The 122,549-nt window shown below is 45.1% G+C and overlaps 2 protein-coding genes across 3 annotated transcripts; both read left to right on the top strand.

Annotated features, from left to right (window-relative positions):
• Positions 1–836: 836 nt before the first annotated feature.
• On the top strand, positions 837–14,046 carry bap1 (BRCA1 associated protein-1 (ubiquitin carboxy-terminal hydrolase)). 2 transcript variants are annotated; one of them, XM_010900643.4, is made up of 17 exons: positions 837–1,071; positions 1,364–1,393; positions 1,509–1,563; positions 1,779–1,911; positions 3,976–4,095; positions 4,222–4,283; positions 4,491–4,633; positions 4,818–4,896; positions 5,004–5,127; positions 6,308–6,455; positions 9,249–9,433; positions 9,630–9,769; positions 10,539–11,011; positions 11,990–12,228; positions 12,395–12,487; positions 12,717–12,789; positions 12,903–14,046. In XM_010900643.4, exons 1-17 carry the CDS (start codon positions 1,035–1,037, stop codon positions 13,034–13,036), a joined length of 2,268 nt encoding a protein of 755 aa, XP_010898945.2. In that variant the 5' UTR covers positions 837–1,034; the 3' UTR covers positions 13,037–14,046. The 2 variants fall into 2 exon arrangements, with proteins under 2 accessions (XP_010898945.2, XP_010898944.2); XM_010900642.4 differs by having other exon boundaries at positions 10,539–11,023.
• Positions 14,047–17,040: 2,994 nt separating this feature from the next.
• bsnb (bassoon (presynaptic cytomatrix protein) b) lies at positions 17,041–119,901 on the top strand. Its single transcript, XM_034287431.1, has 13 exons — positions 17,041–17,320; positions 27,097–27,487; positions 49,281–50,189; positions 93,506–94,306; positions 99,106–105,627; positions 107,031–109,155; positions 109,570–110,516; positions 110,654–110,765; positions 110,973–111,128; positions 112,975–113,030; positions 113,174–113,288; positions 113,855–114,096; positions 116,168–119,901. The coding sequence occupies exons 1-10, from the start codon at positions 17,142–17,144 to the stop codon at positions 113,013–113,015; spliced, it is 12,183 nt and encodes a 4,060-aa protein (XP_034143322.1). The 5' UTR covers positions 17,041–17,141; the 3' UTR covers positions 113,016–113,030; positions 113,174–113,288; positions 113,855–114,096; positions 116,168–119,901.
• The last annotated feature ends 2,648 nt before the right edge of the window (positions 119,902–122,549 follow it).

Raw genomic sequence — 122,549 nt, 5'->3', positions numbered from 1 at the left:
AGGGATATTTCAAAGTCTTTAGCAATAGTTTGTTTCTTCTGAATAAAAATGTAGACGTCAATTATGCTGTAAATGTATGGTAAAAATCACTACAATCACGGTGCTTTAGCTGTCATCGACTTGGAACGCCTTGTATTTGGAAGAACTTGTCCCCTTGGTGTTCTTAAATCATTGATGACAGATTTTTTAGACTGATTCCTTGACCTGCCCATGTTTTAATTTTCTCTTTTTATGATTTTAATTTAATCATGCAATTTTATGTTTTTTGTAAAAATTTGATTATGTATATTAGTTTACTGTTGTCTACAATTTTGAAATGACTTTCTGCTGTCCATCTTGGCTCGCTCTTGAAAAAGAGGTCATCTCAATTAGATAAAACCCTTCATAGAAGACTGCCCAATGATGATCAAATTGCTGTCCAGTTTCCACAGGCACACACTATAATCACACATGTTGTTGCTACTATTTATTATAATTCTGCTGCTACCCTTGTCTATATGTACAGAACCCTAACTGACCAGTACGCCCCATCACACAAACGGTCTCGGAAAATAGCCATGTTATTGTTATTCATGTCATTTTGTGTAAATGTTATGGTCCCGCAACTATCTAAAGATGAATGCATAAAATATTGTACGTTTCTCTAGATAAGAGTATCTGCTAAACGACTAGAAGGTAAATGTAGATTGGTCTTGTTGGAAAAGGGGTCTGGAAGTAATGATTTGGACAGGTGTGGTATAACAACTATCTCGCTTTCGACTTGGAAGTCTGAGTGAGAGTTTGACGTCACTTCGACATTAGTTGCATCCCTTCTAGTCATTACCACCTTACCGAAGTCGCATCTAAATTACGTAAAATTAGAGCGTTCAGACTGTCGTTCTTTTGTGCATCTGTCCATATAGCTGGCTACGGTACTTTAAAAATGGGATTTCTTCGTTCCTTTTGCTAATTGGAGCCAAAGTATGTGATGATTCTGTGAATATGGATTGGCGGAGTACTTAGCCAGATGCAGATAGACTGTGTGTACATGCAAAATGAACAAAGGGTGGCTGGAACTCGAGAGTGACCCGGGTAAGAAGCTGAAGCTAAAGCTAACTGCTACTGTATCATATTCGTTTTCAAATTAATGAATCCCTAATCGGAGTGTTTGATGACATCAATATGCAGTTTTACTTTCAGTACACATAGTACGTTTTATAACAATTGACGCTATAGTTTTATGTCAGTCCAAGTCACAGTTTATGGTGGGGCACCTAGCTAGTTGCGCCAGGACTCCAGATGCCTAACGGTATCTGTTTTTATGATCAATGCTCCAAAAGTGTTGCACGCTACATTAACCTGTGGGTTTCTATTGTGTTTGCAGGGCTGTTCACGCTCTTGGTGGAGGATTTTGGTGAGTTGATTTGACCGATTCGCTGCTAAAGAAGTAACCTACACTAGATACCTTTGAACAACAGATCTAGTGTGAGAATGTTTATTTCAAATGTTTTGTTTAAAATGTTCTGTAGGTGTGAAGGGGGTCCAGGTAGAAGAGATATACGACCTACAAAGCAAGTGTCCAAGGTACGGGACAATGCTGGATCTCAAATGGCATCATATTCACTACAAAGTGCAACAGTAGTGAACTATGCAGGGAATAAGGTGCTTTTTGGAATGGGTACACTATGACAGCGTACTTGCAAGCCTCAGATTCAGACCTCTATTCATGTGAGACGGACACTTGTGGACCGCTGTCAGGTATTGTTAATTTCTCCTCTCTTTGTTGACACCTGCCACAGTCCAGTCTATGGCTTCATCTTCCTGTTCAAGTGGATTGAGGAGCGAAGGTCTAGGAGGAAAGTCTCAACCTTGGTGGATGAGACGTCTGTCATCGATGACGACATCGTTAATGACATGTTCTTTGCTCACCAGGTGAGTCTGTTTAATCCTTGACTATATGGTCTTCCACCACCGTAGGTCTTGGTTATATTGTGCCAGTAACCAAAGGTCGCTGGTTCTAATCCCAAAGCCACCAAGGTGAAACAAAAATCTGTCATTGTGCATTTAACCCTAATTTCTCGTTAAATTGCACTGGATTAGAACATCTGCGCAGTAACTAAAATCTGAAGAGTAACGCAGTATATATATGGAATATGGAGAGACAGAAAATATAATTCTCATGATGTGTTGCATTCTATAATTCCCTTGGATGTGTCAAAAATCTCTTGGTTTGGGCTCCTGTGAGATGCAGTGGGCTATGCACCACCAGGTCCAGTCTAGGTTTGAGCCTTGAATTTGCCTCCTGCTGGGTGTGGCTGCGTGTCCCACGTGGTGGTGGATGCTGGCCACTAAGCCAGAGGTGGGGGCGTGGCTTTGTGAACAGGGATTTCTTTGAATCATCACACTAGCAATTCCTTCAGGCGGGTCGGGCGTACTAAATGTAGGTTGTTAGTCGGGGGACAATGACCTAACAGTGATTATGCTAGCTTCCTGGTTGAGTGAGCACCCTGAAAACAAGCAGAATGACTTGGTGCTAGATATCCCGGAGGAAGCATGTCCTGATCATCTCTTTTTTTAGGGGGGGTGGGTTTCTGCTATGAGACAAAGGTTGCTAATATAATTGGCAGGGATTTTCCTGCATATAAAACGCAAAGGTGGCCGCCTTCCCAAGGTCTCACACTGCCTCTTTGTATCAATATGGCAAAACATACGCTAATTAGCCTACCAGCAATATACTGCAGCGAATGTGACCATAGGATATTTTTTTTTTTTATATTGGCAGTGTTACCAGATGGGTAGGTTTGCTCCACAATTGAGCCATTTTTAATGGGCTTTGGCGGGTCAATTTAGGGTTGTATAGAAGATATAACGTTTGCGCAGATTTCACGGTTTACTGTCAATGATCTGGCAACCTTGCATACAGGACCTCCCTGGTGTTTTATTTTACACCCGAGCATGTAAAAATATCTACATAAAACTTAACGCCTAAACTACACCCATTTTAACGTTTCAGATGACGTCTATTAGAATCACAGATTTAGTTTCAACAGAGTTTGCGAGACAGACAAAGATGACTGGTGAAAAGACGATTAGATTAGGGAATGTAGGCTAATGTCCCCCACAACATTTTATATGCAATATACAGTGTAAATATATATAATTAACATATTTAAGTAACTAACAATATAAATATGAACGTTAAGACTCTGGATGAGTGCAAGCAGTGTAGCCAAGTAGACTACAGCTGAAGGAAGTTGAGAGAGGGGGAGAAATGATGTGGCGTCAAGGCAAGGAAGGAGGAAAAAACAACACAGCAAGGCTGTAATATATAGGCCTACAGCTCTGATGTGTTTTTAATGCAAGTCAAATGAATAAGCACAGTATAACAACGAAAATAGACAGCAATAATATTGACTGTGATCAATTATGAGGCTTGATGAGTGATTTCATATTTTTTTGTGATTCCTAGATCTTCTAATAAACATAGTGTTGATGCTCAATGGCAAAATGTTTTGGGGTGGCTCAAAAATAATGAAGAGGGAATGATATGCTCTGTATGCTAGAAGCATTTTGGAGCCAATGTGTTTGGGGGCTTAGGAAAACAGAAAGGGGGGCCAAGCAGAAACTATAGGCTGGATGCACTTAAATCCAATAAAATGTCTACTAGTCCTACATACGCACAAAAGGAACAAGTATGTAACATGTTAATATGTAAAGAATAGATTTACTGCTTGTTTTTTTGGCTGCTTTTGGATTAAGGAGGACATTGTAGTGTGCATTAGCTGCTCAAGTGGACATGAACAACAGGGCAAATGTAACACTTTGACAGTGTTCTTTTTCAAGTGGCCAGATGATATATAAAGTATATCATAGAGGGGTGTCCGGTAGAACGCGAGGTCCATGGGGTACCATGAAGTTGTCAAGCGGAGGTGTTGTTAAGATATGTATTTTATCTCTTAATGTCCTTGTGTTCCTGTTATTTATCTCTGTGCCCAGCTCATCCCCAACTCCTGTGCCACCCATGCCCTTCTGAGTGTGCTTCTGAATTGTAGTGGGGTTGAGTTGGGCACCACTCTCAGCCGCATGAAGACCTTCACTAAAGGCTTTGGTCCCGAGGTGAGGCACGCTCACACACACACACACACACACACACACAAATTTCCCCCACGCACACAAACTACACACCTCTCTACATTTTCTATTACGGTGTGTCATGATTCATTTACATTTTGTTTTTTTTAGAGTAAAGGCTACGCCATTGGAAATGCCCCAGAGCTGGCTAAAGCACACAACAGCCATGCCAGGTAGGAGGGCTTGTTAGATTTTTCTACCACTGGCTTTTATTCGCGTAGAAAACGTACTTATTTGTTGCAGTAGGTTGTTGCTACTGTGTGCAGTAATGAATGTTACCCAGATATACGGCCGTGGCTCTGCCACCTTGTGACCGACCGTCTGGAAAGGGTGAACGCTCTGCGTTATCTGACTGTCACGCCTCTTTTGTTCCCATGGAGACCGGAGCCCCGGCACCTGCCGGAAAAGCAGAACGGGATCAGCGCCGTGCGGACCATGGAGGCTTTCCACTTCGTCAGCTACGTGCCCATTAAAGAGCGTCTGTTTGAGCTGGACGGCCTCAAGGCCTACCCCATCGACCACGGTGAGAACGGGCGCGGGGTGGAGGCTCGGCGGGGCCGTATTCATCCACACTGCCTGTCCCACGACCCTTGACCTGTAGGGCTCTGGTCTGTAGTGTACCGGTGCAATACCACTGGCCTGGGTGAAAGGGTGTTGGTGGGCCGTCAGTTGTAAACACGAGCGGCCTGTTTCTGGCTGTCTCTCAGGGCCGTGGGGAGAGGAGGAGGAGTGGACGGACAAGGCACGACGAGTCATCATGGAGAGGATCGGCTTGGCCACGGCTGGGTGAGGGCCTCTTCTGGCTCCGTCTCAATGAATGGCAGTGACACATGCGCACGTACAGGCGGGGCCTAGCACGCACTCACACACACGTACTTCTCTTCGCTTCCCAGAGAGCCCTACCATGATATCCGCTTCAACCTGATGGCAGTGGTCCCTGACCGCCGGGTGAAGTATGAGGCCAAACTGGATATCCTGAAGAGAAACCGACAGACAGTTCTCGAGGGGCTACAGCAGGTCAGCAAACACAGCTGTGGGGGGGTGTGTGTGGGTGAGTGTGTGTGTGTGTGTGGGTGAGTGTGTGTGTGTGTGTGGGTGGGTGGGTGGGTGTGTGTGTGTGGGGGTGTGTGTGTGTGTGTTTTAGGTCTTACTAAACTCATGGGGACCAAATGTCCCAATGAGTATAGTAAAACCAGACTCTTTGGGACCTTTTGCCAGTCCGCGTGAGGCAAAAGTCAATTTCCGGTTTAGGGTCAAACTTACCATTTATTTTGTAGTTAGAATTGAGGTTTCTTTAAGGTCCAGGCGTTGTTGGTTAAGTTTAGGGTTAAGGTTAGGCATTACATCTAGGTAAAGTTTAGGCATAAATGTTACTTTATTTGAGGTTAGGGTTATATTAGGGTTAGAATAAGGTTAGGGTTAGGGTAAGGGTTATGGTTAGGTTTAGGTTTAAGATTATGGCAAGGGAGCATGCAATTTCTATTTTCTGGTCCCCATGAGGGTAGCTGTACAGACGTGTGTGATTCTGAACATGCTGCAGTTTGTCTGGATACTTAGACACTAATACACCCCAATGAGAATGTACATGTGTATCTTTTAGACTTCTTATGTAAGGTTATCTAAGCTTACCTGGTGTCTATGACATTCTATGACAGATCTAAGCCAAGGAATGGGCTGGAAAGCCAGAGCACCTGTTTAGCAAATTCTTCTTTCACTTTTTCATTTGCCCTTTATTCATACAGGGAAATCAAGCTAAGACCAAGGTCTCGTTAACAGTTGCATGATAGAATCCAGAGGTTTCAATAAAGAACTGGAAGCGTGCATATATGTCACATCACCATAATCTTATACTGACATTAAAGTGGCTTGCACAACTTAATTTTTATCCTGAGATGATAGAGATGATTTGTTTCTATACAATAAACACATTTTAACAGTTCAGAAATCTGTTTTAAAAGACAGCTTGTCATCTAACCAAATTCCAAAGGAATACGTTCTATTACCAAACTGTCCAGGGTAGTCATCTTGAGATCATCCAACCCTTTTTTTGGGACCTAGATAATAGCATCTACTTTGTTTTATGTGAGTTATGGTAGGAATTGGAAATCAGACTGTATAAAATGAACATAAAAATGAAAAGCTCCTATGAGTGTTTTTGTCCAGTTGACTTGAGACTTGAGTGTGACCGGTTCTCCAGCTGATCCGGGTCACCCAGCCAGAGCTTGTTCAGGACAGGAAGCAGCAGGACTCCTCCCCCTCAGAGAACACTACCCCTGCTATCAAGAGAGAAGAACCAGATCCCGCCCCTGTTACATCACAGAGGGCTGAGCAGACTCCTCCCACAGGTATTCAGTTCCACTCAACATCCCCACTGTAGTTCCTTACAGTAAGTCCTGGATACATGTTAAGAAATGGCAGAGTTGGATGCTGATGCGTGCATACATTTGATCTTGGTGGCTGTACGGTAATGTGCTGTCAGCAACGATTGGTGGCGAATTGTGACAGGCCTTCTGTTGGCGGTAAATTCATCCAAAACGTTGTATCTTGCCCTATAATCTGGAACAGAATCCTAGCATCACTCATTCCCTGTGTGGCGACATGTTTTTGCTGAACACACCTCTAAGTCTAATGTTAGAGCATCAGTGACATTTGACGATATCATAAATAAATCGAACTGGGCTTAACTCTGGCCAACCTGTTGCCTAGAGACCATAGTATTGGTACAGTAGGAACAACCCGCTTATCCACCAAACCGATGATGGCCTAACACCAGCAGTCACGACAGTCAAGGTCACATTAAAGGAGGGGAACGCTAGTGTCCGTGTGGGAAAGTGTTCATTTTATAAAACTGAGCTAGCATGGCCTAGAAATCATTCAGTAAAAAAAAAAAACGTTTCCAAATTGAATTGTACTTCCCATTACAAGCATATGTTATCGATTCCAACGAAGTAACTAGTACCTTAATTTTAAGTGCAACAATGCATTTCAGTCAACCAACAGTGTTTCAGACAACCTGCATCACATTTTCACCGCTGGTAAGCGAGCTGGAAAGACAAGAGTGGCACTTACCAGACGATGGTGATTTGATACGTGACGGCTTGTTGAATGTCAATCCTGAAAGGGAGGATGTTAAATAATAGCCATGATGTCCTCCTTGATAATGTCAGCTACAGTCACATACTGTCACATGTTTTACACAGTAAAAGTTAGCTAATGAGTTTGGGAAAGAAAACATTTTATGGGTTTTGACTGACTGCCATTCTGAACCACATACAAGCAAATATTGGGGCTTTGGTAAATGGTATGCTGTCAAAGTGCTCTAATTTAAGAAGACTTTTTTTAATAAGATTGAACATTTAGGATTATAATTCATACCACATTGATGTCATTTTCAGTTTCCAAATAATATTTTTTACTGCTGTCTTTAGTATTGTATGAGGTAACTGGCAAGTACACATTTTATTAAATTGGCCACATTTTATAACTTCAGGGATGTCAGTCCAGTTAGGAAGCATAAGCGATTAGAGAGGCAACTTGAGATGCAACAGCAAGACAACCCCCAAACATTGAATGCTTTTGCAGGTGATGCTCTCCTTATCCTTCCTGACTGATTCTTCTCCAGTTTTGCATTTTGCTAGTGTCCTTGTCACTATTGGTAATATGAGGCGGTACCTGCAGCCCATTCAGGTTGCACAGGTAGTCCAGCTCCTCTAGATAGGCACATCCATATGTGCCATCGCAAGAAGGTTTGCTGTGTCTCCCAGTACAGTCTTAAGAGCACGGAGGGGATACCAGGAGAAGGGCCGTAACACGAGGTGAGCTGGACAGGGCCGTAGAAGGGCATCAACCCAGCAGCAGGACCGGTATCTGCTCCTTTGTGTGATGAGGAACAGGAGGAGCCCGGCCAGAGCCCTACAAAATGACCTCCGGCGGGCTACTGGTGTGCATGTTTCTGAAAAAACTGTCTCCATGAGGACCTGATGTCTTCTTGTGAGACCTCTGCTCACAGCCCAGCACTGTGCAGCTTGATTGGCATTCACCAGAGAACATCAGAATTGGCAGGTCCGCCATTGGCGCCCCGTTCTCTTCAAAGATGAGAGCAGGTTCACACTGAGCATATGTCACAGACATGAGAGAGTCTGGAGACGGCGTGCTGAACGTTATGCTGCCTGCAACATCATCCAGCATGACCGGTTTGGCAGTGGGTCAGTGATGGTCTGGGGAAGCATATCCTTGGTGGGTCGTACAGACCTCCACGTGCTAGACAACGGTACCCTGACTGCTGTTAGGTACCGGGATGAAATCCTCAGACCCATCGTCAGACCTTACGCTGGTGCAGTGGACCCTGGGTTCCTCCTGGTGCAGGACAATGCCCGGCCTCATGTGGCCAGTGTGTGTAGGCAGTTCCTGAATGACGAAGGCATTGATGCCATTGACTGGCCCTCACGTTCCCCAGACCTGAATCCCATTGAGAACCTCTGTGACGTTATGTATCGGTGCATCCGCCAAGTAGCGCTAGAAACTGTCCAGGAGCTCACTGATGTCCTGATCCAGGTCTAGGAGATCCCCCAGGACACCATCCGCCGTCTCATCAGGAGCATGCCCAGACGTTGTCGGGAGTGCATACAGGCATGTGGGGGCCAGACACACTACTGAGTCACACTATGAGTTACCGTGATGAAATTCACACTAGTTGAAACAGCCTGTGATTTCAACTGTTTACTTTGATTTTAAGTTTGAATCCAGCCCTCAATCCATTGACTGTCATTTTGTTCTCAAGAAATTGCACAATGTACAGTAAACATTTTGATCTGTAATAGATTTCGTTCATCGAGACCCGATGTGTGATTTTAGGTGTTCATCTTAATTTTTTTGAGCAGTGTATTTCCATAGTATGAAATGAATGTCAAGTACTGTCTCTGTATTTTTGTTTTTACTGTTTGGTTAACAGTTGAAAGATGACAAAGAGCCATAATGTAGGTTGTTCACAACAGAATTGTGCAGGTCTGCGCTGTTGTCAAGGAAACTGGCAGAGAACACGTACCGGAACGTAATTAATGCAGTAAAGCAGTAAGGTCAGACTCTGTAGTGGGGTGTGATGTGTGTTTAACTGTGACGCCCATCGGCCTGTTCTTCAGACGCTGCGGAGGGTGTGGGGCCCCAGTCTCACTCGGCCCCCAGCCCCTCGGGCAAAGCCAAACCCATGAGCAAACCAGACGCCCCGCCGGGGGGGCTCTCACAGCCCGTCACCAGCTCCGCGACAATCGTTCCGCGCCTGCCGGCCTTCCTGGACAACCACAACTATGCCAAGTCCCCTATGCAGGTAAGGAGGGGGGGTTGTGGTGTGACACGCTAACAGGAACCTGTTTCGAACCTGAGCTCACAACAGCTTCCACACACGTCCCCAACTGACATAAATTCTTGCTTGAACAGCCTTCAATTATCACCGGTGTGTTAAATTAGGATTCTTATGTTTTCCGTGGCAAGCTAGCCGATTGGTTGTTCTTGGTGATTGACAGGAGCAGGAGGACCTTGCGGCCGGGGTGACTGGTGTGGGTCGCCCCCGGGTGCCCGGCGCTGCCAAACCCACGTACTCCGATGATGAGGACTACGAGGATGACGAGGAAGAGACTGGTACAGCAGCAGGGACTCCCGGCAGGTCAGCTCCTCTGCACATTCTGACCAAAGTTTTTTTCTTCCAGGGAACTCGAGTTCCTTAAGGGTGTGTGGTGTGTGGTGTGTGGTGTGTGGTGTGTGGTGTGTGGTGTGTGGTGTGTGTGTGTGTGTGTGTGTGAGATTTAGTTCTAACATTTGGCCCCCATGAGTATAGTAAAACCAGAAAAGATTGGTCAAAAGTCAATTTCCGGCTCAGGGTTTGGGTTTAGGGTCAAACTTACAATTAAATTTAGAGTTAGAATTAGGGTTTCTTTAAGGTCCAAGCATTGTTGGTTAAGGTTAGGCATTACATCTAGGTAAAGTTTAGGCATAAATGTTACTTTATTGAGGTTAGGTTTAGATTAGGGTTAGGGTTAAGATTAGAGCAAGGGAGCATGCAATTTTCTATTTTCTGGTCTCCATGAGGATAGCCATACAAACGTGTGGGTGGGTGTGTGTAGGTGGGTGTGGTTAGGTCTTACTGAACTCATGGGGACTAAATGTCCCGATGAGTACAGTAAAACCAGAAAAATGTAGGTTTAGGGTCAAACTTACAATTGATTTTATAGTTAGAATTGGGGTTCCTTTAAGGTCCAGGCGTTGTTGGTTAAGTTTATGGGTTAAGATTAGCATTACATCTAGGTAAAGTTTAGGCATAAATGTTACTTTATTGAGGTTAAGGTTAGGGTTATGATTAGGGCAAGGGAGCATGCAATTTCTATTTTGTGGTCCCCATGAAGGGTAGCTGTACAAACTTGTTTGTGTGTGGGTAGGTTCAGGCGTAAAGCAGGGCTGCGGTCCCGTACGAGCCGTGTTCCAGCCTGCGGCAGCATGGAGAGTCAGCTTGCGCTCAGTGTCCTGGCCGAGAAGCTCAAGAAGGAAGTCCAGAGGAAGGATGTGCTCGCCACGCCCCTCTCCGTCCGTACCGAGGGACGCACAGGGGGCATCGTGATCACCGCTGCCTCGCAGCCCTCGCCCACGCCCAGCAATGAGAGCACCGACACGGCCTCGGAGATTGGCAGCGCCTTCAACTCGCCACTGCGCTCCCCGGCCCGCTCCCAGGTAACCACACGGCCCTCCAGCCCTGTGGCGTCCCACCTGTCCCGAGTGCTGTTCGGCGAGGACGAGGGCCTGCTGAGGCTGGACGCCAGACACAACCGGGCTGTCCGAGAGCTGGGTCCCTCCGTCAGCACCGCCCTGCTGCACCTCCGGGACGATGGGGTTATATATGCCGTACCACCACCCGGTGAGGAAGGAGGTGTGTGTGTGTGTGTGTGTGTGTGTGTGTGTTAGGTCTTACTGAACGAATGGGGACCAAATGTCCCAATGAGTATAGTAAAACCAGAAAACATTTACCTCATTGGGACCTTTTGCCGGTCCCCGTGAGGCAAAAGTCAATTTCCGGCTCAGGGTTTAGGGTCAAACCTACAATTGATTTTATAGTTAGAATTGGGGTTTCTTTAAGGTCCAGGCGTTGTTGGTTAAGTTTAGGGTTAAGGTTAGGCATTACATCTAGGTAAAGTTTAGGCATAAATGTTACTTTATTGAGGTTAGGTTAGGTTTAGGGTTAAGTGTAGGGCAAGGGAGCATGCAATTTCTATTTTCTGGTCCCCATGATGGTAGCTGTACAAACTTGTGTGTGTGCGCGCGCCTGCCAGTGAATGCATAACAATAAACGAGTGAGTTTGATATAAGATTGAGGTTTTGCACCTGTGGGGAAGACAACTTGAACACAAAGTTCAGATCATCATAAATAATCAGCTTCCTTTCAAATCTAACTGCACAAACCATATAAATACTTGGATTATCCTATTTATCTATTTCTACCAGTCACACAGCACTTGAGAACCAAGAGCTACATGGCACAGTCGCCAGAAGTCTATGACAGATGGTACTAATAGTTCAGAGGTGTTTTCAAATCACTTCACATACTTTATCTGTGGTTGACTGACCTTGGCTTTTGAATCGTACAGAAACGTTCCAGCAGTTCAAATCCCACCCACCTGAACAGGTTCCCGACTCTAATCTCTGTTGCTCCAAACCAACCTTATGTTCTAACTTCTGTTGCTCCGACTCTGCCTTCGGTTCTAACTCCCTCGGTGGGCGGATGTCCTCCAACGAAGCGGTGTCAAGCGAGCCTGCAGGATTGGAGTGATTACAGGGTACTGAACCCACGTCTGGTGGCTAAATGGTAAATGGGTTTCTCGGTTTCTTGCCTGCGCAGCTGATGCACTTCCCGAGGGGTTGAAGCAGGAGAAGGCCGGGGTGTCGGAGAAGCTCAGAGAACAGGGGGCCGGCCCGGCGGTAGAGGGGGACGTGGTGAAGGAGGAAGGGAAGGAGGGACCGTCACTGGTGAAAGAGGAGGAGCGCAAAGACTCCACAGAGTCCAAACCCAGCAAAGAAAAGCTTAGTACGGATTCTGTTGGAACCAACAAGCCCTCAGGGGAGAAGTACTCTCCTAAAGTAAGTACTATTTCCCCTTTTCTTTGTCACTTTCAGCTGCCTTGTTTCTTTTTCTGATTGTATTGTGCGCCTGATGGCTCGTTGGACGAGGTGGTTGGTTTTCTGTTTGACGTCACAAAGAATAGTCAAGTACCGATGTTGACGTTGTTATTCTTGTACACTGAAGGAGCTGCTTGCTCTGCTCAAGTGCGTGGAGGCCGACATTGCAAACTACGAAGTGTTTCTGAAGGAGGAGGTGGAGAAAAGGAAAAAATACAAGGTAAGGGTTAAGTTTATCACAATCATGAGGTTTTCCAGGTTTATTCATGTACTGCAGTGCAGTGCTGGCTCTAGCCTTTTGGGGGCCCTAAGCAGAATTAGATTTGGGGCCCCCTAGCGGTCAGGGGCCCTAAGTGGCCCCTCATGTTTCTTTTCCCTGGAGCCGGCTCTGCTGCAAGTGTGTCCTGTCGGCGTGTTAATTTTAAATTGCTGATTCGTGTTTTGACTAGATCGATGACCAGAGGAGAACCCATAATTATGATGACTTCATCTGCACCTTCATTTCCATGCTGGCCCAGGAGGGTGAGGACTTCCACCCCCTCCTCTAGCTTTCCAATGGATATATTCAATTAGGCCCCTCCTCGTCTTGGCCTGGTGTCACATGACACCCCTTAACGCTGTTCTCCTCTCTGCAGGCATGCTGGCCAGTCTGGTGGAGCAGAACATCTCTGTGCGCCGTCGTCAGGGCGTGAGCATCGGCCGTCTGCACAAACAGAGGAAACCAGACCGCAGGAAACGCTCGCGGCCCTACAAAGCCAAGCGCCAGTGACACCCAGGGGGTCCTCGCTTGGGGCCACTGAGCACCGATCACAGCTGAGAGAAGGCGAAAAACCCTTTGCTGGACTCACGAGGCTGACCTGTGACATCAGGGAAAGAAGGACTTATTCATGTTGTGGTGTTTTTAGTATCGGTATCAGCCCGACGTTTCATGCAAGCGGACCAGTTGATTAGTTTAACCAAATCATGTATGTGAGAGGAAAGTAAATGTTTTTAGTCAGATGTATGTTAGAATGCGCCCCAAATTTAGGGACCCATTTGTTGTTTAAAGGACCTCTGTCTGTGCCATCACGTTGCGTACGGGTCCTGTTCATCTTGGCACCCGTCGTCAGGAAATGTTTTGTAACCGAAGACAGAAGTGAGTGTTGGCAGTTTTGTTTTGATGCCTAATGAACACAACTTCGATGTGGCTCAACTGCTCGAATGGGAATTGATCCAGATTTGATGTACCGTGTTTTTCCATTGAGCAAGGCTGGTTCACCGCCATTTGCTTGTTTGTATCATGCTTCGACAGTACTGTGAGTGTCTCAGACGAGGCCGGTTTCCTACTTGGTGCGCAAATTTTAGGGCCCATAACGGTCTGGTCTGTTTGGGGAGTAAGGCGTGTTCTGGAAGTTTCTGTTCCATTTGGGATTTGGCCTGTATCTCGTTTTGAGTTCCTGTAAATGTATGGATGAAAATGTACTCATCTTTTTATTTCTATTTGTAAATGATCGCTAAATGGAGATTCTAACTGTTGAAGATCATCGTGTGTGTGTGTGTGTGTGTGTGTGTGTGTGTGTGTGTGTGTGTGTGTGTGTGTGTGTGTGTGTGTGTGTGTGTGTGTGTGTGTGTGTGTTTTGTACATATCTGTTTGTCTGCTCAGGATTAGTGTTGTTTTTTTTAATCCTAGTTACATGAATACTACAATAATTGCATTATTGACCTCACTATTCACCATGTCTTGAGGTGAATATTCCGTGGCACAAATTTAGTAATAATAAAAAAATATTGGGCCTGGCTTTCATTGTGTGTTTGATTCATTCATTGATTAGCTTTATGCATGTTGAAATGCAGAACACTGGTCTGGGAAATGTTCTAAGAACCAATACAGAATCCATTCTGAGAATACCTGTTGTTTTTTGGACTACTGCAAGCTGGTGTTTTCAATTAAATCTTCCGTGAATTGGACTATTGGACAGGATTAAATGCATAGAAATTGTGATAAGCAAAAACCTTGTAGATCACTCCGAAAAGAACAGCGCTAGAAGACAGGCTGAAGGGGGGCTAACACACCGTGGAGGGGAACTGTTCACCAGAGCAGGGCCGTAGTGGAGGGACCTGCATGCAAGCTTGAATGACAAGGATGTGTGAGCAACTATTAGTCTGGTCCTGGGTAAACCTGGTCTATGACTCATCACCTCATTTGGCAAAAGCTGTTAGGCAGTTTTAATTTCACGTGTCACATATTTTAGTCTTGTGATAAATGCTTTCTGATTCTGCACATGATAGGAAGTAAGAAGTAGTTTAAATAAGCATTATTTCAAAGAAAATATTAAAATACTTAAATGTGACTGAATGTCTATAATTTATGTCATTACTTTTTTCCATGAAATTATGAATATTTATCTCTTCATGTGCTCAACCAAATAGCCTTATTACAGTGGAGCTGTCCAGAGTTATAAAAGACTGATAACAATGAAAGTAACTCAAATGAATTTGAAGATTTGAAAATGCACACTGCTGTGAGGGAGGCTCTTCTCACATATATGTTATCGGTGCTGCTCTGTCATTTTGTCAAGGCGGCGGGGTTCAGAAACATACCGAACCCAATACATTTTCTATAACATGGCTGACATGTTTAATTAGGTAGACAGATGTTTATAAAATATTTTTCAATATTGTGAAAACCCTAAATCATATTCACCGCTCCAGCACTCCACGTGTTGATTACAGGACTTTCGACTGCCTGTCTTCCAGACGTGGGTCATAGGACCGGTTCCAAACCAGATGTCATCAATGTTGCCTTGGTGCGTAACATACCTACAGCGGGTGACGAGGCCGGAACAGATGAAGCCAGTAACAAGTCTGACACTGGGGCAACTGTCTGGGGGCAGTGAACAAGGGATTGGCCCTGCCCTGGAATGTTGAGGCCAGGATATCTCCTTTCTGCAAGTGCAGGTAATTGCGTTGCTGGAGTCTACAATGAGCAGTGGGTGAATGTGCCGCGACTCCCTGATGTGTGTACAGTGTTATGTATATTGTTGCTTTATTTTATGATTATTCTCTGTCTAGCTATATTTTTGCTAATATATTCTTCTTTTTAACTCTCACTACGTAGTTGTCGGGTGCCATGTCTCACGAATTTCATTGTGCAGGATGACGCTGTGTTGTTCGGTGCATTTGACAAATAAATCTCTAAACTTGTTGTTTGTGGAGACAATTGCCATTTTGTGCAGCTTTTGCTTCTGTCCACTAGGTGTCGCATAGACCACAGGAGCCGTGTTGCTGAACCCCTTCAGGTACACACGTAACTGGTCTCCTTTTGTCACCAGGCCCTCTAACCACATGGTTTAAAATACCATACACGTCACGTTAAACATGTTTGGGCCGATTTCTATGTGCACATAGTGGTCAGAATGGTCTCCCGTGTCCTCCGGACGGATTAGCATTCAAAACTGTCTGGGCGCGTTCATGCATGTTAGATGCATTTTTGTATGTTGGTTATGTTAATCAAAATGTTATACCATGTTTTGTCAAGATAAATGAACGGTGGTGTAACAACATCTGGACCGTCATATCCATGCTGGCCACACCTCAACTACACACCTTTTTTTTTTTTTACTAGGCTCGCGTTAAATAGGCTAAACCAAAATAATTGGTACGTTACACAAAACTAACTGTAAGGGCATTTTCACACCCGGGATGTCCTTACAGGCTAAGAAATTACATAGCCTATTTGATCAATGATTTTTCTTTCATTATGACTCACGTGCACATGCTCACTGGGTTCCCCTATCAACCGTGTCCTCGGTTGGAACACACGACACACACCCACTTCCCTCCGCAACCATTCACACTTTAATCTACATTTCACCTTTCAGTCATCTAGCAGGCGTTCCCGAGCGAGTTAGTTCGTAACCACGTATCCATTGGTGTCTCTCAGTCAATGGACCCCGCCTTCTGCTACCGTCTCTCATCCCGCTTGGTCAGAAATTACTGCTCACTGTCTGGGTTTTTAACAGGAAAATGAAGGAATTATCGTGCTGCTGAGGTTATAGATCGTAGACAACCTTATGATGAAGTATCCTGGGCTGGGGAGGAAATTAGATCCGTTGGATCCTGCAGAGCGCAGCGCCTGGAGCTGATCAATAGTCTGATCAGGTGTGGTGCCCGCCGCGGCTCCACAATCCTCTTAGACACACGATGGCCAGAGAAGACTGGCCCAAATAACACACTGTCGGGCACTATGGTTTAGAGCTGAGCCGTTTGAGACCTAGTCAAGGTAGGGCACGAAATAGGGAATAGGATGAAATGTACAATCCTTTCTCCGCCTAGTGCCCTTTTGAGAATATGCACGCTTCCTCGAAGACTTAGTTTCTACTATTTACTAGCCACTCATTTTCACTCAGGGCTTGAGAGCAAAAGACACACCCTGGGGAATAGCGCTGACACTGGTCCAGAATTCAAAAGACAGACAGTCGTCTCCATGGGGCATATGCTCGGCCTATTACTAAGACTAAACCCCTACTTAAAAGTACATTAGAAATCGGAGATGCATGATTTTGTACATGGATCAAACTGTCTCTACTGAAACCTCTCTTTTCCATAGTGATTATGTCGTTTCAAGTTCTCTGAAATCCCCATCTAGGCCTATAGTAGGACCTGCAAGGCGACGCGAATAAGGATTTAGGGCACGCGCCCGTACGCGCCCCCTCCCTTTTGCGTCAGCGCGCGATCTGTCACCCTTTCAGCCAGTGCGCGTGCTCTGTTCAGGAAACTGAATTGTAGGTGATGATGGCGGAAGGGGAGCAGAGTTGAGTTTTCTCTGAGTTTTTATTCCAACTGTAGAACCCTCTACAACATCGTTTCCCTCTTCCGAATCAACTCCCGCGACTATGGGGAACGAAGGCAGCATCGAAGGAGAGGGCCAGCCGGGGCAGGCCGGCTCCGCTGTTCCTTGTGCCGGGGCTCCGACTTCCATTTCAGCACCAACGGGCTCTGGACAGCTCATCAAGCCCAGCAATGGTGCGCCAACCGGAGGAACTGGGGCCGGACCCGGCCCGGGGATTAACAGGTAGGCTACTATCCAGGACAGTTCCCTGCAGAACTATTGCGATAAAACACAACTGTTTTAGTTTCCAGGGTATTTATTTATCAAGACGGATGTCATGTAGACTAGCGTTTAGCGGGAGGATCAGCAGTAGTGGCCGTTTTTCAGTGTGGAGAAAATACAGCTGGGTTTTCAATTATTCATTTACAATATCGTTGTCAACACTTTTTGTCCATATAGATGATTCATTGCCATATGGTGAATATGCTACATCTACAAATGTAACGCATGCATAAATGGCTAAAACCTCACGTTAACAGGCGGGTAAGCTAAATGAAGGCAGTAGGCTACTAAGCTTTAAAGGAATGGTAGACATTTTAAATCGTGAATGGTCACAGCTCCAAAGTGTGTAATTTGCAGCGTGCGTAAGAATATTGTAGTCACCAAACTGAACATTTTCATTGAAGATTCCACGCCTGCCCTGGCATTGTGCGTGTTAGAGTGGGGCATTAGATTGTAGCTAGACTAGAGGGGACATCGCTTTTACTATAGAGCGAAACAGCCCGTTCATACAATTTACGTTATCGCTGCATGTAGTAGTACCTATAACAGCTCCTTTCCTTGTGTTGTGTTCAGCCGACTACCACGACGGGCGATTCGTGTGAGGATAAGCGGCTGCATTGAATGTAGTGATCTATTCACGTGACGTAGACCAAATCATAGAAATATCATATCGATAATCGTACGTTCCCGACAATGACCAGAACACCTGCTAAATAGCGGCCTAATAGGCGTTCGTTAGTGTCTCGAGTTGAAAACAACCGACCAACCATCCTATAGCCAATTCCATAGAAAATATTGCGATAGTAAAATAAAATAGGATCTATTTAATATTCCACAGAGGCGGGGTGATGGGATGAAAGCGTAGTGAGCCGGTGTGTGTTCCCATTGTAGCCTCTGAATCGTTTGTATCGCCACGCCTTTTGACCGTTTTTTGAAGCGCGATATACTATCCAGAGTAAAATACTAAAATGTTTCCTCATAGGAGACAATAGAATGAATCGTCTACGCTTGAGTCGACGTGGTACTTGATTATTGTTACAACAGCAGACGTGAATTATGTTCGTCACGTGATGAAGATCGTTCCTCTCCCTCCCCATATGGTGTTTAGTAAATTATACAGTGTAGCCTTTTTGTCATGTGCTATCCATCCAATAAACCTTATATTTTAGTGCTGAATAATGTTATTTCTTGTCTATTGTGAATGTATGTCTATGTTGTGTATTACCCAGTCCATGTATACCAGTTTTTGTCTATTGGGTATTGCCATGAAGGAATATAGTTCTGCATGTGATTTTAGCATGTGGATTAATCAGGAAATGTGGTTTCCTTGCATGTCAGTTTCATTCCCGTCTTGTTGGATTGGGATGGTGGCATTACCTCACAAAGCACCCGTGGCATGCACATAAGGGGTTGGTGGTTGATGCAGTTCACTCTGCAATTTCGGTGGCTATGTTTATGATATCTTGGCCAATAGCCCATGCAAACCAATCGGGGCGAGACCGCAACATAGATGTGTGTCGCCATCTCTCTGGTGAGAGCGGGAGAGAGTGGGAGAGAGAGAAAAACCTATTGCAATGTCTCATTTAAAAACCCAGTAGGTGGTTTAAAGGCTCACTGCTGCTACCTTAGTCTCACATCCCTGACAAACTTAAAGAGGGGGACGAATCCAGACGGGATAAATAGATGATGCATCGTGTTCCCAATGGCACCCTTCATTCCCTATCTAGTACGCTATTTGGCCAGGTAATAGAGGAAAGACGCTGCCATTTTGGACACTGCTCATGCCGTTGACTCACTACGGTATCTTTGGTTCCAAACTTTATTGAGGTTTTCACCCGCTAGGTTTTAGTCAAACATGACGTGTCGTTTACCTCTACATCAAATAGCGTCACCTTCCTAGCCTCATGGGAGGTGGCCTAATTGATAGAGCTTTACAATGGCAGCAGTTGAAAGGAAACAGTTTGGCGATGACGCCCCGGTGCTGAAGGGGTGGACACACCCATTCCCGGCACTTAAGACTGCATAGACACTAATGATATGCGTCTTAAATGTACTGTACTTTTTAAACCTTTGCTGAAGATGAATCAGTCATTTCCCTGAATACATTCAGTAACACCATAAGGATATTAGCGGAAAAGGGGAAAAAAATAACAAATTTTTTTCAGACATTGTTTATGCTTTATTTTACTGCTAATTGTGGAAAGATCTTTTTTTAGGGGGGCTGAAAGCAGTACATATGTACTGAAGGCAACAGCCAAGGCTGCCTAATTACCCCAGGCCACAAGGACATAATATTTCATATGCATTTTTCATCACTTGAAGAAGAGCCTTCAACTATTTTCTGTGGTTGCTGGAGCCGTGCTGTCGAGCTGATCGAGCAAGCACACAGAGTTTCTGGGTTTTGAACGCAATTCTGTGTACATATATCACACCATTACTGTTATGGTTCAAGCAATCAAAAAAGCCCATTATCAATGGCAGACTGGGTTGCAATTATGTGTTTATGTTTTTAAAGCTTGTTCTATTAAAATCCAGTCATTCAGTATTGTCGTGCATTCGCAAGGCAATTCAGAAAAAAATATTCTTAATCCAGTGCTCATAGGAAGGTATGCATTGTGGTGTGGGATTTGTGGTAGACTGGTTTTCACAATATACAATATACATAAATCTGTTCAGAACAACAGGGTATGATACCAGCATTTTATTCAGGAACACTGTGATCCTAGACTCACAGGTGTTTGTTTTTCTTGTATGACATCAATGCAGTTTTTAGTCATAATCCTCAATGTCTCCTCCTTAAAAACATACTGAGTCCTCCTAACTTAGCGCATTATCCTGGCGCGGACAACAAAACATTTGCAAAAGTTACCCGATTAGTGAGAATGACTGGGACACCTTGTTGCGCCCGGCTCAAATTCAGAACAGCTGTCATGCCAATCCATGCTGCGCTGCGAGGCGCAGAGCCCCGAGCTCTGATCTTAAGTATCCAAGCTTCTTCCCGGGTCCACAGATGTCCACGGGATCCACACAGTCCTTGGGATGACAAACACAAGTGCTCCAAGTGTTACCACACAATCAAGTGTCTCAAGGCCCACTCAAATAACCCCCCATTAGACTCAAGGATGGGGAGCCTCGGTTGCTTATCAGCGCTAGGTCCCAAAAGGCCCCCTATTTCCTATGTAGTGGGACTCCTGACTGGAACCCGCTAGTAACATGGTGTCACCCGGGCTTCACAACTCGTCTAATGGGACTCCTCCGGGGTCGCTTAGTGTTCCCCTCTACTAACCTGGTACTCAGTGGTCCCCCTTTCCCTGTGTGGTGTAGTATTGTTGACCAGAGTGATTGGATAGGGAGGCTGTGTAAGGCAGTGGATGCAGGAAGCGTCGTGGACATTGGATTTTCCGGTGTGTAAGATTGTTTATTGACGAAGATGGGTAACAGGTGGAAAGCATTTTGCGGCAATCACCGGCGCATGCCAAAGAACATATTGTTTTATACCCCGAAATTACCTCATGATTGGTTTTACGGCGTTTTGGCTTTCACAAAAGGATTATACGTACGTATGCTACGAGTCCCCTGGGCCAGCATTTTGGAATGTACTGTTACGGGACGATGTGTGGTACCACAAACAACCAGTGAGGTCAGAAATGACTCAGGCCTCCCTCATCAGACTGCTTGGGCCTAAAGAACTCTAACGGAGGCTCCGGGGGGTACTTGTGTGTGTAAGCAGTGGTTGCGCAAAAGGTGCTTGTGTGTGTGTGTGTGTGTGTGTGTGTATATGAGAAAGGCGTTACATTCAAAGTGACTTTTGACGCCTTCTGAGAGGTACGCAACACTACCCCATGTGAGGTCCAACCATTCTGACCTCAGCTATAACAAAAAGAGAGATGATGCGTTGACTTGCCTTTATGTAATCTCACATACCAACACACACACACACACACACACACACACACAAACACATCCAAACACACACACTTCCCACTCTTTCCGCCTGCCACCAATTTCCCCTACAGTGGAAGATAGGGGGATTGGTGTAAATCTATGAGAGAACTAATCTCTGGGGTGGGAGATTTCCTCCAGACTATTACCTCTATGAGGGCAGGACAGTCAGAGAAATCCAACTGTGTCCCAAATGGCCTTCCTCATGGTCTTCCTGTGGCCTTCCCTAAGGGGACCCGGTCAAAAGTAGGGCCCCTATGAAATAAATCGGATGCCGTTTGGGACTCAGTCCCAGTATTATCTATCTGCTGCTGCTGAAATATCGAATTCAACCGCCGCTGATCATGTTTAAAAGGGAAACGGTAATTGCCTGTCCAGTTATTTAACTATATATCTAGAATAGATTAGAATAATTCGCAGTTAAAAGGCCCCACATGAAGCATCGTTAGCGATCATGAACTGCCCCTGTCCTTGGGTTAGTCCATCTCTGGAGGTCTCTGTGCTGCACACCATTCCCTGTTTAGTGCAGTACTTTTGAGAAGGGCCCGCGTGTCTATGGTCCAGTTTCCCCTGTGGAATAGTTACAAGCCTTTATCTGCATAGAAACTCTCTCTGTCTGTGAGTTTAGAGGCCTTGCGTTTGGCTCAGTGTTTGTTGTGCACATTTACATTCAGCCAATCTAAGCAGAAGCTCTTATCTGGAGCAAATCAAAGACGCGTTCCAGGATTTATGGCCACTGTTTGTAAAAGTAATTGTGTTGTTTGTCCTGCATGTGTCCGATCTCATCTAAGTTGTATAGTTTGTCCTGCACATGTCCAGTCTCATCTTAGTTGTATAGTTTGTCCTGCATATGTCCAGTCTCATCTAAGTTGTATAGTTTTTCCTGCATATGTATGATCTCATCTAAGTTGTGTAGTTTGTCCTGCATATGTCCAGTCTCATATAAGTTGTGTTGTTTGTCCTGCATGTGTATGATCTCATCTAAGTTGTGTACTTTGTCCTGCATGTGTCCGATCTCATCTTGATTGTGTCCTTTGTCCTGCATGTGCCCGATCTCATCTAAACCACTCGCTTTCAAACTTGACCTTAAATTGCCAACACGATTATGAAGGTGATTCTGCTTGTAGACTATGCACATACAAACAACATAGTACCAATACAGCTCATGGGATGGTAACGCATTGCTGATTGGACATACAATGATTTCTAGTGACTGATGAGCTAGATAGGCTTGTGCGTTTCGGTTATGGACAGTAGACTGTTAATGGCTGTACATGGGCCTACTATACACAGTGTACCTGCTGCACAAGCCCCGTTGACCTGTGTAGGTGAGCCAGCGCTGTTCTCTTGATCCTCACTGACATTTGGTATATGTAAGTGTAGTGATTCAGAGCCTAGCTCCCTGTCTCACTCTAGCTCCCTGTCTCTCTTTCTGCCTGCTTTCAAACAAACACACATACACGTGCATGTGAGCGCACACACACACACACACAGAAAGAGTTTGCTTGCTACTCACTCCACTAGCATTAGACTCAGGGCAACACTCACTGGAGAGGAGAGTACAGCGAATGGCTCCCTCCCTCCGCCTCCCTTAACCTCCCTTGGGAAATGTTTGCCTTTCCTACCTACAACCTACGCACAACCTTTCCACAACATTTCCTACGCACAGTTCTCCATGTGCACCAATCAGGAGTTGTTATTCAGACGGACCAGGCTATATTCAGATGGACCTGGCTATATTCAGACGGCCCAGGCTATATTCAGATGGACCAGGCAATATACAGATGGACCAGGCTATATACAGATGGGTACATACTGCAGTTCCCAGAGCTGTGGTGGTACTTGGCTGTGCTCACCAGATGAGTGAAGTTCTTAATTAAGACCTCAATAACCAGGTAAAGGGACTTAATTTACGTTTTAATTAGGAACGTCCCTCACCTGGTGAACACAGCCAAGTACTGGTGGACTTTTACTCTTTATTTTGTATTTTTAGTACACCTCTGGTAATTATTTTGCACACATAACGTATCTGATAACCCTCCTAATTGGTGCCCAACAGCTGATATTCTAGTGGTGTTTTATTCAACAAGGTTTCCAGTGCATTCATCTAAAGCCAACTCTTTACATTTGGTATACCTTTCATTTAAATTAGCATGACAGACTCCCACAGAACATATGGTTAAAAAAGGCTCAGATTGTTGGGGGTGAATTAACAAAAGGCCATCTAAATATACGCATTTGTCTCCTTTTCAGCAGCCGTTGATTGACTTAAAAACATGTTGTATACTCTTGAGGGCTGGAAAAGCACATAGAAATAACCAGAACAATAGTTTTGGAGAGCCTAACACACAAAACACATTGGCGAGCTGAAATTACATGTTGATTAATCCAGTTGCCATATTCAACTGTGCCATCAATCGATGGAAGTGGATAGAAGGTGCAACAGGGTTTCCTATGATCCGCCCATCTTCACGTATCATGTAACTGTGAACTGTGCACCAGACTCCACTTTTAACCGCTATGTGTGGTCAGCGTTCTCTAATGATTCACATTGGCGACAATTATTGCACAAAGTGCTTTGTTGCCTAGAAGTTTGTGGACACACCCCTACCACATCTTTATTTCTTCGATCTCCACAAAGGGAACCAGTCTGTCGCTGGCCTCTCACCACTCTGACGTTTCAGCAGAAGGGAATTCAGTTCCATTTAACTGCTTGCAGCTTTTAACAGACTGGCAGATGAAAGCATCTGAAAAGTTTATTTTTATTTATTTATAAACACTAAAGTGTTGCTGAGATCTTACTTTGACCTTTGCTACCCTACTTGTATCTTCTGGTTGTTTGGTTGAATATCTTTGGCAGGGGTTGTCCAGGTGGTCTAATATGTTTTTAATATCTTTATTTTTATATTTTTACTAAATTCAGTATTAGTTTTATCTATACATAAAGTCTGGTCAGCTCTTAATCAGTCTTCCTGTCTATCCATCTCACCTGACAACCATATTTTCCATCAACATGTGCCTGTCACATAATGACTGTGGGTCCTTCTTCGGACATCATACTTCGGGGTCCTAGACATAAAAGCCGTTGCCTTGAAAGCTGTGTCGGAGTGTGTGTTGTTTTATTTAATGCCTGACATTTGGGGTTAGTAAGGACCAAAGGGGTTTCCTCTCTAAAACAAACAGTTGTGAGAAGCATAACATTCTTTTTACTGTGAAATTGTTATTCATTGCCATCGTATCCCATTTCCACCCCAGTCGTCTATGATATTATACCCTTTTCCAAAATAGCTGCTGTTAGTTTGGATTTCATAGATATGTATTTGATGGGTCCAGAAGCCTAGCTCAGCTTAATTCATTTGGCTCATTATTACAGATTCTATTGCGGAAACGGCACAGCGCCAGGAAGACTTTGTCAAAGCGAGTTTTTGTCAAGCCTTTGTAGTGAACAGGTCTTAGGTGAACAGAATACATTGTGGAGAAAAGGGAGAGAGAGAGCAAGAGAGAGAGAGCGAGCAAACCATACAGAGAGTGAGAGAGACAGAGAAAGAGAGAAACTGGGTGATTTGAGCTGCTTTACAACCAGCTGCTCTGCTTAGCTTTTCCTCTGTCTTCTGTGACTCACTGTCACAAACAGTTCTATTTTAATTCTGTGTTCCCTCATTTCCATCTCTCTTTCCTTCCCTGGAAGTAATGGGTCGGCTGACAGTGGGCTGACTACTGACTGGGTCTCCGGATCCTTTGAAAGAAGACTGGAGCACCAAAACAAGGCCCGCGCAGCATTGTTGTTGTGGCAGAAAGCACAAAGCCAGGATCTATAATTGCTGTGGCTAATCCATGAGCCGACATCTGCAGGGCAGAATGGACAGAATTTTGAAGGAGAAATTAGTTTATTAGTGCTGCTGACGTCTGATAAATAAAACTTCTCATCTTTTCATTCCATTTCTTTCTCTGTTATTTTCTCTCTCTCTTCTCCTTTCCCCATCAACATTATTAGTCCACTGAGACAATTAACCAGAAAGGAATTATAGGAGCGTAGCAGACTTAATGGAGTTTACTACCCTGATGACATGCAGTAATGTGTACATGTATATTTGAACTAAAATCAAACCAAAACATGAACTGCAGTGAACTGCGAGTTTGACGAGGTGGGTGTTTGTGTTTGTGTGAGATGTTGTATAATGTAAGTTGTGTATGATATAGGTGGGTGTTTGTGTGTACTTGTGTGATGCAAAGGGTGTGTGAGGTATGTGGTGTGTGATGGAGAGGGTGTGTGATGTATGGGGTTTGTGATATAGTTGGTGTACTTGTGTGATGGAGAGTGTTTGTGATCTGGGTGGGTGTTTATGTGTACATGTGTGATGTAGGTTGTATTTGATGTAGGTTGTGTGTGATGGAGAGGGTATGTAATGTATGGGGTGGGTGATGTAGTTGGTGTGTGATGGACAGGATGTGTGATGGAAATGGTGTTTGATGTAAGTGGTGGGTGATGTAGGTGGGTGTTTGTGCATACTTGTGTGATAGACAGGCTGTGTGATGGAAATGGTGTGTGATGTAGGTGGAGGGTGATGTAGGTGGGTGTTTATGTGTACATGTGTGGAGGAAAGGGGGTATGTGATGTAGGTTGTGTGTGATGTAGAGGGTGTGTCATGTAGGTTGTGTGTGATGTAGGCTGTGTGTGATGTAGAGGGTGTGTCATGTAGGTTGTGTGGGATGTAGAGGGTGTGTGATGTAGGTTGTGTGTGATGTAGAGGGTGTGTCACATAGGTTGTGTGTGATGTAGAGGGTGTGTCACGTAGGTTGTGTGTGATGTAGAGGGTGTGTCATGTAGGTTGTGTGGGATGTAGAGGGTGTGTGATGTAGGTTGTGTGTGATGTAGAGGGTGTGTCACTTAGGTTGTGTGGGATGTAGAGGGTGTGTCACGTATGTTGTGTGTGATGTAGGCTGTGTGTGATGTAGAGGGTGTGTCATGTAGGTTGTGTGGGATGTAGAGGGTGTGTCACGTAGGTTGTGTGGGATGAAGAGGCTGTGTGATGTAGGTTGTGTGTGATGTAGAAGGTGTGTCACGTAGGTTGTGTGGGATTTAGAGGGTGTGTCACATATGTTGTGTGGGATGTAGAGGGTGTTTCATGTAGGTTGTGTGGGGTGTAGAGGGTGTGTGATGTATTTTTTCAGTTGTCTTCTGCTTCCTTCCATCTCCAGAACTCTTGGGAGACTGTGACTGTTGTGGCTCAAATGTCACTCTATTCCCTATAGAGTACACTACTGGCCATATTCAAGTAGTGCAATAAATAGGGAATAGGCTGACATTTCTGACACAGCAGCTTTTCTTTTACACAGCCATTGGGTCAGTAGGCTGAAATTGTGGAGGAGGCAGAGGAAGAAGTGAGGCAGAAAGGAAGAAAAAGTCACGCCTCTTTGTTTTTGAAGAGTGAAACACTGTTCTGTTCTGATATCACCAGCATGAAAGAGTGAAACTGTTCTGTTCTTATCTACCAACATGAACAATTTTAAACACTCATCCAGTGTTTCTGTTTTCAGGTGACCATATGAAATTGGGTACAGCAAGGCAAATGTTGTGCTTTGTGAAGCCTGTCATTCAAGATCGTTGGCCATATATGCTCATGTATTTGTGCATTAGACTGGTACAATGATCTGCAAGGCTGGTGTTGTGTGGCCAGGTTTCAGCTGGACATTAGACTACTTGGACAGCTTTTATTTGAAAGTGCAATGTCATTTGAAAGGTGTCAGTAAAGCTCCAGCCTCTCACCAGAGTCTAATGTGTCTGTCCTCCACAGCGTCTCTGGAAGACCCCCCCAGACAGACCCTGGTTCGGGCCCCAAGGCGGGGGTCCAGACTGGACCGGGGACAGGGGACCGTCTGGCCTCCCAGGGAGAGCAGCAGGGCCAGGGCCACATGGCCCGGAAGAACCTCCAGGTGGACGTGGGCAGCAGCAGGGCGGGGCGGTCCCCCTCAGCTTCTCCCGACCGGGGAGGCGTCACCCCCACTTCGCCCTACTCTGTGCCCCAGATCGCCCCCATGCCCAGCAGCAAGCTGTGCCCCGTGTGTAAGACGGCCGACCTGACAGGCACCACGGATGACAACCAACCCAACGCAAACACCTGCACCCAGTGCCGTTCCACGGTGTGCAACCAGTGTGGCTTTAACCCCAACCCACATCTCACTGAGGTAGGCTTCTCACTATGTGGGACAGGTATATAAAACACCATCGTACGCTGCTAGACAACATAGGCTACAAAACAGACTCAAGGAAAACTACGTTTGTATATTTTAATTATGGCTATATTATTTTCATGGATTTTATTTATTAGAATGTATGAATAGCTTGAACTTGTTAGGACCTCAAGAAATGGACCAGGGCATGTTGGGAGGACCAGGGGAGGACCAGGGCATTTTGGGAGGACCAGGGCATGTTGGGAGGACCGGGGGGAGGACTAGGGCATGTTGGGAGGACTGGGGGAGGACCAGGGAATGTTGGGAGGACCAGGGCATGTTGGGAGGACCAGGGGAGGACAAGGGGAGGACAAGGGGAGGATCAGAGGAGGACAAGGGTAAATTACCCAAAGCAGGATAATTAATCCATTCTGTTACTGGCCTCCTACCTGGGAATGCTCAGACTTTCAACCACACTTTGACTGGAGGGAGAGGGAGAGGAGATGGTTGGAAGGAGGTTCAGGTCAGGTTAGGGTAAGGTAAGGATTTGAGGTGTGGGTAAATAGTTATAAAAACATGGTGTTTGTGTGTGGTTGTATACGTGTCCGTGCGAGTGTGTGTGATTGAAGTGAGTAAGAGTGTATTGTATACAGTATGAGATGAGACTTGTTCTGAGACTGTTGGAGAGTACTTGAAAATATATTAAGTGAGAGTGGGTGTGTGCAGATATGTGTGTATAAGAGAGATGAGATGCCTGAGGCTTGAAATAAGACAGTGAAAAAGAGAGAGAGGCTAGAGAGAGAGAGTGGGATAGAGGGATAGAGAAAGAGGGATAGAGAGAGGGCTGGATAAAGAAAGGGATGGAGAGAGCTTAATAAAGACAGGGATAGAGAGAATGGAAGGAGTGCACGCACGGGAGGATCAAATGGATCGGGAGGAAAGAATAGTAATGAGAGAAATAGAATAGTGAGGGTAATAATAAAATGTTATTTGTCATATGCTTGGTTAACAACAGGTATAGACTGAGAGTGAAATTACTACTTACAGGCTTGTCCAAAAACACAGACTGAACTAAATAAGAAATTCAAGATAGAAAATAGTAACACAAGTAAAATATATACAGTGATGTGAATAACAGTAACAAGCAGAAAAGGCTTACTGATTTGAATTACAATGCACTCCAGTTGCTTCGTTAGGAGAGGGTTGGGATTGCAATACTGGGTTAAATTTCATGACAAAATGGTTGGTAGCTGTAAAAGAGTAAAATGTGTGGGGGCACTGGGTTTGTGTGTGGGGGCACTGGATTGGTGTGTGGGGGTACTAGGTTGGTGTGTGGGGGTACTGGGTTGGTGTGTGAGGGTACTGGTGGAGCGACTATCGCAGAGAGGTTCTTACGGAAACTACGTTAGTAGCCAACCATTCCTAAGAAACGGCGTAGCTCTCGTCTGGTAGTAGGTGCAGGGAAGTTAGTAATAGCTGAGACCTTGGCATCAAGTAGGCCACCAGGTCATCAATGTAGGCACTACAGTTAGGGACTCCATCTAACACCATGTTAACCAGCCTTTGGAAGATGGCTGGTGCGTTTCACATCCCAAAAGCCATGACAGGGTATTGCAGGAAGTTGCCTTGGGTCACAAAGGCTGAGATGTCAGAGGCACGTGGGTTTAATGGCACCTGCCAGTAACCTTTTAGAAGATCTAGCGTGGTTACATGAGTAGCATCACCAACAGTGTCAATACATTCGTCCAGTCTGGGCAACGGGTACGAGTCAGGCACTGTGACAGCATTGACCTTTCCATAATCCGTACATAGCCAGAAAGCACAGAGAACTCCATGGACTTGAACTTGGCATAGCCAGGTCATTCTCCAGCAAGTAATTTACTTTGTCCTTCATTATCTTCCATTTGGAAGCGTTGACCCGATATGCATGTTGCTTGATAGGGGCAGCATTTCCAACGTTAATGTCATGCTCTAACACGTTGGTGCGTGTAGGAACATCACTAAAAAGACAAGGAAAACTGTGTAACAGCCTCTCAATGTCATCTGCCTGTTGTTAAATGACCCAGACTAGACAGGAGTTGGGCAACCTAGCGCACTGCTGCTGAGTATTGCGCAACTCTAAACCATCTTCACCAGCTTCATTAACATGCGCGCCCACTATACCAGCAGTAGCAGTAGAGGAGACGGCAGTGTTGACCGGCTTCTCTGGACTGTCTTTCTGGGTGATGGGTCTGGTGTGGTGTGTCTTTAACATGTTAATGTGGCACACACGGAATTGGCGTGGAGTTTGTATCACATAATCAGTTTCACTTATTTTCTTTCCAATCACATAAGGACCTGAGAAACGTGCTGACAATGATGCTCCTGGTACTGGCAACAACACAAGAACTTGGTCACCTGGCCACAGAGGACGAGAAGCAGCATGTTTATCATAATGACGTTTCACACGTCTCTACGAGGATCACAGGGCTTCCTTTGCCAGCGCACAGGCCCCATGTAGGCACTCACAAAATCAACTCACGTTGTCTAATACATTGTCCTTTGCACACAATCCTTCTGATAAAAACTGATCCTTAAGGACTTTCATAGGTCCTCTGACGGTGTGTCCAAACACTTGTTCAGCCGGGCTGAACCTTAGGGATTCCTGTACCGTCTCACGGACTGCAAACAAAAGTAGAGGAACTCCCTCATCCCAATCCTTCTCTGATTCCAAACAATATTTACGGAGCATAAACTTCAGTGTCTTATGCCACCGTTCAAGCGCACTCTGAGACTCTAGGTCAGAGGTGTCAAACCGGTTCCACGGAGGGCCGACTGTCTGCAGGTTTTTGCTCTCTCCTTGTACTTGATTGGTTAATTAGGTCACTGATTGGTTAGTTTCTACCCTCACCTGGTTGTGTAGGTATGAACTAGGAACCAATTAATAAGAAAAACCAAAAACCTGCAGACACTCGGCCCTTTGTGGAACCGGTTTGACACCTGTGCTCTAGGTGATATGCGCTTGACACACGATGCGTTATTGACAAGGTCTTTAACACCTGTTTGAAAAGCTTAGAAAGGAAATTTGTACCTTGATCAGTTTGTACCACCGTAGGTAACCCAGATGTTGAAAATAATTTATCAATGTCTTGCTCACCACCGGAGCAGAAATTCCTTGCAGAGGGATGGCCTCTGGGTATCGTGTGGCCACACATAATCGTCAACAGAAACCAGTTACCAGCTTTTATTTTCGGTAATGGTCCAACACAGTCAACAACTACATGTTAGAAGGGTTTGCCTATGGCGGGTATGGGACAAAGAGGAACGGGAGGAATAACCTGGTTTGGTTTTCCAGTTACCTGACAGGTGTGGCATGTCTGACAGTACTGAGTCACATCCTGTTTTAAACCGGGCCAAAAGAAAATGTCGCAGCATCCAAACATAAGTTGGTGACTCCCAAATGACTGGACCTCTGGTGATCATGAGCAATGGATAAAACAGTTTGTCGAAAGGCTGTAGGAACCTCCATTTGGTAAATAGCATTCCAATCTCCACCGGCGTCACCATGGGATGTCCATTTGCGCATGAGGAGATTACCATCAATGAAGTATGCCATGTTTTTCTTCTTAAGTTCCTCCAATGAGACAACACTGGAAAAACATTTCGCAAGGCTTTTGTCACCCTTTTGGTTAGCAACCAGCTGCTCACGAGTTACTGGTAACTGTATTGCATCAGCAACACGGTCCACATTCTTCTATCTGTTCCTGGGCTGTTTGTCAGACCCCACCAGTTTACCAGAGGTAGCACACAAGCCATCCTCTTGATCAAACTCTCTTTGACAATTCTATCACGTCACCCATACGTCGTGCCTGAGCACGTGTGACGGCCCAAGCGGGGAACACATGTGGATTACTCTGTGCCAGCTCCTCCGAAAGAGACTGGTCTCTTTTATCCAATATCTCCAATATGGGTATTAACTTTCTAACGGCAATATTGTTGCCCATTACAAACGTCACCCCTTTTACTGGGAACATAGGACGTACTCCAACTCTGAACAATCCATTGACTAGCTCAGAGTGTACGTTCACAAAGTGCAATGGCACTGGTACAGTTCCCATTTCAATTCCCTGGACTAACACACTGGATCCACAGTATGTATTTTCAGAGAAGGGCAATATGTCAGATAGATGAATGACTGCGCCTCACCAGTATCTCTAAGGATCCTAACCGGACACTGAGACACATCGTTACCTGATAGGGAAACAAATCTTTCAAATATAAATGGTTCATAACTGCGATCTGGGACTGGGAACTTCCACGGTTACCACTAGGCACCTATTGTTTTTCTGACCTGACAGTATGAATTAACCCAACACCTGTTGGCGGCGTGGCGTGCAGAGGCGTCCCTTGTTTGCGTTTTAACAGGAAGCACTCATTAACCATATGTCCAGGCTGATGACAATAAAAGCATTGATGTACATCTTTCGGCCGAGTCTGATGTACTGTTGGTCGACTAGGGCTAGGAGCCAGTGGCTCCACAGCCCTACTCTCTGTACGAGCCGAGAATACGCTCTTGTGCGTCAACACGAATTTGTCTGCCAATACAGAAGCTTCCGATAGTGAGTGCACTTTCTGTTTGTTTAGGTAAACAATGTGTTCAGGTAAGCAATTTTTAAACTCTTCCAACAAGAGTAACTCCCGAAGAGAATTAAAATCAGTCACCTTACTAGCAGTGAGACATTTTTCAAACAGATTTGCGTTGTCTCTAACAAACTCCACGTAAGTCTGTGTAGATGAATTTTATGAGACCTACATTTCTGTCGATATGCCTCAGGAACAAGCTCATAGGCACGAAGAACAGTTGCTTTGACCACGTCATAATTGAAACTGTCTTGAAGAGGTAGCGCTGACAAAACCTCTTGGGCTTTGCCCATCACTTTACACTGGAGCAGTAAGCACCATACCTCTACAGGCCATTTAAACACACTAAAATAAGAGTCAACCTCTGACTCTCTGAACACTGGTACCAAGGTGATCTGTCTCCTAATATCAGAAGTAGTAGAAGACCCGGCTGGTGAGGATGGCTCACTAGCAGGCACAGCACGAGCAGAGGCTGACCTCTGTCTCTGCCTCCAGTTCTATCTTACGCAACTCTTGGTTAAGCTTATGCATCTCCAGTTCTTGATCAAGTCTATGTGTCTCCTGTTCTAGTTTACGTGTCTCCTGCTCTGCCTCAAGTTTATGAGTCTCCTGTTCTAGCCTACGCATCTCCTGTTCAGCCTCGGGTCTGCGCAACTCGAGTCTTGTTTGAGTTTGCACATCTCCAACTGGACAGTTTCTCGTCTGATCTGTGCTCTCTCTTCCGCCTCCACTTGGAGCCGTGTCGAACAGACATCCCTTCTGGCGTCACTGGCTGACAGCGGGGGGGGGGGGGGGGGGGGTTAAAACGGGGCAGTGTGGCTGGAGCCTTGGCCTCGCCCTCATCTTCAGACATGGACGGGCTTACAGGAGCAGCAGCCACATCCCAAACAGGAGCAGCAGGCTCAGGCAGCGGCAACACAAGCACCTGCTCCTCCAACAAAACCTCCAACACAAGATCTGACCTCCGCTTTAACTAAACTCTTCGGTACGAGAATGGAAAAATGGGCAGCCAGAGACTGTAGATCCACTTTACGGCATCTATCAAAATCCTCCAACGTGGGGTTAGTAAAAAAGGCATCCAAATCAGAAGTAGCCATCGTAAGCCAGCAACACAGGCCAACAAATACCGAACACTACACCAGCCGATCACACAATCACAGCTGCACAGTTCAACACTGAACTAGACACTTAAACCAAGGTGCATGAGTGGCATGGGTATCAATGAGATATCCCGGACGAGCCCCCACGTTATGTTACGAAATCTGTGGCTTTAGCAGTCTAGAGTGGATGGTACAGAGACCCGTAGCATAAATCTCATGCAAATTAGTGTAGTGTACATGAACAGTGAGAACAAACGACACAGACAACCAAAGCTACCATCAAACATAAAAGTTTTTTATAAACACACGGTCAAGGGGTAGAGGGAAAAGGGGCTGAGCTGGACCTAAGAAATGAAATAATATAGTCCAAACACCCCTAAACTGAACTTTCCTCAAGAACCACTTAACTGACTTCTAACCAATACAAAAATACAGTGGGTGGTCCACTCATTTCTAACTAGTGTTTTAAGAAGTTTTCCTACAGGTTGTGTATGCCCAAGGGCGACTTGCTAAAAAACACCTTTTCCCAGGGACACAGGGACAAACAAAAACACACAGGTTGAACAAGGACTAAACAGCAAACAAATGACTAGACAAAACACCACAGCAATGCATACTCACATGAAACAGGACAAAATTTGATATATGTGCTAAACTAAGGGATGTATGAATGAACAAAGTGTCTGTCTATCAAAAAGGGTATGTATCTCAAGAGTGTCTATGTCCATGTGGGGTAAAGCAAAAGAGTCTCTAGGGGAGAACCAATTGACTGGGTTTTTAAACCAGGGATTTGTGATGTGATTGGGTAAAGGATAAAAGGAACAGGTGGTGCAATTAGGAGGAGTGTCCACTGATTGGTCCACCTCATGACTGCCAGGTGGGAAACACCAACAAGCACAATCAGGAACATTAAGGACACCGGAGGAAACGGCAGGAGGGGAAAAACACAAACGCACATACAGGGTACCTGCATGCGTAACAGTTGGTGTGTGTATGTATGTGATGTGTGTGTGTTTGTAGTGTGTATGTGTGCAGCGTAAGTGTTTGTGTTATGTATGAGTTTAAGTGTGTTAATTGGTAGATCCTAATGTGTGTTTGCGTATAATCAATTAGCTTTTCTTTAGGCTGTTGGGCACAGTGGATATTAGCCTGGAACACCTTCCACTGGAAGTCGGCCTTGTGGGAGGGACTACTAAGTAACCTTTTTTCCTTTTTTCATTCTAGCCAATAACAATCCACTGAGACGCGACTCCAAATGCAGGCGGGACTCTGGCAGGAAATGTTTGTACTAGCAAATCCTGTACATTCCAAGTGATGAGAAACAAATATGCCCTACTTTCCAACTACTTGATGACCAAATTACATATCTTAGCTAGCTAGCTCTCAGCAAGATGAAGATGATTAACTACTCCCTTAATAATGTGGTACCATGAATAGTTGTCACGCTTGTTGAGGAAACTATCCGAATAAGAGGTGCAAACACCATCTGTCACTCTATCTCTTTATTGGCAAGATGTTCGACAGATACAATTATACAAGGGCAATACACTGTAGTAGATTTGCTGGTCTCAAACCTGAGGGGGATGTTCAAGGTTGTCTTGGAGTTGATTTTAAGGGGGAAAAAATACTTTATTTCAATCAATCAATAACATTTATTTATAAAGCCCTTTTTACATCAGCAGATGTCACAAAGTGCTTTTACAAAACTCCTGACCCCAAGGAGCAAACAACAGTTGTGTTGAATGTCAACAGGGTGAATGGCCATATCATCCACTTTCACTTTTACAAATTCTGACTACTGTCAGACAACTTCTGACTACTGGCAGACAAATTCTGACTACTGACTGCTTAGAAGAATGCAAAAGATGACATTGGAACCGTTTAATTCCCCCTGTCGCTAACTGCTCTTATGCTAACATTGAACAAAATGTTGGCCAGGCCTGGTGGACTAGAACTTTAGCATGATGCTAAGGCAAGGAAGCAACTACGTCCCTACTTGGGCTGCATATTGCAGGGTTGTTGTCTGACTAAACATTCCACTCAGTGTATTTGGTATAAAGTGCATCACACGATGCCCTCTCTAAAGAAGGAATGTAGCTGAACCCTTTGACGTAATTTTACGATACGGTATAATGTTGGCCAACGGACACGACAGCGTTGCTGTTGTATCTGCTGAATTTGAGCTATGCAATGTTAGCATCATTAGCTATTTTGTACTGACTTTGCCAGCTAATTACAACACTGCCATCTGTGTAGATAATGTTGATGACATTAGGATGAAGGCCACATCATTTTCTACTGAGTATTTGTCCACTTCTGCAATGTCAGGTTATTTCCCAGCCCCTATAGTGTCATTTAGACTAAGCTAATTAGCCTGTTTAAGCCAGTCATAAGTTAAAAGCCCTGTTTAACTGTTGACCATCATGGCTACACGGCCAAGTGACAGAGGTGCAATGAATGAATAGGGGACTGGCTTTCTCAAACAAAATCACAGTTCCTTGGTTGCTTTGAACTGCACCCAGTTCACACACTTGTGCTAGAACTGCATTAAAAACGTCTCCTGGAATAAGTGTGATAATCTGTGAGCCACACGGGGGAATATAAACAGCGGTGAACCAGATACGAACAGGGGAGGGCCTTGTGGGAGGCTGGTTGTTCAAGTTTGCAGACAATTTCTGCCAATTATTGGCTATGAAGGCCACTTTTCACGTAGTGTTCCTGGTAGCCATTTAATTATCATTTGGCTTGATCGTTCAATTGTCTTAAGTTATGTAGGCAAGCTATGCAGTTTCCTGTTGGTTCGAGATTGGAGCGCTGGTCCCACGGTGCAGTTGCCAAACCAAGCTGTGATATAGCCTGTTGAGATGCTCTTGATAGGACAGCTGTGGATTGTTTTTGAGGATGTGAGGGTCAACGCCAAAACCTTTTCAGCCTCCGAAAGGGGGAAGAGGCTCTGACTTGCTTTCATGTGATAGGTCTCCAGAAAAGAGACAACTGTTTCGTATCTTTCTCATCCAGTGTCTATTCCGTCTCCCAGTGAGAAAGAGACAGAGAGAGTGTGAGAGAGACAGAAACTATTAGAGAGAAACAGAGACAGAGGATATTTGAGTGTGTCTGAGAGATAGAAGGGAATCGATAGAGGCAGAGAGAGAGAGGGGCGGGGGGGGGAATCAATGGAGACAGAGAGGGTAAGTGACACAGAACAGAAAGAAGGAGAGCGTCAGTGGGTGTTGGTGTTTTTCAGCTGAGCCCTGGGTGGTTCCGCTTGGCCTGCCCCGTGAGAAAGCACAGGGCCACAAGATGTACCCTCTAACCCACTTACCGGATCTTTCTGTGTGGCACGGCACAAATCTACTTAGATTACAATGACATAACGTTGTCCATTTCACTTTTTTATTGTGGGGTATGATGAGGAAGATGAAGATGATCACTGTGATTATGATGAGGATGATGAAGCAATGGAAAGGAAGAGCAGGTAGACGGTAAACTGTTAAGTGAGGGGATATATTGTAAAGCCCTGGATAATTCAGGGATGACAGTGTAATAACACAGGAATGCTAGGCCTTTATTTACAGTAGCTATTTCTTTCAGGGGATGAATTCATTAGTATTGCGTGTCCGACGCAACCTTCATCACAGTAGCAAAGCCCATTGTGGCCGCGGTCGCTGGCAAGGGATGCGTCCCAGACGGCACCAAAATTCCTTATGTAGTGTACTGTTTTTTCATTTTTTATACTGTGGCCCTGGTCATAAATAGTGCACTGTACCGGGATTAGAGTGCCATTTGAGACACTGGCCGAGTGTTCAGTACAGCAGCCCTGTCATTGGCTTCCTCTCTCAGTTGATTCATGATAGGCCAGTGTGCCACCCTGATGCTGCAAGAATGGAACTCACTGGATGCGGCCCAAATGGCGCCACATTCCCTAGGTAGGGTGCTATGTCTGACCGGAACCCAGGTCAAGTAGTTCACTTTGGGATGCAGCCATTGTTAGTGTGAGAGTGAAGCCAAGGCTGCATAATAACAACATAATGACAGCCGTGCAGTTACAGTGACATTAACAGGGACCAGCATATGGCCACGAATATGCCATTAACCAATTGCAGAACTGTCAATCATCCATGCTCATTAAGTCATCTGAATTGGAAGTGAGTGCAGAGATTGTGTGTGTGTGTGTGTGTGTGTGTGTGTGACCATGAGTACACAAGCCTACCAGCCGTGTTGTTGTATGCGCGTGTGACTGTGAGTACACACGTATGTATTGCATTAGCATCAGACAGAACAGAGAGCTGCTGTGACAGACAGATATGAAGTCTTTCTTTTAAGTGAATGTGATGATGACAAGCTGGTCCTGTGTGGGTGAGTCAGGTGTTCTAGTGATAACATCCTCTGCTGTCTACAGGCATATCTTTTCCTTAGGGAGAGAAGGGATGACGGGGGGTGGTGGAAAGACAGAAATATATGGAGGGAGAAATTGAACGAGAGGGAGACTGAGAGGTGGGGGAAGCGATTGAGAGAGAGGGAGAAAAAGGAGAAAAAGGAGGGAGAGATTGAGAGACAAAAAGAAAGGGAGAGAATGAGAGAGAGGGAGGGGGGAGAGAGATTGAAAAAGAGAGAGAGAGAGAGACTGAGGGAGACTGAGAGAAGACTTTAGAGCTATATGAAGTGAGGTGGGAGTAACATGTAGATGTACTATAGGTAGAATGATATGCAGAAAGGGAAAGAGAGGAAATGGTTAGATTGTAGGAGAGGAGAGAGACAGAGGAAAAGAGAGAAACGGGAGAGAGAAAGTGTCTCAGACTCTCCAGTGGTCTCCCAGAAGCCACCATGCAGGGGAGGATCTGCCGTTCCATTGCCTCCTTTCTATTTATAGATCTCCCCTCTCTCCTTCTCCACTCACTCACTCCTTCTCTCATTTTCTCTTTCTTTCTTTTGCATTATCTCTCTCTCTTACTGCACTGATTTTTCTAGTACAAGAGCGAGTGGAGGGGAGGGTTGAGGAGGAACTATATATAAAGAGTTGAAGGTGGGGTGGGGAAAGAGGGATGAGATGGAGGGATGGAGCAAGGGGGGGTATGAACAGAAGAATAGAGTGAACGGGGAGATGGGATGGACACTGGATGAGAAAGATACGAAGCCTATCACATTATATATTTTCCATCGATAACCATTTGTTTAGGGATATTCAAGTAATTTCAATTAAACTGAATTGAATTGAGGCACAGAATAGCCTGGGGAGAAGAAAAGAAACAAAGAAAGAGCAAGAGACAGAGCAGATAATAAGGTGTAAATTCAATTACAGAGTAAGTCGATCAGTAAAATCAGACAGGTTTTATGCATAGTGTAAAGGCGTGGAGGACTGTCTGACAGTCATGAACAAATTACACAATTAGTCATTCGTAATTTAAACAATCAAAACCAACTCCCAGGAAAACCTGTTGGCTTTTGGATGAAAACGCATTTGAAGACTGCCTGGTTTCCAGACTGCATGAGCTGCAGCAACACTGATATGGTCTAAATTTGTCTCTGTTCCCTTTGTAGTAATATGACAAATTGTAGTGCAAGCCTAAGAAAAAGGTGCAGTGGTCTTTCAATTTTTTTCTGGAGCTGTATGTAGTGGATATTATATAGTTTTTTTTTCTACCAAGGACTCCAAAAAACCTTCCTAAAATTCTCTAAATCCTTCCAGAAATATCATGACAGGAAGATTCTCAGAAACAGCCATGAATAAAGCAGCAAATGCAGTATCTCCTAAACAAGATTTGTGTCAAATCTAGATATTTGTGTTGTTGGAATTTTGCAACCCCACAACCAAAACAGAGTCAGATCAGACTACAGTCGAGTTGTGTTGAGGGAGTCTTCCCCAGTCAGCAAACTGGCCGTAAGTGGGTCGAGCATTCCACTGAGAGACAACACACAGACTGTTTCAGACTGAAGAACCAAAATACAACCACCAGATACAGCGTGTAAGGGGATGTTTTATGTTTGTTTGTTTATTTGTTTATTTCTCAAAACTTTCTGTGTACTATTTTGTACATTTCTAAACGAGACAACTTCTTTCTTCTCGGGCAGTGATAGGGTCCTCTCCTTTGAACAGTAGCGTTGTTGTACAGTGCTGGTGACAGGCATGTGTCTCTGACACGGTCGACTCTTTGAAAAGGACCGAAGATGTTTCCCGACCTCTTTGGCAGAGGGGGCACGAACCCCGTCAGATAACACCTGCCCCTTACTGTTACAAGCCATGGAGATGGAGTCTACACAATCCGGTGAGACTGGTGCAGCATAGAGCACCTACCCCCGAGATGGCTCTGCGAATCAGACATGTATGTATGTACGAAATGTCCTTTCAGGACACAGAGCGTGTCCTGACATTCAGGTAAATTAGAGCTACACATTCAGGTAAATCAGGGCTCTACATTCCAGTAAATGGCTTCAAATTTGGGTAAATCAGGGCTCAACATTCAGGTAAATCAGGGCTTAACATTCAGGTAAATCAGAGCTTGACGTTCAGGTAAATCAGGGCTCAATATTCAGGTAGATCAGAGTTTGATATTAAGATAAATCAGAGCTTAACATTCAGGTTAATCAGGGCTTGATGTTCAGGTAAATCAGGGCCCGACATTCAGGTAAATTGGACTTTGACATTCAGGTAAATCAGGGCTCAACATTCAGATAGATCAGGGCTTGACGTTCAGGTAGATCAGAGCTTGACATTAAGATAAATCAGAGCTTGACATTCAGGTAAATCAGGGCTTGATGTTCAGGTAGATCAGGGCTCGGCGTTTAGGTAAATCAGAGCTTGACATTAAGGTAAATCAGAGCTCGACATTCAGATAAACCAGGGCTTGACATTCAGGTAAATCAGAGCTCGACATTCAGATGAATCAGAGCTCGACGTTCAGATAAATCAGAGCTTGACGTTCAGATAAATCAGGGCTCGATTTTCAGGTAAATTTGCATCTGGTACGCTGGACTGGTGCCAATTAAAAGCTACAGGTCCAGATGAAAAATACTATCCTTACCAGGAAGCAAATTATGTGCACATTATTTGAATAGCTGGTTGTTTGATCTTTTCTTTTCTGCTGAGCAGGGATTGTACAAAATTTGGCAAGTAAAATGAAAGTACTATAAAGTGCTTTCCTCATTACTACTTTATAGTCTTTATAGTCTCCCTTTACAATGTATGCAAAAAGTTTTGCATGGGGATCTACACTCACAGATTTGACCTGGTTTTTGATCTTCCTCACTTAGAAATAAAGCAGAAATGACTGAATTGAAACTGAAGCTAGTGTCCGTTTGATCTGTTTGATGAGTGTTTGCTTCATGTAGGCTTGACAACAGTCGCCATGGCTGCGGGGCAGGGCAGACCTCAGTGTGTTGTCTCTGGCACGAATGACACAGTTTGACAAAATGGGGGTTTGAAGATATTATGTAATTGTGGTAGGTTTTTGGTGAGAGTTAGTCACTCCAGAATCACTGGAATGGATAAGAGAATCTGACAAATGATTTAAATGCAAATTACCAAAATGTATTCAGTTTTAACAATAGAATACAGTACATGTTTCTGACTCATATTGCACATCCCGTTCTCCATTTTAAAGCAGAGAAGCAGTATTCAGTTCAGTTTTACCTAGATCATTTTTATTCAGCCTTCCCAATGGACTTATGGTGTGTTTATTCTAATAAGGAACATATAACATGGTTCCAGAAGAAATCATTTTTCCTTATATTGGGGGCTTGTATTAAGAGTGTTTTCTGGTGAATGTTATGAATGTCACTTTAGTTTGTGCCATCCTGTAGTGCAACAAATCACCCTTAATGAACAACTGGTTTAGGCCACATCTGGAAGCATGTCATGATGTTAGGGCACATTCAATATTAAGTGTAACATAAAGTTATAGATGCTTTTATTGTGACACATGTATGCATATGTAGGCTCGATAAAAGCTTGATTACATAACAGATTGACTGTTTCTGTTGTCTTTATAATCAAACAGCATGTAGCTCAGACTCCCATAGATAGCCACAAGAGACGCCACCCTCGGTCTGCATGGGGATAGAGGAGGAATGTCCTGGGGCTAGCGTGGGATGAATGTATCTGAAGAAAAACTGATAAATGTTCAGTGTTTGAGGATACACTAAGGGGAGTGTATGAGTGTACACTATTGGTACTCCTAGTACCTTGTTTTTCGAACCACTGCTTTACAGGGATGGTATGAGAGTAGTCACTATAGGGAGTGTATGAGAGTACTCACAATAGAGAGTGTATGAGTATTCACTATAGGGAGTGTATGAGAGTACTCACAATAGAGAGTGTATGAGTATTCACTATAGGGAGTGTATGAGATTAGTCACTATAGGGAATGTGTGAGTATTCACTATAGGGAGTGTATGAGAGTAGTCACTATAGGGAGTGTATGAGTATTCAGTATAGGGAATGTACAGTATGAGTATTCACTATAGGGTGTGTATGAGTACTTACTACAGGGAGTGTATGAATATCAACTGTAGGGAGTGTATGAGTATTCACTGTAGGGAGTGTATGAATATTCACTGTAGGGAGTGTATGAATATCAACTGTAGGGAATGTATGAGTATTCACTGTAGGGAGTGTATGAGTATTCACTATAGGACGTGTATGAGTATTCACTATAGGGAGTGTATGAGTACTTACTGCAGGGAGTGTATGAATATTCACTAACGGTGGTTAGTCTTATATCCAACACATCGCTTGCTGAATGAAGTTCTGACACTGACTATATAGGAGTCATCCCAGGGGGTCGCCCCCCTTCCCACAGCCCTTGGGCAAAATCTCAGCAGAACAAACAACAAATAGATTAACAGAGCCCTCTGTCTCTCTGACCTGGCCCTCAGACCTGTTAATTACTTACTTGGTTGCCTCAGGACACAGCAAGATCCCTTTCATAGATTGTGGGCCATAAACAAAGGCCTGTTCATTGTTATTTTGTCATGTATCAAATGTAAGTTTCCACAGATGTCACTAAGGTTAGTCGATGAGTCATGTGTGATGTCTTTCTGCAGTAGTCTATAGATCTGCATGATGTGGCCCACTACACTCTAGTTACAGTGCTGGTGTTCAACTGCATATAGTTCTGTTAGTAAAGTAACGTTTATTAGGCCCATGAATCCTGGCGTAGGCAGCAGCTCTACTCTTCATGGGGTCTACTGGGCTCTATCCACTGGGCTCTATCCACTGGGCTCTATCCCCTGAGCTCTATACACTGGGCTCTACCCACTGAACTCTATCCACTGGGCTCTACCCACTGAACTCTATCCACTGGGCTCTATCCACTGAACTCTTTCCACCGGGCTCTATCCACTGGGTTCTGTACACTGGGTTCTGTACACTGTGCTCTATCCACTGGGTTCTGTACACTGGGCTCTGTACACTGGGCTCTATCCACTGGGTTCTGTACACTGGGTTCTGTACACTGGGCTCTATCCACTGGGTTCTGTACACTGGGCTCTATCCTCTGGGTTCTGTACACTGCGTTCTGTACACTGGGCTCTGTACACTGGGCTCTATCCACTGGGTTCTGTACACTGGGTTCTGTACACTGGGCTCTATCCACTGGGTTCTGTACACTGGGTTCTGTACACTGGGCTCTATCCACTGGGCTCTATACACCCCAACAGTAGTAAAGCCATCTGGGATTTGCCTCACTTGGTCCAGCAGTCTTTCCAGACTTTCCTATAAAATAAAGCATAACATTTTTAAAAAGAAAGGTAGCTGGTTTGAATACCATTGCAGCGGATGTTTAATATATGTCATCATAAGGCCTTAGCTCTAATTGCTCCTGTGCGTCACTCTGGGTAGGAACATCTGCTAAATTACTGAAATGTAAATCTAAAACATTTTCTGGCTGTCCTGAAAACTCCTCTCACTCAGCATGCTACAAACTCGCCTAGGGATACTCAACCTTTGTCCAAGCACTGACTTGTGCTCACCTAGGTCATCGGCTAGAAGGATAGTGCCATGTTGTCTGACTACAGCGCCGCGACTTGGGCTCATCCCAAAATGGAAGGGCCTGATGGAGAATTGCCCTGAGTGGCATTCAAACCTGTTGTGGTGCAGCACACAACAATAATAGTCTTGGGGCCACGATGGACAAGGGCAATGCGAGCATGACCCAATCCAAGACAAACCAGATAAAAGTTGTTTCACTTAAAGGTTGAATCTGCATACCATGGGGTACGTTTTGACTCAAAATACCCAGCTTAGCATTGCCTTTTGTGTGACAACCACCTCACAGGCAGAAGAGTAGTTAGCAGTATTAGAAAAAGAAGCGTTTTTCACTCAACACCCGTCAGAGAAAGTTCAGTAAGTGGACAATTAAGCAGTATCCAAGAAGCCAGTATCATCTTTTATCATGCTCGATTAAAGATGCGTGAATAGTTCTGCACTGTTTATCAGAATCACAGAAGTGATGGTTTGGACTGGTTTTTATTGCTCCTGGAAGGTAATTTGTTTTCCAGACGTGATTGTGTAGGTGGTTCAGTAGATGTGCCTAATGTGTTGTACTGAGTGATCAACCAAAGGGAAACATACAGGTTTTGAACAGGCTGCCAGCCACGGACAGATCGACAGCTCTGGACAGGGTAGGAGCAAAAGTGTGTGTGAGAATGTATCAGTGTGTTTAGGTGTCTATGTGTGTGTGTCTCTGTGTGTTTGGCAGTCTATGTGTGTATCTGTATGTGTGTGTGTGTGTTTGTGTGTGTGAGAGTTTGCTTCCTGGTGCTTACAGTACAGGCATTTGCCTTTGTGTGTAAGCTCTGTCTTTGATTCTGTGTCACCTTTGGGGAATGATCCGACACACAGAATCTGCCTGACTTCACATCCCGAGCCTCACCTTACACGAACTGAACATTCCTTGTCTTCCTTGACCTAGACAAACTGTCCATGGATCACTTTGAAGTTTCATATCTCACTTGAGGAGAATTTGCCCATTCCTCACCAAGCTTGAAGGCTCAATTTATTTAGAGCGCAGAGCTCTTCATACTTCAAATTAACAGTTCCACGGCCTCTAACTGGAACCTAACACTTGGTCCAATCCTGTGTAGCACAACTATTTAATTTTGTTTATACCAGGCACCAGACATGCATGATGTTTCCTCCTTAAGGGAATGCTTAGCACTTTACTCTCCAAATATGACTGTAGCACTGTAACTAAAAATGTTTTCCTCTCATGGGGGGTGGGGGGGTCAGTCCTTTCGTCCATCGCTCCATGTTTGTATCTGGGAGTGGTTACACAGTTTGAGAAACTTTGACATAGGGGAGGACAGCTCGTAGAGTACAGACGAGTTTGAGAGACTTTGACGTAGGGGAGGACAGCACGTAGTAACGGACGAGTTTGAGAGACTTTGACGTAGGGGAGGACAGCTCGTAGTAACGGACGAGTTTGAGAGATTTTGACGTAGGGGAGGACAGCTCGTAGTAACGGATGAGTTTGAGAGACTTTGACGTAGGGGAGGACAGCTCGTAGTAACGGACGAGTTTGAGAGACTTTGACGTAGTGGAGGACAGCTCGTAGTAACGGATGAGTTTGAGAGACTTTGACGTAGGGGAGGACAGCTCGTAGTAACAGACGAGTTTGAGAGACTTTGACGTAGTGGAGGACAGCTCGTAGTAACGGACGAGTTTGAGAGACTTTGACGTAGGGGAGGACAGCTCGTAGTAACAGACGAGTTTGAGAGACTTTAATGTAGGGGAGGACAGCTCGTAGTAACGGACGAGTATGGGAGACTTTAACGTAGGGGAGGACAGCTCAGTCTGCTGGGCATGGTTCCTCCATCTGGCTACTGCCTGCCCGTCTATGACTGCCTCTGTCTGCTCAGCTGTTCCAGAAAGTACCACTGCTTTTGCCCCTCCCAGCCGTGTTTGTCCGTCGCTGACCCGCTAAACCATTTCATCATGTGTCCGTTGCATCCCAAATCATACTGTACTCGCCACCAAGTGCACTGCGTTAGACTGAAGCCAGGTCAAAAGTAGTGTGCCTTGTAGGGAATAGGGTGTCCGTCTGTAAGCTGTGGTCATGATCGCTCTGTCAGGGGGTCAATGGGAACAAGCCAGTGTGTTTCTCAGTCAGCCAGTGTGGGTTGTGTGTGTGTGGGTGTGTGTGTGAGTGGCAGACTGAGACCTGATCGTGTTTTGGTTCAGTGTGGCGACCAGCGGAGTGATGGGAGTAAACAAAGGCAAAGGGAGTGGGGAGATGAAGGAAATCCTGGTTGAAACTTTATTAACATATTTGTTTTCCGCTGGTGTTAAGACAGTGTGTGTAGTATGACAGGAGGAGAGCCAGTAAGAGACTGTATAGATCCTCTCATCTACAGACTCCTCAGTGCTGTAGGATTCCAATTGTAAACCCACAAACATGCACTCTCTCTAGCTCTTTCTCTCTCCCGCATGCACACATACACACACTACACACACACACACACACACACACACACACATACACACACCACACTCGCAGACACACATACAAACATACACACACACACACACACACACACACAAACACATTCACACACATTGAAAAACACACACATTCTCTGCCTCCTTAAAGCATTGATGCCTGAAGCTCTGCTGTGTAATTTGTGTTTCAATCAATGGCAGGAGGTGACAGGATGTCGCACACACACATGCACACACACACACACACACAGTACCAGCAAATTCTTGAGTAAGCAAATGGATGGTGAGACAGTTTGACGAGAGAAAAATAAAGATTAAATTGGCAGACGAGGGAGGGATGAAGACAAGGATGAGTGGTGCAGACGTAAAGGAAGATCCAGCTAGAGGGCAGGGGAGAGGTTGACGGCCGACCGTTGCTGGTTTCTGCCTTATTCATAAAACAGATCAGATTTCAGAAAGATCCCCAGATTGAACAGGCTAAGGCAGAAAGAGAGAGAGTGTGTGTGTGAGAGAGAAAGAGAGGTTGGTAAACAGGCTCTGGCACTTCACGAGGTTTAACATTGTTTTCTTTAACAATGCTACGAACGGATGACAAGGGGGACCGAGAGAAACAATCAGGAAGATAGAGAGGCTCCTATCTGGGCGTGATTAAGACATGATTTGGTCCAGGCCCTGGCCTGTTCATTTCCTCTTTTCCCTGGAGTCCGAAGTGGTTCTGACAGCTCCCTGTATCCCAGCGGTTGACCCCGCCCCCTTGCGGTTCATTGACACTATATAATGGAAGGTTTTTGGAAAATGGGGAGGAGCTCTGCTGTCTTTTAGGAGAAGCCATTGGGTTGCCAGGATGGAGAAAAGATTTGCCTTGGCTCCTAGGGGTCTTCTCACACCCAGCACTGAGAAAGAGACGGAGCCCACACTCCCACACACACACACACACACACACCCCTCCACACACCTCAACACGCACAAACACACACCACACACACCCACAGTCCCACACACACACAAACCACATTGGCTGACTGAGAAACACACTGGCTTGTTCCCACTGACCCCCTGACAGAGTGATCATGACAACAGCTGTATACAGTGGAAAGGGAAACCTGTCCTCCTCAGTAACATGTGGAACATCCATTACAAGGAACCCCGCAAGAGCACAAGACCTCAGAACGTTCCCCTCCTCTCAGACCTCTCCGTGACTAACTCTGTTAAGCGCTACCTCGGGAACCTCAGGCCGTTTCAAATGGTAACTCACGCTGTTCGCCTACAAATGTAATATTCTCCTCGTTCCCCCGGGTGACATGATGAGGTCTGCCCAGGCATCCTTCACCGTTCATGCGGAGAGAGGGGTTCTACAGATCTGCTGCCGTTCTGCTACCAGCTGTCTGCGGGCATCTGTCGGGAGCTGGAATGTGTCCGACTTCTTTATGGCTGGCTGTCAAATGACCCCCAACGCTATGGAGCGCTAGTTCATCGGGGCCCTGGACAAAAGCAGTACAATACATTCATACATTTTTCCATGTTTGATTCATTACGCTGACGCATTAATGAAGCGTGCATCAGCCGTTGCATACGTTATCTGTCCACCCGCATTGTATGTAGCATGCAGGATGCATTGTCCGATGCATACATTTGATACCTGCAATACTTCACCGTTGTATGGGTTATATGTGGGAGGAGAGGGGATTAGTCCGCCAGTGGGAAGGTAGAGTTAATTAGGGTTAAGTTGGCCATGATTGACAATCCCCTGGGGTTAACACCCCTATGACCGCCAAGGGCCATGGGATCATTAGTGACCACATAGAGTCAGGACACCTGTTTAAAAGACAGCTCTATATGCAGGGCAATGTTCCCCTCACATGCCTTGGCGCATGGGGATCTTGTCTATAGAGCTGAGGGGAAGTGAGAGGGTGCCTCTTACTGGTCCTCAAGTAGCAGCAGGCTTCAAGACAGGGAAATAAATTCAGGATATTGCGCTAGTTTTTGAGCTGGTCCTTTCAGCCCCCTTGTCTTTAACAGCAGATGCACACCATGTTTGACAGGACGGTTAATCACTGTCCCACGTCCCATGACATCATCACTCACGCTGAGGCGTTTCCAGGGAGCCGTCAGGGCGGAGGGCCATCACGCCGTCTGATGGGGACAACAGATGTCAGATACGGAACAGATCAAGAGCGCTCTGGACGCAATGTCACAACACAGCCATGTCAGCCTGGCTTTAGTTGGACATGCTAGGTAACTTTGTTTGTGAGAGATACTCTGTATGCGGTTGTGTTGAAGGTCTCTACGATGAAAGATTTGTGCTTTTCAAGGTGGTAGAAGTATTTTGAAATACCTTCAGAGCAATAACACATGGGAAAAATAACTGAGTGCTTTTTGTGAGCAATGATCAATAGAGGCTGGTACAGAATGGCTGGATGGAAAAAAACATCAAGACAAGATTCATTACATCTCAGCACAAATGAGAAACTTAATGAAGTAAGGACAGACACATTTACTTGCAATCAATGGCACAGACAGCATACAGACAATAAATGAAATATTTAGTCCATAAATGATGTCCTCTGAAATCATGCTTTGGTGATGAAATGAAACCAGAATGTATGGGATGATAGTGCCTTTCTTTCCCAACACAGAGAGTGATGGATGTATGTGTGTAAGTGTGTGTATGTGTGTATATATGGATTTGTAGGTGCCTGTATACAGCATAGAATGAGTAAGCTTTATTAGTGAAACTGCTAAGGGCCACTTCCTCCCGCATGGCTTATTTCCAAAGGTCAGAGGTGAACACCTGCGTGTCCCTCGATCTTCTAATGCCATTCTTTCTTTTCTGTAATGTAAAAGCCATGACACTAATGTTGGCTTTGTTTGTGTGTGTGTGTGTGTGTGTGTGTGTGGCAACAGCAGCTGTCAAATCACCAGGATGGCAATTATCAATCAGGGATATGGGCTGGGCCTCCAAAGGATCATCGCTGTCACCTTACAATGTCTGCCTGACATAGAGGGAGGGAAAGACAAAGAGAGATTGAGAGAAGGTGAAAAAGAAAGAAGGGGCAGAGAGAGGGTACAGAGAGATGGCGACATGAAAGACAAAGGAAGAAAAACGAGGCGAGTGTGGGTGAGAATAAACAGCGTGAGAGCGGATGATGGATACAAAGGTAAAGGAGCAGAGATGGAGAAGGTGCTGGAGGCTCGTAAAGCAGGGATAATCAGGGGGAGGCATCGTGTTTTATTAAAGAAGCCCCAGGTTCAGTTAATCCCATACGTCTGCGAACTGCAAATATCATCATTTATCACAACTCCTGTTTACCAACAAGATGATGGTGGAGAGGCGACCATTCGTATGAAGCATTCCAGAGGCGAAAGGATGATAGAATCTGTTTGCCTTTAAGATCTCTCAATGAATAATATGTGACTGACAATGGAGGCCTGACCCTTCAACTGCTCTCTTTGAGACGTCCGATTAAGCCCCCAGTTGTCTTGCCCAGTATCAATCATACAGAGACAATATGTTCCCAACAAGTGTCTATTGATTATCTTTATGAAGTACACAGAATTGTATTTTTCCTAATTCATTCTGTTGCTGACATGGACTATAGTTTACGCAGTATGCGTCTTACTAACAGGGTTTACTTGCTCCATGTTGCTCCCGTAGGTCCAGGAGTGGCTCTGTCTGAACTGCCAGATGCAGAGAGCATTGGGAATGGACATGGAGACACCTCGCTCCAAGAGCCAGCAGCAGATCCACTCTCCGTCCCACCACGCTAAACCAGAGCCCACCTCAGAGCCCCACCCCCAGCCCCAAGCCCTGCCTCAGGCCCAACCCCAGCCCCAAGCCCCTCCTCAGGCCCAACCCCAGCCCCAAGCCCCACCGCAGGCACAGCCTTTAACCCAGCACCAGGCTCCGACACAGGCCCAACCACCACCGGGGGCTAACAGACAGACTAGTCCTGGCCCAGCCCAGACCCCTCAGCAGCAGAGAGGCCCAGGGGGTCCAGCTCCAGGCCAGGGTCAGGGTGGGGCTCGTCTCCCCCCAGGGGCCGTCCCTCTCCCAGGCATGGCCAAAGCCCCGTCCCAGCCAGACCTCCGTGGCTCCCCTGCCCACCAGCCCCTGCCGCTCCGTCAGGACCACACCCGCAGCGCGGGGAGCTCTCCGTCCCGCCAAGCCCCACCCCCGGCCGCCGCTCCCGAGCAGACCTTTGGGAAGCTCTTCGGAGGTTTCGGGGGCTTCGGCGCGTCCCTTCTCAACCAGGCCAGCACACTAATATCAGTGGACCCGGTACCGACCCCGCCCCAACAGCAACAGCAGCCACCCAAACCTGCCCCCAAGCCAGCCGGACCTCAGGGACCTACAGCCGGGGCGGGGAAACCTCCAGGGGCCACTCCGGGCCGGCAGGGACCCCAGGCACCACCTGGCAGACAGCAGCAGCAAGCCTGCTGTCCCCTGTGTAAGACCAGCCTGAACGTGGGCGTGGCCACCGAGACGCCCAACTACAACACCTGCACCCAGTGCCACGCCCAAGTGTGTAACCTGTGTGGCTTCAACCCCGCGCCGCACCTGGAGGTAAGACTGGTCAATTATCACGTATCTCTGGATCAGCCTTCTGATCTGTTGGTTTTGGTGTGTGTGTGTGTGTGTGTGTGTGTGTGTGTGTGTGAGAGAGATGGAGGGAGAGATGAGAAGAGACAGTGTTGTGGCTTTGTATGAGGTGTGTGGGCGGGTTCAATCTGGGTCTGAATAGGGGCCAAGTGCCCTTGGGTAGAAATTGGAAAAGTGCCTTGTGGTGAAATAGCTGATAGAATGGTTCATGTTTTTCTCTATAATTTCATGTGGACGTGCAATAGGATGTCTCACTCTGGCCGTCCTGTTCTTCGTCTCTTTCTCTTTTCCTTCGACTAAAGCCTTCCCATGGGTTTAGATCAGTGGCACAGACGGGAAAGGGAGCCGTAAAATTCATCTGGTTTGGTCGGCTTCCATGCAGGCTTGTTCTCAATTCACCTCCCCTATGTTCCTTGCTCCCTGTCTTTCTCTCCTTCTCAAAACACATTAGCGAAGGAGGCTGCAAGGACTAGAGGAAAGACATGGTGACGATGAGCCGTAGTCCCAGCCTGCTCTGGTCCAGGGGTTTGCTCTACACGCTGCCTTCTGCGTGTCCACAGTGAACAGCTGGGGTGGTGTGGCTGACGAAGTGGTGCTCTGTGACTCGCCAGTCAGCAGCCCAGCAGCGCCCCTGGTGGTGGAAAGAGGTTCAATCTGGGTCCCAAATGGCCCCTGTGTAGTGCACTCCATTTAGCCAGGGGCCATGTGGAGTAGAGTGCTATCGGCCCTACAGACGCGGCCAATAGAAACTGAATTGGATGTGATCCTTCCTGATTAACAGATGACTAATTGTTCAGCGTCAATGAGTCATAATGAAATATGTTTCCGTGTCGTCCCATTGTGTCAGAGTGACTCAGCCCACTTGAACCCCTTTTGAAGGTGCACAGAGCGATTCTCTCGCAATGGTATCAAAAACAGCCGCTCAGAGCTGAGACTTGTTAGGCTTTCAGGCCAATCAGCGGGCAGGCCAATCACCCAGCGTAATTATGCAAATCAGTCCCAATTGAATGATGGCGGTAATAACCGGGTGGGTGGCGTTGGGCTTGACGCATGCCTGCCTGGTCTTCTACATCTGGCCGTCAGCAGTACTGGAGCCCCGGAATCTCAGACACGGAGAGATAGATCACTATGGAAACACGCCACTGTCATTTGTCAGGTGTGTTCTGGTGCAGGTGTGTTCAGGTGTGTTGGATGTCCAAAGAGTGCAGAAGGTTTTAGAGGATGTAGTGGCAGGCTGCTTTGTTGTGTACAGGCTCTTAATTAGGAGAGCATCAAGCTCCGTTTCAATCTCAGAAGGAGACGCATGGTGGATTGACGATGGTGGCTGACAGACATTAAGGGATATACCGCATATTCTGTGACACATAAAGAGGGTAGTAAATGCAATAGAAAATACAAAACATTTTTCAATTGACAAATAGGACATATATATATAAGCTCCTGCCTTATTTCAGGGATTGAAAGACAGGAAGATTGTGGTGTGAAACATTAATATTGCCTGCAGTGAATTCATCAATATCTAATGATTCTTTGGTAGAAGACAGATACCTTTCCAGGAGGGTGTGGTGATCATGTTGCATTTATCTGAAGCCCTTCTCCACCGTAATCCACTTTCTCACCACAGTTATACAGCCTCACCCTCTTTCATGTCCTACCCAACCCTCGTGATTCCTCCCTCCCTCCCTCCCTCTCTCTCTCTCGCTCCCTTGGTGTGGTTGTGAGCTGCTCTAATTGGCTTGATGCATGGGGAGAAGAGAAGATGAGAGGGGGAGAGGGGGAGAAAATGAGAGGAGGCGAGGAGGTCCAATTTTTTTCCCTTTTCCATTTGTGGGTTATTTCTGAACGAGGGCCTGGGCCCCAGGTGTATCTGTCCTGCTCCCTCGCCTGGCAGGGCCAGGTTCTGACAATTCATTTTCCGGTGGCCCAGAGACCGACGAACTCCCGCATGCAGTTTGAAGGAAGTCGCTAACATAACTACCTTCAACTCCCTTCAAACAGAAATCCACAAGTTCATTTTACTCTGGCTGTAAGTAGCAAAGCGTCCTGTTTGCCACCACCTGGCGCTGTGTGCTGGGCTGCAGGTTGTTTAGTGGCGCCCCTGGCTCGCTACCCATCGCTAACAGTCCCCAGCTGTATGAACCAGTAGCATAGATAGCACGTAGTAATTGGTAGCGGTAGTTAAAGCTGTTTTTACGTGTAATGCATTTGATTAGGGATGCTTTGAGCATATCAGTGGGCTTGACATCCATACAAGCATTGGGCTGAGATATTACCCCTAAATAGTGTGAAATGAAACATTAACAATGGCCTGAATCCTGGGTATTTTTGACGATGGAGATCCTTAATCTTTCGCCCGCAGGGGCTGCATGTGACCGGACTTGCAACGCCATTTTCTAATGTTTTCAGTCGAGTTCTTTAGATCTCTTCACCGCGTCTACTGTCGACACGAATTCAGTGCCACACCACTGGACAGATCGCGCAGCCAATCTTCATTCAGCTCAGCCGGACAGATTCTTTATAGCCAACCCACATTCAGTGTTCCCCCCAAGTGGACAGCTCCGACGAGCAACAGCGGGGTCTGATTTGACTGTATACATAACAGTGCAGAAAGAAAAGCTCCGGCCAAGGCTACTGGAGAAATCTGCTGGGTACAAAGTGGGCTATTATTTATGGAATTACAATGCCCCTCAGCTCTATAAGAGATATAATGCATAATTAATTACCATGGAGACAGACCATATACTGTATTTAAAATGAGGGCTCAGCTTCCATTTTAATCCCGACTGTTTACCGAAGAGAGAGACAGCAGTTTGAACGAGAGAGTTGGAGAGATGGAAGTAGAGAGAGAGAAAGGGAGAGATGAAGATGGAGGGAGAGAGAGGGAAAGGGAGAGATGAAGATGGAGGGAGAGAGGGGGAAAGGGAGAGATGAAGACGGAGGGAGAGAGAAGGGAAAGGGAGAGATGAAGATGGAGGGAGGGAGAGGGAAAGGGAGAGATGAAGACGGAGGGAGAGAGAAGGGAAGCGAGAGAGAAGTAATGAGTGTGAGGTACAGAGGAAGGGATAATGGAAAAAGAGACATGGATACAGAGCGAGGGAGTAACGGAGATGGAGGGAGGGAGAAAGAAAGTGAGAGACAGAGACACAGAGGGAGTGAGAGTGAAGTGAGAGATGGAGATAATGAGTGTGAAGGGTGGAGGGATGGCCTGTTACAGCAGCCATTTGGGTTCATGTCAGTCAGAGCTGTGGGTTTCCTGTGGGGCTCGAGTGAATAAAATGTCCTGGTGTGTCTCTGGGTGTGTTACTTCCCGTCTCTAGTCTTAAGAGGACATGTCTTCTTGTTCTTCCGGTTGTTAATTGAATAACTAGCTGGCGTTTTCCTGCCGGGCGTGTGAGCAGACTGGTCTCGTTCGCATACGGGCCAACAGAGGAAGTTGTGTGTTTAAATTTCTGTGTGTGCTGGTGAGTCTTTGCATGTGTTTGTGTGGAGGCTGCGTCAAAGGGCTTGCAGTCCTACGTGATTGTCTGACATTTGAAAACATTTAAAATGCCACAGTGAACATATCTACAAAAGACAGACCCTCTGATAGAAAATGTACTTCTTTATGTATGTGTGTCTGCCTGTGTGTGGGCACTTGTGTGTCTGTGTGAATAGAAATTTGAAGCTGGCTCTTTCTGCATCTTAGGCAGTGGCCCGATGTTTGTGTACATATTGGACCAAGAAGCATGTAGGGAATAGGGTGTCATTTGGAACACATAGCAGAAGGACCTACTGTGTGGGTCGTTAGTGAAGGGACTGAATCCTTCATAGAACAGAACAGTACACAAAGTGCAGGGAGGAATAGAAAATATATCTCATTAATAATTTAGCCAGAGAACATTATAAATAGTATATGAAATGTGGAACGGGTGGGAGTGCAGTGTTTGATCTTTGGTGTCATACAAGGTCGGAGAGTGTGTGTGTGTGTGTCTGTGCGTGCGTGCAGGTGTGTGAGGGAAGCGGGATGCTGTTCGCCGGGATGCTGTGGGGTTCCGGTGGGTAACAGCGATCATTGTACATACAACGTTCTTCATCCGAGAGCGCTGGGGGACTTGGAGAACTGCTACACCACTTAGTCTAAATACGTGTGATGACACTCCCTCCAGGCCAGTGTCTCTGTGTCGGTCCCTTTCAGGCCATCAGATGGACCGTTTTCAAGCCGGCCTACAGGCTTGGGCTCACACTGTTAAACGCTGATGATATCAACATTGTTGATATCATCAGGGGCTGGTGGGCAGAGATGTTGGCTCGTCATGATGGCTGAAAGGGAACCAATGGAATGTTGTCGGACGAATGCAAAGGAAGTGGCTGATGCCTGTCTTTTCACGTGATTCCAGCCAATACGGTTAGGACGTCTTTGTTTATATGACCGTCTACAACCATCAGGCAATGAAATCTAGGTACGGTAAATCAAGACCACAGAAAGTAACTCAGGCTTATGGTGTATCAGCTCCACTGTCTGGCCTCCTATCTGGGTCTCTAATAGGCAGTTGTCTTTTTAACCCGCTTGTACATTCATGCTTTTCAATCAGTCAGTCAAATGTATTTATAAAGCCCTTTTTATATCAGCAGATGTCACAAAGTGATTTTACAAAACACCTGCCCTTAAACCCCAAGGAGCAGTGTTGAATTTGTTGTGTTACGCTGTGTCCCACTTTTTGGGTGGACCCCAGGAAGGGAAGCTACTACTTCTGACAGTAATAAGTAATGGGGATCCTAATAAAATCCTCAATTCTTTCGGCCTCTCCATGACCCCCTTTTATATCCGGGGAAGGGACGGTTTCCAGAGTGGCTGAAGACAGTGGGTATAATCCAATATCCTGGCATCCTACATTGAATTAAACAATATAACGGGCAATTGTAGGTCTAGGCGTACTAGTAAGTCTGCTAGTATGGTCACTGGACCGTAATGAGTGAGTGGCTGCAGGCTGACTGACCTGCGGATTACTGTCCCTCCGCCCGGCGGATTGATTTGCCTCTTGTAGTCCAGGGATTACGGCTGTGTAAAAGGGTCTGGAATTGCCAGCAAGCCACGGTCAATATCCTTCTGCTCACACAGATGCAGGCACACACACACACACACACACACACATGCGCACATATATATAGGCGCATGCATAATGTGACACACGCACTCTCTCACATTCTATTTTTGTTTCCCATGGACAGAGTCACATGTATCTCTCAGTCTCTCTCTCAGTCTCTCTCTCAGTCTCTCTCTCAGCCCCTGTTTCTATCTCCTTCGCTCGCCCTCTCTCTACCTCTCTCTCCAAAATGCATAGTGGCTTTTTCCCCCATAACGTATCCACCTGTGTATTCGATATTGAATAGGATTAAATGCATAGAAATCGAATGAATAGAATAAGAGTCCCCATTAAAGTGAATTACTTGTTTGTTCTTTTATTTATATTTATATGCTCCATGTGTTACCACATTTGTTAGAGATAAAGGTTAATTTCCCACACCTGTGGCTTTTTAAATTGCAATTCGTTTCTGTGTATAAATAGTCATTGAGTTTGTTAGCTCTCACATGGATGCACTGAGCAGGCTAGATACTGAGCCATGGGGAGCAGAAAAGAACTGTCAAAAGACCTGCGTAACAAGCTAATGGAACTTCATAAAGATGGAAAAGGATATAAAAAGATATCCAAAGCCTTGCAAATGCCAGTCAGTACTGTTCAATCACTTATTAAGAAGTGGAAAATTTGTGGATCTCTTGATACCAAGCCAAGGTCAGGTAGACCAAGAAAGATTTAAGCCAAAACTGCTAGAAGAATTGTTCAGGATACAAAGAAAAACCCACAGGTAACCTCAGGAGAAATACAAGCTGCTCTGGAAAAAGACGGTGTGTTTGTTACAAGGATCACAATACAAGGATACTTCTGTAATTTGGAGTGATGAGCTTTATTGGTCACAACCATAAGCACTATGTGTGGAGAGGGGTCAACAAGGCCGATAGTGAACAGAATACCATCCCCACTGTGAAGCATGGTGGTGGCTCACTGGTGGCTCACTACCATGGTAGAGTTCACACATTGGGGGTGTGTGAGCTCTAAAGGCACGGGGAGTATTGTGAGAATTCGATGGCAAGATGAATGCAGCATGTTATCAGAAAACACCAGCAGACAATTTGCATTCTTCTACATGAAAGCTGCGCATGGGATGCTCTTGGACTTTCCAGCACGACAATGAGCCTAAGCACAAGGCCAAGTTGACCTTCCAGTGGCTATAGCAGAAAAAGGTGAAGGTTCTGGAGTGGCCATCACAGTCTCCTGACCTTAATATCATATGGCCACACTGGGGAGATCTCAAATCTGCTGATAGGTTACAGGTTCTCCTGCAGTATTGCTCTGTGTTTTTCTCCATAGGCCCAGTTCCTCCTGATTAGAAGCAAACTTCCCTGGAGGGATGGTGTGTGTTGAGACATGCGTAGTGTTAGGTTTGTGCCACACACAGCACTTTGAATTATGGCCAGAAAGCTCAGTCTTTGCCTCACCTGAGCATAAAACCCTTATCCACATGGCAGCTGGGTCACTATGCTTTCAGATGGTACTTTTTGAGTAATGGCTTCTTTGTTGCCACCCTTCCAAACCGTCCGGTTTTATTTCCGAGCTCGTAATATGGTTGACCAATGCACCATTTGGCCACCGCCAGCATTTAACTCTTTAGCCCCTTCAAATTGATTGGCGCTTCTCTGCGGCTTCTCTAATAAGTCTCCTTGTTCGCAGTACTGAGTTTTGAGGGACGGCATTTTCTTGGAAGTGCCTAGTAAGTGTCATGCAGCTTCCACTTTCTGATTATTGATACAGCTGGGATATCCAAACAATTGGATATGAATTTGTACCCGTTTCCTAATGTATGTATTTGTTTTATCTATCTCTAACATCTGTAGAATGCTCTCTGTTCTTAATTTTCTGCCTGCTTCACAGCCAGGAACAATGTACCTAAATATAGACTAGTAAATTAGTCAGGGGTTTGAAAACATTTGTAAAGCACTATATACAGTCATATACAGTCAAGTAAGTAGCCCTCTGGAAAGTCATTTTTTTCCATTACAAATGAGGACTTATGGATATGTAATCATCACACTGAAAGATTGTACTTTACAATAATGTATTTATCAAAAACTACAGAAATGCAATTTCATAGTGCGGCAAAAGTACATACAACCTTAGCTAAAATAGGTGGTGTTGCCCTTCCTTTGGCTGAAATAACTACAGGTGCTGGTCATGAAATTAGAATATCATCAAAAAGTTGATTTATTTCAGTAATTCCATTCAAAAAGAGAATATTGTATAATGTATACATTCATTCCACACAGACTGATATATTTCAAGTGTTTATTTCATTTAATTGTGATGATTATAACTGACAACTAATGAAAACCCCAAATTCAGTATCTCAGAAAGGTTCAATATTGAAGACACCTGGTGCCACACTCTAATGAGCTAATTAACCCAAAACACCTGCTAAGGCCTTTAAATGGTCTCTCAGTCTAGTTCTGTAGGCAACACAATCATGGGGAAGACTGCTGACTTGACAGCTGTCCAAAAGACGACCATTGACACCTTGCACAAGGAGGGCAAGACACAAAATGTCATAGCTAAAGAGGCTGGCTGTTCACAGAGCTCTGTGTCCAAGTACATTAATAGAGAGGCGAAGGGAAGGAAAAGATGTGGTAGAAAAAAGTGTACAAGCAATAGAGATAACTGCACCCTGGAGAGGATTGTGAACCAAACCCATTCAAAAATGTTGGGGAGATCCACAAAGAGTGGACTGCAGCTGGAGTCAGTGCTTCAAGAACCACCACGCACAGACGTATGCAAGACATGGGTTTCAGCTGTCGCATTCCTTGTGTCAAGCTACTCTTGAACAAGACACAGCATCAGAAGTGTCTCACCTGGGCTAAAGACAAAAAGGACTGGACTGCTGCTGAGTTATGTTCTCTGATGATAGTACATTTTGCATTTCCTTTGGAAATCAAGGTCCCAGAGTCTGGAGGAAGAGGAGAGGCACATAATCCACGTTGCTTGAAGTCCAGTGTAAAGTTTCCACACTCAATGATGGTTTGGGGTGCCATGTCATCTGCTGGTGTTGGTCCACTGTGTTTTCTGAGGTCCAAGGTCAACACAGCTTTCTACCAGGAAGTTTTAGAACACTTCATGCTTCCTGCTGCTGACCAACTTTATGGAGATGCAGATTTCATTTTCCAACAGGACTTGGCACCGGCACACAGTGCCAAAGCTACCAGTACCTGGTTTAAGGACCACGGTATCCCTGTTCTTAATTGGCCAGCAAACTCGCCTGACCTTAACCCTATAGAAAATCTATGGGGTATTGTGAAGAGGAAAATGCGATACGCCAGACCCAACAATGCAGAAGAGCTGAAGGCCACTATCAGAGCAACCTGGGCTCTCGTAACACCTGAGCAGTGCCACAGACTGATCGACTCCATGTCACGCCACATTGCTGCAGTAATTCAGGCAAAAGGAGCCCCAACTAAGTATTGAGCGCTGTACATGCTCATACTTTTCATGTTCGTACCTTTCAGTTGGCCAACATTTCTAAAAATAATTTTATTTGTATTGGTCTTAAGTAATATTCAAATTTTCTGAGATACTGAATTTGGGATTTTCATTAGTTGTCAGTTATAATCATCACAATTAAAAGAAAAAAACATTTGAAATATATCAGCCTGTCTGTAATGAATGAATATAATATACAAGTTTCACTTTTTGAATGGAATTAGTGAATTAAATCAACTTTTTGATGATATTAAAATTTTATGACCAGCACCTGTAAATGTAGCCATTTCCTTTAAATGTCTATCTTGTAATCTCTTACTTTAAAGCTGAGAGGAATTTTTCCCCACATCTTTTACAGTGTTACTTCAACTGTGTCATGTTCAAGGCTTTCTTGCATGCATGACATGCTTCATGTCGCCCACAGCATTTTGATTGGATTGAGATCTGGGCTTTGACTCAACAATGCCATAACCCTCTATTTCTTCTTTTTGAGCCAATCTGTAGCTTTGCTTGTGTGTTTTGGATCATTGTTCCCTTGCAAGATTCATTTATGTTCATCTTCAGCTTTTTGACAGATGGCCTCACATTCTCTTCGTGTACAACACTGAATTCATGGTTGACTCAATAATGACAAGTTGGCCAGGCCATGATGCAACAAAACAGCCTCAAACTGTAATGCCACCGCCTCCATTCTTTATAGTTGGTATGAGGTTATTCAGTTCAAATGCAGTGTTTTCCCCCCACCAGACATGGTGTCTGACATTGTTGCCAAACAACCTTTAACCTAACCCTAACCAAACTATGTCTCATCTGTACAGCCCACATAGTTCCAGTAGTTTTGGTCTTTACCAAGGTCTGGCAAACATCAATCCTGTCTTGATATTCGTTTATGAGAGAATTATTCATTCCTAACCTTTCATATTGGCAATGTTTGTGCTGTCTTTTTATGGCAGTTGACTCATGCACTTCTACATTGATCATGGCAACAAAGGCCTTGTAGATCCATTGATTTTACCTGGGGGTTACTTCGATCATCTCTTGGACTGAATTTGGTTGTCGACTTATGTCCTATGTAGATTGCCTGTGGTATGAAATTTTGTCAGATAGGCATTTTGGTCTTGGTTACCACGGACCCTTATGGTTAAGACCAAAACAAAGTTTATAATCTTTATGGAAGGCTAGATCCTCCCATGTTTCTCTTTAATGAGTTTCTAATAATTGTTCTAACTTTTTCAGCATAAGAAAAAGTTTATTTTAATTGCATAGTTATTTACACGTTTTAAAGATTTGTTTATCTGGGTTAACTTTTATTAATGGATGTGATTGAAATAGCTCAGAGATCCATCTGTCCAGATATATGTAAAAAAAATCTGCTGGAGTACTTATAATTCAGGGGATGTATGTTTTCACATGACTGTATTTGTCGTAAAATACGCAGATATATGAATATGACCTACAACATTTCTATTTTTATGAACAGCATTCTGAGCAGCATTGAATGCACATTCGGCCACATCTCCTCGTCCTAACTAGGCCACAACATTGACTAAGGCTTAAGACTCACAGTCGCCCACAGCTGTGCTGCTTTGCTGCCTCCTCATACTGCTCCAGTTTAAGCTTCCTCTTCATCACGACTAGCGTGCCAAGACCTTGTTAAGACAACACGACACCAGCCACACTCCTAGACTGACAGAACAAGCCTGGACCTGTTAATTAAGCGTTCTATTCATGTTGCTCATGAGCCAAAATGGGTTCCTGGGTTTTGTTGCTGTCAGTCATAATTTATGGTTTCTTCTGTCCTGCAAAAATACAATTTAACAATTTTGCAAATCGTTTGATACGTTCAGTCAAGTAGGGCACTCTGTAGGAACTAGGGAACTATGTAGGATAATTTGGCATACGGGCTGATGGCTGCTCTGTTGTTGCTGAGTTGTTAACAAGGGAGATAACAGAGAATTCTGGAGCATTCCAGAACATTTTGGACCGTTTTGAAACATTAGGGAGTATTTTGGACCATTTTAAAACTTTAGGGAGCATGTCAGAACATTGGGGAGCATTCCAGAACATTTTGGACCATTTTGAAACATTAGGGAGCATGCCAGAACATTGGGGAGCATTCCAGAACATTTTGGGCCAATTTGAAACATTAGGGAGCATGCTACAACATTGGGGAGCATTCCAGAACATTCTGGATCATTCTGGACAATTTTTTACCTTTTTGAAACATTAGGGAGCATGCCAGAACATTGGGGAGCATTCCAGAATATTATGGACCATTTTGAAATGTTTGGGAGCATGCTGGAACATTGGGGGGCCTGCTGGACCATTGGGGGCCCTGTCGGAACATTCGGGGTTTCCGTAACATTGGGGGCCCTGCCGGAACATCGGGGGGCCTGCCAGAACATTGGGGAGCATTCTGAAATATTATGGACCATTTGGAATGTTGGGAGCATGCTGGAACATTAGGGGGCCTGCCGGAACATTGGGGGGCCTGCTGGAACATTGGGGGGCCTGCTGGAACATTGGGGGGCTTCCGGAACATTGGGGGCCTGCCGGAACATTGGGGGGCCTGCTGGAACATTGGGGGCTTCCGGAACATTGGGGGCATGCTGGAACATTGTGGGGCCCACAGAACAGGAAGTGTTTCTGCTTTGGTGTTGGCACTCAGCTGTGTTCCTCAGGCGGGCCTAACTGAGCCAGATGGCTGTTGGCATGGCAGTGCCATACATAGCAAACTGAACCAGGCCAACCTGGCCTCTCCCATAGGAAGTAATGGGGCTGAGGGGGAGCTGGCAGACCAACAGACCCTGCCTGGCAGCCTGCCTCCACAGCATGGAGCCACAGTGTTTCCATCACTGCTGTGAGACACTGTATGGTCAACTGTATAGACATGCATGTGCACACACACACACACACACACACACAGACAGACAAACACACAGACACACACACACACACTCACAGACAGACACACAGACACACACACAGATATACAGAGGGCTGTGCTGCTGTCATAGCAGGTCCCACTGAAAGCTCCTGGTTCTGCTGTGCCAATTGAAAAGGATGCGCATGATGTCATACTATCTCCCCTCCGGGACCCTGGGCCTGGCTGGCCTGCATATCTCCCAGCATCCCAAATGGCACCCCATGTCCTTTGCTGTACACCCTATGTGCCCCGGTCAAAGTGAACTATACAGGGAATAGGAGGCCATTTGGAACACACAGATATCATCATCTGAGCCATATTTCATGATTGTTATTAGCTTACATCTTAACTATACACCAATAATAGCATTAAACGGCATTGATCTAGTACACTGTGTCCCTGTCCATGGGTCTTTTTCATTAGTGCACACTATTGCAAAATGGTTTGCAAACGAAATAACAGTTTCTAATAGTTTTTTCCCCGTTTGAAAAAACTAGTGTATGTAACCTTGTAGTATTGCACCAGGCTAACGACCCTGACATCACAGTCTTATTACTGGTTTGTTGTGTCCAGGCCTGTCTTCTCTTTATTCCTCTCTTTATCTCGCATCCCCATATTGAAGCGCCTTTGTTTCTCTTCATTTCTCTGTTGCTGTTTGTTTGCTATTTATGTTTCACTGCTCTCTCCCTCCCCCATGTCTCTCCTTCCCCATGTCTCTCCTTCCCCCCATCTCCCCCCCATGTCTGTCCCTTCCCCCATGTCTCTCCCTTTCCCCATGTCTCTCCCTCCTCATGTCTGTCCCTCCCCCCATGTCTCTACCTCCCCCATGCCCCCCCCCATTTTTCTCCCTCCCCCATGTCTCTCCCTCCTCTTCATGTCTCTCTCTCATGTCTCTCCCTCCTCATGTCTCACCCTCTTCATGTCTCTCCCTCTTCATGTCTCTCCCTCTTCATGTCTCACCCTCTTCATGTCTCACCCTCTTCATGTCTCTCCCTCTTCATGTCTCACCCTCTTCATGTCTCACCCTCTTCATGTCTCTCCCTCTTCATGTCTCTCCCTCTTCATGTCTCTCCCTCCTCCATGTCTGCCCGCAACAGTAGAATGCTTGTTGTAGACACATTGATTGAATTGGCAATTACTGCATGTTGAATTGCTTAGAGTTGATTTTGCAACATGAGCACTCAGGCCTCCTGATGCAGAGCCCACAGTGTTGATTTAACTGCAACAGCACATAGAGACAGCCGCTAGGATCTCCTGCAAATAGAAAGAGGCACTGGGGTTGTGTGTTAAGGGCAGGTTGGTGGAGAGAAAGAGAGAAAGTGAAAGACAGAACTGGAAGATGGAAGAGAAGAGGTAAGGAGAAGGACAATGTAGATTGACCTAATAAACCAGGGTTTTGGTTGTAATCCCAGTTAAGGGAATACTGCTAACCCCTTGAGTAGAGTGCCTCAGCACAGCACTGTAAACATCCATCCTCACAACAACATGTCATGGGAGAATACTGTCTGGAGTAAGCCTTGTAAGATGATTAAGCAGGACAATAAAGCTGAAACAATGAGTTGTGTGATTACAGTAGTTCTATGTGTTTATTTGTACTACTCAGTACGTATGGTACGTGAATAATTAAGGTGGTTCTTTTAATCAGCACTGAACTATATTTGATTTACTTTACTCCATTTTAACCAGTCTGCTTGAAATTACACATACTGGAGAGAGAGAGAGAGACCTCCTTGTGTAATTGCTCTCCTTCTTTCTCACACAAATGTAAAATTACCACTGTCACATTTACAAACCTAAATTAGGAATGCAACCAAGTTCAGAACCAATGTGCCTACAGGGCCATACGCGAACAGCAATGAGCTCAACACAACTGAAGGCCACAACGAAGCGGAAAGACAACTTTTTAGGGATACAGATCCATTCTATGACAACAACCTTAATAGATAAGCATGGACACACTGACACTCATCACCATCTATATCAATCAATCCAGCACAAATATATGACCAATGCACAGACCAGCACCACTAAGGCAGGATGATAAAATATGCTTTCACTCACCAAGGCTGAAGGCTCTGGACAAACTTTTCGATGACTTTGAGAATTAAGTAATGTACAGTGAGGAGAACAAGTATTTGATACACTGCCGATTTTGCAGGTTTTCCCACTTACAAAGCATGTAGAAGTCTGTAATTTCTATCATAGGCACTCTTCAACTGCGAGTGACGGAATCTAAAACAAAAATCCAGAAAATCACATTGTATGATTTCTAAGTAATTAATGAGCATTTTATTGCATGACATAAGTATTTGATACATCAGAAAAGCAGAACTTAATATTTGGTACAGAAACCTTTGTTTGCAATTACAGAGATCATACGTTTCCTGTAGTTCTTGAACAGGTTTGCACACATTGCAGCAGGGATTTTGGCCCACTCCTCCATACAGACCTTCTCCAGATCCTTCAGGTTTCGGGGCAGTCGCTGGGAAATATGGACTTTCAGCTCCCTCCAAAGATTTTCTATTGGGTTCAGGTCTGGAGACTTGCTAGGCCACTCCAGGACCTTGAGATGCTTCTTATGGAGCTACTCCTTAGTTACCCTGGCTGTGTGTTTTGGGTCATTGTCATGCTGGAAGACCCAGCCACGACCCATCTTCAATGCTCTTACTGAGAGAAGGAGGTTGTTGGCCAAGATCTCTCGATACATGGCCCCATCCATCCTCCCCTCAATACGGTGCAGTTGTCCTGTCCCCTTGCAGAAAAGCATCCCCAAAGAATGATGTTTCCACCTCCATGCTTCACGGTTGGGATGGTGTTCTTGGGGTTGTACTCATCCTTCTTCTTCCTCCAAACACGGCGAGTGGAGTTTAGACCAAAAAGCTATTTTTTTGTCTCATCAGACCACATGACCTTCTCCCATTCCTCCTCTGGATCATCCAGGTGGTCATTGGCAAACTTCAGACAGGCCTGGACATGGGCTGGCCTTGCGTGCACAGGGGGACCTTGTGTGTGCTGCAGGATTTTAATCCATGATGGCGTAGGGTGTTACAAATGGTTTTCTTTGAGACTGTGGTCCCAGCTCTCTTCAGGTCATTGACCAGGTCATGCCGTGTAGTTCTGGGCTGATCCCTCACCTTCCTCATGATCATTGATGCCCCACGAGGTAAGATCTTGCATGGAGCCCCTGACCGAGGGAGACCATCCCAGCCTTGTGCAGGTCTACAATTTTATCCCTGATGTCCTTACACAGCTCTCTGGTCTTGGCCATTGTGGAGAGGTTGGAGTCTGTTTGATTGAGTGTGTGGACAGGTCTCTTTTATACAGGTAATGAGTTCAAACAGGTGCAGTTAATACATGAGTGGCGAACAGGAGGGCATCTTAAAGAAAATCTAACAGGTCTGTGAGAGCCGGAATTCTTATTGGTTGGTAGGTGATCAAATACTTATGTCATGCAATAAAATGCATATTCATTATTTAAAAATCATACAATGTGATTTTCTGGATTTTTGTTTTAGATTCCGTCTCTCACAGTTGAAGTGTACCTATGATAAAAATTACAGACCCCTACATGCTTTGTAAGTAGGAAAACCTGCAAAATCGGCAGTGTATCAAATACTTGTTCTCCCCACTGTAGCTGCTGAATCAGCTGACTTTCGATGGACAACATGGCCAATGTGTTGAGTCGCGGCTGTCCCATGGTATTGCGATGGAAGGTTTTTATCCTCTTCAAGGTGGAAAAGTTCCTCTCTTACTTGGTTGTAGTCATAGGTGTTGTTTTGATAATTTTCATCAGAGTGATGGTCTCAGCAAATTCCTCCTCTAGGTTGTTCTCATGGATGGATCTTAACAGACACAGGGCCATCTTACCAGTGTGAAGCTCAGTGTGCGGCTTTTCCTTGTTTCCTAGAGGTCAGAGTTTCACTGCACAGTCAAGCTCAGATGTAGAGAATTACAGGACAAATTGTGGTAAGAGCAAGCTGTCAACCAGCTTGGCAGCGATCAGGTGGTCACTTTGTGAAAACCTCTGCTCCACCTGGGAGATGACTGTGTCACATGCCTCCTTCCTCACCGGCGCTGTGTTGGTTACTCGTCGGCCTGGCTCGTGTGTTCCATCGTGAACGGTGGCAGCCCATTCATCAGTTTGCTTCTGCATATTCTGGACATTCTCCTTAAAACGGTTGAGCACACTACTAATCCCAGATGCACCGATGCTCCGTTTTTGCAGAGTGTTGTATAAAACATTAACTTTTGGCATAAGGAAGAAAAAAAAATCCAGCAGGTGCAGAAAGGCTTGGTCCCAGAGTATTTTTGACAGGCCGTATGCCTCACTTATTGTGGCCTCATCCCATCCTGGTTGTGTGCGTATGTCCTCCATACACAGGAGCAGCGCAGCGTGGTTTTCCCAAACTGCATTGACAGTTCTACTTTTAAAGTTCCATCGTACAGCGGGTGGCCTTGGAATGTGTCTCTGTGTTGCCTCAGCAAGTGCTGCAACATGTTTTGGAGCACCAGAGGAAAAGGTGGCAAAAGCAGTTAAATCTGCAAAAAAACACCTTCAGGATGCTCATCCTTGCTGAACAAAGTTGCTGCAAGGTCAGGTTCAGCTGTTGAGCATAGCAGTGAACAAACTGGGCATGTGGGTATGTTTTTTTCATTAGCGTCTGTACCCCTCGGACATTTCATCATAAGTCTGAGCGATCAGCTTTTCTATGATCCGACTGAGAACCTACCTGTTTTCCTCCACCTGTTTGTTATGCGGCTCAATGGAGCCTGCATGCACTGTCAACTTGGGCTGTGACATTTACCCTTCCAAGTAAGACCAATTTCACAGCATTGTCCAGATGACTCCCGCTGCTCTCATGTTTTGCAATCCTCTCAGAAAGATGTTTCAAATCTTTGTAACCCGTCCTCAACCAAGTACCATCTCCACCAAATAGCAGGCATGGAAAACAGAAGAGTGCCTTCTTTGTATGCTAACCGTTATCCAATTTTCTTAAAAGAAATTGGAAGAAATTGGAAGAAAGAAAGCAGCATTTGACACTGTAGATCATAGAACATAGAACATTCTCTCCGGGACAGTCCTTGATTGGTTCAGATCGTATCTAGATGGCCGGAGTTACTTTGTCACCATTGGTAATCATGAATCTGATAGGGTGGCGATGACATGCGGAGTTCCACAGGAATCAGTTCTCAGACCGCTTCTGTTCAATCTCTATATGCTACCTCTGGGCCAAATTAAAAAAAAAAAAAACATTAAATACTCAAATATATATGGCTCTCGAACTGTATGACAACAGCCCAATAGACTCTCTGTGTCTCTCTATAGAGCACATAAATACCTGGATGAACCAAAATTGTCTACAATTAAACCAAGATTTTAAGATTATTGTGTTTGGCAATGAAAATAAAAGAACAAGTATTAGTAAAAAGCCCTTAAAACCTGGGATCAAGTGCGTAATCTTGCTTTTCTGATTGACTCAGACCTCACATTTAACAGTCATATCAAAGCGATCACCAAAACAGCATTCTATCATCTAAGAAATATAGCCAGAAGCAAATGCTTGGTGTCCCAAAAAGACCAAGATAAGCTCATCCATGCTTTTATCTCTAGTAAGATTGACTACTGTAATGGCCTCTTAACTGGACTCCCGAAAAATACTGTAAAACAGCTGCAGCTCATTCAGAATGCTGCTGCTAGAATGTTAACCATGACCAAGAGATCAGAGCACATCACTCCGGTTCTTAAATCTTTGCATTTGCTTCCAGTCAGTTACAGAATAGATTTCAAAGTGGTGCTTTTATTTTATAAATCTCTGAATGGTTTAGGACCCGAATACATTTCTGATATGTTTGAAGAATATAAACCGAGCAGGTCTCTTAGATCCATGAACACAGGTCAGCTAGTAGAGCCCAGAGTCCAAACTAAACATGGAGAAGCTGCGTTTAGCACTTATGCTGTACACAACTGGAATAAACTACCAGAAGATCTTAGACGTGCCCCAAACGTATACATTTTTAAATCCAGGTGCCTATGACTGAGTACTTAAACTTAACCACAATGTTTAGCCTTATAGATTCCTATGTTTTTTATCCCATTTTTTATATTGATATGTTTTCTTATTGTATTTTTTATGATTATGATGTATTCATTTGTTTTGATGTTTTCATTTGAGTATTTGTTTTTATGTTATTGTACATTCATATATTTTTCTTTGTAAAGCAAATTGAATTTCTTCAATGTTTGAATTGTGCTATATAAACAAACTTGCTTGCTTCAAAAACCACTCCACGTTTAACCCGCGGTTACTTTTACCAGCAGTTTGAGCAATGACAATATCCCGGGGCTGATGGGCACCAAGTCGCTTTACTTAGAAATAAAAATAACATAATATTGTTGTGGTTCTTTCTGCTGTGCCCCACCTGCCCCTAATGACCAGTCACCCCTGGATGTGACATCTTCCTGTGTGTATTTTGGGGGAGCTTAAAACCCAACCATCCACTCTGGTCTGGGACCATTGTGTTGGCAGACAGGCAGGCTTGTAGAGGATACTTAAATAGGAGACCTTCACACGCTGTCTCTACTGTGAGCCAGGGGATTAGCAATTTGCTATTAGATACTATGATATCTAATACCAATATTATTGGGTGGGTGCTTTACTTTATAAATACTGCTTTAGTCAATTTAAGTTCTGCACATCTTTGTCTAGTGTATATATACTGTGCAGGTCTTTGTCTAGTCTATACATACTGTCATGGTCTTTCACTTGTCTCTTCATACTGTCCTGGTCTTTCACTAGTCTATATATACTGTCCTAGTCTTTCACTAGTCTATATATACTGTCCTGGTCTTTCACTAGTCTATATATACTGTCCTGGTCTTTCACTAGTCTATATATACTGTCCTGGTCTTTCACTAGTCTATATATACTGTCCTGGTCTTTCACTATTTTATTTATACTGTCCTGGTCTTTAACTAGTCTATTTATACTGTCCTGGTCTTCACTAGTCTATATATAATGTCCTGGTCATCACTAGTCTATATATACAGTCTTGGTCATCACTAGTCTATACATACTGTCCTGGTCATCACTAGTCTATATATACTGTCCTGGTCAGCACTAGTCTATATATACTGTCCTGGTCAGCACTAGTCTATATATACTGTCCTGGTCATCATTAGTCTATATATACTGTCCTGGTCATCACTAGTCTATATATATACTGTCCTGGTCATCACTAGTCTATATATATACTGTCCTGGTCATCACTAGTCTATATATATACTGTCCTGGTCATCACTAGTCTATATATACTGTGCTGTATAGGGCTGAGTAGGCAAGAGGATTAGAGAAGAGGAGAGTATTTGCCCTGGAGCAGGGACAGGCAGAAATGATCAGCCAACAGATAAAGTTATTTCTGATTTTGTATTTGGACAGGCTTTTGATTTTTGGGGGATTGAATCAGGCTTTGTTAGAGTAGGGCCAGAACTGTCCTACCGTCTAAATCGCTGGTCTGTATGTATATAAGTGTATGGTCCATTGGATTGATTTTTCTCATAGATATTGCATTAGTCTGTATCCAAACCCTGTTTTAAGATTTCTTATTGGATGCTGTTCACTCTAGTAGATGGCGGGAAGGTCAGTCTCTACCTGTGCCAAGGCCTCTCTGCCCTGCAGCAATATCAGCTCTCTGATGATGAATGGAGCACAAGTTCCCGAGAGCTCAGTGATCGCCATGTTGAACTCTGGCTACCTCTCGTCTGCTGTCGCTTTCTTTGCTACAGTCCTGTTTTCGAACATAACCTTTCCTCCTTTCTTCTCTCGTTCTGTCCCTCTCTCTAAATCTTTTTCCCTCTTTCTTTCTTATCTCTGTCTGAAAAGGGTTGGTGGGGCCTATAAGAAATCTCAGTGCTGGCTTAATCACCTCTTCACAACTCATCATCGTCAAGGCCTGGTGGCTGTGCTAACGAGCTCCAGTGATGCTCCAGGGGCCCCAGGCTGCGCCTCGTCTCCCCCCCCCCCTGTCAGAGCCTCAGAGGTGGATCGGCGCAGGTCCTCCACCTCTCTCCTTCATCTTAGGTCCCCTTGTCTCTTCACATCATTTCATCCGCCTCATATGCACCACTCCACCGAATGCCCTGTTCTCCGAAGCACCTAAGACACGCAACGCTACACCCGCGGACTCCGGTATTAGCACAGCAAGCAAAGAGGAGAGGAAGAGAGGAGGAGAAGAGGAGAGTGCTTCCTTTGAGAGCCTTGGCCAACAGGGAGTTAGAAGGAGAGGAGATTGGGGAGGGTGTGAGATAGGAAGACGGAGAGCGGAGGGGTGATAACAGAAAGGTGTGATTTTTTTTCGTTCTGTTTAACTGGGTGTTTCTAGGGAGGAACAGTGTGAGCAGGTAAAAGGAAAATAGAGAGAAACATCAGGGGATGGAGTGAAACAATATAGAGAAAGAGAGAGGAAAAGCAAGAGATTTAACCCCTAACTCCTTGATGTTATGAAGCTGTGGTTTAGAACCTGATGTGATGCTTTGACCTGGCTGTGGGCCAATGGGATTTTCCACATGAAAACAGCAACAACTCGGCCCCGTTGATCCATCTAGCTTGGAATCCAAAGCAATATGTTCTTTTTCACAATTTTCTTACTTTACATATCCATTCGAATTCCAGGCTACTATCTAGCAGCTTGCAGTAGGGTGTTCAAATAAAAACACATCTTTTGACCATTGGCTAATATAATGTGTAAAATAGGTAGATAATCCTCAAAAAAATCTAGTTACCCTGTAAGGATGGTAAAATATGTGGCATCCAATGAAATGAATTGTCAACAGTCAGGAAAACTGAGAAAACATAAGAGAGAGACGATGGAGAACGTGAGGAGTCACGAGTCTATTGTAGAATGTGCTTGTGTATCGTCAGGAAGGACCTGACCAGCATGGCATGTTGTTACCCTGGGCAGAGTGGGCAGGCAGCGGACACTCAGCCCAGAGTACCTCCCACGTTCTCCCACCCACTGGCACCATTAGCAGGAGCACCACAGCTCCATTTGCACTACATCTTTTCCAAAGTGGGCTGGAGGGAGACCACAGAGTCCTGGGAGAGGACCTTAAGACAACAGGGCTGCTGTGATAATAGACTGTCTGTTGGGATAATTATTGTGAGCCTTTCAGACTTCACAGGGCTGGAAGCTGTGTCCTCTGGCATCCAATCCTCTTATTAGTACAATACTTTAGACTGCGGTCATTAGTTTGACCATTAATTGAGACCTAGTCCACAAGTACACAGGTTTAAAAAAAAAAAGTAAATCCCATCCATACAAGCACAGTTTAAAAAAAATCTCTGTCCACATGAAAACGCAAAAACACGCTGTCAAACTCTATTAAGAGCATGCCATATCGTCAACAGGCGACGATATAACCCTAACCCTAAAACCATCTTGGCCAATCAGAAGCCTGAAAAAAGTTATTGCCGATTCCGATAGGCTAGCAACAATGGCGCGAGTGTTGGATGTAGCAGTGACCTCCGTAGTGCAACCCTGTTAACGCCACTGTTCCTCAGGGTAACTGAACATTTATGTGTAAACATGTAAAATGTCCTGTTTGCAAGATTAAAACCAGAACTATTTTGGCTACGTCGCCCAATAACAGTGCACAATCGGACATTACAAGACAAGAACTCGGTTTTACTTGTCTACACATCAACACTGAAAATGGAGTTCTTGAGGATCTTCGCCCTGGAAAGGGTTTTCGAAAAAGTCCGTTTTCAGTGACCTAAAACACAGTTTTGTGGATGAAAGGCCAAAACGCATAGGGAAAAAACGGTTTTAAAAACACGCCTGTGCACGTGTGGCCTTAAAGGTTGCTGGTTTGCATCCTCATGTTGACAAAGTAAAAATTATGAAAGTATTTGGATGTACGCTTGAGCAAGGCACTTCATTGCTCTTGGGTGTTGCCCTGGATGAAAGTCTCTGCCGAATGATTTTAATGTAAATGTAATATGGAATAAGGTGTTATTTGGAGCAGCAATTGTCACAGTGTCCTGAGGGCTGGACTACAACAACAGAAGAACAGTTGAAAACCTAAACTAGAAGAACAGGTATACCTTTTCTGAAGAAGCAATGAACTGATGTCTATATTAGCCTCTGTGCTAGAGCTTCATGAAGTAGTTTTCTCTCTTTCACTGTAAGGTTCAGTTCCTGTTTTGTGTTTGAAGCCTTGGGTCCCGCAAGCTCTCCTTAGAGAAAGATGAAATTTTAATAGCTAGATTAGTGAGATCACTGGGCTTTTTTGGTGCTGGTTTAATAAGATATACTGCTGAATGTTCAGCAGGAATGACACATGAATCCTAGCAGGACAGACCCAGCAGGCAAAGCTGGGTTAAAACAGGTTGAAACGACACCATTACACAACCATGAACTGACATCTCTCTGACGTCATATCAACCTGCTTTGCCCACTGGTGGAGTGTGCTATCGTTTGGTGTTAGCATCTGCAACCAGGGGCTATAGTTTCACCTTTGATCCTCGAGTACGACCCATCAGTTTCACCGTGTTTGTTCAATTAGCACCTTCGTCCAATCTGATTTCACAGCTCAGTTATAAGTATATGAAGTCCGAACAAACAGAGGCATCATCCTGGATGCAGCTGGCCCAAATAGCCAGCATGTTTGTTCTAATTAGAGCCTTCAGAACTCGTTGGCCTCTGATGTCAGTCCCAATGCCCTGGACCTGGTGTTGTTCAGGAGAAAACCCTGAAAAACCATCAATTTGGCTGCTCTAATATGGGCCTTATGGTATACACTGGGGCCAGTTTCTGCATCAAAGCCCCATTTTGAGTCCACTGAGTCCATGTGTGTGTGTAAAAACGCAGAGGACGTCGGTCTGTTTTTAGACTGTTGTGGATCTGAAGTGAACCCACTTTATTAGTTGGTTTAATGTGGCTGGGAGATGGATTTATCTCAGACTGTGGACTTATTTTGTGGACTTATTTTGTAATGTTATACTGACCACAAGGCTTGATGCACACCTGCGTATTCACTGTTCTGTCAGATGATTGAATCTAGTGAATGTCTTGGTGACAGACCTCTCTGACTTACCCAGGGCTGTGTCCCACTTGCCAGCCTGTTCACTACCCAGTGGACCCTATGGGCACTGGTCAGAGGTAGTGCCCGAAAGGGATAGGGTGCCATTTGGACCGCAGTCCCTTGAGTCTGCTGTCATTGTGCAGTGAATGACATCACTTCCTTCTGAGAACAACCGCCCTTGTAAAAGTGCTGGCAACACGTAGTAAAACATTTGAGTAGGAATGTGAAGCATGGTTTTTGGCAGTCTTTTGCCACACACACACCCTCCGTTAGCTGGGGTTAAGGGCTCTGTGCCACAGAAGGAGCGGATTGATGCTCTGCTGAGAACCTCCTGGCCTCTGTCAGCATTGCATTACACTAAATTCCAAAGGGCCAGTGTGGAAATGTCCCTCAATCTGATTTGGCAACATAAATTGTTCTCAACCCCCTTTTTAGCCTGCACTCTTACCACCATTAAAATGGTACTTTAGCCACGAGAGAGAGGATAGAAAGAGAGAAGAGAGAGGGGAGTGAGAAAGACAGAAAGAGATGAGCGGGGGGGGGGGGAAAGGTAGAGTGAAAGGAGAGAAAATAAAGTGAGAGAGAGAGGAGAGGAAAAAGCAAGAAAAAGCAGGAGATATATAGGGATGGAGAGGACAGGAGCGGGGAAAGAGTGAAGGAGAGGAACTCTTGAATTCCTCTACTTTGTCATGTCAGGGTGACAAGGTTAAAGACTCAGTGAGCACACTGTGAAGTACCCCTGTCTCTAATCTGGACTGACCTGTGTGTGTGTCTGCTGTCTGGTGTGTGCAATATGTTGTGTGTGTGTGTGTGTATCCATGTGGAAGGATAACAAATTGAATGTCATTCATCCTCAGTATAGCAAACTAGCAGACGTGACAGATTGACCTTAGACCATAGAGACAGAACATTTAGGATCTTGGTCCAGTATGTCTTTGTCTGTGTTTTTATCTGGGTCTCGTTCTGTGCGTTTTTGTGTGTTTGTGTGTGTACATGTTTGAGCGTTCATGACATCATTGTTGATCTTTGTTGTAGTCCAATGAGAGATGGGGGAGGGGCAGTGAGAGAAGTAGAGGCAAAGTAAGAGTGCAAGTTTTCAAACTGTTATGTTTCGGATAAAACAAAAAAAACTATTTTTCACTGTTATTTATAAAATATATCTAATTTTCAACTTTCTTTGGCAGTGTAAACAAGTGTTTCCCATTCCAATAAAGTACATGTCATGGAAAATGACGGAAGGGATAGGGCGACAAAGATGTAAACAAAGGTTTTCCTTGCCAATAAATCCCTTTAAATTGAAATGTAAAAATACAGAGGAAGAGAGAAAGAGAGAGAGAGAGAGAGAGAGAGAGAGAGAGAAGGGGCGGCGGGTGGTCACTATGTGCTTTAAGCCAGACAGAGAGAAAGGACAGAAATAGAGAGAGCTTTCATAACACTCAGTAACGAATAGCTCCTCCCCCACTCCTCTCTTCCTCAATCTCTCTTTACTGTCTGATTAAATCGCCATAGAGGGGCTTATCACGCAGGGCTGGCCTCAGACAGGGTCCAGGGCCTTTCAAACACTGTGAGCGTTTCATCCAGCCGGGACCAGGAGAGCGGGATGCTTTGTTGGAGTTGTTCCGTTGGTTTTGTTGTGCCGGGCAAGCTCCCGCAAGAGCAGCCAAATGATTGGAAAGAGAACAAATGCTATTTTAACTCAGGTTGTGTATTATCAGGGAGAGTGGTCTAATGGGTAGCAGGTGCAGTAAGACGCACCCCAGGATCTGTCTACTCAAACGGTGGTTAGTTTCGGCTGGAGACTTCAGAGGGTCTCTCGACAGGACAGTCGAACCATGCTGGACAAACCTGAGTCGTTGCATTGCCTGAGGGTTGCAGAAACCTGAGGATTCTCCCAAAACACTTAGATTTTACTGAGAAAGCCTAGGAGTTCGGGGGAATGTTACTGGAACCTTGCCATCCTAGCTATATCTTGTCCTGTCTAAGGGATGTTACTACTAAAGGGAATCTGCTGAGACAATTGTGTCATTACAGACCCTGCGTGGTCTTTTCGGAGAGCCAGTTGTCATTGGGAAGACCCTGTGTGGTCTTTGGCCAACGCCGGTCCCCTCTGTCCAGGCTGACTGATAGGTGATGTGCTGTCAATCCTAAGGATACCAGATGGACTTGACTTTTTTCTTCTTCGACCCTGCAAGAGTAAGCCTCAGGACAACGTCACTGCACAGACGCCCTGTTAATGACCGATGACAGGCTGCTGTCCTGCAGCAATGCTCTCCCTGTCTCCTTCTTGTTCTCTCTCTCTCTCTCTCTCTCTCTCTCTCTCTCTCCCTTCTCTGACTGTTTCGGAAAATGCAATGCAATTGCAATTGCAACTGTTCATGTGTTTGCTTTGTTTGTATGGTGTTCATGTTATCTATTTCCGGGTTAAAGTTTACGAACGTGTAGGAATTATCCCATGTCAGATGGCTGAATCACAGAGTGTTGGATAATGTCCATCTGGGCACTCTCTTTCTCTCTATCTCTCTGTCACTCTCTTTCTCTCTGTTTGTCTCTCTCTTTGAGAGCCACCGTTCAGGAACAGATCCATGGCCCGATTGTGTCCAGAACAATTATTAAAGAGGAGTTCTTCTCAGAGCCTGTAATATTAAAAAATATCAATGTAGGACTGTTGATCTAAGATCAGGTCTTCACCCTTCATTCGATTTTATTCATTATGATCAAAAAGGCTGAGCTGACCCTAGAAAAGCACTGGTACTTTGAGACTTCTATGAAGGCAAGGCCTGCTCTACTGCCATAGGATCTGTCCACACCCAACGCTACTCCAAGCACTCTCTTAGCGCTAACAGCGTTCTTCTTCCACCCCACTCAGCACCTCTCAAATGAAAAACAGGAAGTGTTGTCAGGTGGGCTTACATGTTACTAACCAAAGAAATGAAAGCAATGTTATGTTTTTGTGACAGATCCAAGTCATGTGGCCATGTGGGTCAACGTTGTAGTTGCCTGAACCCACAATGCTGGCCTGTAAACGCCACACTCTCCCAACTGAATCACACTTTGTCCTAGACAAAGCAGAAACAAATTAAATGGGTGTAAGTGTGAATGGATTCAATTGTAGAGAGTTTTGTGTAGAAAGTTTGTGTCATCTTAAGCAGCAGGTGTGTTTTTTCACTGCCAGCATAGAGTCAGAATACATAGATCAACATCACCACCTGCCAGGGTAGAGCCACAGGGCATAGATCAACCGTCTCCACCTGCCAGCATAGAGCCAGACGGCATAGATCAACCATCACCACCTGCCAGTGTAGAGCCAGAAATATCCTCTTCTCTGCCAGCATAAAACCAGATCTCCAGAGGTAATTCCTTCATTGGATTAATGCAAATGTGTAGTATATTCACCATCTAAAATGAGTTCTGAACTTTGAACTGTCTAAAAAATGATACTTAGTTGATATATCCTTTTGCCCCATTTAAGGAACTATCAACCCCTCCAGTAAAGTCCATTCATTATAATCCATATAATTATCAATATAGTACAAGTTTACTATACCTGGTCTGTAGTGTTATATCTCTACACCTGGCACTAACAGTGGTTCAGTCACTCTGGCTGCTCAGTGGATGATCCTTCATTTCCTCTCTAATCCCGCAGCCCTGCTCATGTGACTCATATTGAAGGAGTCCCAGGGGATTGACCCAGATACCTGCTGACTCAGCCTGACCTGGGCTGTTAAAGGGATGTGGTGTTGGACAGCTAGACCTGGGCTGTTAAAGGGAAGTGGTGTTGGACAGCTAGATCTGGGCTGTTAAAGGGATGTGGTGTTGGACAGCTAGACCTGGGCTGTTAAAGGGATGTGGTGTTGGACACCTAGACCTGGGCTGTTAAAGGGATGTGGTGTTGGACAGCTAGACCTGGGCTGTTAAAGGGATGTGGTGTTGGACAGCTAGACCTTGGCTGTTAAAGGGATGTGGTGTTGGACAGCTAGACCTGGGCTGTTAAAGGGATGTGGTGTTGGACAGCTAGACCTTGGCTGTTAAAGGGATGTGGTGTTGGACAGCTAGACCTGGGCTGTTAAAGGGATGTGGTGTTGGACAGCTAGACCTGGGCTGTTAAAGGGATGTGGTGTTGGACAGCTTGACCTGGTCTGTTAAAGGGATGTGGTGTTGGATAGCTTGACCTGGGCTGTTAAAGGGATGGGATGTTGGACATTCTGACCTGGGCTGTTAAAGGGATGTGGTGTTGGTCAGTTTGACCTGGGCTGTTAAAGGGATGTGGTGTTGGACATTCTGACCTGGGCTGTTAAAGGGATGTGGTGTTGGTCAGCTTGACCTGGGCTGTTAAAGGGATGTGATGTTGGACAATTCTCTGGTCCCATGAGTTTGTTTTCTGGAGCATATGGAGTCACAAGTTGTCCTGACCTTGGCTTGACCTGGACTGTGATATTGATGGTGTAGGACAGCTTGACCTGGGCTGTTAAAGGGATGTGGTGTTGGACACCTAGACCTGGGCTGTTAAAGGGATGTGGTGTTGGACAGCTAGACCTGGGCTGTTAAAGGGATGTGGTGTTGGACAGCTAGACCTTGGCTGTTAAAGGGATGTGGTGTTGGACAGCTAGACCTGGGCTGTTAAAGGGATGTGGTGTTGGACAGCTAGACCTTGGCTGTTAAAGGGATGTGGTGTTGGACAGCTAGACCTGGGCTGTTAAAGGGATGTGGTGTTGGACAGCTAGACCTGGGCTGTTAAAGGGATGTGGTGTTGGACAGCTTGACCTGGTCTGTTAAAGGGATGTGGTGTTGGATAGCTTGACCTGGGCTGTTAAAGGGATGGGATGTTGGACATTCTGACCTGGGCTGTTAAAGGGATGTGGTGTTGGTCAGTTTGACCTGGGCTGTTAAAGGGATGTGGTGTTGGACATTCTGACCTGGGCTGTTAAAGGGATGTGGTGTTGGTCAGCTTGACCTGGGCTGTTAAAGGGATGTGATGTTGGACAATTCTCTGGTCCCATGAGTTTGTTTTCTGGAGCATATGGAGTCACAAGTTGTCCTGACCTTGGCTTGACCTGGACTGTGATATTGATGGTGTAGGACAGCTTGACCTCTGTTGTTACAGGCCCTTATAGTGCACACAAACACACACACACACACGTTTGTTAGCCTAAATGTCCTAATGTCTAAACATAACGTATCCCCAACACTTAACCCTAAACCTAACCTTACTTATACCCAATATTATGTTTTCCCTAATTCTAACCCCTTAGCCAAAAAATCTCATTTGTGGCACAGCCGACCTGTCAAAATACCTTTGAATACCTGAACGGTATTCAAGATTTGAAAAGAACGTTTACGTAATTGTGTTCATAATGCTCTTCCCTGAAACGTTCCAATACTTCATCTACGTTTGTTTGCTGTCCGTCTGTTTGCTACCTTTTTGCATCTTTGTGTGGGTCCCCATTTGCCCGCGTTTGTGTATCTGTGAGCATGTGTGTGTATATCATCTGGTGTCACCCAAGATTTCCTCGGCCACCACAAGCTCACCTCAGTCTGCCCTGGCTGGCAATAATGGGGCCCCCTGATCTGCTGACATCAATAATTGACGGTGACCTGAACCTTCAGTGTTCAAGAGTAACCTGTTAGCCCAAATACTTATACAGTAAACTCTCCATCTCTGTTCTTATGTCGTTGTAGTTGGACCGACCAGACAGACAGACAGACAGACAGGACAGACAGGACAGACGCCCTACCAGGTGACACCACACTGTTTCAGGGAGGGACAAGTGCTAATTGTAAGCTTAAAGCTACTGGTGTTGGGAGTCACAAGTGACAGAATGATGTAAGGAACAGGGCCAGCGGTGTGTAGAGCAGGAGAGAGAGAGAGAGAGAGAGAGAGAGGGAGGGAACTGGGAAGAAGAATGCGTGTCACAGGAAGAGGAAATGAAAACAAGAGAGAAAAAGAAAGAGAGGGCTACATATTAATAATGAAACCTGAGATAGTCCTGGCCACACAGCCACTGGGCTGTGTTGTGGCATTTAATGACGGCTGACATTTCCTGGTCCCAGTGTGTTCCCCCAGCGCCCAGCAGAGAGAGCATGTGGGAGAGGAGGTCCTGCTGGGAGCCCGACAGTAGCCTTGGCCTCATTCCAAATGGCCCCCTATCACCTTGTACTTCTGACCCATATGGGTCCCGACCAGAATAAGGGTACTGTCCCAGCAGGCCGGGACTAGAGGGTTCGAGAGCCTGTGGCCAATTATAAGCCACTCTGAAGGCTGATCTAAAGTCTGAGGCTGTCGATTTGCGGCGCACCTCTGAAACACACGCGCAGCTGACGGCCTGTGTGATTATGCGTGCCCGTCTGCGGTGTGCGCTGCTGCGTCCCGGGGACGTTTCACTGACCCCGCGTGGGCGTGTGACTGTCACAGCGTTAGATGACGGGGGCCGTGTGCACATACGGCCAGCAGGCATGGGCTGGCATATGTGTGTCAGATGGTGCTGCATGTCCCAAGGTCCGTGTGTAGCCCTGGGGATGTAGGTTCCCCAGTCTATTTTGGTATTTCTATGTGAGAACGTGTCAGTGAACAATTGTGTGTTGAATGACCCGTATGTATGTGTTTGTGTGTGTGTGTGTGTGTGTGTGTGTGTGTGCGCGCGTGTGTGTATGTACGTGTGTCTGTGTGTGTATGTGTGCATGGGGGGGTGAAGGAGTGTATGTTCGATGGGTTTGTGTTTTTGGGGTGACCCGGGCGTTGTGTGTGATGGATGGTACAGGTCTTTGAATTACACTTGTGTATGAAATGTGCTATACAAATAAACTTGCCTTGACTTGCCTTGTGTGTGTGTGTGTGTGTGTGCCGTTGCTCTCTGAAGGCATGTTTGTTTCTGTGCTGTGGGGGTGTGTCCTTCCCATCTGGCTCGCTCTATGTCATAATTGCTCTTCAGACCAGGCAGTGTGATTGCTCTGGCTCCCTCTGCAGGTAACAAGTGTTAAGGCGCCTCATCTACCCCATTCAGACGTGGACTGGGACAAGAATTCTGTCCTGGTATTTAATCCACGCCAGCCTTTCTCACAGAGTGTGCCCTACGGACCACTGTACAAACCGAATGGTCCAGTGTTGCCAGAATTGCCAGATGTCGGTTTTGTTTCGTTCTCCTTCCATTTACTCAATACCTTTGTATTTTTTCTGTCATTTCAGATGTTGACATACTGGATGGTTATCTTTAACAAACAAACAAACTCACAAAAAAGCAAGCACACCCACACACACATACTGCAGGCAAATACACACACAAACACATAAACACACACACACACACACACTGAAGTGAGTCAGCAGGTTCCTAAGTGAGTGTGATCAATCCTGGTGACCTTTTTCATTTTTATAACTTGCCATTCTCAGCCTCTGTATATTGCCGATGGGGAAGAATAGTTCTTACAGCCGAGTACTGGTCTCTGACTATGGTTGGACGGCCTGACTACTATTTCAATAGAATACAAATATGACAGTGTCGTTAAACAATGGTGCTGTAGCTCACTCCAGAGTTATTTATTTAGTGAACTGTTCATTATTGCTCTTACAGACACATTTATACTTCCTACTGTATCTCTGCATGGAAACAATGTGATTCCCTCCAGCCGCCTCCCAAACAGACACCTACAACCCTCTGTCTCTAATTCATCATTGACCTTAAATTGGCCCAGTCAGCCAACCAGCCAGCCAGTCCGTCAACCAGCCAGCCAGTCAGCCAACCAGCCAGCCAGTTCAATCAGCTAAAAGCCTGCCAGGAATTCAGACAGCCTACTCAGCCAAACAGCCAGCCAGCCCAGTCAGCCAACCAGCCACCCAGCTAGCCGAGTCAGCAAACAGCCAACCAACCAGTCAGCCAACCAGCTAAACAGCAAGAATGACTAGTCCGCCAAACAGCCAGCCCTGTCAGCCAACCAGCCAGCCAATCAGCCAACCAGTCAGCTAAACAACCAAACAGCAAGCCAGACAAGTCAACCAACCAGCCGGCCTGTCCTTCAAGCCAGTTCATCTGAGCACTGTAAATGTACCATCCCTCCCTCCCCTATCGTCTAAGCCTCTGTACAGTAACTATAAGCCCAGGCTAAAGCCAGTACAATTGTAGCTACATGCATGGCTATGTGTTGTAGTATGTGAGGGTCTATTGCTTTCTAATGAGCTGACCTGGGATGCCACCCTGTGCTGCATAATGAGGTTAACAACTCCATAACGAGATCATGTGACTAAGGAGCTGAGCTAGCCCACCGCACAAGACACATGGAATTGAAACGCAGCATGCATGCACATGCACATGTATGCAAGCATGCCCCACACGTGCACACAAACACTTACTCGCCCACACATTTGTCTTGTTTTCTGTGCTTTCTATTTCGAATCTCTCCTCACACTTAGCTTATTGGCCAGCGTAGTTAGCTAATATTACTTGAGACACTTGTGTTTGTCTCATCTTTCATCTGCTCATCTTAAATGCCATTTTCATGTGGCTAACTGGCCACTCCCACATTACTTTGGGAATGTGTACGCTATGTTTGAAGGGAGTGCAACCTATCTTTATGAACATTGCATTTTTGTATTTATTATTTAGGTCTGTTCGATGTTGTGTTGGCAGTGCTTACTTGACTGACCTGAACAACATGGTAAATGATTAAGCTTCTTCTTGTCAGTGACTTAGTTTACAAACACAATTCTGACATGATGGCTAGAGAAATAGGTAAAAGTGAGTAATTCACATAGTTTTGATATTTATTTATTTTACATTTTGGCAAGAATATCCTAATAACAAAAGTAATAAAAACTATAATTTTATAATTCAGTTACTTTCTACTAATAAAATATTATATATATAAACAAAAACCTCTCCCTCTCTCTCTCTCTCTCTATATATATATATATATATATATATATGTGTATATATACACCGATCAGCCTTAACATTATGACCACCTGCCTAATATTGTGTAGGTCCCCCTTTTGCCACCAAAACAGCCCTGACCCGTCGAGGCATGGACTCCACTAGACCTCTGAAGGTGTGCTGTGGTATCTGGCACCAAGACGTTAGCAGCAGATCCTGTAAGTCCTATAAGTTGCGAGGTGGGGCCTCCTTGGATCAGACTTGTTTGCCCAGCACATCCCACAGATGCTGGATTGGATTGAGATCTGGGGAATTTGGAGACCAAGTCAACACTTTGAACTCGGTTGTTGTGTTCCTCAAACCATTCCTGAACCACAACATTGCCCATAGCATCACACTGCCTCCCAAGGCTTGCCACCTTCCCATAGTGCATCCTGGTGCCATGTGTTCTCCAGGTTAACGACGCACATGCACCCAGCCATCCACGTGATGTAAAAGGAAACGTGATTCATCAGACCTGGCCACCTTCTTCCATTGCTCCGTGGTCCAGTTCTGATGCTCACATGCCCATTGTAGGTGCATTTGGCAGTGGACAGGGGTCAGCATGGGCACCCTGACTGGTCTGTGTATAAGCAGCCCCATAAACAACAAACTGCGATGCGCTGTGTGTTCTGACACCTTTCTATCAGTACCATCATTAACTTTTTCAGCAATTTGAGCTACATTAACTTGTCTGATAGATCGGACCACACAGGCCAGCCTTCGCTCCCCACGTGCATCAATGAGCCTTGGCCGCCCATGACCCTGTCGCCAGTTCACCGCTTTTCCTTCCTTGGACCACTTTTGATAGGTACTGACCACTGCAGACCGGGAACACTCCACAAGGGCTGCAGTTTTGGAGATGCTCTGACCCAGTCGTCTAGCCATCACAATTTGGCCCTTGTCAATGTTGCTCAGATGCCTACACTTGCCCATTTTTCCTGCTTCTAACACATCAACTTTGAGGACAGAATTGCTGCCTAATATATCCCACCCCCTGACAGGTGCCATGATAACGAGATTATCAGTGTTATTCACTTCACCTGCCAGTGGTCATAATGTTATGGCTGATCAGTGTATTTATATAAACATACTGTATATATACAGTGGGGAGAACAAGTATTTGATACACTGCCGATTTTGCAGGTTTTCCCACTTACAAAGCATGTAGAAGTCTGTCATTTTTATCATAGGCACTCTTCAACTGAGTGACGGAATCTTAAACAAAAATCCAGAAATTATTTTAAATAAATAATTTGCATTTTATTGCATGACATAAGTATTTGTTACTTTAGAAAAGCAGACCTTAATATTTGGTACAGAAACCTTTGTTTGCAATTACAGAGATCATATGTTTCCTATAGTTCTTGACCATGTTTGCACACACTGCAGCAGGGATTTTGTCCCACTCCTCCATACAGACCTTCTCCAGATCCTTCAGGTTTCAGGGCTGTCACTGTGCAATACGAACTTTCAGCTCCCTCCAAAGATTTTCTATTGGGTTCAGATCTGGAGCCTGGGTAGGCCACTCCCGGACCTTGAGATGCTTCTTCTTATGGAGCCACTCCTTAGTTGCCCTGGCTGTGTGTTTTGGGTCATTGTCATGCTGGAAGACCCAGCCACGACCCATCTTCAATGCTCTTACTGAGGAAAGGAGGTTGTTGGCCAAGATCTCGTAAAACATGGCCCCATCCATCCTCTCCTCAATACGGTGCAGTCGTCCTGTCCCCTTTGCAGAAAAGCATCCCCAAAGACTGATGTTTCCACCTCCATGCTTCATGGTTGGGATGGTGTTCTTGGGGTTGTACTCATCCTTCTTCTTCCTCCAAACACGGCAAGTGGAGTTTAGACCAAAAAGCTCTATTTTTGTCTCATCAGACCACACAACCTTCTCCCATTCCTCCTCTTGATCATCCAGATGGTCATTGGCAAACTTCAGACTGGCCTGGACATGCGCTGGCTTGAGCAGGGGGACTTGCGTGTGCTGCAGGATTTTAATCCATGACGGCGTAGTGTGTTACTAATGGTTTTCTTTGAGACTGTGGTCCCAGCTCTCTTCAGGTCATTGACCAGTTCCTGCCATGGAGTTCTGGGCTGATTCTTCACGTTCCTCATGATCATTGATGCCCCATGAGGTGAGATCTTGCATGGAGCCCCAGACCAAGGGAGATTGACCGTCATCTTGAACTTCTTCCATTTTCTAATAATTGCGCCAACAGTTGTTGCCTTCTCACCAAGCTGCTTGCCTATTGTCCTGTAGTCCATCCCAGCATTATGCAGGTCTACAATTTTATCCCTGATATCCTTACACATCTCTCTGGTCTTGGCCATTGTAGAGAGGTTGGAGTCAGTTTGATTGAGTGTGTTGACAGGTGTCTTTTATACAGGTAATGAGTTCAAACAGGTGCAGTTAATACAGGTAATGAGTGGAGAACAGGAGAGCTTCTTAAAAAAAACTAACAGGTCTGTGAGAGCCGGAAATTCTTACTGGTTGGTAGGTGATCAAATACTTATGTCATGCAATAAAATGCAAATTAATTAATAAAAAATAATACAATGTGATTTTCTTGATTTTTGTTTTAGATTCCGTCTCTCACAGTTGAAGTGTACCTATGATAACAATTACAGACCTCTACATGCTTTGTAAGTAGTGTAGTGGCCTTCAAGGAAATAAACCGCTGCAGTTTCAGAGTCTGATGTATGAACAATGTCAAAAGGAAGTCTCATGAAAACGCACAGAAATTCATCAAATGTGTGCCGTAAATGTGTACATTTTCACACAAATCAGATTTCATTAAACACACAAAATCCCTGACTTTCTGTATGTTTCTGTGCAAATGGATTGTGAGACTGTGTTGGGATTTCTGGTCCATACGTGCATTGTTAGATCTGGATCGCACACACACACACACTCACACACACAAAACACAACACAACACAGTATGTACTGTGTCTCTGTGTGATTGATTTTGTATGTTAGGTTTTGACGTGTGATGGTATGTAAGTGACACAATTCAGTCTGCTAGCTGCTACCACAGCGCAACATTAAACAAGACATGTCTGATAACTGCATTGTTGTCCTCAGACAGTTGTCAGACACCAGGCTTTGTGAACTAGAGTTGAGGGAGGAGTGGGTTTGTTCTAACGCATAGTACGACAGGCTGAACCATCTGTGTTCTTTCGCAGTGCCTGCGGAGGAGGGCTTTACTGTGTTTCAGTCTGAGTGAGTGTGTGGTTGTGTGTGTGGGCACGCGTTTCAGTGGGTGCGAACTGCATATGGGCACATTTTTGTACACAAGCTGAAACAGGGAAACAGGGAGATGGAGAGTTTCACACCTGACCCAGTCCCACACCAGAGGACGAGAGAGAAATAAGGGAGTGTGTGTGTGTGTGTGTGTGTGTGTGTGTCATTGGTGTAGCGGACACCCTGTAACAATTGCAAGTCAGGGGTTTTCGCAAGCTCTGGAGGGCTCATTCCTCCACCATCCATCCCTGTTTTTTAATTATCCTGACAGGAAAGAGTTTGTGTTTTCCAATAATCTACATGGGTGAGTCAGACAGAATAAAATGATTGTTTCCATGCCTCTCTGGTCCATTTCTCAGGCTCCTCACTTAATTGGATAAGAAGTTAAACAAAGTGGCATTTTGTCAACCAACGCTGCCATCGTAGGGTTATCGCTTTCAATCCTACATTTGGGGAAAGAAATTGATTTCCTTTTCTCGTAACGGAGCACTGTGTAGAATCCCGCTTCAAAACATTTGCTTGACTAAATTTAAACAATCACACAAATTGTCCCCTTGCTCTCTTCTTTACCAAACAAAACCAGAGTAGTATTACTTACCCCCAGGTAGGTTTTGGATGGGGGGATAATACTGCGAGTGTCTAGAACGAGTACGAGGACATGACATGTCAATGCAAACCGATGGACGGACTGGCAGGAAAGATTGAATGGGGAATGTATTTTGGGGGGAATATTTTTGGTGGAATTTATTTTAAAGGATTTAAAAAAAACACTTAAAACATTAACGGCACATATTGCCAGGTAATTTCTGCTCGCATTTTTGATAGTTTTCCTGCAAAACATACATATGGGCCCTTTAACCACCTTTATGCACATTGTTGAAACTAATCTGTTGCATGGTGAAGGTAATTGTCATCAAGGTTTGGGTTATTCTATTGGTGAGCAGCATAAATCTAGCTTGGATAGCTAGTGGCGGTACTCAGCAGACATTTTATATTATTTGGATATCCATTAGCTTTTTTGTTACTGAGGTTGAATGTATTTTTTTTTAGATGTTCTAAAAATAGATTGGGTCATGCCTTTACTGACCAAACGTTATGCTTACCTGTTAAGCTGTAGCTGTTTTCTGTTGCGTTCATTTGTTCAACATGGTATTTGGTATTCTAATCCGTTCAGCATTCACTTTTTATAAATAATTGTAGGGTATTTTCGACATTTAGTTTGTATAAATAATAATAGGCTATTTTCAGAATTTCTTTTGCATTCTTTCAGTAAGCGAATAACCCCATTTTTATCTAGTTGCATATAATAATTGCCAGAACGGTTTTGTGCGTAGGGCCCTGTAGGGCGTTGTCCATGGTGCCCAGCGAAACAGGGATTCTGCGCCAGTCTGTCATTTCAAAAGCCGTTAATGAACTCCAAACCTTCGGGTGACCCAGACAATCTGCGCTGTACCAGTTGTGTGTGTCTGTCTCCGATTGCTCTGTCATTCTGTAAATGAAGGCCATTATTCACTGACAGACATTGTGTAGCAACACAACATCCTACCCTATGGGAACTGTTACCCAGTGAACCGTCCCCATCTTCCATTACTTTATAATCATCCCGATGTGATGAGGTTGTTCCATGCTTGTCCAGACTGGGGCTAGAGAAGGAAGAGAGGAGAGAAGAGGTGTGGGAGAGGCAAGGCCGAGCAGAGGAGCGAACAGGAGGGAGAGAGAGGAGGTCAGAACAGGATGGGGAGAGGAGTGAGCACGAGGGGAAGAGGACAGAAGAGGAGGAGAGAAGTTGAGAGGGAACCTGAGTGGTGGAGGGGAGAAGGGGTTGAGGAGAGAACAGGAAGGGGAGAGGAGAAACCAAGAGGGGGAGAGGAGAGGGAGAAGAGAGAACGGGGGGGCGAGGAGGGAACAGGGTTGCAAGGGGAGGTGGGGGAGGAGGGAACAGGAGGGAGAAAGGAGAGGGAGAGGAGGGTCAGTTTTCCTGAACTTATGTGAACTCCATGCTCTGGTCAAACGCTATGCCTCATCCACTAACATTTTCTCTGGATGTGACCACCTCAACATCTTCACCACAAAACATTTAACTGTCTGATTTGTCCCAGAAACCAATGAATCGAGCCAGAGCCAGAACACACAGGTTTCAAAGCCTAATTTATTTTTGAAATAATTATTGGAGTTAATATTCTGATTCATTAGATATGATCCAATCGAGCATTATTCTTTCCGTCTTTTTGACATCGCAAGAACGGCCTGCAAGGCAACCTGAATCGTCGGGCGAATAGTCACACTGGGCAGTAAGCTGTGTTTGTTCTGCCCCGTGTTCTCAGAGTCCAGAAAGGCCCGTATCACTCAAAACCAGAGAGGCTCAATCTCTTAAATGGGCCCCATTTCCTCCTACCAACTAACTGACAGTGTGAGAGAGAGAGAGAGATGAAGGGAGGGACGGCTGAGGACAGGGAATGTGAGGGGAGAGAAGATACACTTTTTTTTTTTTCTCAAAGCCTTTTTTAATATCTATCAATGTGTTATTCCCTCAGGTTAAGAGTTTTGTTTCTTTTACATTTGTATTACTTTTTTAAAAATGTTTGTGAACATATTGTGTTTCTTTTATTATTTTATTTGTTACTGCTTTGAAATGCAACCCATGTAAGAAATGTGCTTTAGAAAGTTTGATTTGACTTCCACTGCTGCTGTCTACAGTGAAATCCAAAGCACTCTCTACATGAATAATTCTTATTTCCATTCCCAGGCCTATGGTTTCGCTATGTTCTGTCTTTCTTTTCTCTCGTTCCCTATCTCTCTCTCTTTATCTCACTCCCTCTCACTCTACCCCGCTTCTCTCTCTCTCTCTCTCTCTCTCTCTCCCTCCCACGCAGTGACATTTTGCTGATTCAGTAATGTAACAGGGGAGCTGGACTTTTGGCAGCACTAATGTGCGACAGGAAGCAAGCCGCTAAAGTTCGTATTAGTGTTCCCATGTTAGTATTTTAAAATACCATTCTGGTTAGGAACGCACCCCCAAAAGGCTAAAGGGACATCCTGCTGTTTGGTGCCAGCCAGTGATAAGCCTGTAGTTGATGAATGGGGTCTTCCAGTTGACACAGGATGAGTACAAATAGACCAGGACTTGTGTGGTGCGCTCTCTTTCCCCTTCAGTTTCTCAAATCTCTCGCTCCCTCCCTCCCTCCCTCCCTCAGTATCTCCCCCTCTCCCTATCTTTCTCTCTCATCAGACCAGCTCATTCTCATGTTTGTGAGACACTCGACTGTGTGTGTGTTTTGTTACTTTACTGGGATGGCTGAGTGAGTCGGAATATGCGTTTGTGTATTCCTCGGACAGTGCGCGTTCCTTCTGACGGTGTGTTTGTGGGCTTCTGAGTGTGCAACGTGTACTACTAAATATATAAATTGTTTGCATTCACCTTCCTCCTTTTGCCCGTTTGCCGTCTCACACACCCACAACAACAACCCAACTCACTAGTACCATGTTCATTTACATTTTATTCATTTATCACAGGCTCTTATGCAGAGCAACTTACAGTTAGTGCGTTCGTATTCCATCTCATTTTGCTTTTTCCCCATGAGAGCAAATGGCACAGATGGTTAGTTCTGAGAGCCCTGGCGCACCTGTTTATATTTAGCTCCTCAGTAGAGTACTTGAGGGAGAGGAAAACAAAGCGTGTTTTGTCTATTTGGCATGCCAGTGACTCCCCCCGAACCCCCTCCACACTCCACAGTCGTCCTGCTTCAGCAGCCAACTAAGTTCTGCAGGATTTGGGCAGAATTAGCGAAGGCATTATCTGGCTCCCAATGAGCACTGGTTAGAGAAACTGTCTGCTTATGTAACAAAGTGATATCAGCTACACCCTTCATCCGTGGTTGTTTTTTTTTTTATTGTGTTTGCCAATGGGATGCGTCCTAAATGGCAGCCTTTCCCCCTGTGCGGCACACTACCTCTTAGCCTACTTCACAGCATGGGGAACTAGGGTGCTTTTTTGGACTCATTCTGTTTGGATTTCTCTGTTAACCGACTTTTCGGTTATTATTGTGAGTGCCTAATGCAACTTCAGTGCCATGAGACACGTGCAGGGAAAGTCAGCTTCGTCCTTGAAAATTACAAACACTTATTTTTTCTCCCAACTTTTGTTAAAACTTTGATCCTTTGTTTTTGTTCTTTTTTCTCTACTTTCCGGCTGGAGAAAATTAAGTGTTCCAATTTGACCAAAAAGTGCAATGAAGCTTTCTCATCTGGTTTCTGCGTTCTCGCTGGGGACCGATCTTCCCAGGTACTGGATAATCATTTGATGCTGTTATGAAGATGGGAAGCCGATCTGACAATTGTTGATGTAGGGTGCTCGTACTATGACTACCACAGGGTTAGTGTATGACTACCCTGCGACCATCTGATAATCTGATCTCAGCTCTGTAACGCCATCAACTGATTATCCCTAATCTGGGAGGTGTCCTGAAGTGGACACCATGCGGATGTGCGCTACACTTATTGTTGTGTCTCCCATAGCTCTCATCAATGTCCAGTCTAAACGATCATCTACCCAGGTTGTTAGCATCCATGCTAATTAAACCATTACCAGCCATGGGAAGAACAACACCATTGCAGTCACGTTGGTCTTAACACAGCTGTATGTGATGGTATAGGTGGGAATTGTAAGATGTAAAGTTAAACCTGTTGGAACAGCCTCATCCACTCAGGTCTCAAAATGAATACTGGAAGATGTCGTTTGCAGGAAACACTCTTCTACCTGGAGAGGTATTTTCATATGGGCCAAATAGTACTGGATATGTGGATAACAGGCGCTGAGTAACTTTTCTTTTGAGGTTGTTGGGCAAGTGGTTTATACAAGTTCTACGGTGGACTGCAATCTGATTGGAGGGAAGAGATGATTGGATGATTGGCTGGGGGCAGGCATCTCTGAACTTGATGTTTGAGGAACTTCATTGTGGCGCCGTATTATATATCTAGAGAGAGCAGTCTCATTTGGTGTTTGTGTGTGTGTGTGTGTGTACGGGTGCAAGTGTGTTAAGCTCAGCGTTCACCTCAGTATTTTTGTGCCAATCTCACATTGTTACACAACCATAGAGAGTAGTGCTGAGCTGTGTCTTCTCCCCCTCAGGGCATGCTGGGCCTTGCTAATGAGAACACACACACACACGTCTAACATCAGTATAGCTCTCACCTATTACCAGTTCCTCTACAGATATGTAAATGCACATTCATCTGCATATAATATTTTTCAAATGTTTGGGGTCAGAAATGTCCTTGTTTTTGAAAGAAAAGCACATTTTTTGTTCTAGTAGACATCCATATCAGGCTGTCTACCAGGAGCTTCAGAAAACATCCATATCAGGCTGTCTGTCTGCCAGGAGCTTCAGAATACATCCATAGCAGGCTGTCTGTCTACCAGGAGCTTCAGAATACATCCCTATCTGGCTGTCTGTCTACCAGGAGCTTCAGAATACATCCATTTCAGAGTGTCTACCAGGATCTTCAGAATACATCCATATCAGGCTGTCTGTCTATCAGGAGCTTCAGAATACATCCATATCTGGCTGTTTGTCTACCAGGAGCTTCAGAATACATCCATATCAAGCTGTCTGTCTACCAGGAGCTTCAGAATACATCCATATCAGAGTGTCTACCAGGATCTTCAGAATACATCCATATCAGGTTGTCTGTCTATCAGGAGCTTCAGAATACATCCATATCTGGCTGTCTGTCTACCAGGAGCTTCAGAATACATCCATATCAGGTTGTCTGTCTATCAGGAGCTTCAGAATACATCCATATCAAGCTGTCTGTCTACCAGGAGCTTCAGAATACATCCATATCAGGTTGTCTGTGTACCAGGAGCTTCAGAATACATCCATATAAGGCTGTCTAGCAGGAGCTTCATAATACATCCATATCAGGCTGTTTGTCTAAAAGGAGCTTCAGAATACAGCCATATCAAGCTATCTGTCTCCCAGGAGGGTTGAGGGGACACACCTTGGCAACACTGATGAAGTGACTGTTATGTGCCTGAATGTGGAGAGCCATGTTTTCACTATCAATTCCTTATCTCCCCATCATCTTCTAATACATAAACTCATTATCTTGTTACAGTGTGGTAAATGTTTGTGCACAGAGCGGGTTGCAAGCATTAGTCTCTCACTTGCTGTTAGCTTGTGTTTGTAGATCAGAGGTGCAGACATATTCAGGAGGCTGCTATATTTCTCATGCAGCTAAATATCGGACACTTTTCAAATTAGCTGCACCAGAATAAGACATCTAGAATACATTGCAGTGAATAGGTAGGAATGAGGTTATTACGATGGAGTAATTTAACGCCAGTGTTGTGTTTATGGCTATTATGCTGTGGAACAGCCTTTTAGTTAATTTTGTTAGGTTTCATTTCCCTCTCACCATAACTTTAATGGCTGCTTTCCTAATATGGACAATATAGTGGATATGATTTATAGTACAGTGGTGCTGATGGTAGGCTCCTGTAAAGGTTTTTATGGTTATTATTATTATTTATGGGTATTATTATCACCTTGGTTTTGTCTTAGGGAAGTTGCAATGGTCACAACAGAAATTACACAAATACCATGGTAACCTTCAACTTTACACACCATGGATAACCTTCAACTTTTCCTCCTTGAGATTCTGGGCCTGGCTTCATAAATCATCTAAGAGTAGGGTGGCTGATCTGGGATCAGTTTTGCTATTTAAATCATTGATGAATAAGATTGCACATACAAGCGGGGATGGGGAATGATCGTCGACCAGTGATCTGAGATGATTTGTTAATACAGTCCTCGGGCTACAGACGTGGGTGCTGGCGTTTCTCGGCACTGTTCATAACAAAGAATTGAAGCGTTTTCATTTTCCACTGATTAGAGGACTAAGCTCCTGCTGAGAATGATGCCGTAACTGAAATGGAATTAGTCCCTGCTAATATCCTGTTCTGCCGCAATCGATACCTCCATGTCCTAGATGGGGTGGCGCTGTATCAGGAGGTAATAGTACAACAATAAAGCTGGTACTATACCATATAGTGTGCTACTATTTAGCAGGGCCTGAACTGGTCTTACAGATGCCACTGTTAGTTGGCAGAGTGTCGGCGGTACCCTCTGTGAGTGTGACAGTTCGTGTCCAACCTTTTGTTAATGAGTGTTATCTGCTCCACGAAGGACTGGCTATGTCTGAACACTTGACTATGGTACTAATTGCAGCAGGGTCTCCCCGTTTCAACACTAATAGCAGGGCTGCTGATTTGCATTCAGCGAGTGGCGTCCTTCACTGTGCCTCAAAGTGCTTAACATTGTCTAGTGATTAAGCCTTCTCGTGCTGACGAAAGACTTGAGTGAGACAGCCCTTTTGAAATGTACAACTACAGGAGTCTTTTAGCAAGCTCCGACCTATCGTGTCAAGGGCTGTGTAGTTGCTGTCGTGCTTGCTGTCGTGCTTCAAATACCTGGTCTAACCTTATTCACCAAGGTCATAGATATCAAGAATCTCTAACTTGTACTTCATCCGCTGCCTGTCACACTGAATTGGAGTTCAATTTATAGCAATCTGAAGAAGTCCATATAGTTTAATCAATCTCTATTATGTTGTTATTTGGCCATACACCACAAAAGGCTGATGCAGTATTAGTCTACTTTTCATTTTTCATTCATCAAAACATTTATTTGTTCATTTTAATTATGACACGCAAAGATGCCCGTAATTTTATTTCTCCTACCTCTTACTTTAACACTGTTAAGCAAGAGTAACAGACCGTACTCCATATGTATTGACTGTCCCTTGTTCATATCAACATGAAGGTCAATGTTAAACAAGTGCCGTGTTCAAAGTCAGTGTTTAAAGCTTTGGCTCCCTGCCACCACAAGTCTCACTGTGCAGGACCGCACTGCTAATCCTGACTAGATACAGCTTCATGGAAATAAAAATGACAGAACAATGGTTCCAGACAATACCAACACTGAAGTTTTCCCAAATGCCAATGGCGTTATCTATGTGGTGCAGTAGAGCTTTTGTCAAAAGTAGGGCAGCATTTAGGGAAAAAAAGAGTGCAATTTGGTGGCGTGAAAACCCCTGTATGTTTGCATCATTAACCTCCCAAGAGCCAGCAGATTTATTGGGCAGTTGTGGTCTTATGTGGTCTCAGTTGTGGACATTATTAATTTCTAAGTGCTGCTGTTAGCACAGGCAGTGGTTGTGCTATTCCTGTTCTGTCTCAGTGTTACTTAAGCATGTGTACTTTCACCTAGCTGGACAAGTGGAGCACATCTTCTCAGCTCCCCCCATCCCATTCATCTCTCCCTCCTCATGAGCGACTGTGAACAAAAATGTCAAGGATTTTTGTTGATGTTGTTTCATCCCAACTGTGCTTTAGGAATTGTTTCAAACATTATGTGACTGACAATGTTTGTTGTCAGTTTTTCAAAGATTGTTGTTGAATTCTCTACGTTTGAGGTTTACAGTATGGATTTTATGTACTATATATACACAGTTTATTACAGTTTTCTCTGTTTTCTGAGGGTGTCTTTTATTCCGTCTGTTTCAGAATAAAGAATGGCTCTGCCTGAACTGCCAGACCCAGAGGGCTTTGTCTGGGGCCCTAGGAGATGCTCCACCCCCTGTTCCTCAAACAATGGGATCCCCACGGCACCCAGTTCCAGCCAATCAACAACAGCCTCAGCAGAAAGGGCCAAATCAGCAGGCAGGGCTACGGCCCACTGGTCCTCAACAGCAACAGAAACCACCGGGTGCCCAAGTAAGTGGCTCCCCTTTCTCCACTGCCAAACAGGCAGGTCCTAGCGCCCAGAGCAAGGGACCTGGTCAGCCCTCCCCCGCCAAGGCACAGCCCGCCCCAGCTAAGAATTCACCCACCCCTGCTAAGACAGCCCAGCCCTCCCTTGCTAAGGGAGCTCCATCCGCTGCCAAAATACCCCAGCCCTCCCCTGCAAAAGGTGCCCCCTCCCTGGCTAAGGCAGCAGCATCCAGCCCTGCGAAGGGCTCACCCTCCCCATCCAAACAGACAGGACCCACTGCTCAGAGCAAGGGTCCTGCCCAGCCCTCCCCAGCTAAGGGCGCTCCCTCCCCCGCTAAAGCTTCATCCACCCCGACCAAGGGTACAGCCTCTCTTGCTAAGGGTGCGCCTACCCAACCTAAACCCAACCAGAGTGGACCCAACAAGCAGGCCGGGAAACAGCAGAGCCAGGAGAAAAACAAAGTCCCCCCAAAAAGTCAGAAGGAAGCAGAAGTCAAGGCACCGCCCAAGAAAGGAGGACCTGAGGTCATCACCACATTAAAAGATGAAAAGAACAAACCGGTAGAGGACTTGGAAAAGTCAAAACACCATGACGTGAGCGATCTGCAGCTTTACAACTTGAATGTCTTCATCATTGTTTTTTTTCTTGGTTTTAACACCAGAATTGCATTTTTGTTCATTTTGGTCATTCTTGTCAGTTGTCATGATCAGTGGTCATCATCATCATACTGTATTTATATTCTGTCTTTACTAGATCTGTCTGTCTGTCATCATTATTTCCACTGCCATCATCATACCATCACCATGATCATTATTCCTATGATAATTACATCATAATATACTAGTCATTATCACCATCATTATCATCATCATTACTATGATAAATAAAACATATTGTCATTATCGTAATCATCACTGTCACTGTGATCAATAAAACACATTACACTATGTAACACATTTATGGGTAGTAGGTGTTATTTCCTAAATGTTTATTGCTAGAAAATATAAAAAATTACTATAATTCCCCACAAACTAAATCTGTGACCAGGATAGGGATATTTCGAAACTGACCTATTTTCAATGAGAAAACGGGCAATTTTGTGTATTTTCGTTTAAATAAAGTCTGAAAAAAACAACATATGAATCCAAATGAACACGTATTTATACTAAAGTAATACAAACTTAGGGACCCATCAGGAATACTACCATTTCGAAGTCTCATATGACCTCCCAGCCATACTCATCATATCTATCCACTGAGGCAGCTGGACCTAAATTGAACTGGTGGGCTTAAGGCCCCTTTATTTATATTACTGTTTATATTGCTGGAAAGTTCTAGAAAGTTCTAGAAGTTACTCCAAGTTTACTCAGCACCGAATCTGGAATGTTCTGGAAAATAGGTACAATTAAAAATATCACTGTCCTGGTCACAAAACCTAAGTTTGTGGGGAGTCATAACCATTTTCTATTCTTTTGAGGCATAAGCATTTAGGAAGTAACACTTACTACCTAGGAACAACATTTTGTTACACTGTGTTATTATATTATCATCACTATGTGACAACAAAACATTATTCTCAAATTCATGTGATTTAATTGTCTGAGAATCAGCAGTTAACCATTTATCAGCATATATTTATGGAATTTCTTTTATTATAATTTTTTTACTCCAATCATAGTACTAAGGTTGTAATGTCTGTAATATGTTCATCCTTGTCTCCAGTATTGTATTTATGGTTAATTTGTGTGTTTTTTTACTTGTTCATTATACATTATTTCTAGCAGCTTGGTAATTTATATATATATATATATATATACAGTGGGGAGAACAAGTATTTGATACACTGCCGATTTTGCAGGTTTTCATACTTACAAAGCATGTAGAGGTCATAGGTACACTTTAAATGTGAGAGATGGAATCTAAAACAAAAATCCAGAAAATCACATTGTATGCTTTTTAAATAATTAATTTGTATTTTATTGCATGACATAAGTATTTGATCACCTACCAACCAGTAAGAATTCAGGCTCTCACAAAAATGTTAGTTTTTCTTTAAGAAGCCCTCCTGTTCTCCACTCATTACCTGAATAAAAGACACCTGTCTACACTCAATCAAACAGACTCCAACCTCTCCACAATGGCCAAGACCAGAGAGCTGTGTAAGGACATCAGGGATAAAATTGTAGACATGCCCAAGGCTGGGATGGGCTACAGGACACAAACTGTTGGCACAATTATTAGAAAATGGAAGATGTTCAAGATGACGGTCAATCTCCCTCGGTCTGGGGCTCCATGCAAGATCTCACCTTGTGGGGCATCAATGATCATGAGGAACGTGAGGGATCAGCCCAGAATGGATTAAAATCCTGCAGCGCACGCAAGGTCCCCCTGCTCAAACCAGCGCATGTCCAGACCCATCTGAAGTTTGCCAATGACCCTCTGGATGATCCAGAAGAGGAATGGGAGAAGGTCATGTGGTCTGATGAGATTTCTATTTTTAGCTTTTTGGTCTAAACTTCCCTCGCCGTGTTTGGAGGAAGAAGAAAGATGAGTACAACCCCAAGAACACCATCCCAACCGTGAAGCATGGAGGTGGAAACATCATTCTTTGGGGATGCTTTTCTGCAAGGGGACAGGACAACTGCACCGTATTGAGGGGAGGATGGATGGGGCCATGTATCGAGAGATCTTGGCCAACAACCTCCTTCTCTCAGTAAGAGCATTGAAGATGGGTCGTGGCTGGGTCTTCCAGCATGACAATGACCCAAAACACACAGCCAGGGCAACTAAGGAGTGGCTCCATAAGAAGAAGCATCTCAAGGTCCTGGAGTGGCCTAGCCAGTCTCCAGACCTGAGCCCAATAGAAAATCTTTGGTGGGAGCTGAAAGTCCTTATTGCCCAGCTACAGCCCTGAAACATGAAGGATCTGGAGAAGGTCTGTATGGAGGAGTGGGACAAAATTCCTGCTGCAGTGTGTGCAAACCTGGTCAAGAACTACAAGAAACATATGATCTCTGTAATTGCAAACAAAGGTGTTTCTGTACCAAATATTAAGTTCTGCTTTTCTGATGTATCAAATACTTATGTCATGCAATAAAATGCAAATTAATTACTTAAAAATCATACAATGTGATTTTCTGGATTTTTGTTTTAGATTCCATCTCTCACAGTTGAAGAGTACCTATGATAAAAATTACAGACTTCTACATGCTTTGTAAGTGGGAAAACCTGCAAAATCGGCAGTGTATCAAATACATGTTCTCCCCATTATATGTACAGTGGATATAAAAATTCTACACAACCCTGGTTCTTGAGATGTAAGAGAATGAGACAAAGATAAACCATGTCAGAACATTTTCCACCTTTAATGTGACCTATAACGTGAACAATTCAATTGAAAAACAAACTGAAATCTTTGAGTGGGAAAAATTTAAAACTCACAATAATCTGGCTGCATAAGTGTGCACACCTTTAAACTAATACTTTGTTGAAGCAACTTTTGATTTTATTACTGCACTCAGTCTTTTTGGGTAGGAGTCTATTAGCATGGCACATCTTGACGTGGCAATATTTGCCCACTCTTATTTGCAAAAGTGCATCTGAAGAGAGTACATCTCTTCAGATCACCCTACAAATGTTCAATTGGATTCAGGTCTGAGCTCTGGGTGGGGCATTCCAAAACATTCATCTTCTTCTGGTGAAGCCATGCTTTTGTGGATTTGGATGTGTCTTTTGGGTTGTTATCGTGCTGAAAGGTGAACTTCCTCTTCATCTTCAGCTTTCTAATGGACACCTGAAGGTTTTGTGCCAAAATTGCCTGGTATTTGGAACTGTCCATTGATTCCCTCCACCCGGACTAAGGCCCTGGTTCCAGCTGAAGAAAAACAGCCCCAAAGCATGATGCTGCCACCACCATGCTTCACTGTGGGTATGGTGTTTGGGTGATGTGCAGTGTTGTTTTTGCGCCAAACATACCTTTGGGAATTATGGCCAAAAAGTTCAACCTTGATTTCATCAGACCATAACACATTTTCCCACATGCTTTTGGGGGACTTGATTTTTGTTTTTGCAAACTTCAGCCGGGCTTGGATGTTTTTCTTTGTAAAACCCCATAGCCCTAACCCATTCATATGAAGAATACGGGAGATTGTTGTCACATGTAGCTGTAGACCTGTTGGAAGCCTCCCTGACCAGTTTTCTTCTCGTCTTTTCATCAACTAGAGGAACTAGAGGGACGTCCAGTTCTTGGTAATGTCTCTGTTGTGCCATATTTTCTCCACTTGATGATGACTCCCTTCAATGTGTTCCATGGTATATCTAATGCTTTGGAAATTATTTTGTACCCTTCTCCTGTATCTTCCCACAATGAGATCCCTCTGATGCTTTGGAAGCTCTCTGTTGACCATGGCTTTTGCTCTGAAATGCAACTAAGAAAATGTCAGGAAAATCCTACTAGAACAGCTGAACTTTATTTGTGATTAATCAGAGTCACTTTAAACGATGGCAGGTGTGTAATGACTTCTATTTAACATGAGTTTGAATGTGATTGGTTAATTCTGAACACAGCCACATCCCCATTTATAAGAGGGTGTGCACACTTATGCAACCAGGTTTTTATTTTTCATTTTTCCCCCACGTAGATTTCAGTTTGTTTTTCAATTGAGTTGTTCACTTTATTGGTCACATTAAAAGTGAAAAAAGTTCTGACATGATTTATCTTTGTCTCTTTGTCTTTTACATCACAAAAGCCTGGCATCTTAACAGGGTTATGTAGACTTTTTATATCCCCTGTATATCTTTATCTATCTATCTATATATATATATATATATATATATATATATATATTATTAAGTTTTTTTTTTTACGTCATAATCATTGTTAAAACATGGCAGAGATTGTCTTGCAAAAATCATTATACACACATGCAACCAAAATGTCATGTTTTTCTGTTTTATTCCTGTTTCATCACTTTTTTTATTCAACTTTTTATTGTAATATCAGTGTGCCTCGCATTGTCTATAACTGCTGTCTGTGCTTCTAAATGTTAATTTTCTTCAACAGTAATAATTTTAAATGTAACTCTTTTGTCCTGCCGGAGTAAAATTTGTGCAATATACAGTACTTTGGCTAAGAGCTGTTTTTAGGCACAACGCATTGCATCAAGATGCGAAGCACCCAATTTATACATAGTAATATAGCCTATATCACACCTGGATTAACTGCAGTGATTTTATTCCAATGACTATAATCTGTGAAACAAATGCCCATAAAATAACACTGCTAATCAGGTGAAAATGTTTTGCTTCATAAATGAATTAAGTCAGGGGGCAAAAAAGACTGATAACAATACTAGGCTTTGACCTGTCACTCTTTTTTCTATCTTTCCTCCAGGATTCCAACAAGTCCAGCACACACAGCCTCAGTGACACAGGCTACTCCTCTGACGGCATCTCCGGCTCTGTGGGCGAGATCATGGGGCAGATCCGGGAGGATCCTGGGGGTAAGCTTACTGAGCGAGGCCCCTGCAGCCCCTCTGAGATTACCAAGCTGGAGAGCTCCATGCGGCCGCTGCTAGAGTCCAAGTCCAAGACCACTGCGGACCAGGGCAGGGGGAGGCCTCACTCTCTGTCTATCGGTCAGGGCGAGGAGTATAACTCGGACGGGGAGGTGTCGGACGATCTCAGCTCCAAGTTGCGCCATGACTATGTGGAGGACAGCAGCGAGAGTGGTCTGTCCCCCTTGCCTACCAGGCAGAAGAAGTCCCACAAAGAAATGACGGACGAGGAGTTCATGAGAAGGCAGATAATGGAAATGAGCGCCGATGAGGATGAGATGGAGGAGGAGGATTATGGTTACCAGAAAACCAAAAATAAAAAGGATTTGGGCAAAGAGAAACGACGCAGCCTCACCCACCATTCCAGTAGTTTTGAGGAGGACACAAAAGGCGCCGATGGTGAAGACGACGAAGGTATGATGGCGTCCCAAGGTGGCCTGCGTCGGTTTAAAACCATCGAACTGAACAACTCGGAGCATGATCTCAGAGAACCAGAGCTGGAGATGGAGAGCCTGACTGGATCACCGGAGGAGCGGTCGAGGGGGGAGTATTCATCCACCCTCCCTGCCACCACTCCTAGTTATACCTCTGGCACATCTCCTACCTCTGTGTCCTCTATGGAGGACGATAGTGACAGCAGCCCCAGTCGCCGGCAGAGACTGGAGGAAGCCAAGCAGCAGAGGAAGGCTCGCCACCGCTCCCATGGCCCACTCTTGCCCACTATCGAGGACTCCTCAGAGGAAGACGAGCTGAGGGAGGAAGAAGAGCTTCTGAGGGAACAGGAGAAGATGAGAGATCTGGACCTGCAGAGGATTCGCAGCACAGCCAGGAAAACCAAAAGAGACAAAGAGGAGCTGAGGGCCCAGAGGCGTAGAGAACGATCCAAGACTCCGCCCAGCAACCTCTCTCCCATTGAAGATGCATCCCCGACAGAGGAGTTGAGGCAGGCAGCAGAGATGGAGGAGCTCCACAGATCCTCCTGCTCTGAATACTCCCCTTCCATGGACTCAGAGGCAGAGGGCTTTGAAATGATGGGCTCCAAACTTTACAAGTCAGGAAGCCACCACAACCTACCTACCTTCATGTCCCTCTACTCCCCCACGGAAAAACCTACAGCCACTTCACCATCTGACAAGACATTGAAAAGTGCAGAGGAGGTGTATGAAGAGATGATGAGAAAAGCAGAGATGATGCAGCAGCAGCAGAGACAGTCAGTAAAGTCAGGCCAACAACAAGGACATTTGCAAAGGCAATCTGATGGAGCAACGCTGCCTAGCAGTAAACAACATCTAGACACTGGAGCTCCTCTAACCCCTGGCTCCAGCCCCACGCAAATCTCGGCACCTGTGTCATTCTCCTCAAATGATCCACGTGGTGTTGGAAAAGGGGCCACCCAAGGAATCAGTGTGACACAACATCTATCAAAAGAAACACAAGACAGGATGAGGACACAGACTGCCAAGATAGGGGGTGTTATCCCATCAGCTGCTGGGAGACCAGGTTCACAGGGACCTGCCCAGGGGGCACCATCTCCTGACCCTGGACCATCTTCCATCGCATCCTCCCTCTTCTCCTATTTCAAAGGCCCCAGTCCTCCTGTTTCCCCTTCTCCCTCTCCCTCACAGAGCCCCACTCATTCCTCATCCCCACGACCCACAGGGCCTGGGGGTTCCCCACGACATTCACAGCCTGGCACTGGTGGCCCAACTGCTACGATATCAGCGCAGCAACATGGAGCACAGACTCCTCAAAGAGCTGCATCACCCCGCCTTGCAAGACAACCATCCTCTGACTCACCAGTAATGGTGATAACGCTGGGTTCTGAGACCCCAACCAGTCCTGCCAGACCTCTGACTGTAAACTCTTCAACTTCTCCCCTGTCTTCGCCAACGCAGGGTGTCCATCAGCCTATGTATCAGCAACAGATTCCTTCAACGAGCTCCCCAACCTCCCCTCACATGCAATTATCCAACCAATCACCTCAACATGGTTTACAGAGATCCCAAACTCCAGAGAGGGTCAATATTGGTATCAGAATGACAATGACAACTACAGCTGACACATACAGTCGTGGGCAAATGTCAATGGAAAATATTTCCCTATGCAGGATCTCCAACGTTCCAGGTACCTCTAGGATTGTGGAACACGGCCAAATGCAAATGCATCCAAGTGGACCTGCATCTGTGGTGGATCTGCGAGCACCAATAAAAACCACCCCGATCATCATGACTGACCAGGGCATGGATCTAACGTCTCTGGCAACTGATACAAGGAGGTATTCCCTTGATGCTGAACAGCCTCCCAGCCGTCATACAGCAGTGCAGCCTCTAAATGCAGCCATGAACCTGAATGCACAGGAGCAGCCCCACGTTTCAGCGTCCACTCCAACAACAGTTAGCGTTACTGTGGCAGCCTCCATGTTTATATCGCAGCCAAAGGGGCATCCTGTGATTTATGGAGACCCTTTGCAGAACCGTATGGATCTGGGTCAAGGTGTTGGGTCCGCAATGTGTTTAGCACAAACTAAGCCAGCCATTATTGACCCGTCCATTCCTAAGATAGATGCTTGTCTGGAGGATCTGGGCATCCAGCAGCAGCAGCTCCAGCTGCAGCAGCAGAAACTCTTACAGCAACAACAGCTCCTGGAGCAGCAGCTACAGCAGCACCAACAATCCTCCTTTGCTCGCTATAACCTAGCAAATCAGGTCCCGCCGCTGTTGCTGAAAAAAGACCTGGTAGTGAGCCAGACAAGCAGCAGCGGTTCCCAGCCTGTGGTCAGTGTCAGTGCCATTCCTAGAGTAAGTCCAATGCCTCCCCAGCCACCATCTGTGACTATACCGCCGTCTAACACCGTACATGACTATGGCCAGGGTAGTCTTGCCCTGGAATTAAAGAACAAGCCCACCGTCATGAACCTGTCCACGGGAAAACCCCATGTCATGATGGTCCAACTGGAAGACAACAGTGCATCACAGGCAGCCACAGTGACTCAACTTGTCAAAGAGCCTCCTCCTCCTCCCTCACCCCAGGTCCTGGATCTTACCGGTGGACAGATACAGAAACCAGAAAACCAAGTGGCTTGTTGTGATGTTGTTTACAAGTTACCATTTGGTGGAAGCTGTGCAGGGAATTTAACTCAGAAGACTACCACTGAACCTTCCCAAGTTAGCCTTCCTCAAACACCCTCACAGTACAGTGTAGGCCAGCAGCAGCACCACCAGCAACAACAGCAACTACAGCAGCAGCAACAACAACAACAGCAGCTACAGAAGCAGCAACAACAGCAGCAACTACAGCAGCAACAAAAACAGCAACAACAACAGCAGCAACTTCAAAAGCAACAACAGCAGCAACTTCAGCAGCAACAACAACAGCAACAACACCCTGGAAATAATGGCTACCAGGGAGCAAGCATGCAAGAAGCACCAGAGGAGTGTAAACCAATTCAGGGAGTTCCTCCATACCCTATACCACCTGGAGGGAGGCTTCAACCTTCCATGTCTGACACCAACCTGTCTAATGCAGGGCTTCAGCACTATCAGAGGACAGATCCTGGGGACCTGGCAGTGGATCTGAGCACCATGAATCAAGCTTACGAAGGCGGATATATTGGCATGGGTGCACAGTACGGATCTTACACAGACTTACGTCATCAAGGGGATGTTGCAGGTCCTCCCTTGCCTCTGCGAAGGTATGGCTCAATGTCTAACATCAACCAAGATTATGGCTATGGTCAGGTAGGTTTACCGGATGCCAATCTGGCAACGTATAGTGCCACAACTGCCAGGGAGATCAGCCGAATGTGTGCAGCTCTGAACTCTATGGACCAGTTTAGTCAGCGTTATAGCAACCCAGAGTTGATGCAGTATGGTGCTGGAAGAGGAGCAGGGCCTGCAGCCAGGCTCAACCTACAGCAAAGCTTAGCATCAATCCGAGCCAACCTACTCTATGGCCCTGATGGAAGGCCCACTGCACATGGACAGGCCCTAACCAATCTGATCAACGCCAGACAAGCAAGCATACGGGCTTTATATCCGTCTGCACTGAGAGCAGCTGATGGTATGACATACTCCACCATCAACACCCCTATTGCCTCTACCTTGCCAATAACCACCCAGCCTTCCTCTGTTCTGCGACCCATCCCACAAGGAATATACCGTCCGTACCCTGCAGGAGTGACCGCTGTACCACTCGCTAGCCTCACCAGGTTGCCTCAAATAACCACAAGGATGCCTCTGTCCACACAGGGACCTTACGGATACCCTTCCCCCAACCAGTTCCCAACAACAGCTGGTGCTCCTGGAAGTGTACCAGACACAAGCACCTCAACCCAAGAAGCTCCTGTCTACCTTGGGAAGCCTTCTGCAATCATTTCTGTGCACACAGCTTCAACCTTACCACCTGCCCAAGTGGTTTCTCATATGGGTGCACCAACTACTGCAATGCCAATTCAGTCTGCAGTCGTCCCGGCAAACCAACAGACCCCCGAAACTCAAAACCAAGCGCACATTGTTACAACCCACCTTCAGACTCAAAGCCAAATGCAATCCCAAATGCAGCAACAATTACAAACTCAAATGCAACAACAGATACCTGTTCAAACTCAAGCTTTATCTCTCACTCAATCCCAGTCACAGCCAATAACTCACACTCACCCACAGGCTCTAGTGCAGCCCCAGACCCAGACCACTTCCCAGATTGCTCCTACTGCAGCAGCCAACACCACCATTGCCACATCTGTCGACTCAGAATTAGAAAAGGTTGAGGAGCGTTTGAGACAGCAACAGGAGCAGATGCTGCAGATGGAAAGAGAGCGTGTGGAGCTGGAGAAACTTCGGCAGATGCGTCTTCAAGAGGAGCTGGAGAGAGACCGCATTGAGCTCCAGAGGCACAGGGAGAAAGAGCAGCTGCTGGTGCAGCGCGAGATTCAGGAGCTGCAGACCATCAAGCAGCAAGTCCTACATCAACAGCAATCAGAGAGGGAGACCCAGCTAGTTATGCAGAGAGAACAGCTGGCGCAGCAGAGGATGCAACTGGACCAGATCCAGTCACTGCAGCAGCAGCTCCAGCAGCAGTTGGAGGAGCAGAAGAGGCAGAAGACGGCAGCGGTGGAGGCAGCAGCTGCTGCAGCAGCAGCTGAGGCAGCTGCGGCATCTGCAGCCGCAGTTGCTGCAGCCACCACTGCTCAAGGTGCCATGCAAGGGGTAGTAGTCGGAGGAGGAACCCCTCAAGGTTTCATAATCTGTGACAACAGTGGTAGGGTGATTCAACAGGATGGCCAAAGTGTGCAGTTCTGGCAACCCCACATGGAAGGGCAGGTGGTCCAGGCAGTGGTGGCCCCAAGGCCTATACAAAGCTCTGCCTCTGAGATGTCCTTGAGAAACAACGAGGATCAGGCAGGCTCCAGAGTCATGAAGAAGCAGAACTCCATGCCTCGTCTCAGGGATGGATCCGAGGAGGAGCCAGTGAGGAGGATTGCAGATAGCTGCGTGCAGACGGATGATGAAGATGGGGAGGACAGGTACATGAACCGCAGGGGCCGGAGGACCAGGCGCATTGCCGACTGCAGCGTCCAGACAGACGATGAGGACCAGGCAGAGTGGGAGCAACCAGTTAGGCGTAGGAGATCGCGCTTCTCCAAGCACTCTGATTCTAGCGCTGAGGTTAAGCCCGAGGGAACCTCTAAAGTGTCCTCCTCCAGCATAGCCATTCAAACCACCAACGACTCCTCGTGCCAGACTGAGACAGAGCAGTTGGGCAGGGTTTCACCTGCAATCCACATCACTGCTGCTGAGACAAATAAGGTGGAACTGTTACACTACATATCTGCTCCAGAGAGGACCCGTAAAGGTGAGAGTTTGGCCTGTCAGACAGACCCAGAGGCCCAGTCTCACGGGGTGGTGACCCCTCAGCTTAGTGTTCCTACCACTGTTAGCCCATACTCCACCACCATGCAGATGGTGGGCTCCACTCCGTCTCCTCCTCAAGGGGTGGCAAAGTTTGAGAGGAGAAAACCAGACCCTCTGGACATTGGCTACCAAAGCCAGCAGCAGAATGAGTCCCCATCTCGTCAGCCTCCCAAGTCTCCCCAGGTCCTGTACTCCCCTGTGTCCCCACTGTCGCCCCATCGAATGCTGGAAACAACATTTGCCTCCCAGGAGAAGCTCAACAAAGCACACGTCACGCCCCAGCAGAAAGCCTTCACTGCCGAGTCCCCTCAGCGTCATCAGAGCCTCCCCAGGCCTATTAAGAGTGTGCAGCGCTCCATGTCGGACCCCAAACCCCTCAGTCCCACCTCAGAAGACCCTGCCAAGAATAGGTTTTCCCCGTACCACCAGCAGGCCCTTTCTAACAGTCAGGTATGTTTTACGTTAAATTAGTATTATACTTTCACTCACTTTTGCACTAACAAATGAGAAATCATGACCTGATACAAAAAAAACTGTATTTTTTTGAAGAACCAACATTTTGAAAGACAGATGACGCTTTATAACATATACATTTAAGATTTTAATTATTTAGCAGACACTCTTATGCGCAGCAACTTAAAGTAACGATTAAACAGATTTCATACTCTTTTTTGACAGAGAACTATGCTACAGGATAATACAGTAAAGAGAAGACTAAGTAAACAACACTTTTCTGAATAGCATTTGATTCTGAATAGACTTTACTAGAAAGTTTTGTGTGAGGGTATTTTGTGATAGCACAGAAGCATTACACATTGTTTGGCATCAATGGAGGTGACAGAATGTTCTCAGGAGAGCAGCTGTCCATGCCAGGCAACAGGCATGCTTCGACACTACATATATTGTACAATCCACTACTTCACTCTCTTCAAAGCTAATGCAGATATCACCTTATTATTTCTTCTTTGCCTTTTCTATTTGTACTTTATCTCTCTCTCACACACACACACGTACGTACACACACACACACTCCTCCCTCCGACATCATCCCTCTTTCTCTGTGATGCTATCCTTGTTATATCTGGCAAAGCCTGTAGGAATACCAGAGGGAGACACAATGTGGAGACATGCTGGTGCTAGCCTGCTGTCTTCCGGCATGTTAGCAGCTGGTCAAAGTAAAGTCAGATCCTTCTGTGCTCAGTGCAAGAGCTGGCCGAGGAACAGGCACACATGAGAGGATTTTTTCTTACACACTGTGTATATTTCTTGTTTTATTTGTGCTAACCACACGTTAACATTTGAAAAAATGGCGTTCTCCTGGATATTAATTGCATTCACCATAGGTCTCCACGCCTCCTAAAATGTAAGTAGAAAGACTAAATCTTGCTCTGTTTTAGTGTTTTTCTTGATGTCGACATATGCTTTTTAGGTAAGTGATAAGGTGAAAGGATTTTTTTTTATTCATTTGAAATGTTTTAGGACAGAAATAGGTTTGTAATCTATCACAAGCTCTAAGATTTGAATATTGATTATGTATTCTCAAATTTGCTTCTATTTTTCCAATTCTCTCTCTTTTCCCATAGAAAGTGAATGTTGTTTGTAAGGTGTTAATCAACCAAAGTTGTTTAAACATTTAATTAAAAATGTTTACCTAAATAGATGCAACACTGTTCTAAAAATGTTTGTGTTTCTTAATTTAACTATAAATAAATTAAAACCTAATCAAGGTTTTTCAAACAAGAATATGACATTTCAAAAGCACTATAGTGCAATTAGCCAGATTCCCACGCAGGCATACTGTTCATTATAATGTGAGTGTTGTCCTGATTGTGTTTCATTGCCTCTCTCTCCAGATGGCCTCCCTGCAGCAGCAGCAGCAGAACTCCCTGATGAGAAAGGTAAAGAGGACCCTGCCTAGCCCGCCTCCAGAGGAGAGCCCTCTCCCAATTGTCACCCCAGCCATGTCCCACATGTACACACCAGGGATGCAGCCCCAGAGGGTGCTGCCCAGGCCCGCCCAGGGGGTCACCAAGGCCGGCCTGCTGAGCGAGCTGAAGGCAGTGGAGCAGGAGTCTACCAAACTCCGCAAGCAACAGCAGGAGCTGGAGGAGGAGGAGAAAGAGATTGACGCCAAGCTGCGGTACCTTGAGCTGGGCATCCATCAGCGCAAGGAGACCCTGGTGAAGGAGCGAGAGAGGAGGGAGCTGGCCTACATGCGCTGCATGGGTGACGCCCGGGACTACATGTCGGACACCGAGCTCAACAACCTGAGGATGGTGGCAGCCACAGGGACGTTTGACGGTAATGGTTTACTGACAAGGCCCAGCACTGCGCCTCTGAGTCAGTTCACGAACGACCTCAACGCGGCTTCCCAGTACCCACCCACCTCCTCCTACATGGCCTATCAATACCCACAGGGGCAACCCACGCCCATGCAGCAGCCAACTGCTGCTTATCAACAGATTGGTTTCCAGCCTCCTCAGTACCCGTCGGCCTCTCAGCCCCAGCCAGGAACCTTCCAGCCCCACCCACCCCAAGGGCCAAGTTACCAGACCCCGTCAGGGTACCCAGCTCCGGGGGGCTACGGCCAGCCTTCCTACCAGACAGACCTGGGCATCCAGCAGCACATCCACCAGGGTTTCCAGCCACCCAATCCCTCTATCCCTGGTCAGAACCTCCCCTACCCAGGCCAGAGTCCTTACCCCGGGCCGGGAATGTCCTACCAGCCCCAGGCTGAGATCCTCACCATTCACCAGAGGCCTCGGCAGACCTCACTGGCTGACCTGGAGCAGAAGCTGCCCACCAACTATGAGGTGATCAGCAACCCTGCTGTGTCAGTGGCCACATCGGCTCCGGACACTGGCTTTGGCTCAGTCTATGCCTCCAACACCATGCCCAATGCCTATGGGCAGTACCGCCCTCCAGAGCCAGGCTTGACCCATGGAGTGGACAGCCCCACATCGGCCTACACTGCAGATGGCATGTACACCTCCAACCTGGAGCAGAACATCCCCAGGAACTACGTAATGATTGACGACATTAGTGAGCTGACCAAAGAAAACACAGGACCTCCTGTTGATGCTCTGGGGCACCCTGTTGCCGGACGTTATGGTGAGAACGGCTCGGCACGCCAGACTGGCTACGGCAGTGAGCCTGTCGACCCATACATGCCTTCAGGCACCACGGGATACCATCAGCAGGGTGCTGTGGATCCCCGGACCAGCACCACTTTTGGTGGTGGAGGATCATCCTACTACTACGATGACTACAATAAACACCCCAGTGCAACACGACCAGGAGGCCCGGGGTCTCAGAAACACCCATCCAAAAATTTGGCACCCGCCGTCGTCTCCTCTGGCAAGCGCAGCAAGCATAGGAAGCAGGGCATGGAGCAGAAGATCTCCAAGTTCTCCCCCATCGAGGAGGCGCGGGACGTGGAGTCCGACCTGGCCTCTTATACCATGACCACTTCCACTGGAGGCAGCTGTACCATGGTGTCACGATCTGGTGGGAAGAAGAGCGGCTATGACCAGCAGAAGTACTATGGTGGCCAGCCGGGAAGTCGGGAAGCCCTGGAAGAGGAGGAGCGGATGTATGGCTCGGGGAGGTCTCGGTCTACGGGCTACGGGATGGACAAGATCTCCTCTCGGGACTCCTCGGGTTACAGGAGCAAGTCGTATGAGAGGGACGCCATGGAGCGGTCTCAGAGAGGCAGCCGCGGTGGACGGCCTGGCTTGCGTTCCCAGAACTCAGAGGAGGAGAGCCCCATCAGCCCCGTGGGAAAGCCTGTGGGGATCGGACGAGGCGGCACTGGGGTACCAGGGGACCCTCATGATGTGAGGAACCAGTACGGCTCCAGCCACTCTCTGCCGGATGTCCAGGACCACCACATAAAGGACCTTCCCAGGAGCCATGTGTACAAGCCTGATGACCCATACCTTGTAGACGATCAGCACTGTGCCGTGTCGGACAGTGAAGGTAACTGGTGCTGAATGCCACTAACTACCTGACCTTCTCCATCTCTCCATCATTTGCTGGAAAGAGTCTGCATGCCTTCAAAGAGTGGCTTGACGGCTCAATCTGTTTTGTCACTGCTGAAAGGCCTGAATGTTGTGGCCAATGCATGAAACCACAAATGCCTATGGGTTTTTCGTCTTTCTTTTTTTGCATGTTGAATATTTTGTTTTGTTTTTTGGTGTTTTGGTATTTTACAAATATTTTTTCATGATTTTTGTTTGCTCTAAAAGACTGCATGTTTTTTGTTTTTATTTTGGGGCCATCTTTGAGCCTGTCGTCTGCATGGCTTCATTTCCATATGCATGCCTCACCTCTTCTCCACGCATTATGAAACAAATAGAAACTGACTGATGGTCCTCTTTATTGCCCGAAAAGCGTATCATCTGGGTCAGGAGGAGACAGACTGGTTTGAGAAGCCGAGGGAGGCTCGCTCCAACCGCTCCCGACACCATGGAAGTGCTGGCCATGTCTCCACTGGTCGACAACAGACCAGTGCCAACGTGAAGCATACCTATCATGACTATGACGAGCCTCCCGAGGAGCAGGACCTGTGGCCTCAGGATGAATACACCAGCCAACCTCGCCACTCATCCACATCCTCATCCCGTGACCACCGTGGTCACCATGGTAGCAGCAGTTCAGGGAGGCACTCCTCTTCTCGCAACTCTGGCGAGGAACCTCGGTCGTCCAGTCGATCTTCTAGAACACACCCCAAGGAACCATCCGCACGCTCTGAGGGCCGTGGATCCTCTTCCACCCAAAAGAGGGGGAGCTCGGACCCCCGTTCCTCCCGGGAAGGCTACCGGGACCGGGACTCTGGGGACTATTCCTCCCGTGACCCGGCCTCCAGCCACCACCGAGAGGGCACTGGGGGCAGGGGACAGAGGCCGCCAGGTACCTCCTCCAGGAGACAGGAAGCAGTTTCTTCTGCTGGCGCCAAGCCGGCCCAGGGCCAGCAGCCCCAGGGTGGTCAAGGCGGGCCCCAGCAACAGGGCCCGCGTTCCAGTGTGGGTCAGCCGGCCCAGCAGCCGGTCCAGCAGCAGTCTGCACAGCAGCAGCAGCAGCAGCAGCAGCAGCAGCAGCAGCAGCAGCAGCAGCAACGTGCCCAGCAGCCGCCCCTGCAGCAGAGTCAACCTCCTCAGACCACGTCTGGGGGGCCTCAGTCCACACCAGGCTCCACAGGGCCAGGAGCCACGGCAGGATCGGGGACAGGGCTAGCGGGACCAGGAGCTGCTCAGCAGCAGGCTAAACCTGGACCGGCTACGACACAAGGCCGGCAGCCAGGAGCCGGACCCACCGGAGGCCAGCCACCAACCACAGCCGTGAGTAGACCTGAGATTGAGTTTGGCATTACAAGATTCCTGTTGTTCATCATAAAAAATTATTTTACTTTTCGGCTGCTGTTGGCCAGCTACACAGTAATGATTTTGGTACCCTCTCTCTACCTGTTGCGCGACAGGCGACTCCCACACCTGCAACAGCCCTTGGGGGGATAAAGCCTGCAGCAGCAATTGGGGGGGCCGCAGCAGCACAGCCACCGAAGACAGCCACACCCCCACTCACTGGCATTGGTGAGACTCCTCCCTCCCAGTTGCACATTGCGTGAACAGAGGACTGAATTTAGACTCCCAGACCCAGAATGAAATACTGCTCAAATAAAGATTCACACAATACTCAAATACATCATTTTACACTGTACAACCCAAAACAGAATGACCTACCAATAGCGGCATACCGTCTTTATACCGTCTTACAGTGCTGTTGTTGTAACTCTGCAGGCTCTAAAGCAGGCCCCCCGGGAGGTATAGGCAGCAGACCTGGTGGAATTGGGAGTGCAGCAGCTGGCCAGCCCCCTGCGGACGGCGGCAACGTTCTCACTAATATCCTGGGGGGAGCAGGAGGGGCGGCCGAGCAGGCAGGGAAGCTGGGAGATGGTAAGGCGCTAAGTATCTGAATGCTGCACTGAAATATAGCCAAGTTGACCAATTGCTTAATCAGCGTTATTCTTTGAATTGGACAGATTTTTGTAGGACGAGAAATCGAGCTTGTTTTCCGCTCTACAAACTTTGCTCACTGTGGGCTGAATTTATTGAAAAAAATACAAACTCATGTCTGCTTTCACTGGGACAAGGCCAACTTAACCAGAACAGTGGGTGACTGTTGCAATCTCCTTGACATCACGTTCTGTTATTAATGGTCATATTAAAACCTGTATTTTGTGAAGACTGTGAAGAACTCATTGGTCTACAGTTAAAATTGATTAATATTTTTTTGTCACAGTAGTATGTAGATCAGTCAGTTGTTCTTCCTCATCATTGATTGCACTCACCTGGTGTCCCAGGCCTAAATAAGTCACTGATTAGGGGGTTGCAATAATGAAATGTAGTGTAACTGGCTTTCAGGGTCAGATTTGAATCCCACTCTTCTCTAGAAACTTTTTTTAGAATCTTTTTTTATTGGATGTGTCAGACTTTTTTCAGAAGTGTTCTTACTAAACCAAAGGTTATTAACAAACTGTTTGGCCAGAAAAACAAATAAGTACCTCAGTTTCACTTAGTGTTCTGTGGAACACACAAGTGTTCCTGGTTTTAATATACAATGCACACAGGCTTTAAAAAACATCTAAAGGAACAGTGTACCATTACTTTAACAATGGCAAATGTGCATATAGGGAACAACTTGATAAAGTGATAAAATAAATGTGTCTAAATGGGGTCACATTGCACTCCCTCAGATGGCTTGGGCAAAGCTAACTTAGGTGACACACTGACAAATGTGACTTAATTGTTGGAATAGCAATGTGATGAAAGGAGAGTGATGATGTGGCAATTGTTACAATGAGAGAGGTATAATTAAAATTTTAATAAATTGTTATGAAAAAATATTCAAATGAAAAGAGAGAAAAGTTGAAATGTTGCCCAAACGTGAATAAAAAAAAGCTTCTTGCAGAATAATAAATAGCAATATTAGTACAAACTATTTATATAATGCTCTTCAATGCCCCGACGTCACGTTACAAAAAACCAAGGTTCGGACTAAACAGAAGAAAAGTAAAACAAGAGAAAGACTGAAAGCTTGATTGTGTGGGGGTATACCTAAATGACGGATTTTGTGAAAAGATGGTGAGACTGAACGATGGTGAGGGAGTCAGACTCACGGATGGCTTGGGGTAGGGAATTCCAGAGCATAGGAGACACCTGAGAGAATGCCCTAAAGAATGCATGCGTTTTGGCAAGCAGGACTACATGTTTCATCAGCTATATGCACTAATGTTCACCGAACCTCACAATCCTTATACATTAATTGTATGTAAAATTACCAAACTCTACTTTGTTGAATCTGAATACTATTCGGGAGAAAATATATTTTTTTAAACATAAAAAGTTGTGATTGTCTGAAACACTTACTGTAACTGGGTTCCAGCAAGGCAGCTGCAATAGGATAGTGAGTTTGCTCAATAATATGGGATTGAGGTTAATTAAACATACAATACTATAGCAAGCAGCTGTAAAAAGGATTCAGAATCGGCTTTACATTTGATCAACACAAGTTAATAAAACTCACTATCCTTTCGCAGCTGGTTGCCAAAATGATATAGAAATGTATTTAGTGTAATGGCGCAGTTAGTGTTAGACAACATTTAAGGACAGAATACACAACATCTTTAGAAAGATCCTTTATTTGCAGAACACTTTCTACAGAACACCATGTGAATGTAAATATAGTGAACATTCTTCCTTCTGTCCTCTCTTCATTCCAATGTCTTTCTCTTTTGCCCAGCTATTTCTGGCCTTGGCAAGAAGTTCACATCATTTTGGTGAACGAAAGAGAGGAGGGTAAATACAAAGTTATCTTTCTTCTTTGATATACCAGTCTCATGGTCCGCAACCGGAATTAAGTTCAATTTGTTGACCCTGGCACGTTAGTTGTGCGTTGTGGATGTGCCATGTGTGAAGAAGAGCTTGGGTTTGTCTTGCAGGGATAGCAGGGAGTCTCCGTACTGGAAAAACCTATGAAACTGTTTACGGCATTTTACACATTTCACAATCACAACGGAGCGAAGGAGGAGGGCAGAGGAGTGGGAGGAGAAGGTGGTGGGTACCTCTTCATTTTCCTCTTTATATTCTCATGATGTACGTTAATGAAATATTGAAAGAGCTTTAATATTATTTTATAACGACAACAGACCTAATCTCCCCGCAAAGTCTGAACGTTCTTTCTTCTTCTTCTTTTTTGCTTAAGCGCACTGCAACACAGGGCACAGGGGCTGCATTCTCAATGGCGCTCTATAACCTAGGGCGGAACCACACGGGTCTAGTGAGAAGTAGTGCACTAGCTAGAAAATGGGGTTGCATTTGGGATGTAGTCTTCACACTGTGGCAGCAACGGACTCTGTCCCACACTGTGATGGATGAAGTGTTGTATCAGCTGGATATTTGCATAGATTAACATAGATCCATGTCAGGCATAATGTAGGTGCATGAGTGAACTGATGACTCATTAAGTACAGGGGCTGAATATTCTGTCCACCTGCTGGTTACATTTCGTGCTCTTTTTTTACCCCCTCATTTACTTTTTTCTGTTACTCTCTTTCTCCCTCTCTCCCTTTGTCGCTCTTTTTTATTCCCCCCTTCTATTTTCTTTCACCCCACGTTACCAGTAATCAGGGCTGAAATCAAAGGATGTCTGGTCAGCATTGAACTCCCCAGTCATGAGCACACAACATGAGGGGAATTAGGATTAGAATGGGTGGATGCCTGGTCAGCACTGGCTGGGATCCCTGACATGATCAGAAGATTGAAGAAGATTGAAGAGATGACAAGTGGATGGATGTCATGTCAAAGTGGGGGTCCCGAGCATGAGCAAAAGATTAAAGAGGGACTTCTGCTGCTTCTGCTGGCTGTAAGTGGAGACATTATTCCAGAGCATGTCTTAACTGTTGGTGTTTATGCACTGATACCGTTAATATGTCAGTTTTGTCCCGCTGGAGAGCTTGTTAGAATACAAAAGGTGGAACCCAGGTTAAGGTCCAGTATAATACAGGTTTGTGTCCAGAGTTTAGAGCCTAGGATAGAGCCAAGAGTTCATAGGTTGGAGTTCAATGATCTAAAGGTTAGAGTCCAGAGATTAAATGCCAAAGATTAGAGCACAAAAATTAGAGTTAAGTGGTTAGCACTCAGAAGTTTTAGCACACAGATTAGAGGCCAAGAAATTCAGAAGATTGAGCCCAGAGGTTAGAGCCTAGTCTTTAGAGTCCACGATAGAGCCAGAGATTAGAGCCCAGGTGTTAAGGCCCAGAGGTTAGAGTCCACAGGTTAAAGGCCAAAGAATAGAGCTCAGGGGTTAAAATCCAGAGGGGATTATTGGAATAGAAAGCTGCCAACCAGCCTTTTTTTGTAGTTGTATACTCCTCACATCCTGTTTGCTTCTTGTCTCCTTCTCAAAGCCCCTTCACTTTTTCATCCAATGGGGCTTAACAAGGTGGCGAAATGACACAAGGAACTGACTATTGAGAAAGGCTGTCTTGGGAGGTGTTGGACAGGCCTTGTGATCTGTTTTAATAAGTTGTAGAGTGATGGTGGGTGTGTCAATGTCAATGTCAACTTTATTTATGAAGCACATTTCAAACAACTGTCTTTGACCAAAGTGCTGTACAGGACAAAATAACAAAGTATACAAAATACATGAAATGTACAGATAAAAAATTACATAGATACGCATAAGACACAGACAAAATAGCGGCACAGACATTTGATGCCATCTCAGCTATGATTAAAAGCCAGAGTAAAAAGGTGCGTCTTTAGCAATGACTTGGCATACTACTGTACTGCCACAGACCCACTTGTGTTCGGAGGTATAGCGAAACTAGTTTATATGACAAAGGTCACAAGAGCAAAGCTAAGCAAATTATGATTAACCTTTCTTAAGAGTCATATTGCAGAGTATGAATTTATTGCCCTATTTCAGAGCTCTGAAAATGACTTTGTCAAACTGAAAATGTATTATTATAGAAAGAATGGTTCCCTGGTATTAGGGTGTGGAATTGGTTCCCATGGTAATTAGAGTCTGGCATTAGACTTTTGGCCACTGTATTACCTTCCATTCTGCGTGGTCTCTGGCTCAATGATTTAAGGGAATTAAATAAAAAACAGTGGTTCTTTTTCATTCTCTGTCTTTGTCTCATTCTTTCTGTCTCTTTGTCTCTTTTCATTTCTGTCTTACTCTTTCTGTGCCATTCTTTCAATCTCTCAATCTTTCTCTCCATCCTTCAATCTTTCCCTCTTTCCCTTGTGTTCTCTCTATCTCTCTTTTTCACCTTCTGTTTCTAAGGCAGTAATTCTCAAAACTGTCATTGGATTTAACTAACTCACCTGATTCAACCAGTCAAAGGCTTAATTACTTGTCGGCAGGTTGATTCAGGCGTGCTCTCTATGAAACATATAATACATGAAGCTGTTAGGAGGAGAGGTTTGAGAACAACTGTACCACTCCACGGAACAATGCTAAGCCATGTGTTGGAAATCAGAATGAAATTAGTTCCTTATCAGAATGAGATGAGACCATTCAATGATTTACATTTCAGCCATTACTATAAGCCTGACCTGCCCCATTGAGATTTCACTGCCACCTGTGGCCTGTGCACACAGATTCTTGTCCATGCAGCGGTACAGTACCACAGCTCTCCTCTGCCCCCTTCAGGTCATATTAGGTCCTGAAATAGTTCGGTACTCAACAAACACATTGTACAGCCTGTGCCTGTGTACTGTTTGTCACATTACTCAAATGTCTTTGAAATATTGGTTCCTGATGTACCACAGAGAATAGATCCAGTGTGTATAGTTGTCAACACCTGTGGAATTTCCATACAAGATTTCAGGAAAATCAGGGAATTCAGCTAATGTGTTTTTGCATGACCAGTCATTAGTAGAAATGGCTTGCAGAGAGACAATAACATTTGTCCTATATCTTTCAGATGCGCTGGTTAATTGCCAGCAAGAGCCCCCCTTAAAGACACCGCAGGAGAGTGAATGAGACGGAGAGTGAAGAGAGAAAGAATACACAACACCGTCTGTCTCACCTCCCTGCCTGTCTGCCTGCTTGCTGAGAGGGAAACCACCTGATTCAGGAACAGAACAGGGAGCTGCCGCTCACGCCGTGGGGCTGGCTTCAGCATCCTCCGGCTGAATGGGGGGACAACACATGAAGCCGGGTGATGCTTCGTCTTCACCTGAATCCCTGTCCTCTTTGTGAGGCCATCACGTATCTTCTGAGGAAGCTCTCTTTTATCCTCCAGAGTGTATTGGGGAAACGTCGCTCCGTCTGACGGTTGTCCACATCTGACCAGAATCTGCTCCGCCCAACTCCCAAATCACGCCCCACTCCCTATTTCAGTGCGTTGCTTTTTCCATGGGCCCATTGGCCTCTGGTGAAAGAGTTGCACACTATTTGGGGAATAGGGTGCCATTTGGGACACGCACATTGAGAGGAGTACACATCTGACCAGAATTCTTAATCCTTCCACAGGTCTGTGCTCGGAGGGCCTAATTACTATCACCATTATTATACAGTGGAGGAAGTAGATAGATGTACACAGCTCATAGGTTTTACTAGTACCAAAGAGACTTCTTCGCCAACTCTCTGACTACTACGCTGAAGGAGGCGAGACGGTACCACGGAGACAGACAAAAAAAACAAAGAAACAATGTCCCTGTTATTAACCCCTTGAATGCTTGGTTTTTATGATCTCTACATTCCAGTATAGGGGACGACGACCCTTTGGTTGAATGTGTTTTTATTTCTTCTCCACCTGTCGTTATGATGTCTACCGAACGCAACGTGTACATGCGGATGTTGGAATGCACGCACAATAATAATAATAAAAAAAGACGATCATATCTTATTAACACTTTTTCACCACCACGTCCAGACAAGGGGCCGCCAGACCTTACCAGACATTACTAGATTCATTGTATAGAGACAGGGGGAGGAGCTACCGGTGTGCCCACCAATAATAGAGTGTAGGATCCACACAGGAGAGAGGACCAATCAGTAAGCAAGCAAGCGTGGCCACTGCTGTCTTTTAGCCATCGCAAAGCCATCACTTGTCAATCCCAGTGCACTTTGGGACTTTGTGGTTTCTTTTTCTTTTTTTTATTTATATGTTAATTTATTTTAATCCTGTTTAGTTTCTTATAATTTTTTGCCTGATATCTTTCTGAAAAGAAGAGCCTTATTCGTACATATTTTTTACTTGTATACCTCATAAGTTTTGAAACCATCATATCATACCTTTCTTAATTTTTTTTTTTTTCAGAACTGTATACTACTGTATGTACATAGACCGATGTATATCACTGATAATGTAAATTATTCATTTGTCTGTTCATGCATTTATATTTATGTGACTTCAGTTTTTATGGTTTATGTTTTTGTTTGGTAAATTGTATGTATATTTTAATGGTCTATTGTTTTGTTATTTATTATCTTGCATTTGAATAATTTGCTGGTTCATTTTTAAAAGCAATAGCATGCAGAAAAAGATATTCAGCACAATGGTGTTACTGTTGTTTAAAGTTGTGGTTGGGAATATCTGAAACATGTTAAAAACAGTAAATATGTCTGAGAGAGTTGCTAGCCATACATACACACCTGAATCTAAGTTTACGCCCACACATACACACAACTGCACCGTGACACACTCACACACAAAAACACACATACATATGCAGGAGTGGTCTGAAGCAATCATCATTTCAAATGTTCTATGCAATGATTCATTTTGAAACCGGAAAAGACTCCCAAAAAAGTTCAACCATGATGACCAATGTTACTCATAAGAATCCAACGATATTGTGAAATGAAAATCATCAAAAAACGGCAATGAACATTTGTACTCAGCTACTGTATGGACTGAATATAGAACTATTGAATCTAGACTTGTTTTTTCTTTTTATGGCATGTTTATTAGTACCCCATCACTCCCCGTATGGGGGACTTGTTGCCAAAGGGTTAATCGTGTAGACTGTCAGTCACGAATGTCCACCTTTGTGTTACTTGGAGCATGGGTTTGCTTGGCTTCGTCCGGATGTTTGTACGCCCTCATTCAGTCTTGGTGTGTGTGGCTTGACCAGGCCCCCACAGTGCCGTGGAGGGTCCTGCTTACAGTGACCGTCCAGTCTGTTCTTCTATACAAACTTTTCATGCAGTGGGTCAAAAATGATTTTTTTTTTTGTTAAATGTCGGTCAGTGTGTTTTAACCTGAAGGATGGAGGGTTTGTTTCAGGTTTCCGATTGGTTGATAAGACGTCAAACCAGTAGAACTGTTACATATATGTTTCGTTGCACATTGGCATGAAATCATGTGGTCATAGATGATGACTGAAATAACCTGAACGACTTTGAGGCCACTAAGAACAACATACCAAGGTGTCATTGGTAGTTGGAGGGAGAATGGGTATGGTATATATCTTAATGGTATATATCTTAACCTCCATTTAAATCATGCAATTCATTTCAGAGCGAGTGAAAAGTTCACTTACGCTGACATTTTGATTCATCCCTACATGAACAACAGCAGGTCTAGAAACCAGTCTGCGGTCTACTGAACCTTCCATATCGATTCATCCCTACATGAACAACAGCAGGTCTAGAACCCAGTCTGTGGTCTACTGACCCTTCCATATCTTAATCTGGGGAGGGGGGCCATACAGTATTGTCAATCAGGTCAGAGGGACTCAATCTGCTGCTGACCCCAAGCCAGTCATTCTCTCATATCAGGGCATGTTATAATGAAAGCACAAGCCTGACTGGTAGGTTTTTCACTATACTGTATGTAAAGAGACCAATAGGAAATGTGTTATTGAAAAAGTCAATAATCTCACAGCGTTAATATGAATGAGAGTGGGTAGTATGAATCTACACAGACGGACCTTGGTGGTGGTTAGGTATAGATATCTGCATGCTCACCAACTTTACAGAGAAGTTATGGTCGATAAGAGAAGAAGTGCATGAGACCAAACAGCCTTCACTGACTAAAGCCAACCAGATGGACAGGCAGACAGACAGACAGACAGACACACATTCTCACTGTATATACAGATGGATTCTTCTGTACAGCGTTTGAGTTCATAGTACGGCCGTCTTGTGCAACCCAGCGCCGTACTTGCTGCCAACATTTGTGCTTTTGTGTATAAAATAATATTTATTATGATTAAATATTATTATCCTGATTATTATTATAATGATGAAACAAAGCATTGTGTATGTGGCTGGCTCGTATTGACTGTTGGCAACAGTGAAACAACTGTGTAGAGTTTCTATACATATTGTGTTTGTAAAACATGAAGAAATATCTACATGGCAAAAGTTTATCCAGGCATTCTATTGTCATTCTTTCAGGAGGTTTCAAAATTGACGAGACATCATCATATGTTAACAAAAAAGTGATTGAAATAAAAAGGAAAAAGCAAAGAAAACACAACAAAAAATCCAGAAAAAGTCTATCTCAAGTCATTCACTGTTGTAAGTGCAATGGGCGAAATGTCAGTCGTGTATCCATTGTGAAACCTTGTGTTCTATTCAGTGTATTCCTGTAAACAGATAGAGTAACATTTTGGTGCATCATGTCATGTAATGTGATTAATGAAAATAATGACCCTGCAATTTGTTTCAAATAAGGACAAAGAATAAAGAGAAAATTAAACATTGCTCTCCTCTTTGTGGACTGTTGACTGAGTACTGATAACTGACTAAACGACTACTGACCACCTAATTGCAAACTGATTGAAATATTACTGACTAACTAATAAATGCCTGGTGGACTGACAACGCAGGTAAAGATTTTTGGCTTACAGACTGACTACTTACTGACCACTGATTGACTATTGGCATCTGTCCACTAATGGAAAGTCTACTGACTAACTGAACAACAACTGACTTCTTACTGACTGAGTGAGTACTTAATGGCTGACTGAAATGGTTATCAACAACATCCATTGTTTACTACAGTGTCTTCAAGAAAAGACTTGTCGACCGTCTTCCCAGAAATGACAGACGAATACAGCAGCCAGAGCTGAGCTGAGCTCCTGGAAGCATCGAATGAGATATATACCATTTGAGGCTACTGCTGCACGACAGTGTGCTAACATCGTCAGGTCTTCACAGCAGCCTTCATCGTTGGAGGCCGTGCTCCTGAGCCGTTGCTAAAGGTGAACAAGGACAGAAGGATTAGGTGAGAGGCCCAGTGAGTGAAAGGGAAACGTATTCCCTGATCCCTGACAGCAGCTTAAAGAGTGTGCTCTGATAAGACCGGGCTTCACATGGACGGTGTGTTGACTTAGCACAGAGTAGGTAGGCCCGTCCAGGCTGCCAGAGGTAAAATATTTCTGTCTGCTGGGGATGGGGATTCCGCAAGGTGTGTCAGAACATGTGCATCTGTGTTCTTGTTTTTGCTTACATTGCCTCCGGAAAAGTATTCAGGCAGCTTCACTTTCTTCACATTTTGTCCTATAGGCTGAATTTGTAAATGACTACATCATTCGTTTTTGCCATCAATCTACACACAATGACCCGTAATGACAAAGTGAAAGCACCATTTTTGAAATTTGCGTCAATTTATTGGAAATGTAAAACTGAAATATCTCATGTATAGAATTATTCCATTCCAAATTGAGCTTATATGCATCCTGTTTCCTTTGATCGTGGTTGAGATGTCCCTAGAACTTGATTAGAGACCTGTGGCATATATGATTTGAAGATGATATAGAAAGGCACACACCTGTCCATATCAGGGCCAACACTTCACAGTGCATGTACATGCAAAAGTCCATGGAAATTAGCATGGAAATCAACAACCTCTGAGAATAGTGTCAAGGTATAGATCTTGAGAAGGTTATAATTTGTTTAAAGGAAAGGTTAGCTATTTTTTATCCTGGGGCCTTTTTGAGAGTTTACGATTTTTTCAAAGAAGCCTCCTCTGGCTACAATAAAAGTGAACGGGGCAACAGATATAGTGTTTGAAATTATATGATACATTCAGTCTTCCAAAATGGGAAGACCAGTGTTTATTGATATAGGTCTCCATATGTTCTCCGAAAACAATTAGTGCATTTAATATTCCCAGGAACACATTATTAGCGAATTGAGAAATTTGGCACCACAAAGAATCTTACAAAGCCAAGAATCTTACAAGAATCTTCAACAAAACTAAGTAACAGGACAAGAAGGGCCTTGGTCAGCTTTTTGACCTAGCACGTAATGACCACTCCAACAGTGCTTCAGAGTTGATCTACAGAAATCTGAGAATCTGAGAATCTACCAAAAGGAAAACCATTTCTGCAGCACTACAGCAATCAGGCCTAGTAGGGTAAAGTGGCTTGATGGAAGCCACTACTGAATAAAAGGCACATGACATGCAGACTGAAGGACTCTGAGAGTATTTGCTGGTTTGCTGGTCTGATGAGACCAAAATCAAACAATTAGGTTTGAATGCCAAGTGCTATATCTGGCAAACAGGGTACAGCTCATCACTACAAGGGAAGCATGGTGGTGGGAACATCATGCAAAGGGGATGCTTCTCAGCAGGTTCTGGGAGACTAAACATGTATTTATGTACATAATGTATTCATGTAGTGTCATTGTAGTGGAACGGTAGTGAATGTGACCTAAAAATAGACAATAAAACAGTTGGAATGTAATCAGGGTGTTGTGCAGGGAAGGTGTAGGCATTGAGGGGGGCAACATCCAGCACATTGTGCCAGAGCACCATGGGCCACCTCTGTGTACTCCGCTTACATGTGTGAGTGCGAACCACCTGATCCACTGTGTCCATGCCTCCTTTGGTTTTGTTATAGTACTGGATCACTTCTGGTTTCTTCTTCACACTGTTGTCATTCACTGCTTTGTCATCATGCATGGTGCTGAGGAGGACAACAGCCTTTTCCTCCTTCGGCACATAGCTCACCATGGTGAGACACACCCACAGCTCCAGCTTGATCCTGTGCTACATAGTCTAGGTCATCAGCATCAGAGATTTCAGACCCAAGAATTTCTTCCTCATCCTGTTCTTCATGTAGTATCTCTTTAGCTGTAAATCTGGCATGACTGGGACCAGCTATACTAACACTCTAGATAAAAAAGCACAAGAATATATACTGTTCTATTTCAAGTTTATTTTGTTGACTTAGCTTATGTTAGGTAGCTAGAATAGAATAGTAGCTAGCTAATAGTATTGGACATATTTCTCTTAATCCCTATGGATGTCAACGTAACATTCTGATGTAAAAAAAAATATGTTTAGTTATTTTTCACAAGATTCAGTCTTCCTGGATACTGATCCTGTTACAGTACAGTAAATC

The sequence above is a fragment of the Esox lucius genome, chromosome 17, assembly GCF_011004845.1.
Source record: "Esox lucius isolate fEsoLuc1 chromosome 17, fEsoLuc1.pri, whole genome shotgun sequence".
Taxonomy (NCBI): domain Eukaryota; kingdom Metazoa; phylum Chordata; class Actinopteri; order Esociformes; family Esocidae; genus Esox; species Esox lucius.
The sequence above is the reverse complement of the archived record's forward strand: the minus strand, read 5'-3'. Positions and strand labels throughout refer to the sequence as shown.

Coding starts and splice junctions, on each gene's coding strand:
- bap1 (XM_010900642.4), top strand. CDS start 1,035: ATGAACAAAGGGTGGCTGGAACTCGAGAGTGACCCGG. Junction 4,897..5,003: donor ATCGGCTTGGCCACGGCTGG/GTGAGGGCCTCT, acceptor TTCGCTTCCCAG/AGAGCCCTACCATGATATCC. Junction 6,456..9,248: donor TGAGCAGACTCCTCCCACAG/GTATTCAGTTCC, acceptor CCTGTTCTTCAG/ACGCTGCGGAGGGTGTGGGG.
- bsnb (XM_034287431.1), top strand. CDS start 17,142: ATGGGGAACGAAGGCAGCATCGAAGGAGAGGGCCAGCCGGGGCAGGCC. Junction 94,307..99,105: donor AAAAGTCAAAACACCATGAC/GTGAGCGATCTG, acceptor TCTTTCCTCCAG/GATTCCAACAAGTCCAGCAC. Junction 110,766..110,972: donor ACCCCCACTCACTGGCATTG/GTGAGACTCCTC, acceptor GTAACTCTGCAG/GCTCTAAAGCAGGCCCCCCG.